We start from the raw sequence: 144,179 nt of genomic DNA on the forward strand, positions 1-144,179 counted from the left end.
TCAAATCGACCATGATCCTAAATTTGAATTCATACGGAGGATCAAACTTTTGGTCGATGAAGCATACGCAGATGATATCATTGACAAGTCTCTCCATGACTTTTTGATTGCAACACATCCTATTACTCCAGTCATCTATGTCTTACCAAAGATCCATAAGGATAGGGACAATCCACCTGGACGCCCAATTGTGTCTGGAATGGATTCCATTTTCTCCCCAATTTCTGTATTTTTGGATAAAATCCTCCAGGAGTTTGTGATTACTTCTGCCTTCTTTGTAAAAGATACCTCTCACTTTCTCCTTAAACTTCAGGAGCTTGACTTCACTAAAGGCGATATATAGGTTTCATTTGATGTAGTGAGCCTGTATACTAGGATTGAACATGATAAGGGTTTGGAGGCTGTCCAATATAGACTAGTTGAATCTGATCATTCCCCCCGGAAGGCACAGTTTATTCTATCACTGCAAGAAACAGTTTTAACTTGTAACTATTTCCTTTTCAAAGATGATTTTTATATACAATGCAGGGGGACCGCAATGGGGGTCAAATGTGGCCCCAGCCTATGCTAATATTTATATGGCATATTTTGAGAGTGTACATGTTTATCCGTCCAGCTTCTTCCAATTTGTGAAGGGCTGGATGCGATACATCGATGACATTTTCTTTATTTGGACAGGCACGGAATCCTTGCTGCATGGGTTTAATGATCATCTTAACAACATACATCAGGAACTTCGCTTTACTAAGGTCTATTCAACCCAACAATTACAGTTCCTCGACACATTGATTTATGTTGAGGGGAATAATTTGAATACTGACCTTTTTATTAAAGCGACAGACAGAAATAGTTTACTTCGCTTTGATAGTTCGCATCCAAGGGGAATGGTAAATTCTCTACCCTATAGTCAATTCTTATGGGTAAGGAGGATAGTCAGCGATGAACAGAATATCCACACTAGACTACAAGAAATGAACAAGTTTGTAAAAAGAGGTTATCCTCCAAAACTAGTCACTAAGCATCAGGTCAAAATCCAAAAAAACACACGTGAAGCACTCCTTAACAAGAGACATGAAAATACGAAAATGAGTTCCATTTGTTTCTACATATTCTCCCCTAAGTAATAAGGTGGCAGATATTATTAAGAAGAATTGGAAGTTGCTCACACAGGCCTTTCCAGGTATTCCAGAGTTCCAGAACCGTCCGTTACTGTCCTATAGGAGGGGCATCAATTTAAGGGATAAACTGATCCATGCTGATTCTTTTCCATCTTCACGACAGCTTAATCAGAAGACGGGTTGCTTCCCATGTCTGGGCTGCTGCCATTGCAGCAGCATGATTAAAGGTAACTCTTTTATGCATCCCCAAACAGGGAAGAGGTATTACATTACCAACACTTCACGTGTAATTCCTCAAATGTGATTTACATTTTACGATGCACCTGTGGGCTACTATACGTGGGGGAAACCACACAAGAGGTAAAGAAGAGAATCACACAACATAAATCTAAGATCCGTAAGGCGGTTCTGGAGCTCCTCATTTTTCTAATGTGTGGACACAATGTGTGGACACAATATTTCTCAATTGAGGTTCCAGATAATAGATGGGGTCGCATACCCTCGCCGTGGCGGCGACCGAGAGACTCTACTCAAAAAACTTGAACTTGAAGGGAACCTGTCACCAGTTTTATGGTGTCCTAACTAAGGGCAACATAAATAAGTGACTGATTCTCTTAGCAAAATGGTGGGTCACTTTATTTAATTGACCCAGTCAATCTGCCAACGTCTTGTATTGAAAAGCTCCAGCTCATATCGATGAGTCCTGAATATTTATGAGCTCCTAACTCTCCCCGCCTACCTGCTGCTGATTGACAGTTATTTTCCATATGAATCAGCAGCAGGTGGGCAGGGGAGTGGCTATAGCTCTGAGTTAAAAAAAACGCTGGACTCACTGACATCACGCTGGACTCAAATCAGCTCATTAGCTTGCGGCACGTGGCATCTTTGTGTGTATATTATGAGGAAACCATCTGTCACACCAGTAAGTGAATACATCCAAGGCACTTTTTAGTAGTTAATGATTGTATATAATTAGTTAGATTATAATTAAATATCCACATGACAGGTTCCCTTTAAGTGGATCCACAGGTTAGACACTCTAGAACCCAAAGGCCTCAATAGGGACTACAATTTTGGTATTTTTATTAAGTAACTTGTTCCCTAGATGTATGCTACAACTACCCTATGTATACGAGCGATTTGTAACATAAGTTTGGTGCCCAACAAAATATTTTTGTTGTGTTTTAGGTGTTTTTTATATTTTTATATCACACACTAATTTGTGTCTTTTTTCTCTGCTTTTCCTCAGGTGGTGCCCTCTGTGATATCCATACTTATTTTGGACTTGTCTGCCCGGGCCATCTTTCTGGATTAAATATTCCTCTCATACTCTTCCTGAAAACCGTATATTATTATAACTGTAGGGGGTGAATGATGTAAGATAGGTTGGGTGAAACGGGACAGCTTTTATGACTTTACCCTTTTCCCCGGTAATGTCAAATATTAGGGGGGACATGCTTATTAACGTATGCTGCCCCCCTATAGACATTGGGGTTTAATGGTTGCAGCAACCCCTTCAATAAGGTAGAGGGTCAATCTAAAATTGATCACTCCCTTTTAGGGATTGCTGCCATCTGATTCTCTCTTGGGGACCCATGTGAGGACTGGGAGTCAACTAAGCGATGATTCCAGTCATATGGAGCCCCTTATTTTGATCGGATTATTATATTGCTGCTCTCCAACTTGTCTTTTACTCAGACCTCCATATTAATTAACAGATCTTATTGTTCTGTATTTCGGCTTGACAGGTGTGAGTATTGAGTTTTGCCAGTAGGATGGGATAAGATCGCTGAGCTGCCTATATGCCTTAGTAACAATATGCATCATTAGGCACTCCCCTTTCTTTTCTATTGGCTACAGAGCGATTTTTTCCATTGGCTATAGAGCGATCTTTCCCTGCACTTGGTAACAGGGTACGTCACTAGACTCCTGTTTTATCATTGGCCAGAGGGGGAAAATTGTCTATCAATCTAGCGCATGTGCAGTAGAATGTGAGGCACGCCGACCGCTAGTGCGCGCTCCTCTGCATACTGGACTTCACATGGGGGCACTACTGTGATTAAGTGATCTATTAACGATTTTAATGAACTGAATGCACTTGTCACTTTGATCCACATATATGTTTTATGTATGATTAGTTGAGATATGAGATTAATATTGATGACACACCCCCACTTCCTGGGTGGGGTTATACACACTCTATTTAAGCCATATCTTATGTTATAATCACATTGCTTGATAAAGACCAGAGATGGTCGAAACGTCGCTGTCATTATGCTGCTGATTTGAAATAAACCAATTTGTATATTTGCACAAATGGAAGAGTGCTGCGGATCTCTGCATATACCTGGTCCCAGACTCAACACGCAGGAAATGGCTTGGACTGCCCACTGGCAGTACCAGCCTGTCCAGGAAGTGTAAAGGAGCAAGGAATAGAGGAGCAGTGTCAGGGAACTGATGAGTACGGATTGTTCAGGTTTTCAATCTGCTTCTGCTTCCATTTTAAGCAACACATCACCCGGAAACCACTTTAAGATCATTATGCAAAATTTGCCTTTCGTTTTTTTTTATTTTATTAATTTTCACCATTTCTTCCATCATTCAGATACTCAGTCAGAAGTCATTTTGAACAATATCAAACAGTTTTACCAGTTTCATTTGGGCATCCTCTTGATCTTCCTTAAATATTTTGTACCACTCACTTACCTGCACGTGACACCCATAAGCTTCAATTAACAGCTAAAAAGATTAATTTGCCACCTAGTTCAATTATAGAAAAATAATTCACATTAATGTGTTGTTTGATTTTTGAAGTAAACATTTTACCAATGCACAATAAAATGGCTTGCTTGCAATGACTGGTAGATGTGACATGTCAACTTTCTTCAATGCCAAATTTCTACTCAAGCACTATTGTCTTTTTTTCCGCAGAAGGACAGTCTCATTATTTAATAGACACACATCATGTCACATCTTAAGGAAAATGCTACATTTTCTTTTCTGTTGGTATGGGAAAAAAAATACCGAAGGCAATGCTGAATACCTTTGTACAGAGATTCAGTACAGGCCTCATAGAAGTCTTGCACTCTTGACAACTTGTACATTGTATGGATGTTGCACTCATCACCTCCATACAATAATATAGTTTAAAAATTCCAACACAACTAAAACATCAAGTTTGCAAAATACATTATGGCATCATGTAGTCTCAAAAGCTATAGTCATGAAACGGTTAATCACTTTTACATGTGTACTGTTTTTTTGTAAGCTGTCATTCAGGTTAAGTGTAAATTGAATGTCACCTCAGAGGTGAAGATTATCTCTTCTCTGCATGAGGAATTGATCTGCTCTTCTGAATTGTATCCTGCTGAGTTCTCTGAACATATTATTTAGAATTGTCTTCCTTGTAACCATACAGTCACCTTCCTTGTGCCCTGTACCTTAAAGCTACTTTCACACTCGCGTTTTGGTTTTCCGTTTGTGAGATCCGTTCAGGGCTCCCAAAAGCGGTCCAAAACGGATCAGTTTTGCCCTAATGCATTCTGAATGGGAAAGGATCCGCTCAGAATGCATCAGTTTGCCTCCGTTCAGTTACCATTCCGCTCTGGAGGCAGACACCAAAACACTGTCCGCAGCGTTTTACTGTCCACCTGACGAAGCAGAGCCAAATGGATCCGTCCTGGCACACAGTGTAAGTCAATGGGGACGGATCCGTTTTCTCTGACACAATAGAAAACGGATCTAGAAGCCATAATACAACCGGATCCATTCAAGATGGATTCATGTGGTTGTATTATTGTAACGGAAGCGTTTTTGCAGATCCATGACGGATCAGCAAAAAACTCTAGTGTGAAAGTAGTCTAAGCCACGTTTACACAGCCCAACGTTTGGGTTTGCAGCAGCCATCGCTCATCCTCATACTGTGTAGGTGATCACTGAATTTAAATGCAGGGCTTCCCCTCCACTTGAGTAGACGATTTTACAGCATTGTGTGTGATGAAAAAGTCACACACACTCCAAAATGGTATCAATAAAAACTACAGATAGTCCCCCACACAGCTATATAAAAAAAAAAAGTTATGGAGGTCAGAATATGACAATAATACATTTTTTCCAATATTTTTTAAAAAATAATTTAAACACAAGAAAAACTACATAAATATGGTATTGCTGTTATCCCAGAGAATGTAGGGAACCCATCAGTTTTACTGTATTTCCAGCTTCCCACTAAGTCATATGCAATATTAAATGGTGCCATTAGAAAGTACAACTTGTCAGGGAAAAACTAGCCCCATACAGCTATGTGAACGGAAAAATAAAAAAGTTATGACTCCAGGAAAGCGAGTAAAAAACAAAAATGGAAAGTCGCAAGGTCCTGAGGTTGGTCCTGTGGTTTATAAGGTTTATCATGGTGACAGATGCTCTTTAATGTGTGCTTATGACATGTACTATTACCTATAAAAAAACAAAAATATGTAAAAACAGATCCTTAAAGAAATGTTTAACCCTTTAAGGACACATATTTTTAATCTTTAACCCCTTAAGGACATATTTCACCTTAAGGACCAGGCCATTTTTTGCAAATCTGACCAGTGTCACTTTATGTGGTGATAACTTTAAAACGCTTTTACTTATCCAGGCCATTCTGAGATTGTTTTTTCGTCACATATTGTATTTCACGACACTGGTAAAATGGAGTAAAAAAAAATCTTTATTTATAAAAAAAATACCAAATTTACCAAAAAGTTAGAAAAATTAGCAAATTTCCAAGTTTCAATTTCTCTACTTCTATAATACATAGTAATACCTCCGAAAATAGTTATTACTTTACATTCCCCATATGTCTACTTCATGTTAGGATTATTTTGGGAATGACATTTTATTTTTTGGGGCCGTTATAAGGCTTAGAAGTTTAGAAGCAAATCTTAAAAATTTTCTGAAATTTTCAAAAACCCACTTTTTAAGGACCAGTTCAGGTCTGAAGTCACTATGTGAGGCTTACATAATAGAAACCACCCACAAATGACCCCATTATAGAAACTACACCCCTCAAGGTATTCAAAACTGATTTTACAAACGTTGATAACTCTTTAGGTGTTCCACAAGAATTAATGGCAAATGGAGATAAAATTTCAGAATTTAAATTTTTTTGGGCAAATTTTCCATTTTAATCCATTTTTTCCAGTAACAAAGCAAGGGTTAACAGCCAAGCAAAACTCAATATTTATTGCCCTGATTCTGTAGTTTGCAGAAACACCCCATATGTGGCCGTAAACTACTGTACGGGCACACGGTAGGGCGTAGAGTGAAAGGTGCGCCGTATGGTTTCTGGAAGGCAGATTTAATTTTGTTGACCGTGTTCATCTGAGGGGTTAGGTCATGGGGTATTTTTATACAGCAGATTCTTACGGATGCAGCGATACCCAATATGTCTACTTTTTTATTTATGTTTTACACTATATTATCCTTTTATAAACAAAAAAAAAACAAACATTTTAGTATCTCCATAGTCTAAGAGTCAGGTTTTTTAGTTTTTAGCTGATTATCTTAGTAGGGGCTAATTTTTTGCGGGATGAGAGGATGGTTTTATTGGCACTATTTTGGGGGGCATATGACTTTTTGATCGCTTGCTATTACACTTTTTGTGATGTAAGGTGACAAAAAAATACCTTTTTTTGCACAGTTTTTATTGTATTTTTTTGACGGTGTTCATCTGAGGGGTTAGGTCATGGGGTATTTTTATAGAGCAGATTCTTACGGATGCGGCGATACCTAATATGTCAACTTTTTTTATTTATTTTAGTTTTACAAAATAATATTTTTGAAATTTTTTGTTTTTGTTTTAGTGTCTCAATGTTTCGATTGTCAGTGGCTAAATGGAATTAAAATTGGGGAAGGGGATTATAAATTTAGTACTCCATGGAAGTGTGTTACTCCCTGAAGCAACCAATAATGCAGAGGCCCGGATGATCGGGGCACGTGTCACACTGAGTGACACACTCTGCACCTTTTTTGGGTCCGTCCCTTCTTTCCAGTATGGGGGACCACACCTGGAAAGTGTTGGCCAGGGATGATCAGGGCGCCTCCAGTTCCCGAGGTACTCTGGCCTGCTCTTTCCCGGTCAGAAAAGATCAGGGCCTTGAGGACTGCCTAATAGAACTGGAGGAATTTCCCTGTATTGCCAGCGCTCCAGGACAGCACAAAAGAGTTGTACAAGGCAACCTGTACCAAGTAGACTTTTTTGTACCATGCCCGGGTTTTGCGCATGGCATTATATGGCTTGAGGACTTGATAAGAGAGATCTCCGCCGCCTTGGGGGCTCATCATCATCGCTAGATGATGAGGACGCGGATGACAAAAGGAAAGTGGAGTAATCCTCGTCCTCACTGGGGCTCTCGGACTCAGAGGCAAGCTGGGCGTATGCCTCCTCGGCCGAGAACATCCGGCGGGCCATAGGGGAGTGTGTGTGTGTAAATCTTTATTTAGTGTGTGTGTGTGTGGGGGAACGGGTGTTCGCGTACTTATCCCTAAAAGTAACAGAATATTTTTTTTTTTTAAAAAGAAATACAAAATAAAGATTCAAACTCGCTGGTCAGCCGTCCGAAGCTGATCAGCGGTTGGGTGTGCAATGCGCTAACAGTGGCTAGACGCTAAGAGTGCCGGCCACAGTCAGCGTACGCTAAAAAAAACTGCTTGCGCCCCAAAAAATGTGTGTGAGGGGGGGGCAGGGCGGCAAGCTGCAGCACCCCTGGGGGGGTCTAGGGTCACACAGCTGTGCTGTAGACCCCAGAACCCGATTAGGGTGATGCAACAATCAAACTTCCCCCCCCCCCCCCCCCCCCTAAACTTTCCCTGAATATCCCTGCCTAACCTAACCTTTCCCTAAGTACCTTTTAGTGCCAGATGGCACTGTGGAGGGTCAGAAGGGGGGTGCTGGGCACAGATGAAGGTGCTAGGCACAGATCCAATGCAGGCTCCTCTCTCCCGGACACAGAAAGGAGAGGAGAGCTGCAGCAAGTTAAACCTCCCACCCGCCCTGCAGCCAATCAGAAGCGATCCTGAGAGGTGATGTCACCATCACCTCTAAGGATCGCAGGATGATGATTGGTGGTGTATTATCACACCACTGATCACCATCCTGTTCCGGGTTATCGGGTCACCAGAGACCCAAATAACCCGAAAACGCAGCAAACCACAGGTCTGAATTGACCTGTGGTTTGCCGCGATCGCCGACAGGTTAAATTGTAGAATGTATATGCTTTGAATAATTAAAAAGCACTGTAATTGTGGAAATAATAGACTAAATTACATTTCTAAGAATGTCTAGATATGTATTGTGTCAGCTTTAAAGGCAATTGACCTGAATCTGTGGAGAGATGCCAATAATATGTGGTTCCCGTGGCAAAAACCACTGCCCAGAATAAGAAGATATGTCAGAACAGCAGTGTAATTCAGGATGTTTTAATAAATCCTGACTGTAACACCAAGGATTATCCTGCGGCTAGACAAGGAACAATGCAAAGCAATTTCATGTCATTGATGTTTCCCTAAGCTCTTAAAGGATGAACATGGTAAAAGAACAGTCAGCCCATTGTAACATAATAATATGTGTCTTCTCTCAAGTTCCAAAGTATGCTGCAATCGTCGTCTTTAAGATTTGGAGTGCATTCTGTTGTATTGCTCATTTTTCTGGTGAATGTCCCTGCCTTATCTACTTAACATTTGCAGACACCCACTCTCCTTCTGCTTATTTATTTATTTATTTTATATAGCGCTACTATATTCCGCAGCAATTTACAGACATTAGCATCCTGCTGTCCCCAATGGGGCTCACAATCTAAGGTCCCTATCAGTATGTCTTTGGATCAGATATAGATAAAGCTACATGCACACGAACGTTGTTTGTTTCTGTGTCCGTTCCGTTTTTTGTGCGGATAGGATGCGGACCCATTCATTTCAATGGGTCCGCAAAAAATGCGGACAGCACACTATGTGCTGTCTGCATCAGTATGTCTGTTCCGTAGCCCCGCAAAAAAAATAGAACATGTCCTATTCTTGTCCATTTTAGTAATTGTTACAATAGATCCGCAAAAAAAAAAAACGGATAGCATACGAATGTCATCCTTTTTTTTGGGGGGGGATCTGCAATTTGCAGACCAAAAAACACATACGGACGTGTGCATGTAGCCTAAAGGGGAGTTCCTTTAGGCCAATGCCTAGATCCCCCAATAAAGTATAAGATACAATATCCAAATTATTATTTTCATCATGTTTTACTAGAATTCCAGAAACGATTTGGAATTTTTTTTTTTTAGCAGCCTGGTTTCATTATGAGAAAGGAAGTGCTGCAGAAGTTAATCTGTGCCAGGTCTGTGAGTATGACATGAATAAATTAGCACCGCAATGTCACTGAAATCCAAATAGGACTTTTCTTGCCTTTCATGTGTACAGTACATATACTAGGTCTCTATCAAAACTTGGGACTGTGGGACAGCTTTAGCCTCCCTGGAAAACTGATAGGGAAATATGATGAGGCTTAAGGAAATCGGATGCCGACACTAGTATTTATTTTCAGACAAATGCATGAATAATTATGCTTACAGTGACTGAAATGTAGTATATTTTGGGATGTCCTTCAAACAGAAAAGCACAGCTGTTTACTAGAATTGTGACTAATAAAGACATTCAGATGGTTTCCAGTCAAGTAGATTTGCTGCTTACAGGTGAATGGGCAAATCAGGCAGAGCTGTAGCAATTTTTTATTTTTAGCAGGGGCAAAGATTTACTATGTGGCCCACCCACCACCTTGTCTGCACACAACACCTAGGTATATTCCGGTTACTAAAGGTTATCCGCTACCCACTACATAGGGGAAACCTTACTGATCGACGGAACAACAGTCCTATAACTGCAAATGAATGGAGTGGCAGGTCGTGCATGTGTGCTGCCACACCATTCATCTCTGTGGGGCTCCAGAGACAGCCAAGTGCAGAGCTTTGCCATTTGAGCAGTCCCATAGGGAATGAATGGAGAAGCAGGACACACGCTCAACTTCCTACTACTTCAGGACAGAGGTACAGGAGTCCCGTTTTCATGATTAGTGGGATTCCAGCGGTATACCTGGAGTAACTGGAATAACTCTACGAGGGAATCTGTCGCCATCCTGTAGTTTACCCGATTAAGCTATAGGGGCTGAGGTGATTAAACACCCTTAATGACCAGGCCACTTTTTACACTTCTGACCTACACTACTTTAACCGTTTATTGCTCGGTCATGCAACTTACCACCCAAATAAATTTTACCTCCTTTTCTTCTCACTAATAGAGCTTTCATTTGGTGGTATTTCATTGCTGCTGACATTTTTACTTTTTTTGTTATTAATCAAAATTTAACGATTTTTTTGCAAAAAAATGACATTTTTCACTTTCAGTTGTAAAATTTTGCAAAAAAAACGACATCCATATATAAATTTTGCTCTAAATTTATTGTTCTACATGTCTTTGATAAAAAAAAAATGTTTGGGTAAAAAAAAAAATGGTTTGGGTAAAAGTTATAGCGTTTACAAACTATGGTACAAAAATGTGAATTTCCGCTTATTGAAGCAGCTCTGACTTTCTGAGCACCTGTCATGTTTCCTGAGGTTCTACAATGCCCAGACAGTACAAACACCCCACAAATGACCCCATTTCGGAAAGTAGACACCCTAAGGTATTCGCTGATGGGCATAGTGAGTTCATAGAACTTTTTATTTTTTGTCACAAGTTAGCGGAAAATGATGATTTATTTTTTATTTTTATTTTTTCTTACAAAGTCTCATATTCAACTAACTTGTGACAAAAAATAAAAACTTCCATGAACTCACTATGCCCATCAGCGAATACCTTGGGGTGTCTTCTTTCCAAAATGGGGTCACTTGTGGGGTAGTTATACTGCCCTGGCATTCTAGGGGCCAAAATGTGTGGTAAGAAGTTTGAAATCAAAATCTGTAAAAAATGGCCGGTGAAATCCGAAAGGTGCTCTTTGGAATGTGGGCCCCTTTGCCCACCTAGGCTGCAAAAAAGTGTCACACATGTGGTATCTCCGTACTCAGGAGAAGTGGGGCAATGTGTTTTGGGGTGTCATTTTACATATACCCATGCTGGGTGAGATAAATATCTTGGCAAAAGACAACTTTTCCAATTTTTTTATACAAAGTTGGCATTTGACCAAGATATTTATCTCACCCAGCATGGGTATATGCAAAATGACACCCCAAAACACATTGCCCAACTTCTCCTGAGTACGGAGATACCACATGTGTGACACTTTTTTGCAGCCTAGGTGGGCAAAGGGGCCCACATTCCAAAGAGCACCTTTCGGATTTCACCGGCCATTTTTTACACATTTTGATTTCAAAATACTTCCCACACATTTGGGCCCCTAGAAAGAAGACACCCCAAGGTATTCGCTGATGGGCATAGTGAGTTCATGGAAGTTTTTATTTTTTGTCACAAGTTAGTGGAATATGAGACTTTGTAAGGGAAAAAAATAAAAAAAAATTATCATTTTCCGCTAACTTGTGACAAAAAATAAAAAATTCTAGGAACTCGCCATGCCCCTCACGGAATACCTTGGGGTGTCTTCTTTCCAAAATGGGGTCACTTGTGGGGTAGTTATACTGCCCTGGCATTCTAGGGGCCCTAATGTGTGGTAAGTAGGTAAATGACCTGTGAAATCCGAAAGGTGCTCTTTGGAATGTGGGCCCCTTTGCCCACCTAGGCTGCAAAAAAGTGTCATACATGTGGTATCGCCGTATTCAGGAGAAGTTGGGCAATGTGTTTTGGGGTGTCTTTTTACATATACTCATGCTGGGTGAGAGAAATATCTCGGCAAAAGACAACTTTTCCCATTTTTTTATACAAAGTTGGCATTTGACCAAGATATTTATCTCACCCAGCATGGGTATATGTAAAATGACACCCCAAAACACATTGCCCAACTTCTCCTGAGTACGGCGATACCAGATGTGTGACACTTTTTTGCAGCCTAGATGCGCAAAGGGGCCCACATTCCTTTTATGAGGGCATTTTTAGACATTTGGATCCCAGACTTCTTCTCACGCTTTAGGGCCCCTAGAATGCCAGGGCAGTATAAATACCCCACATGTGACCCCATTTTGGAAAGAAGACACCCCAAGGTATTCAATGAGGGGCATGGCGAGTTCATAGAATTTTTTTTTTTTTGGCACAAGTTAGCGGAAATTGATTTTTTCTCACAAAGTCTCCCTTTCCGCTAACTTGGGACAAAAATTTCAATCTTTCATGGACTCAATATGCCCCTCACGGAATACCTTGGGGTGTCTTCTTTCTGAAATGGGGTCACATGTGGGGTATTTATACTGCCCTGGCATTCTAGGGGCCCTAAAGCGTGAGAAGAAGTCTGGAATATAAATGTCTAAAAAATTTTACGCATTTGGATTCCGTGAGGGGTATGGTGAGTTCATGTGAGATTTAATTTTTTGACACAAGTTAGTGGAATATGAGACTTTGTAAGAAAAAAAAAATAATATTTCCGCTAACTTGGGCCAAAAAAATGTCTGAATGGAGCCTTACAGGGGGGTGATCAATGACAGGGGGGTGATCAATGACAGGGGGGTGATCAGGGAGTCTATATGGGGTGATCACCCCCTGTCATTGATCACCCCCCTGTAAGGCTGCATTCAGATGTCCGTATGCGTTTTGCGGATCCTATCCATGTATCAGTGGATCCGTAAAAATCATACGCACATCTGAATGCAGCCTTACAGGGGGGTGATCAATGACAGGGGGGTGATCAGGGAGTCTATATGGGGTGATCACCCCCTGTCATTGATCACCCCCCTGTAAGGCTGCATTCAGATGTCCGTATGCGTTTTGCGGATCCGATCCATGTATCAGTGGATCCGTAAAAATCATACGGACGTCTGAATGCAGCCTTACAGGGGGTGATCAATGACAGGGGGGTGATCAGGGAGTCTATATGGGGTGATCACCTCCGTCATTGATCACCCCCCTATAAGGCTCCATTCAGATGTCCGTATGTGTTTTGCGGATCCGATCCATGTATCAGTGGATCCGTAAAAATCATACGGACATCTGAATGCAGCCTTACAGGGGGGTGATCAATGACAGGGGGTGATCAATGACAGGGGGGTGATCAATGACAGGGGGGGGATCAGGGAGTCTATATGGGGTGATCGCCCCGTCATTGATCACCCTCCTGTAAGGCTGCATTCAGATGTCCGTATGCGTTTTGCGGATCCGATCCATGTATCAGTGGATCCGTAAAAATCATACGGACATCTGAATGCAGCCTTACAGGGGGGTGATCAATGACAGGGGGGTGATCAGGGAGTCTATATGGGGTGATCACCCCCGTCATTGATCACCCCCCTGTAAGGCTGCTCTCAGATGTCCGTATGCGTTTTGCGGATCCGATCCATGTATCAGTGGATCCGTAAAAATCATACGGACATCTGAATGCAGCCTTACAGGGGGGTGATCAATGACAGGGGGGTGATCAGGGAGTCTATATGGGGTGATCACCTCCGTCATTGATCACTCCCCTGTAAGGCTCCATTCAGACGTCCGTATGTGTTTTGCGGATCCGATCCATCTATCAGTGGGGTGATCTGGGGTGATCAGGGGTGAATAAGGGGTTAATAAGTGACGGGGGGGGGGTGTAGTGTAGTGTAGTGCTTGGTGCTACATATTACTGAGCTACCTGTGTCCTCTGGTGGTCGATCCAAACAAAAGGGACCACCAGAGGACCAGGTAGCAGGTATATTAGACGCTGTTATCAAAACAGCGTCTAATATACCTGTTAGGGGTTAAAAAAAACACATCTCCAGCCTGCCAGCGAACGATCGCCGCTGGCAGGCTGGAGATCCACTCGCTTACCTTCCGTTCCTGTGAACGCGCGCGCCTGGGTGCGCGCATTCACAGGAAATCTCGCGTCTCGCGAGAGGACGCGCCGGCGCGTCCAGGAGGAATCAATCAACCACCTCCAGGACGCGTCGCTGCGTACGGCGGTCCGGAGGTGGTTAAAGGGGTTGTAAGGGTTCAGAGCTGAATCTGGACATATCCCCATTTTCACCCAGGCAGGCCCTCTGATATGAGCATCGGAGCATGCTGTATTGCGCAGGACAAGGGCTGTTTGTTTACATTTTTACACTTCTAGGCAGAGGCATCTGTCTAGCAGTGTTCCCAGTGAGGTCATCTTCACTAATGGGAGGGCTTTAGTGATGCCCTGCCCTTTTTTTCAGGCCATGTTAGAGCTAAAGCCCACCCATTAGTGCCGGTGACGTCACCGGGCTCTCCATGGGTAAAGCTAGGTGGTGGCTTCTGCCTAGCAGTGAGCCCGGTGACTTCAACGGCAATATTGAGCGGGCTTTAGCACACCGGATCTCCAGAAAAAGGCTTTGTCCTGCGCGATTGAGGCGCAGGGCAAAGGAGAGCATCGGAGCATGACATGCGAGAGGGGCTGCCTGGGTGAAAACAAGGGATATGTCCGGGTTTAACTCTGAACCCGGACAACCCATTTAAAGCCCCGTTTTTCTCATTGCACCCATGCTTCCCTTCTTTCTGTGGCTTTCCTCATGGCGTTCAGCATAGTTTGGGTGCAACGAGAGCAACAATGACGCTCTTGTTGCACCAGCTTCTAATCTGCATTTTAGGTAAAATTATCATAACTTGGTAGTGGAGCCTCAGATCAACAAAACAGAAATAGCACTTTATGAAATACAATTCTATTTCTATGCAAATAGTTAGATATAGAGGTTGCTGGTGACAGACTTCCTTTAAATTGGCTTAATAGTAAGGGCCTTTTTTTCAGATTAGTACTCATGTACACCAATAAGAACTCCCGATGCACAAGCCAGGTATATTCATACGACTATTTTCCTGACAAGAGGCTAAAAGAGAGAGAGTGTCTTCTTGGTCTCTGTTAGACCGGTATACATCTGTATGCCACTACAAATCTATGGAAAAACATATTCCACTGAAAGTTCTACAGTAAAACTAGGTTAACCTTGCATTTTTATTTATTTTTTGACAGCTGAGGACCACTATGAGGGACATTATGTATAGTGGGGGAACTGCAGGGGCTGGGATTTTATTAAAAAAGCGAATGAAATTCATCGGTTTTTCATGGCCATTTTTTTACAGCCACGAAAAACTGATTTCAAAACAGTCAATAAAAACGAACAGATGGACAGAAAATGGATGCGCACGTGGTTCAAAAATGGCGTCGAGAAACTGACCAGTGTGTCCATTTTTATTGGCCTTTTTTTCACTATTGTGTGCGTGTAGCCTAAGTCTATACAGTGTGATATGTCATAGTTTTCTTCCTGAGGTGTACAGTTTTCCTGGTGTACATGCCAGAGGACCATAGTGTAATGTGAACAGGGAAGAGAAGTAGTGCAGCTTTGCCAAAAATAGTACTAGTATACCATATATAAATAAATAGTACCCCTAATCATACACACAATTAGTACCACTACAATGTACAAACATATATTTGTAATAACACACGTATGCACATATTACACCAAGTACATATTCATACACATTATACATACACTTGCACGTGTAGGTGTGTGTTTGTGCAAACATTGCACAAACACACACCTACACATATGTATGTACAATACACATATATCCATTTACACACACTTACCTTTCCTGCACATAGTTAGATCATCCAGAAGCACATGTGCACTCTGGATTGCTCTCCCCCTCATGTCTATCTCGACTATGCCTTTGAACTGCTAGTATTACTTTACTGGAGAGGGGGATGCAGGAACCAACGCTGGACTGGAGGAGGGAGAGCAGGGCAAGTGAGAACAAGGCTGGAGGTGGGAAATTAATGTACTGTAAATAATTAGCTTCATCTTGTGCCCCTCCACTGTGCCACCTGCGCCTTCCTCCCAGCTACGTCCTGAAATAAGGGGCTATAAATGCCAGTTTCAAGTGGTCAGTTCCAAGTACAGAGTCACCTCAGATTCCACACATCACAAGCACTGTGAATAATTGCAGAACACAGCAGAGAAGGAGTCCAATAAAGAATACTTCTTTTTGTACAAAAATGGGCAGTTCATAAAACTAATTCTTGAAGTAACATGTTCTCCTGTTCCAGTTCAACTGTTCCAGTCATGACTGCCAGCACTGAACAAGTAGAAATCCAAATATGTAACAGTAATGCAGAGACCAGATCAGCCCTTCTCCATTCTAAGGCCTCAAGCACACAATCGTTTTTTTTTTGCGGTCCGCAAAAACGGGGTCCGTAGGTCCGTGATCCGTGTCAGTTTTTTCTTCCGTGGGTCTTCCTTGATTTTTGGAGGATCCACGGACATGAAGAAAAAGTCGTTTTGGTGTCCGCCTGGCCGTGCGGAGCCAAACGGATCCGTCCTGACTTACAATGCAAGTCAATGGGGACGGATCCATTTGACGTTGACACAATATGGTGCATTTACCATCGGATTTGAGTTAGATCGTCAAAACTCAGATCCGACAGTATATTCTAACACAGAGGCGTTCCCATAGTGATGGGGACGCTTCAAGTTAGAATATACTAAGAACTGTGTACATGACTGCCCCCCTCCTGCCTGGCAGCACCTGATCTCTTATAGGGGGCTGTGATCAGCACAATTAACCCCTCAGGTGCCGCACCTGAGGGGTTAATTGTGCGTATCATAGCCCCCTGTAAGAGATCAGGTGCTGCCAGGCAGAAGGGGGCAGACCCCCCTCCCCTGTATTTAACTCATTGGTTGCCAGTGTGGCCCCCTCCCTCCCCAGTATTCTATTCATTGGTGGCCAGTGCGGCCTACCCTCTCCCCCCCACACCTAATTAAAATCACCTTCCCCCATCATTGGTGGCCAGTGTGGCCTCCCCCCCCCCTAATTAAAATCACCCCCCATCATTGGTGGCCAGTGCGGCCTCCCCTTTTCCCCCCCTAATTAAAATCACCTTCCCCCATCATTGGGGGACCGGCCGGGCGCTCCTCCTACTGGTAAGTGAAAGGTCTGTGCGGCGCATTGCCTATAGCACAGACCTGTCACTTACCAGTAGGAGGAGCGCCCGGTCACAGACATCGCAGGTAAGTATAATGCTTCTAAAAATTGCTAAGTAACCATGGCAACCAGGACTGCAGTAGCGTCCTGGTTGCCATGGTTACCGATCGGAGCCCCAGCGATTAAACTGGGACTCCGATCAGAACTCTCCGCTGCCACCAATGATGGGGGAAGGTGATTTTAATTAGGGGGGGGAGAGGGGAGGCCGCACTGGCCACCAATGATGGGGGGGTGTTTTTAATTAGGGAGAGGGGAGGCCGCACTGGCCACCAATGATGGGGGAAGGTGATTTTAATTAGGGGGGGGGGAGGGGAGGCCGCACTGGCCACCAATGATGGGGGAAGGTGATTTTAATTAGGTGGGGGGGAGAGGGGAGGCCGCACTGGCCACCAATGATGGGGGAAGGTGATTTTAATTAGGTGGGGGGGGGGGGAGGGTAGGCCACACCGGCCACCAATGAATATAATACTGTGGAGGGAGGGGGGCCGCACTGGCCACCAATGAGTTAAATACAGGGGAGGGGGGTCTGCCCCCTCCTGCCTGGCAGCACCTGATCTCTTACAGGGGGCTATGATACGCACAATTAACCTCTCAGGTGCGGCACCTGAGGGGTTAATTGTGAAGATCACAGCCCCCTGTAAGAGATCGAGTGCTGCCAGGCAGCAGGGGGTAGTCATGTACAAAGTTCTTAGTATATTCTAACTTGAAGCGTCCCCATCACCATGGTAACGCCTCTGTGTTAGAATATACTGTCGGATTTGAGTTTTCACAAAGTGAAAACTCAGCTCTGAAAAAGCTTTTATGAAGACGGATCTGCAATCAGTCTGTGTGAAAGTAGCCTACGGCCACGGACGCGGTTGCCAATCTTGTGTGCATCCGTGTTTTTTCACGGACCCATTGACTTGAATGGGTCCGTGAACCGTTGTCCGTCAAAAAAATAGGACAGGTCATATTTTTTTGACGGACAGGAAACACGGATCACGGCCGCGGATGAACAACGGTGCCTTTTTACTGAGTTTTCAACGGACCCATTGAAAGTCAATGGGTCCGCAAAAAATCACGGAAAACGGAACAACGGCCACGGATGCACACAACGGTCGTGTGCATGAGGCCTTAAACTGCATTTTATTTTTTACCTGGAGATTCACCCAAACTTTTAATTGGTTATGAAAATGCTTTGAAGCACAAGATGCTCCAGACAAATTTTCCATATATTTTTTTTTTCATGTTTATATCCCACACACCTCTTAATAACTTTTATTAAGAGGTGTGTCACAAGCTGAAATCTGCACCAGCTATGGGCTAGCATTGATTTTGGCTAATTCTGGCGTAAATTATGATGTTTGGCCCAGGAGGCTCCATTCCCACTAAGGCTTCTTGCACACGGCCATTGTTCGGCCGTTCCGTGCTTTGGGGACCATCTGTGCGGCTGCCCCTATGGATCCAGACCCATTCAAGCTGAATGGGTCTGTGATCCGTCCGCACCGCAAAAAAATAGAACAAGTTTCCATTATACCTTATCTCTGTATAGGCTCCACTGCTGGTTATGGCTTACAATTGCTGATAGAAATCACTGACCAAACACTGACACTGTGTGAATAAGGCCTTGAACAGATGAAAAGACATTTCATATAAAAAAGAAGCACTTGATTTACATATTTTTGCTTACTAGGATCTCAAACAATGCTTAAGATGAGCTGAATTGATTCACTCATCACTACACAGAACATGTACTTACTGCGTAAAACACATTAATGATTGCACATTTCTTCTTTAGCTTAACCCCTAGAGCAGCGGTCCCCAACCGCCAGGCCGCGGCCCGGGACCTGGAAGATTGTTTGCCGGGCCGCGGCAATCAGGGCCGTCTTTAACGCGGTACTAATGAAGCGCTTCCATTATGGAAGCTCTTTATTAGTACAGGAGGACCAGGAAGCGGTGAAGGATCTGTACTCACCACTTCCTGGTCCTCGGCTCGGCGGTGCAGGGCTGCGCACAGCATGAGGGCGCTCTGTGACCTCACACCACTGTGCGCCGCAATACACAGCCGACAGCAAGAAGAAGAGGATCGCGATGGTGAGGAGCGGTGGCGTCCAGGAGCAGGAGAGGTAAGTGTTTTTTTTATTTTTTTTGAGCTGATGGCTGACATGGGGGGCTTATGGCTGACATAAGGGCTGGGGGCTGACATGGGGGGGCTGATGGTTTACATGGGGGGCTTATGGCTGACATGAGGGCTGATGGCTGACATGGGGGGCTTATGACTGACATGGGGGGCTTATGACTGACATGGGGGGCTTATGGCTGACATGGGGGGCTTATGGCTGACATGGAGGGCTTATGGCTGACATGGAGGGCTGATGGTTGACATCAGGGCTGGGGGCTGACATGGGGGGCTGATGGCTGACATGGGGGCTGATAGATGGCTGAAGGTTGAGGGGTTGATCTGAGGCATTGGGGGTTTGATCTGAGGTCTGATTGAGATTGGGGTCTGATTAGGGCTGTCAGCAGAGGTCTGATTAAAATTGGGGGTCTGATTGCTGGTCTGACCTGAGGTGTAATGAAAAATATTTTTTTCTTATTGTTCTCCTCTAAAACCTAGGTGCATCTTACAGGCGAAAAATATGGTACAGTGCAGCAGAGACCCTAGTCAGTTTATATAGTCGTTATATACACTCACCTAAAGAATTATTAGGAACACCATACTAATACGGTGTTGGACCCCCTTTTGCCTTCAGAACTGCCTTAATTCTACGTGGCATTGATTCAACAAGGTGCTGATAGCATTCTTTAGAAATGTTGGCCCATATTGATAGGATAGCATCTTGCAGTTGATGGAGATTTGAGGGATGCACATCCAGTGCACGAAGCTCCCATTCCACCACATCCCAAAGATGCTCTATTGGGTGGAGATCTGGTGACTGTGGGGGCCATTTTAGTACAGTGAACTCATTGTCATGTTCGAGAAACCAATTTGAAATTATTCGAGCTTTGTGACATGGTGCATTATCCTGCTGGAAGTAGCCATCAGAGGATGGATACATGTTCTCATTCTGTTTACGCCAAATTCGGACTCTACCATTTGAATGTCTCAACAGAAATCGAGACTCATCAGACCAGGCAACATTTTTCCAGTCTTCAACAGTCCAATTTTGGTGAGCTTGTGCAAATTGTAGCCTCTTTTTCCTATTTGTAGTGGAGATGAGTGGTACCCGGTGGGGTCTTCTGCTGTTGTAGCCCATCCGCCTCAAGGTTGTGCGTGTTGTGGCTTCACAAATGCTTTGCTGCATACCTCGGTTGTAACGAGTGGTTATTTCAGTCAACGTTGCTCTTCTATCAGCTTGAATCAGTCGGCCCATTCTCCTCTGACCTCTTGCATCCACAAGGCATTTTCGCCCACAGGACTGCCGCATACTGGATGTTTTTCCCTTTTCACACTATTCTTTGTAAACCCTAGAAATGGTTGTGCGTGAAAATCCCAGTAACTGAGCAGATTGTGAAATACTCAGAGCGGCCCGTCTGGCACCAACAACCATGCCACGCTCAAAATTGCTTAAATCACCTTTCTTTCCCATAATGACATTCAGTTTGGAGTTCAGGAGATTGTCTTGACCAGGAGCACCCCCCTAAATGCATTGAAGCAACTGCCATGTGATTGGTTGACTAGATAATCTCATTAATGAGAACTAGAACAGGTGTTCCTAATAATTCTTTAGGTGAGTGTATATTAATATGTACCTTGTTTTGTTATGCGCGTGAATCAGTCAGCACGACTAGCACCCCCTAAGCCTCATCCCCCCCCCCTCCCACACCTGGTCCCTGGGAAAATTGTCTTGCATGAAACTGGTCCTTTGTGCAAAAAAGGTTGGGGACCGCTGCCCTAGAGGACACTGCTATTTTAAATTTTTTCCATTTTAGTTTTTCACTCCCCACCTTCCCAGAACCGTGACTTTATTTTTCTGTTCTCATAGCCGTATGAGGGCTTGTTTTTTGTTTCATATGATTTAGATGAAAGCAGGGAAAAATAAAAAATAGATCAAAATGGGATGGAAACAGAAAAAAAAGGAATTCTGCAGTTTTATGGGTTTTATATTTATTGCGTTCATCTTGTGGTAAAGTTGACCGATTACCTTCATTCTCCAGGTTAGTACGATTACAACGATACCACTCTTATACAGGTTTTTCTTGTGTTTTAATATGGAAAAAAAAAAATTATATTTTCATTGCCATATTCTAACCCCTATAACTTTTTTATATGTATGTCTATGGAGCTGTTTGAGGGCTCAATTTTTGCAGAGCATTCTGAAATTTTCAGTTATACCATTTTGGATTGTGTGTGACCTTTTTATTACTTTTTATTTAATTGTATTGGGGAGATAAAGTAACAATGTTGAATTGGCCTTTTTGATTTTTTTCTTCAGTTACGCCATTCGCCGAATGGGATAAATATTTTCATAATACAGATGCTTTTGAATGTGGCGATGCCCATGTTGTTTTTTTCATTGTTTATTTTTATTTGGGGGAAAGGGGGTGATTTGAACGGTTATACAGTCCTGATCAAAAGTTTAAGACCACTTGAAAAATGGCAAAAAATCCTATTTTACATTGTTGGATCTTAACAAGGTTCCAAGTAGAGCTTCAACATGCAACAAGAAGAAATGAGAGTGAGACAAAACTTTTTTTGAGCATTCAATTCATTGAAAATAACGATTAAACTGAAACAGGCTGTTTTTCAGCTGATCCAAATTTTAGGACCACATGCCTTTAAAAGGCCAAATCTGTGCAAAGATGTGAATTCATTGTCCTTTTCTGTCAGGTAGTCACACGTTGTGATGGCAAAGGCAAAAAAACTCTCCCTTTTTGAACGTGGTCGGGTTGTTGAACTGCATAAGCAGGGTCTCTCACAGCACGCCAGCGCTGCTGAGGTGGGACGCAGTAAGACAGTCATTTGGAATTTCTTTAAAGATCCTGAGGGTTATGGAACAAAAAAGTCAAGTGGAAGACCCAAAAAAAATTCATCAGCACTTAGCCGGAGGATCCAATTGGCTGTCCGTCAAGACACTGGACGATCCTTGACCCAAATTAAGGCCCTTACTGGTGCTGACTGCAGCCCCATAACCATCAGATGGCATCTGAGACTGAAGGGCTTCAAAAACAAAAAACGTTTTCAAAAGACCTCGTCTCCTTGAACGCCACAGAACTGCTCGTTTGGACTTTGCAAGAGAGCACCAAACATGGGACATTCAAAAGGTGGAAGAAAGTTTTATTCTCTGATGAGAAAAAATGTAACCTTGATGGTCCTGATGGTTTCCAGCGTTACTGGCATGACAAGCAGATCCCACCTGAGATGGTTTTCTACGCGCCACAGTGGAGGGGGCGCCATAATGGTCTGGGGTGCTTTTTCCTTCAGTGGAACAATGGAGCTTCAGGAAGTGCAGGGGAGTCAAACGGCCGCTGGCTATGTCCAGATGTTGCAGAGAGCATTCCTCATGACTGAGGGCCCTCGTCTGTGTGGTAACGATTGGGCCCCTGACGAAGCCTAAGGCGAAACCCGGGTCGGGCGCGTTTTATATGAATATGCTTTTTACTTCGTGAATTTTGTAAGTACAATAAATTGTAAACTTACTTTACCACTATTATTGCGCCATGTGCTTCTTTTCTTTGTGAAGGTACTGGTGTCATATATTAAAAGTTTCGGTTGGTGGCATAACGCTGCAGGAGAGATCCAGAGGAGTGGACTGTGAACAGCTATCTGTTGGATCGAGTGTCGAGTCTGCACTGTGTCTTAACTGCTGGAATTAGCGCGGTCCCTGAAATTGCTTGTGGATTTTATTGTTTTAGGGAGACTGAACTTACTCCTGGATAAGGGTTCCGCTGCTTATTTGTGACTGTACACCAAGTTTTCTCTCTTTGCTAACTTCTTGTTACATGTTGACGCTCTACTTGGAACCTTGTTAAGATCCAGCCATGCTAAATATGATTTTTTGCCATTTTTCAAGTGGTCTTAAACTTTTGATCAGGACTGTATATATTTATATTTTTACTTGTTTTAAGTCACCCTAGGGGACTATAACCAGCAATCATTAGACTGTCAATTGTGTTCTGTATTTATGGGTATTTATCCATCACAGAACACACCACTGTATTCCAATACAGTGCTGTCATTTACAGGCCTGTATTGGAATATGCCAGAGAAAGGTATTGGATCCTGCCTGAGGCTTTCAATTATCATTGGCATATAACAGCTTCCCCATCTTAAGAGTGCTCCTGCGTCTTCACTGCTTAAATGAGGTTAAATGTCTGCGTTAGGCCTTATGGCCCGAATAAACAGGTCCTGTTAAAAGGGTTGTTCCGTTACAACTTATCCTATATCCACTGGGGCCCTCAAGATCACTAAAACGGGGGTCTGTGTTCCCCAGATGGAAAAGAGTGACAGACATGTATGCAGAAGCTGATTAATTCAACTCTATAGGGCTGCGGGAGATACTCAAGCATTTGTATATGACATAAGTCATTATCACACACTAGCAGAGATTTATAGATTTATAAAAATTACACCTCATTGCACAGTGCTGTGCACAAGATATTCTTTCAGACTGCAACTAGATAAAAAAGAGAAAGTATAACATGAGAAACAAAAGCACATAATTCTAGATATGTGTTATATAATAAAAGCATATTTACTAAAAAGACAATGATACATAACGATTGTAAAATCGTAGGTCAATCAAGCATAATACCTGAATCTATTGCACGTTAATTTAATTCTTTTCTAGTGTGTTGTACAAGTGGAAAAGGTCTGTTGTATTAGATTTACAGATCTCAGGCTCAAGCTTTACAAAGCTATAAAGGGAGACTGAATGATCGTTGCTCTGATAACATTATGTTAAGTGAGTGGAGCATTAAATTAAAACAGATGGAAGCAAATGGAGAATAGTTTGGTTAAGTCATGTCTCCAGAGATTCCTACTGAGAAAGTAGTGATACTACTGATGATCAACTGAAAAACCGAAGACGTCATTTATGTACTTTATTTTGCACTATCCTAACACCAACACAAGGGCAAAAAGGAAACAAAGTGCTCAAAAGACCTGTCATTAGTTAGTACTTCTATCTGAATTGGGGTGTTCCCCTTGGTGTATATGTCCTATAATATGAGTATTTGGTCACCATCTCTAATTACTATAATGGTGATATTGCATAGCTAACAACTCATTAAACCTCCATAGCTGAACTAACTGGTGCTATAGTTGCAATGTACAATTATATATTGGTAGTTCGTTGTCAAACAGGATTTTCAATAATTCCATATTGAGGACATTTAACCTCCTGACAATTACAATAACCCCTTAGTAACCAGCCTGTCTTGGGTCTTACTGACCAAGCGTTTTTCTTCCTTTTTTCATCATCGCCTTCCAAGAGCTATAACTTTTTTTTTTTTTTTCTTCATCTATATAGCTGCTTGAGGGCTTGTTTTTTTGCAGGACAAGTTGTAGTTTTAATCGCACTATTTTGGGTTACACAACTTTCGGATTACCTTTTATTAACTCTTTCTGGGAGGGAGATGGGAAAAACAGCAATACGGTCACTGAGTTTTTACGTTATAAGTTTTATGGCACTCATTTTTCAGTATAGTGGCTTATATCAGACCCCAGCCATCCTTTACACACATTGGCACCCTGCGATCGCATTTGCGGGGTGCGGATGGGAGACAGAGGGAGTCCACTCCGTCTGTCACCACTTTACAAAAGGCAAGCTCCATTTCCCCCAGCATGTAAAGTGTTAAACAGTCTGAATTGGCACTCCTGATGGTCTGTAAGAGCAGGAGCGTGGCTCTTAAGTGAGAGCAGAGCCCCTGTTCTCCGGGGGGCCTATGCAGCGCTTAGACTGGGACGCTGTGAAAAAGCAGCATCCCAGCCTAAGGCCCCTTAATGACCGCCGTAAAAACGCATATGGGTGGTCACTAAGTGGTTAAAATTGGAAAAGGTTTCTGCTGCAAAAATGCACATCAGATTTTAAGTCCATGTGCGAACAAAGCCAAAAGCTGGGCATACACATTCCGTGGTAGCGGAATCAATAATCGGCCATTATTGATTCCGCTACCACGGACCACAACGGAATTCGGAATCCATATCGGGATTCTCCGCTAACCGGAAGCCGAACTTTAGATGCCGAACTTAAAACAGAAGTTCGCTCAACACTACTCATCTAATTTCTTGCTTTTCACAGAGTGCTCATCTGTACAGGTCCCTAATCATCTGCTCACATTCATTTGGCCTGATGAAGGGCTACATATAGCCCGAAACGTTGCATAAAATTATGTCCGGCTGAATAAATCACACAATACTTCACCTGCAACTTTGGAGTGCTGTCAATTTGTTTATATACTGTATGGGTTGGTCTCTGGGAAGGCAGCGGGCCACAAGGAGACATTACACACTGTATGGGTAGGCTAGGCAGGCAGTGGGTAACAAGGAGACATTATATACTGTATGAGCTGGCCGCTGGGCAGGCAGTGGGCCACAAGGAGACATTACACACTGTATGGGTAGGCTGGGCAGGCAGTGGGTCACAAGGAGACATTATATACTGTATGAGCGGCCGCTGGGCAGGCAGTGGGCTACAAGAGTCACTATACTGCATGGGGCTACCAGGAGACCTTATACTGTCTGGACTCAGGAACTATACTGTAAGGGGGGCCATAAGGTGACATCCTGTATGGGACAACTGTTTGTAACCCCATCAGTATAATATTCTCTTGTGGCCCACATACAGTAATGTCTTCTTGCTGCTCCTGTGTGGGGGCAACAGGGAGACATTATAGTGTATGAGGCTATTATACTGATGGGACTCATGATGACCTGTATATTATTCCCTAATGCCTGCTATGAGAAATAAAGTGCCATCACCATGTGCGGTGCAGCTTGCAAGCAGGGCCAGGGCCGTAGAAGACATAGACAGACAGTATAACCTTTATTTATGACACCCGGGCCGTTAGGGTCTCTCACTTCTCTTCTCCCATCTTGGCTTGGACATGGATTGCTTACAGACTTTGTCCGCCTCACTCCTGTGCTCAGCCAGTGGGCGGAGACTTGAATATGGGAGTGAGGAGGAGCCGGGGGTGGCCGCTGCAGGAACTACTATATGTTAGGTATGGTACGCATATTCACGATGTAGCGGCTGACTGACACAGATTTAGGAGCATATGACCGCTCCTGACATCACAAAATACTGCCATATCGTTGTTTCTTAATACCGCGGTAAATCATTGACACCTGTTTACCGCTCAACCCTAAATCGTACTGACTCACAGAATAAAGATATGTTATTTATACCACACAGTGAATGCCGCAAAAATAAAAATACACAAAATAATGTTAAAATTGTTAAAAAGTTTTTTTTATCTTCCTCCTAAAAATAAATTATTTAATACACTATATGAACCACCAAAATGGTTTCTAAGATTATTATTTTTTTTTTTAAATACATCTTATCCTGCAAAATTCAAAGTCTCAGACATCTAAGTTGAAGAAGAAAAAAATAAAAAATAAAATAAAGTTATGACTGCTGGAACACAGATTGTTACTGATCCTTACGGCTAAAATTTGTTACGTCACTAAGTGGTTAAAAAAACACATTTGTGTCCTCTGAGATGTGTCAACTAGATTTGCTTGAGACAAATTCATAATCTACAATGAAAAAGTGACATTTTTGAGAGGGTTTTTCCAATATAATATGACTGTTGAGAGGTTAAAGGAGTTTTCCAGGCTTCTGATATAAATGACTTATCCTCAAGATAGGACATTAAATATCCAATCGGTGAAGGTCGGACATGCCGCCTCCCCACCATTCATCTGTTCCCTGCAGCCTCTGACGCTAAAACTAGCACTTTGAATGGAACAGGAAGCACAGCTCTGTTCAAAGTGAAATGGCCGTGCCTGGTTACTGTGGGAGCTCAGCTGCAGTAACCTAGAACGACCACTATGCTTTGAACAGAGCTGTGCTTCCTGTTCCATTCAAAGTGCTAGTTTCAGCGTCAGAGGCTGCAGGGAACAGATGAAGGGTGGGGATACAGCGTGTCAGAGCCTCACTGATTGTATATTAATTATCTATCTTGAGGTTAAGTCATTAATATCAGGAGTGTGGAAAACCCCTTTAAGAACCGTTTCTGGTTTGGAGACATTCCAGTTATCATTATCAGTGTAATAAATTCATGGTAATAAGTATATACTAAGGAAACCCTAGTGAATTCAGATAAAAGAAACAATATACTTTGGTTGCCAAAATATTTTTTATATGACACTGTATATTATTTTGCAATAAGAGTACCAATGTACACCAATATAAAGTCTATAAAATAACAGTCAGAATGTGCTACAAAACATTAGTAGCGTCTTCATATGAGGCAAAAATATATTACTACTAATACAAAGCATTGAAAATATTGTTCTAGAAACCCTCAGCCAAGAAATAGTATTGTACAGCATGTGCCAATCAGATGCCATGTATAGTGTATATACTGTAGCAGCCATGAAAATGCTTCCACAACTCCATGGTAATGACAACACATTTTGTATGAAAACTGGAAGAGAATCAAGTATTATCAGGTGATACTAATGTAAATTCTAAAGGAGTCCCATGCATGGCTTGCTATTCATTTTTTTTAAATATAATATAAATATACAAAACTCTGCTGTTGAGGTAGGCGTCCTTCAAAGTATGCAGAATGCCCAAAATCGTTGTTATAATAAGAATATTTAAAGAGTAGGCCATCAGCGGCCATCTTATGGACAAGACCTCTGTGTGGACAGCACAAAAGACTTTGTAAACAAGGCGGCATACCTCATGAAATATAGAAAATGGTGCAGAATTTCAACAACAGGTCATAGTAGGTTCCATATAATCATCTCACAAACACATTGGTCAGCGACAGCCACCTCTCCTTACATGTTTGTTTTAGCAAGTACGTGCACCTGCACACATTGCGGAATACGTGTGGTTTTTTCAGCATGGATTTACAAAAAAACTCAGTATTACAGTACCAGTAAAGTGTATGAGATTACACTAATCTCATGTACATTTTGCAGATTTTTTCTGTGCGGAAATTGACCTGCAATGCAGTTTTCAAATTTAAGAGCATGTCAATTATGTTTGTGGTTTTAGCTGCGGATTTCACCCTTTTCAATGGAAGGGAGAGATCTACAGCAAAATAGCATCAAATCCGCACCAAAAACAGTAATTAGAGATTGCAGATTTTGGTGTGAATATGCTGCAGAAACGCACATAAATCTAAACGGAAATTTGTGCGGATCTTATTTGCGGTCGCCAGCCACCATGTGCAGGTTACCTTTCACGCCTCATGTAATAATTCTGGAGCATTTATTCATATATCTCTAGGTTGTGTCATTCCTCTATTATTCCTATTAGAAGTCTGTAATAAAGGACCAATCGGATGTTACCAGTTAGGAGTCACTGCACAGTCTACCACTGGCATCACTGATTGGATAGTGTCAGACTGTGCAGGTACACAACCCCAACTGGTAGCACCCAGGTGGACCTTAATTACAGACTGCTGGCAATTCATTCATAATCGTCTGGATTATGGAGGAACGGCACATCATACAATTAAATGAAAAGATGCTCCAGAATTGTTATAATGTGAGGAATAAAAGTTAATAAAGCAGTAGTTCAGCAGAGGTGACATGTCTTTTTAATGTAAATAGCAGAGACAGTTTGTTTCTAAATTTTCAGTTTCTGCCTATCTCCCCATTTCAGGCTGGCCAACGTTAAACAAGTTCTTGGCTTCCTGGTGTGAAGTGTGCCTGTAGTTTCAGTCTATAAGGGTGCTAGACAAGTGCCTGCTAATACCAGCCACTACACTTCCTAAGACCCATGCATAATTAGCTGATGCCCTAAAAATTGGGGAGTAAAAAGCAAAAAAATAAATAAATAATAATCTCACTATGGGACCAATGTACATGAGAACCACACGCTGTGCCATGTACTAGTCTTCTTCATCAGTAATGCATGTATATTACAAAAGTCATGTTTCATGAATGGTTAAGAGGGGATGAAGAATTGTCTTGGAAAAAAAACACAAAAATAAACCCTTAGAGACCACTCTGCCAGACCAGTCATACAATCTATCGTTTTGATCAGGAACATTAGAAATGCTTTTGGAACGTTTGACGCAAGTATGATCAGGGCCTCAGAAAATACAACATTCTGAAAGTGATTACATGATTTAAGGTAGTAAAGGCAGGTAATATGATGTCATTGTCTCGACCATAAATTGACAAAAAATATCTAATAGATGTAAATCCTATCAGATATGGCCCCCGGCAGGTGTGTCATAATCTGCATCCTGATCCACCAGTAGTAGTCCATGGGATGGTAGCGTGTATAGGGAGTTGGAGCAGTGAGAGCATGGGTAATTGCATTCATGACAGAAGAGGTGTCTGTTGAACCACTATTACAATATGTGTGCATCTTGGCAATTTTATCGTCAAAGTACTTTCTTCCATAATCGTTCTTCACGGTTTCTGGTAAGTCTTTCCACATCTTTTCAGCAATTTCTTTTATTTTTCCTTGGCTGTATAAGCTGGTGGCTGCGATGAAGTTCCCTGGTTCAATCACACTCACCTTCACTCCAAGGGGATGCATCTCATACCGTAAGCAATCTGAAAAGGCCTCTACCCCAAATTTGGTGATACAGTAAGGAGAACGCGCAGTGTTTGCCATGCGACCCATCATACTGCTTATATTCACTACACGGCCTGTAAGACATAGATAACAAATCACATTAGAGAACACTTTAAAATGTGTCATTATTTAAAAGTAACAGTACAAACCTAAAAATGACAGCATTTCCTTCTATTGTAGTCTACTGGCAATTTTCCGGCCTAATATACAGATAGGGCCTTTGTGAAGCAATGATGTACAGATATATCACACGTTATATGCTTTCCACCCTCAAGAGAGTCAATTTTTACCTGCCTGACAGCCTATTATGTGTCACTTTGTGCAAATAACTTTGGAATACTTACTTATCCAAGCCATTCAGACATTGTTTACTTGTGACAAATATTCCTTATGTTGGTGATAAATTTGGATCGATGTGTATTACATTTATTTATAAAATATATATACTATATAAAAAAAATAATAATAATAAAAAAAAATTAAAAAAAATGACATGCAAGCACTGCTGCCTTCTCGAAGTGCTGAAGGGGGGTGGAGGGTCACAGGTGTCAGAGGATAGGTCATCAGTATTTAAAGAGGTTGTCCAATTTTTTACTACTGATGACCTGTCCTCAGGATACGGTGAGCAGGTGTAATTACAACTATGGCGTCTCCATTAACTTCTATGGGACAGCGCCCATCTGTTCAAGTGAACAGGACGGAGCAGGTAAATGGAGCAGATAAACAGAGAAGAAAACACAGTGCTGCTTTTTCTAAAAACAGCTGATCAGCGTGGGTGCCAGGTGAAGGACCCCACCAATCCGATATTGATCAAATTGGTCATCAATAGTAAAAAGCGTACAACCCCTTTAAGTAGTCTCGTAAGACCACTTTAACATATTTTTTATATTTAATAATTTTTGATGAAGTTATTTTTATTTTTCCATGTCAACATCTATATTTAGAGACAAAAAACAAAATAAAAACAGTAGATGTGGCGCACAGGAGTAACTAATGACCCAAGAGGTGCACTCAGTCAAGTGGACTCACCCAGTCCACTCCAAAATGAAAATGATAAAAACAGAAGTAACTGGGCACTCTCAGGATATCTGAACCATTTGAAATTTATTCGCATATATTAAATATAGTAGGTGGCAATAATATAGACCAGGCATCCTCAAACTGCGGCCCTCCAGCTGTTGTAAAACTACAATTCCCACAATGCCCTGCTGTAGGCTGATACCTGTAGGCTGTTCGGGCATGCTGGGAGTTGTAGTTTTGCAACAGCTGGAGGGCCGCAGTTTGAGGATGCCTGATATAGACGGTGGTAATTAATAACACAAAATATCTGATAAAACTAAACAAACTAAAACATACCCAAGTCCTCACATGCAATGCTAAAATAACATAACAAATGGAATGCAATAATCTAAAATAGGCTAAAAATCAAGGAATAAAATGGAATAATCGATTCACACTTCTATCAAGAATAGCAGTAAATCGTATAAATATTCGTATGGGAAAAGTCTCAAATCAATTGGTAGCGATAAAACAATGTCCAATAGCAGCGTCCAATTCGATATTTGAACAGAGGTATCCGAAAGTTTCTAATGTCCCAATGCGCAAGCAGTGAACAGAATAAAGCGGCGTCCCGCTAATTGCAAACACCAGCGGCGTCCCACTGGGATATTAACAACGAAAGTTTTTAAATCGCTGGGTAAAATCGAACGGTCTTACCGTCTCACTCGAAGGGTTGACAAAATACTGTGGTCCTCTAGATCAGTGTTTCCCAACCAGTGTGCCTCCAGCTGTTGCAAAACTACAACTCCCAGCATGCCCGCACAGCCTTTGGCTGTGCGGGCATGCTGGGAGTTGTAGTTTTGCAACAGCTGGAGGCACACTGGTTGGGAAACACTGCTCTAGATGTGTAGACCAGTAGTTCGTCCTAAATTCGCACACTGGCAACTGTTTGGCACGTGTAGTCAGTGTCACAACCAGACAGTTGAGAAGCTCTGACAGGAGCCTTTCCGATCCTCCTCCTTGAATTTCTTTGTTTTGGTTGAGTTCCTCATCTCGTTAGTCTATCTCAGCTGTCATGCAGTAGGACTGATTGCTGCCCTTTAAGTTCCTCCCCAGAATGCAGTAGTGTGCGGCTTATACAACTTCCTGGAGTGTGTGTGCATGCTGTTCCTAGTTCTCAGTCCACAGTCCCCAGTCGTCTGCAAGATAAGTGCTGTTTATGTATTTATGATTTTCTGTTTTCTGGATCCAGGTGACCCTGACTCCCTCCGTGTCTGTGTAGGGAGCCGGTGGTCGTATCCCCTCACTATTGTAGGGTCTTCAGGTGTAAGATAGTCGAGGTACGTGGATATGCGCCCATCCACCTTTGGGGTGGTCGCATAGGCTGAGCAATAAGGGAGAGCGGCAGGTCTCATGCAGGGGTCTCCCTTTTGCTCCTTAGTTGTGGATCCAGTGAGTCATTGTTTATATTGTATTGTCTTGTTTCCTGTACACCATCCGTGACATTATAAGCCGCCAAAACCGTCTCAAGTATGGATCCGGTTTCACTTTTGGCTGAGCGCTTCCAGGGTCTTTCATTGGAGGTAGCTGATCTCCGTAAGACTTTTTCTCAGTTTCAAGTGACCGGTTCAGCTTGCGTTCATGGAGTTTGTTCTGAGCCTAAGATTTCGCTCCCGGATACGTTCTCCGGGGGTAGTGAGTATTTTGTGCGTTTTAGAGAGGCTTGCAAACTCCATTTTCGCCTTCTTCCCCATTCCTCTGGTGATGAAGAACGGAGGGTGGGGATCATTATATCGCTGCTCAGGGGTAACGCTCAATCCTGGGCCTTTTCGCTGCCGGAGGGGGCACGGCCCCTCCGTTCAGTGGATGAATTCTTTTTAGCCCTGGGTCAGATATATGATGATCCGGATCGTATTGCTCTGGCTGAGTCTAGACTACGTCTGTTATGCCAGGGTAAACAATCCGCAGAGATATACTGCTCAGAATTTCGGAGATGGGCAGCTGATACTGGTTGGAATAATGCTGCACTCCGAAGTCAATTTTGCCATGGTCTTTCAGAGGGATTGAAAGATGCATTTGCCTTTCATGAGAGACCTACCTCCTTGGATTCTGCTATGTCTCAGGCTGTTCGTATTGACAGGCGTCTTAGAGAGAGAGGAGAGATCTCTCCTTCCTGTCATACTCAGTCCCGGGACAGTACAGCGGTCTCTTTCTGTGCGCAGGGGTCTCAGTCGCTGTCAGCCCCTTCTGAGCAGGAGCCCATGCAGCTGGGGTTGATTGCCTCTGACAATAGAAGATTCAGCCCGCATGGGAGGGTTTGTTTTTGTTGTGGAGGTATAAGTCATTTGGCAAATGTTTGTCCCTCTAGGAGATTCAGGCAGTCTTCTGGGAGTAATAAAGAAACAAAAGGGAAAAAATCTTTTAAAAATGTTCCGTCTGTTACTATTGGCAGGGTTGAGGCGGAAATTGAAGGTTTTCCGTTTGCTTGTAGTTCCCGTTTTGTCCTGCCTGCTAGGGTGGCGCTAGAGAGCAAGAGCATTTTTTGTGAGATTTTTGTGGATAGTGGAGCAGCTGTCAATCTCATTGATAATCAATTTGCAATAACTCATGGTTTCCAGGTATGCACTTTGGGAAAGGATATTCCTGTTTTTGCTATTGATTCCGCTCCACTTTCTCAGAAATCATTAAAGGGCATAGTTCACAATATTCGTTTAATTGTGAGTGATGCTCATGTTGAGGATGTGTCATGTTTCGTCCTTAGCGGTTTGCCTACTCCTCTAGTGTTGGGGCTACCCTGGCTCACTAAATATAACCCCACCATTGATTGGCAAGCGAGGCAAATAAATGGTTGGAGTGACTTTTGCAGAGAGAATTGCCTCATGACATCTGTTTCTGAGGTTTCTACTAAGACTGTACCACCTTTCCTCTCTGAATTTTCGGATGTCTTCTCTGAGAGTGGAGTTCAGGATTTGCCCCCGCACAGGGAGTACGATTGCCCTATTAATCTCATCCCAGGCGCCAAACTGCCTAAATCTCGTTTATACAATCTTTCCCAACCTGAAAGGGTCGCTATGCGTGCTTATATCTCTGAGAGTCTGAGAAAAGGACACATACGACCCTCGAAGTCACCTGTTGCCGCTGTTTTTTTCTTTGTTAAGAAAAAAGATGGTTCTTTAAGACCTTGTCTGGATTTCAGGGAGCTGAACAGTATCACTATTCGTGACCCTTATCCGCTTCCTCTGATCCCGGACCTGTTTAACCAGGTTGTTGGGGCTAAAATCTTTTCCAAATTAGACCTAAGAGGGGCATACAACCTGGTCAGGGTCAGAGAAGGAGACGAATGGAAGACGGCTTTCAATACCCCTGAGGGCCATTTTGAGAATTTTGTTATGCCTTTTGGTTTGATGAATGCCCCAGCCGTTTTTCAGCATTTCGTCAACAGCATTTTTTATCATTTAATGGGAAAATTTGTATTAGTGTATTTGGATGACATTTTGATTTTTTTCTCCCGATTTCAAGACTCATAAGGAACACTTACGTCAGGTCTTGCTCATCCTGCGGGAGAATAAATTATACGCAAAACTGGAAAAATGTGTGTTTGCGGTTCCAGAAATTCAATTTCTGGGGTTTCTTCTCTCCGCTTCTGGTTTTCGCATGGACCCCGAGAAGGTCCGTGCTGTGCTTGAGTGGGAGCTTCCTGAGAATCAGAAGGCGCTGATGCGTTTTTTGGGCTTTGCCAATTATTACAGGAAATTTATTTTGAATTATTCCTCTGTTGTTAAACCACTCACTGATATGACCAGAAAGGGGGTAGATTTTTCTTCCTGGTCGGTAGAGGCGCGTAAGGCCTTTTCTAATATCAAGGAGAGTTTTGCTTCCGCTCCCATCCTGGTACAACCTGATATTTCGTTACCCTTCATAGTTGAGGTTGATGCTTCTGAAGTAGGGGTGGGTGCGGTCTTGTCTCAGGGTTCCTCTCCTGCCAAATGGCCATGTGCCTTTTTCTCGAAGAAACTCTCCTCCGCAGAGAGAAATTATGATGTGGGAGATAGGGAATTGTTGGCCATCAAGTTGGCTTTTAAAGAATGGCGCCATTGGCTAGAGGGAGCCAGACACCCTATTACCGTGTTTACTGACCATAAAAATCTGGCCTACTTGGAGTCAGCCAAGCGTCTGAACCCGAGACAGGCCAGATGGTCTTTGTTCTTTTCAAGGTTTAATTTTGTTGTCACGTTCCGCCCTGGGGTTAAGAATGTGAAGGCAGATGCCCTGTCACGTTGTTTTCCGGGAGCTGGGAATTTATGAAGACCCGGGTCCCATTTTGGCTGAAGGTGTGGTGGTCTCTGCTCTTTTTCCTGAATTGGAGGCAGAGGTGCAGGCAGCCCAGTCAGAGGCTCCTGATCTTTGTCCTCCTGGGAGGTTGTTTGTGCCTCTCGCTTTGAGACACAAGATTTTTAAGGAACACCACGATACGGTCCTTGCTGGGCACCCGGGGGCAAGAGCCACACTGGATCTCATCGCTCGGAGATTCTGGTGGCCTGCGCTTCATAAGTCGGTTGAGGGTTTTGTGGCAGCTTGCGAGACTTGCGCTCGTGCCAAAGTCCCTCATTCACAGCCATCAGGTTCTCTCCTTCCCTTACCCATTCCTTCCCGTCCTTGGACACATCTGTCCATGGACTTCATAACGGACTTGCCTCGTTCCTCGGGGAAGACTGTGATTCTGGTGGTGGTGGACCGTTTTAGCAAAATGGTGCATTTCATCCCTTTTCCTGGTTTGCCCAATGCTAAGACGCTGGCGCAGGCATTTATTGACCACATTGTCAAATTGCATGGTATTCCTTCAGACATAGTCTCTGATAGGGGCTCGCAGTTTGTTTCCAGATTCTGGAAGGCTTTCTGTTCTCGCTTGGGGGTTCGGTTGTTATTCTCTTCTGCTTTCCACCCGCAGTCGAATGGCCAGACAGAGCGCGTCAATCAGAATCTGGAGACATATCTGCGCTGTTTTGTGGCGGAGAATCAGGAGGATTGGTGTTCTTTTTTGTCCCTTGCTGAGTTTGCTTTAAATAACCGTCGTCAGGAGTCCTCTGATAAGTCACCATTTTTTGGTGCATATGGGTTTCAGCCGCAGTTTGGGACTTTCTCGGGAGAGGGGTCTTCTGGTTTACCTGATGAGGACAGATTCTCCTCGTCTTTGTCATCTATTTGGCAAAAGATTCAGGATAATCTAAAGAGCATGAGTGAGAGATATAAGCGTGTGGCAGATAAGAGACGTGTGCCTGGTCCGGACCTGAATGTTGGTGATCTGGTGTGGTTGTCTACCAAGAAAATCAAATTGAAGGTTCCCTCCTGGAAGTTGGGTCCTAGGTTTATTGAGCCTTACAAGATCCTGTCTGTCATCAATCCTGTTGCCTACCGTCTTGATCTTCCTCAGACTTGGAAGATCCATAATGTTTTTCATAAGTCTTTATTGAAACCTTATGTTCAACCTATTGTACCCTCGCCTTTGCCTCCTCCTCCGATTATGGTTGATGGAAATCTTGAATTTCAGGTCTCTAGGATTGTGGATTCTCGTCTTGTCCGCGGTTCCCTCCAGTACCTCGTTCATTGGGAGGGTTATGGTCCTGAGGAGAGGATGTGGGTCCCAGTGACGGACATTAAGGCCACTCGTCTCATCAGGGCTTTCCATAGGTCCCATCCTGAGAAGGTGGGCCCTGAGTGTCCGGAGTCCACTCGTAGAGGGAGGGGTACTGTCAAACCCAGACAGTTGAGAAGCTCTGACAGGAGCCTTTCAGATCCTCCTCCTTGAATTTCTTTGTTTTGGTTGAGTTCCTCATCTCGTTAGTCTATCTAAGCTGTCATGCAGTAGGACTGATTGCTGCCCTTTAAGTTCCTCCCCAGAATGCAGTAGTGTGCGGCTTATACAACTTCCTGGAGTGTGTGTGCATGGTGTTCCTAGTTCTCAGTCCACAGTCCCCAGTCGTCTGCAAGATAAGTGCTGTTTATGTATTTATGATTTTCTGTTTTCTGGATCCAGGTGACCCTGACTCCCTCTGTGTCTGTGTAGGGAGCCGGTGGTCGTATCCCCTCACTATTGTAGGGTCTTCAGGTGTAAGATAGTCGAGGTACGTGGATATGCGCCCATCCATCTTTGGGGTGGTCGCATAGGCTGAGCAATAAGGGAGAGCGGCAGGTCTCATGCAGGGGTCTCCCTTTTGTTCCTTAGTTGTGGATCCAGTGAGTCATTGTTTATATTGTATTGTCTTGTTTCCTGTACACCATCCGTGACAGTCAGACCTTCACCATGGAATCAGGTCTTACAGGTTGCTCATCGAATATACCATTCGTGTGGCGGGCGCTCATTCTTTGCGACAATCCGGTAAAACCCTTCAGCTTCCCAAGTGGTCCAAAGTTTGGGGTCCTGTCTAGGCTAGACGCGTTTCGGGGTATTGCATTACCCCTTCCTCAGTAGCACAAAGTAGTAACTTTGGACCACTTGGGAAGCTGGAGGATTTTACCGTATTGTCACAAAGACGGAGCGTCCGCCACACGAATGGTATATTCGATGAGCAACCTGTAAGACCTGATTCCATGGTGAAGGTCTGACTACACGTGCCAAACAGTTGCCAGTGTGCGAATTTAGGACGAACTACTGGTCTACACATCTAGAGGACCACAGTACTTTGTCGACCCTTCAAGTGAGACGGTAAGACCGTTCGATTTTACCCAGCGATTTAAAAACTTTCGTTGTTAATATCTCATACGAATATTTATACGATTTACTGCTATTCATGATAGAAGTGTGAATCGATTATTCCATTTTATTCCTTGATTTTTAGCCTATTTTAGATTATTGCATTCCATTTGTTATATGTCATTTTAGCATTGCATGTGAGGACTTGGGTATGTTTTAGTTTGTTTAGTTTTATCAGATATTTTGTGTTATTAATTACCGCCGTCTAGATTATTGCCACCTACTATATTTAATATATGCGAATAAATTTCAAATGATTCAGATATCCTGAGAGTGCTTAGTTACTTCTGTTTTAATCAAAAACCATAAAATCATGCAGTTTTTGCACTAGCCATAAAGTCTAATAGGCGCCATTTCTTGGTCTGCACAAATCACATTACTGCAGTTACCTGCTTATCGGTCATTCTAATCCTGCATGTAATGATATCACCTCTGTGTATAGATAAGACAGGATCCACCATTCACAGTATGCGATTGTCAAAACGTATCTATTCTTTCTTTGTACAATGACCTTTGCACAGGTCACACACAGAACATGTCTAGAAAACTGTCCCACATCCTACATGCAGCCCTAATAATTTCAGAAACTACACCCTTCCAGATATTTAGTGAGCATTTTGACCTCATAGGTGTTTTGCAAAAACTAATTCAAAGCAGATGATGCAAAGTGAAAATTGCAATTTTTCCACAGATATGGCAATTCATTGCCCAATATGTTGTGCCTATCATGTGCCAGTATAAAAACGAAGCCCTCTTATTAATATGCTGTGTTCACTGCTCTTAAAAACATTTGGCCCCAATTTTTTCCTAGACATTTTAACATGGCTCAAGAGTATAGGAGCACCATGTGATTTTGAGGCTAAATGTGATGAGTTACATTGCTTATACTGTAAAGGATCTGGAGTGAAATAAATGGAACCCCTGAAAAGTGACCCAGTTTTGTAAACTCCGCCCATTAAGGTATTAAAGGGTGGAGTGAACATTTTGATGCCACAAGTATTTTGAAGAAATGAATGTGCAGCAGATAGCAGATAATGTGCATAGCATTTCAGTGCCATCTGAGACATACACTACACTACTTTCAATGATCGGCGGGTTTTACTAGGTACTAAAATGCCATAAATGTAGACATAAACTGCTGTTTGGGCACATGGCAGGGTTAACAAGGGAAAGACCACTTTTTGGCTTTTGCAGGGCAGATTCTGATGGATTGGGGTTTGGGGTATATACAACACTAACTGAAGGACCCGGGTATATTTATTCTATTTCATTTAATGTTTGTATGTGTCGTTAAAAAGATATCAACACAATCCACTATGACAGTGACCTCCACAGCACCCCGACCTTTAACACTGATCCCCCCCCTCCCACAGTGCCCCGTCCCTTAAAATTGAACCTCCACAGCAGCCCACCCCCTTAACTTTGACCTTTACAGCAGCCTTCCCCTTTAACAGCGACTTTCACAGCATACCACCCCCTTGACAGTGACCTCCACAGGGGCCCGCCCCCTTAACAGTGGCCTTTACAGCAATCTGCCCCTTAACACTGATCTCCATAGCGGACCATCCCCTTAACTGTGACCTCCACAGCAGACTGCCCCTAGGGTGGCCAGAGGTCCAGTTTTAGGCCGGACAGTCCAGCTTTCAGACTCCCTGTCCTCCATCTGCCGCAGGGCCTGAACGGACACAAGGATGTCCTTTTGAACAGCTCACTCTCAGACAGCAGCACTGTGTGAGCTGCAGGGAGAAAGTCACCCTCCCTCCCACCTGTGCAGCTGACAGAAGTTGAATTTTAACTTAATTTTTTCAATCCCTGTCGGCTGAGGAGTGGGAGGGGGCATGGCCTGAGCGGATCAGGGCGTGGCTTAGCAGGACCTAGGGGCGGGGTTTTAAGTTAGTCTTTTGAGGGTTGACACATTGTGGCAGGGAGCGTGTCTGGGCTCCTTCCTGCAAGAGTGACGCCCCTCTGGGCACCTTACTGGCTCATTTGCATACCAAATAAACTGGATTTTCTGAGGATAAAAACATCTATTGCTGGAACAAAGGCACATCTGGAAATAAAAGGTACTAAGTGCTATTAGGCCATGGCTTTACTTCAATAGCGATTATCCTCGTGACAGATTTCCTTTAAAGCTCACCTACAGCAGTGAAGAAAAACGGCTGGGTTGTTATGGAAACCTGGAGTAAAACTGTATGTGGAGGCTAATGGACTGCAAGCTTCTATTGGCTGATAAGGGTCATGTGACCAAGCTTTATTGGCTAATGCATTTTTTTGGAATCTCTCAGGAACGCTATGTCCTAGAGAGCCGAGACCTGGTCCAAAACCTTCCCGGACACCTGATGTACCCGTGTGCCAAAATTCGTGATTGTAAATGCGACGGTGCAGATTCCTTTAGAGGACATACATACTCAGCTTTATATATTAGATTGATAACTTTTTATTTCACTTTTTGGAAAGCAAAATAAAGAAAAGGCAGCAATTATGCCATTGCTTTTTTGAATTTGTGGCGGCATGCATGAAAAATGACATGTTACCTTTATTCCACTGTTCAGTATGATTACAGAGATACCAATTTTATATAGTTTTATTGTGTTTTACCCCTTTTTTGTTTTATGAAAAAAATATATATTATTTTTTCATCGCCATTTCCTGAGAGACTTTATTTTTCAGGAGATAGTCTTGTATGGGGGCTCGTTTATTTGCTGGGTTGAGGTAACAGTGTTAGTACTATTTTGGGGTACATATGTTTTGATCGATCAATATTACGCAATTTGTGAAGCAAGGTGACCAAAAAAATTGCAGTTATTTTTTTCTATGGCATTCACCTGATTGGTTGATCATGTCATATTATACAGTAGGTCATTATGGACTAGGGCAGTTAAACTTTTGAACGTTTGATCCCTTTTACAATACACAGTGGATTGTAATGCATTGTGACTGTCAGTATATCTTTGAGACCCAGCCTTGTGGCTGTGCCTCATAGGCCTGTGCAGCTGGCAGCCACCCTTTGTAAGGTCTTTGACTGCCTTAGCAGTCATAGTCACCCTGCAATCGCATTGCGGGGAGCCGGCGGAAACAGCAGGGGACCGGTTCTCTGTCCACGTCTTATCAGCTCGCCGTACTATTACGGTGCTGGTCGGAAACTCAATTCCCACAGCACTGTACATGTACAGTGCTGGTTGGGAAGGAGTTAAAGAAGTGAACCCTATATTATAGTACAGGTGAAACTCAAAAAATTTGAATATCGTGCAAAGTTCATTTATTTCAGTAATGGAACTTAAAATGTGAAACTAACATATGAGATAGACTCATTACATGCAAAGCGAGATATTTCAAGCCTTTGTTATAATTTGGATGATAATGGCTTACAGCTTATGAAACCCCAAAGTCACAATTTTGAGGTACTCTTTGCTCAGGGGATATGGATTAATTAGCTGACTAGAGTGACACTTTGAGCCTAGAATATTGAACCTTTTCACAAAATTCTAATTTTAAGCTGCATTAATGCAATTCCTTTTTATTTGCATTACTGAAATAAATGGACTTTTGCACGATATTCTAATTTTTCGAGTTTCACCTGTATATCCATCAAATACAATGTAACTTGATTAGCCTTACACTGTTGTGGTTGGGAGACAGAGCATCACCCCTTCACTTACAGGCCGAAACATTGCTAGTATGTGTTATGGTGTTTACTGAATAAAAGACTACTTATAAAAAGGAAGGAAGTGTTGTCCTCAATGACTTTTTGTCTTTGTAACATATTGATGACCTTCCAGTAAGATATGTAATCAATGTGAGATTGGTAAGGTTCTGACCTCTGGCACCTCAAGGTTCTGGAAGTAAACAGAGTATGGACCTGGAACACCACAGCTCTGCACAGTGTAGTGAACATTCTAGGGTACTGCAGATCGGCCCCCATTCACTTTAAATAGGAGCATTCATTTCAGTACCCAAGAACAGCCACTGCACAGAGCAGTGTATGGAGCTGTGGCTCTGTACACAGTTTTTTTCTGGAACCTGCGGCTGCCACAAACAGCTGATGGGTGGCGGTGCTGGATGTCAAACCCACACTGATGTTCAATCTTACGGACAAGCCATCAATATGTTGACCCTAGAAAAACCCCTTTAACCAGCCAATTTGAACTCTTTTTTGACTGTAGTGGCATCTTTATATTACAAAAATGGAACTTCAGCCCGTGTAAAGTAATAGGCACAGATGTATGGACAACAATATGGTGCTAATAGGTTACAAAGTGACAAACAGGAATAAACACTGTCTTAAGGGCAACTTCTGGGACTGAACACAGATTAAGCGGAGAAGAAAAAAAAGTTGTGTTTTGCTTGAAGATTTATCAAAACTGGTGTAAATGAAGACTGTCCTAGTTGCCCATATCAACCAATCAGATTCCACCTTTCATTTTCCAAAAGAACTCTGAAAAATGAAAGGTGGAATTTGACTCATGGGCAACTAAACCAGATTTAATTTACACCAGTTTTGAAAAATTTTACCCCATATTTCTCAATGTATTTACTCTAGACAATTGACATAAATACAATAATAAATCTCCACTTTAGAACATGAAAAAAATTGTCTGTCTGCAGCCACCACTAAGTCTGCAGCCACCACTAAAGGGAGCTCAGTGCATAGGAATTTATACAGTTAAATGGAAGCTGTAAAAATCTTTGCACTGAGCTCTCTCTAGTGGTGGATGTGGGAAAATACAATAGATTTATGTTGGGAAAAGATGAAGTTCAGCACTGTGCTATGGGGCACAGGTGGGAGGCAGTCATGTGGCCTTTCTCCATGGTTAGCATGCCACTGACTGCTTCACACACACATTGTTTCAACGCTTGATCCGGGCGGCCGAGGACTGCAGGCGATGCGCACTTCATTACTGCTGAGCTCAGGGCTTCCAGAGCCCTGCGGGATTGCGAGCGAGCGGCACTACCACTCCGCAGTCAATGGGACGATTAGCAAGAAGCTGAAGAGTCTGGAGAAGGGCAATCAGCATGGAGGGGGCGTATGTAATAAACACGGGGGTGTGAGCTGCAGGCTCAGCAATAATAGGAATGGAAACTACTATAGGGAGCCCCCCATAAATCAGTGCTCAGGGGAGAAGTCCTCATCACAGGCTGACTGCGACTGAACCTGAGAGAGAGTGCCTTCATGAACAGAATGCCGGAACTACAGTAAAGACTGACATGTCGGGGGGGGGGGTAACATCTTCTTCTCTGTAATATATGTCACCGAGTCATGCTCTATGGCTGGATGACTTCCCTTCTGCTGTCCGGGGCACTCTGGACTACTGCCGCCTGGTTCATCACTCGGACTGGCACTTAGGGGGGCAAGCTGATGGCACTGTGGTGGGGGAGTGCTGATGGCACTGGGGGATAGTGGAGCTGATGGCACTGGGGGATGGTGGGAGAGAGCTGATGGCACTGGGGGATGGTGGGAGAGAGCTGATGGCACTGGGGGATGGTGGGAGAGAGCTGATGGCACTGGGGGATAGTGGAGCTGATGGCACTGGGGGATAGTGGAGCTGATGGCACTGGGGGGATAGTGGAGCTGATGGCACTGGGGGGAACTGATCCACTTGGGCTGATCACACGGGGGGAACGAACGGTGTTGGGAACTGATGGCAGGGGGTCTGATGAGTTTTTATAAAAGGAAAACAGTCTATTAATTCATTTTTTCTTATTAGAGTACTCGATTAATCATAAAAATAAAATCGGTAGAATACTCTATTACTAAAATAATAGTTTACTGTGGCCCTAACCAGATGACCATCTAATGGGTATAGGGGCCTCCCAACTCTGTTGTTGGGGGACAAAGTGCTATCAAAAATGTAGGCTGGCATTAGGCTGCCACGAATATTCCAGGCTGCTATATGTAATATCTCCAGTTAGCGACTTTATGTGACCATTTTAAAGGGCAAACATGTTACTTATTTCTCACTACACATAGCCAGGGTCACTATCAGTAATTCCAGGGCCCGATAATTTGTTAGGGCCCCTCCCGCATACCAATTATCTCTCCATCTGCATGCTATAGATTACATCCCATTCTCATTTGAAAAAAAAAAATCTAAATTCTCTGCTGTATCTTCTGGACACTTCTTGAGCAATCTACAATTGTCCATTATGAAACTCCTGTATCTGCAGCGCTCTGATATTTAAAGGGGTGGTTCCACCAGCTGATTTTGCTGGAAGGCACAGCTAGCCAAGCATTATCCCTAGAGTACCGATGCAGGAAATATGTGGCATTACACATCAACCATTCAAATGAAAGGCCATCATATAATACAAGGACAGCTTCAGTCCACCAGAACAGTTGTAACAGTCGTTGACTTTATTCTGGCTCTTTATCAGGAGTTCCAAGCAGAGGCAACTGCGGAAAACTGCACAGTGACCTCAACTTGTACACCTAGCCTCAAAAAGCAGTTAGGCACCAAAAGGCAACACTCACTGGAAGATCACTACAGTCGCTTTATTCTAGCGATTGGCGGACCTCTATTGACGTTGTCTTCTCACATATCTCTGTAGACTTGCGATTTGACAAAGGTGAATATTTACATGATGAGATGTTTAAACTAATACTGATCATCTAGATGTAATCACAGAGCTTCATCAGACTCCAAAAGTTCAAAAAATATATACTAAGGGGTACTTACTAATGACTGTACGCCACAACAGTGCCGTAAAAGGGTCGCAAATTATGGCTCGTGCCATATCTGTGCAATAATTTGTGACGCCAGATTTACTATAACTTACACCAGAAACTGGTGAAAGTTATAGCTGTAGTACACGCTAGCCTCTGGCTGACGTAGAGTTCAGTGTCTGGAGAACGGACTGCCTGAGATGCATTAATAAATTAAGTACATCTTAGTCTGACAAAAAGGGTATCAAGATGGTGAATGGGAACATTAGACTTGATAAATGTCCCTCACTATGTTAAAAATAAAATAAAACAAAATATGTAATATAACAGCTCGCCTACAGAACGTAATTCTACTCCAGGGTAACTGGCCTGATCCCTTTCTTCTGCTGTGGATTTTATACTATGATTTTTACAGGTATTAGCAGGGATGGGTGTAAGACAGCACCAAAGGATAGGCAGAGGAAACATCAATGCTGTGCTGACTCCTCCAGACATTGTCCTAGGTGTATAAAAAATATTTATTTAAGTCAGGAAATGCAACCATTTCACTGCCCGTCTTGCAGCTGAGAAAATGATGGGTTTAGAGAGGCAGTGAAAGGGTTAAACCTCCTGACGTGTGTACATACATTTTTATAAACACGGGACAGTAATAAGGAAGAAGTGTAAGTAGGGAGAAGGTTGCATCCAGGACCCAGAACCTGCCAGGAGGAGGACTGCCCACCCCAACCAGCCACTCACACACACAGAGCCCTACTCACCAGCCTGAGTGTCTGAGGAGGCAGAGACTGCACATGTGCTTCTCTACAACCTATGAAAGGTTAGCGTCTTTCCCTGTATGGATCACCGCAGGGGTTTCTCCTCTACAGTTTCCTCCACCAGCAGCACTGGCAGGGCTGTTTGCAGGATATGCCCAGATTCCCCAGTATACTATGAAGCTCTGGGCCCTATACAGCAGTGGCAGCCCTGCACATAGCCACCCAAAACCTTGTTACCTTTAGCTCTTCGAATCAGAGGGAGACAGGCTTTGGTAGTTCGGACAGTGCCCCACAAATTCACTTCAGCGACTTCTTTGTAAGTCTCCATACTGCTGAACTCCACTTCTCCAAATGTAGATATTCCAGCATTGTTTACTAGGCCCCATAGTCCTGGACAAAAGCAAGATATTTGATGTGCCCAAGTAAATTCATCAATCATATAACATGCTCCGGGAATATGATCTAAGAAGAACTAGGTGGTAAATCAATGACATGTGTAGATCAAAAATCATGCACACTTCTTAATTCAGAAGTATCCCAGCAGAGATTACTGGGGTGGGAACCTACAGCCAGCACCTTCAGACCCGGTGTGCCGGGATTCATTTCTTATTTTATTAATGAATGTGCTCACTGTATGCAAAGCATTATGAACAAGGAAAGTTCAACTAAGATACAGAACAATAGTGGAATATGTTTAGCCTTTTAGGATCAGAAGACATTGGCCGTGAGTTACCAAACTGAAGGCTTCACAACTCTGGATTAATTTGCGAAAAAGAATATAAAAAAAATTGTACACATTTTTTTCACCAAAATATTATGTGTTAGTGGGAAAGGGGTTTGAGTTAAAGGGTTATTCCCATCTCGGAGGCATAGTGAATGCGCAGCCTTTCTCCATTAATTCCTATTCCTTTTGGAAGTCCTATTGAAACAAATGGGAGGCACACCACGCAAGAGCGGCCACCGCTCCATTTACTTCCATGGGGCTGACTATTTTCGGCGCTCCCAAAGGATTGCCCCTCCGGGACTTGACAAGCTCTGTTCTAAGCATAGGGACCCGCACTTATCAGACAATGGGGGTATATCCTAATGATATGCCCCCAATGACTGAGATCGGAATAACCCTTTAAGGTACGACAATCGATAGAGCTTATAAAAGTAGGCAAAAGTGTCTGACGGATCATCTTTATATGGCATAAGACCATCTATACACATAAGATAGCTGCAGGCCAATGACCATTGTATTAAGGCCATTTGGATAATATCCATTTCAATTCAGAGTTTCATTTGGACTGCAACGTTCATACAACATTTAGTATATGCATGCAGTATATGATCATGCACTCACCCTTTTGTGCATCTTTCAAGTTTTCTTTTATGATCTCCACCGCTCTGTTCACTTCTTCATCCTTCACAACATTCAACTGTATGGTCTTCATCCTATCACTATTCATGCTGTCCAGCTCCTTCACACCAGCATCTCCTTTGTTCTATGGTTGCAATATTATAAGCTGTAGTTACAACTGGGTACTCTGGAGCTATTAACGACCATAAGGGTACGGCCACACGTGGTGTATACAGTGTGGCGTTTCCACAGAAGAATTTAAAGTAGAAAATCTGCAGCATCTGCAGTTCAAGCAAAATGAATGAGATTTTAGAAATCTCACCCACACACTGAGGAGAAAACCCGCACCATAAACTGACTTGTGATGCGGGTTTTCAATCTGCAAAATCTCAAGTGGACCCACTAAGTGTGGCTGTACCCTTACAGCACAGAACATTTGCAGGTGTTGTCCATGGCAGCCTAACAGGCCAGTGCTTACACTTTTATTTTGGGCTAAAACGATGAAGAATGAAATCTAAATGTCATTCACTGGACAACCACTGTCTCCTAACTATTCATTTCTCTTTCTTGTATTAGACATTCCCATAAACTACTATCATTTTTTTTGTAGCACAACAAGCAGTTATCTCTGTGAAAAAAAAACACAGTGTAGATTTATTAAAGGGGTTGTCAGAAGCGAGTTACAGAAACAGTGTAGCTTGTTCTGCTACACTGCTGGCATAGACCCTATTCACTACAATTTGAATTATGGAAACAGCGGAGCCCTGGCCTGCTCGACTGTTTCCGTAAAAGTGGCCTCTGGGAGAAGATGCTTAGTCCCATGTTACCATGGAAACAGCGAGATGGAACAATCCCTTTAAGGCCTCTTTCACACGGGCGTAATGGATTTGCTCTGGATGCGTTGCGTGTGCATTGCGGGAAAACCGCGCGAGTAGGCACGCAATTGCAGTCAGTTTTGACTGCGATTGCGTTCCGATGTTCAGTTTTTTCCCCGCGAGTGAAAAAAAACTGAATGTGGTACCCAGACCCGAACCTCTTCACTGAAGTTCGGGTTTGGGTTAGGTGTTCTATTCATTTTATTATTACTTTCCCTTATAACATGGTTATAAGGGAAAATAATAGCATTCTTAATACAGAATGCTTACTAAAATGTCGATTGAGGGGTTAAAAAAATAAAATAAAAATGAACTCGCCTCATCCAATAGATCGCGCAGCAGCAATCATCTTCTTTCAGGACCTGCAAAAGGACCTTTGATGATGTAATTTTCTATCTTCATTCAGCAGGACCTGCGCTGATGTCACCACGTGATGTCAAAGGTCCTTTTGCAGGTCCTGAAAGAAGCAGCAAGAAGACGATGCCAGCTGCGCGATCAATTGGATGAGGGGAGTTAATTCTTTTTATTTTTTAACCCCTCAATCCACATTTTAGTAAGCATTCTGTATTAAGAATGCTATTATTTTCCCTTATAACCATGTTATAAGGGAAAATAATACAGGGAATACACTTTAATGGTGTCCGGGGTTGCTTTCATCCCTATCATCTCCTAGCAACCATGCGTGAAAATCCGACCGCATCCGCACTTGCTTGCGATTTTCACGCAGACCCATTCATTTCTATGGGGCCTGTGTTGTGTGAAAAACGCAGAATATAGAACATGTTGCGATTTTCACGTAACGCACAACTGATGCGTGAAAAATCACTGCTCATCTGCACAGCCCAACTGAAGTGAATGGGTCCAGATTCAGTGCGGGTGCAATGCGTTCACCTCAGGCATTGCGCCCGCACGGAATGCTAGCCCGTGTGAAAGGGGACTAATAGTTTTATGCCATTGGTATTAAAAAAAAAAATTGGAAATTAATGTGCATACTATATCTGCACCTTGCAACACTTCCTTACATTTTACAAAAATGGTGCCCAACAGAAACTAGTGTAAATTAAAGCTGAAATCTCCACATTTCAGTTTCTGCCTCAAAAATAGAGAATCCTAATTTTTAAAGAGGCCTCTTTAATAAGTTTGGCACGTCTTTTTAAGACTGGCATATGAAACACCAAGCTTAGTAAATCTGCCCTGAAAGTCACCCCCATCCCCAAAAAAAAAACAAAAAAAAAAAAACATATCTTACCAGCAATATACTGCAGCGAAGAAAGAATAGCAATAAAATTATTAAAATACAGAGGAAAATTACTGCACGCAAAATCAGAAGGTTTTCTGCCTCCAAGTGTTACATCAATTATCTTGTGCAGAGTATAAGACTCATCAGATCTGTTGATCTTGCGTTATTTCCCTGTTCTGTAATATTGCTATTGATATTTCACACAATTACTTTATTATTCAGCAAGTGTTGCTATGTTGTAGATGTGATCATGTCACAAACGAACCATTGGCAGAAGCCACATAAGTACAGGTTGTAGTGATACTGACAATATTGAGTACGGAGCTACACAGACATGTCACAGCACAACCTACAACACATTTGGCTGACAGTCAGCCACTGCAGCTACTTGACGATTCGCTGTAGTTTTATCTCCTATAAACGGCTCCCTGGCATTACTTCAAAACTAGTGTTTTTTTCTTTGTGTATCCCAGTGTATATGTCGCAGGGAAATGAAGAAAATTCCAACTGAGGTACCAATTTGGTATAAATTATTTTTTATATCTAATACGATCCCCACAATGTTATTTCCATCTAATGGGCCTCTATCTACCTTAGGTACATCCATTTTCATCATTTCCCTTAGGGATTTGATCAAATCTCCATTTTCATCATTTCCCTGCGACATATACACCTTGAAAAGAGCTGTACTTTCTGCAAAATTAGTTTAGCACAGAGGTCCAGAAAAGTCAGACTTGGCATGTTAAGGCGGAGTTCACATGTGACTGAAGAGCAGCAGATTTGCCCTTGCAGATTTCCGTCCAGTAAATCTGCATCGTTGTACAGTACCAGCAAAGTGGATGTAATTTTAAGAAAGCTCAACCACACGCTGTGTACAAAAACTGCAGTGTAAATTGAAAACGCGCAGCATGTCAATTTACTTCACCCTTTCCTGTTGCAAAATCCACATGTAGTGGATGTGGTTTTCGTTGCTTTTTTTTTTTTGTCCTGGAAGTGTAGATGTACCCTAAAAGTGCTACCTAGAGTCCATATCTTCCAGGGTAAAACCTTCAATGAAATCCAAATTTCATCCACACATTTTGATAAAAAAATAAAAATCGGCACGGAAATTAATCTGCAAAGTGGATTTTAATTTGCGGTGTGTCAACTTTTTACCGTTGGAGGTGTCACCCCTTTCAATGTAGTGGGGGGAAATCCATGGTGAACAAAATCCAGAAAACCTGTACTGTACGAGGTTTTAGCAGTGAAAGCTGTAACTGATTTTTTTTCCCCACTACGTATGAAAGCGCCCTTTAAAGAGCCTTGAAATACAACTCAGGTCATCAACCAGACCAGAGACAGGAGTCATTGCTCTTCATCAGTACATGGAGGTATTCTGAGTGTGACATATTGCCTCTCTGAGGGAACGGACTCTCCCTGCAGATCTTCTAGCTGAATCAGAACAGTCTAATGTTGCATTTACATGCAGCGAACCAGCACACAATTGTCAGGAAGAAAGTGTTCTTTCTCGACAGTCGCCGGCTCATTAGTGGAGGTGAAGAGCTGCATTTACATGCAGAGATCACCTCCATAGTATGAGGACAAGAGATGGCTATTACGATCGCTCATCCTCATACAGCTGCATTGTTTCTGGGTAGCAGATCCCCGTTTTACACAGCATGATCTGCGGCCCAGAAACGATCATTTAGGTGTCTGCACAAACGATGATCTAGGCCGACTATGGGGAATGAGTGTTTGTAGGACCGTTTGTCCCCGATAATCTGCCCAACAATCAGGAAGTGCAAACCTTAAGGATTCAGCCAACAATCACATGTTAAATTGATAGTGAGCCGAAAGAGGTATAATTCCTTATTCTGGTCTGACTCAATGGTTAATCAGTTGATATGTAACAGGCACAGACGTTTCTGCATCACATCTGCCACCCACGAGTGTACCCTTATGGTGACATACCTTCAACAAGCATCCTGCAAACACAGTGAATCCTTTGTCGTGGAGATGCTTTGCCAATGAAAATCCAAAACCTGAATCACATCCTGTGACAAGCACTGCCTTATTACCCTGCAAAGATGAAGCAAACATCTGGATGTACAGAGACCAATCCTGGATATTATCAAATCAGATTGTTTTCTAGAGTATATGGGATATTTGCACATCAGGAGAAATTACATCAGTGCTGAGCATATGTACTAAGCACTGTACATACCGAAGTATAATTTCAGCATTAAGGCTAATATAATTTATAAATCATCTAAAATGCATTAAGGGCTCATGCGGGGGGGGGGGGGGGGGGATGTGGACCCAATGGGGTCGCAAACGATGCTCCATGTGCTGTCCGCATCCGCACACATCCGTTCCGTGCCATACGAAAAATTATACAACATGTCCTATTCTTGTCCGCATTATGAACAAGGATTGGACTGTTCTATTAGGGGCCAGCTGTTGCGTTACGCAAAATGCAGAATGTACACAGACCGCAAAACAGCCAATGGTTGTGCACGTGAGCCATAAGGAATATACAGAATGTAAAACGTCTTACATTTCTGGGAGATGAGTGCTTTTATTTCAATGTACTTTGACTACGTACCCCTTCAGGCTCAGTTGCATAGGCACGGTTTGAAGCAGAGGTCACCACCGAAGACGACTTCTGCAGAAATCTAAAGAGAAGTGTGATAAAAGATAACAGAGGCATTCGTGAGATATATATTAAGAAATTGCATTTTCACATTTAATAAGAATTTTATTTAGAGGATAATGCACATGGCAGTAATAGGATTTCCATAGTGGGGCAGGAGCCCTCTGCTGTACTTTTGTATGCTTTTAAATTCATACTGAGGCTTACAGAAGTCTTCTCTTTGTGTGATGCTTCTTTGGACCCCATAAGAACAGTGTGCATGAGCCTTAAAGGGGTTGTCCCATCTTATCGTGGAGACGTGTAAGATGGGAATAAGTACTGGCCCCAGACGGCTGGGCTCATGAAAACATTCGAGCATTAGGCCTCCTGCACACGACCGTATGGCTTTTTCAGTGTTTTGCGGTCCGTTTTTCAGGGATCCGTTGTTCCGTTTCCGTTTCTGTTCCGTTTTTCTGTATGGCATATACAGTAATTACATAGATAAAATTGGGCTGGGCATAACATTTTCAATAGATGGTTCCGCAAAAAACGGAACGGAAACGGAAGACATACGGATGCATTTCCGTATGTGTTCCGTTTTTTTGCGGACCCATAGACTTGAATGGAGCCACGGAACGTGATTTGCGGGCAATAATAGGACATGTTCTATCTTTAAACGGAAAGGAAAAACTGAAATTACGGAAACGGAATGCATACGGAGTACATTCTTTTTTTTTTTGCGGAACCATTGAAATGAATGGTTCCGTATACGAAACGCAAAAAACGGCCAGTAAACGGGGGGGGAGGGAAATGGTTGTGTGCAGGGGGCCTTACTCTGCCGTTTCTGTAGCTCCCAGTCTAGCTAATGGGGACTATGCAAATAGCTGCAACTGTAACTCCCAGAGCGCTATGCAGAGGTGTCATTCATTACAATGGGAATTATGGAAACAGTGGAGTGCAAGCCAGCTTGTACTGGACAAACCCTGTCACCATGACCACCTTTTCCAGCTGTTTCCATAGAAATAAAGCTGTAGGTCACCTGATTAAGGTGATGTTTTTTTGTTGATCTGAAGCTCTTTTTCAGAGTTACGATATGTTTTCTCCTAATATGCAGATTAGGAGTTTGGCATCATCTGTGCTCTCTTTACACTCAAACTCCACTCCTTTCTGATCTCCCGTCCATTTCTTCAATGATAAGAGATATCAGAAGGGAGGTGGTAGCTATCACATGGCTTTGTAGAGAGGAGAGAACCCACTCAAGGAGTGATCTCACACTCAGGCTGCATGAGTGTACAGAAAGTGTAGAGAACTAAAACGGACTCTGTGGGGGGAGGGGGAGTGATCACACACACTGCACAGGGGAGAATATATCCTATGAGCTGTAGAAGAGAGAAGCAGTACGGACACGAGGGCTAGTGACGGCACACAAACCTCATATCAAACATACAGTAGATTGCTGGGAAAACCACATCCACATGAGAAAGTGTAAAACTAGTTGCAGGTTGCAACCTTCATATCAGAACTCTGAAATGGATGAAGGAATTAAAGGGGTTGTGTCATCATAGACAATGGGGGCATATCGCTAGGCAGGGCTGTGGAGTCGGTAGATAAATGCTCCGACTCCAACGCCTCAGTTTTTTGGTACTTCCGACTCAGACTCCGACTCCTCTGTATTTAATATGCGAATGTATTTTATACATTCCTTGAAGGAAAGAAAGGCAACATACATGTCATTACCACAGAACTACTGGCTAGGAAGCTGCTGCCTTCTCCTTTGTGTGCTGATCTTCTGCTGAAGATCGGGCAGTGGGAGGATCCAGGAAGGGGCATTTATTGTAAAACCTGATTTCCCTAGTACAGTGATGGGCAAACTGCGGCTCTCCAGCTGTTGTAAAACTACAAATCCCATCATGCCCTGCTGTAGGCTGATAGCTGTAGGCAGACTGGGCATACTGGGAGTTGTAGTTCTACAACAGCTGGAGAGCCGCAGTTTGCCCATCCCTGCCCTAGTAGAATCCCATAGTCATGTTTAAAGTTTAAGCTAACAATCTGAGTTTACAAGTTTTTATAGCCTTAGCTGAATGACAGCAGTTTTTCAAATGGTTTACAGCTTCAGTCTTGAACTATTGACTATCCATTCCCTTCACTTATACAAGTGTCTCTAGTCCTGCAAAACACATATTTACTTAATCAGTTATCAGTGAGAGGCTAGTCTAACCATGGGTGTTGCGTTCCCTGTAACAGCGGAACACAACACAATGGAAAGTATAAGTATTGCCGCTCCTTAACTGTGCGTTGCGTGCCATATAGTGAAGCATATGAAAAGCATGCTTCTTCATGGTCACTTAACGTGTTTGTTTTGCGGTAACGTGACGCACTGCATGCATTGGCCTTTATTCTTACAGTAGAGAAGTAATTAAAGGGAATCTGTCACCTGCTTTTAGCATTTTAAAGGGATTCTGTCACCTCGTATAACACAAATTCAGATTTTAAACCAGCCATGCTCCACAGCTTACCTTGAATTGGCTGTGCTGTTCTATATTGTAATCCGTCCAGTAGTTTTGCAGAAAAATGACTTTTATAATTATGCAAATTAACCCTGAAGGTGCCCAGAGGGGCGTTATGTTCCCCTTTATGTGCCCAGTAACGCCCCTCTTACAGTGCCCAAAACGCCTTCCTCCAGAATCCCTAACCGCCCACAGCGTCTCATCCCTCTCCTCCCCCTCCCTGACGGCCGAGCGAAGTCTCGCGCAGACGCAGTACCCACTGAGGGCTGCGCCAGTGCGATTTGCTGGAGACTGAGGGCAGGAGCTTCGACATCGTCGTCACTGGGCATGTGCCGAGCCCAGTGACGTCCGATGCTCGCGCGAGACTTCACTCGGCCGTCAGGGAAGAGAGGGATGAGACGCTGTGGGCGGTTAGGGATTCTGGAGGAAGGCGTTTTGGGCACTGTAAGAGGGGCGTTACTGGGCACACAAAGGGGAACATAATGCCCCTCTGGGCACCTTCAGGGTTTTATAAAAGTAGTTTTTCTGCAAAACTGCTGGACGGATTACAATATAGAACAGCACAGTCGATTCAAGGTAAGCTGTGGAGCATGACTGGTTTAAAATCTGAATTTGTGTTATACGAGGTGACAGAATCCCTTTAAGCTTTCAACTTTGTTCAATAAAGTACCTTATTTCCTGCAGTGGTCTTCTTACTTTATTTCGTTGTCATTTTGATAAAAAAAGCTCTTTTTCTGATATGCTAATGAAGCTCCAAGGTGCCCAGAGGGGTGTTTTTTTCCTCTCTGGAGCCCAGTGACGCCCCCCTGCAGTGCCCAGTCCGCCTTAATTTGAAGCCTAAGAACGCCTCATGATCCTGAAATAACCTCCCACAGCCCCAGCAAACCGTTCCGCCCCCTCGCCACGTCATCTTCTACCTTCAAGAAATGCCCCGTTCTTCTTCCTGTCGGTCGCCAGGAATCTCGCGCAGGACCGCCTGAGCGATCATCAAGCTCCTGGGGCAACAGCCTCAAAAGTCTCACTGGGCATGCGCCGAGCCCAGTGACGTAATCTGAGCGCTGTTGCCTCAGGAGCTTGATGATCGCGCAGGCCGCACTGCGCCTGCGCGAGATTTCTGGTGGCTGACAGGAAGAACGGGGCATTTCTTGAAGGTAGAAGATGATGTGGCGAGGGGGCGGAACCGTTTGCCGGGGCTGTGGGAGGTTATTTCAGGATCAGGAGGCGTTCTTGGGCTTCAAATTAAGGCGGGCTGGGCACTGCATACTTTATTGAACATGGCAATGTTGAAAGCTTAAAATGCTAAAAGCAGGTGACAAATTCCATTTAATTATAACTTTTTGTGAATTGGGACATTTAAACTTGCTTTTTGAAATTTTTTTTATTACAATTTCAATTTAGTCGGAGTCGGTTCATTTTTGCCGACTCCGACTCCAGGTACCCAAAATTGCCTCCGAATCCACAGCCCTGTCGCTAGGATATGCCCCCATTGTCTTATAGGTGCGGGTCCCACCGCTGGAACCCGCACCTATATAGAGAACGGAGCCCCGCAAGGTGGAGGTTGGAGGACTCCGGTCCGGCCACCACCAAGCCAACTCCCCAAAAAAGTGCATGGGAGCGTACCGAATTCATTTCTATGGGGCTGACGGAAATAGCCGAGCCAGTGCTCGGCTATTTTCGCTGGCTTCATAGAAAATGAATGGAGGGCGGCTGCGCAGTGCGCCCTCCTTCACTTGCGGGGCTCCGTTCTCTATATAGGTGCGGGTCCCAGCACCTATAAGACAATGGGGGCATATCCTAACGATACGCCCCCATTGTCCATGATGAGACAACCCCTTTAAGGTTGCAGCCTTCAATTACATTACTCGAGGTGACTACAGCCTTTAAAAGGGGTTCCCTGGGCTACACATTGATGGCCCATCCGCAGGATAGGTCATCAATATCAGTACAGTGGGGGTCCGACACCCAGCATCCCCACACATCAGCAGCTTTGGGCAGCCATGGGCTGGAAACTACACTGTGTATGGAGCCAGAGGCAGACAGCTTTGCATGCTGTGTAAGGGCTGTGCATGTGAATGGAACCAAGTTTCGGTATGTTGGTGCTGGAAACTACACAGTGTACAGGTTTTCTGCTTCCATCCATACAATGATAGTTACCAGTGCCATGGTAGATTGAAAAAGCTAATCAATGGGGGTTTACAAGTGTCGGATGATCCAGAGGCTAGGCCGTTATAGCCCAGAGTTCCTCTTTAATCACTAGAGACATTTCAGTTTGCTTCCCAGTCGTGTGTAATATTGGATTTTTCAAAGGACGGTTATTGATCATATGTATGTAGTAATAATGCAAAATAAAAATATAGGTCAAGGCATAATCTTCTACTCTAAGGATATGTTCACACAACAGATTTAGAAAATCTGCCTACAAAATTCAGTGCGGAATCTGCACGTGTTTTGTTCAGCACTTTTTAGTTTTTAACTAATGGTTGTTTACTTCAATACAAAACTGCATTGTTAGCTTGTGGTTTTTGCTGTGAATTCACACTGAAAAACGTGCAATTGGGGATTTTGCCTCAAGATAGCATGCTGCTTCTTCTTTTCACAGAATAAACTAGCTTGACTTTTAGGGAGGGACTACAGCCTGAAGAACTTTCTTACCAAAGGATAAATCCTCATTATATACTAGGTCTAGTCTAGGTTTAAAACTGGTGTTCAGAGAACTCCAAGTACATGGAGCTGCCCTGCATATTTGGTCAATTGAGGCACAAGCTCTTTCAGACCAAGAAGTCGCCGTAGCCCTAGCAGAATGGGCTGAAAGGCCGAACAGTGCTATGAGTCCAGCAGAAGAATATGCTGGGCAAATAGCATTTGTGATCCATCTGGGAAGTATGATTAGACACTTTCTGTCCTTTGTTAGCACATCGGACCCCACCGATCAGATACTGATGCTGAGAATAGGCCATCAGTTAAAAAAATAAAAATTTATATCTCTGAAAACTGAAATATCTGGAAGCTACTAGAGAGTGGAGAAAGTAGTCACAATTTCAGGGTGCTAACAAGACAGAAAGTGTGTAATCGTAAATCCCTTTAACTATGCACTTTCTAACATCTAACTTAACTAAATTCTTCCTCTCATTCATTTGCTGAATTTTTGCAAAAACATGAAAGCACAATTTCCTGCGACCTATGAAAGTCTGACACTACTTTTGGAAGGAACACCGGGGCTCAGGGGCGCAACTACCATAGCGGTAAACCATGCTAGTTGGGATTATGTCCTCTTCTACTGGAGGTGAAAACTTGGTCAGGACTCTACCCTCTAAAGGAACAACTTTTAGCAAATGAAGCAGTGGAAAAATGGCCAAAGGATCACTGAAAGGGGTTTAGGCAGAAACCCTTCAGTTTTTGGGGGGGATTGGGGTGGGGTGGGGGGGCTGGTTTGATCCTTGCTATGGGGCCCTTACTTCTGTATGTACGCCACTGCTGGGTCTGGTTGAACAGTCACTCAGTCATCAAGAAGTGTATAAGGGGATAAAGCAGAGAGCACAAATCCCCATTCTAGAAGAAATAATAACTACTAAAAAGCCTGTCTTAAATGGGAATGTTTTAATTGAAATTGATTCTAGTGGCTCAAATGGGGGTTGGGAAAGACTAGATAAGACAAAATTGAAATCTCACTGTGGGAAGCTAAGCTTAAATGAAGGAGGTAATCTCACACATGACTTAAACCTCTTAACCCATGTATCGCCAACCTTACATCAAAGAGAGCACTTAATGCTGAGAACTGAACTTTCAGCGTACTAGGTCTAAGCCCTTATTAAAGCCTACTTGTAAAAAATCTAGGATTACTAGAATGTTTGGAGGAAGAGAAATGTTTACTTCCCCATTAATAAACCCTAAAAAGGCCCTCCACACTCTAATATAGAAGTCTGATGTAATGCTTTCCTACTCACCTGAAGAGTGAAATAACCTGATCTGAAAGGCCTTGGGATTTAAGGAACTGCCTTTCAAGATCCCAGCCGTTAGATGTAGCCTTTGTATTTAAGGATGAAATATAGGACCCTGAAATAATAAAATTATCTCTCTGGAAAGAACAGCAGATCCACTAGGGACAGTTTCCTAAGCCAGGTGAAACATACCGTCCTTGGCCAAAATGGGGCAATAAAAATTACCCTTGCCTTCTCCTTCCTTACTTTCTGAATTACCCTGGAAAGGAGCACAATTGGAGGAAAAGCATACATAGGTCTTCCCCCAAGTCCGAGACAGGGCATTTAGACCCCATAGGTGATCTGCTCGGTTCAGGAAGAAGAACTTCCTGCGCTATGTGTTGTTCCATAATGGAATCTGTTATTAGCATTCAGACTATAAGACGCACTGCCCCTTTTCCCCTAAAATTGCATCTTATAGTCCAAAAAATATGGTATCTAATACATAAAGCTGAGTGTATGTGTGCATGTCCGCTAAGGGAATCCCCACCGTTGCATTTACAATCACGAAATTTGGCACACAGGTACATCAGGTGTCCGGGAAGGTTTTAGACCGGCTCTCAGCTCTCTAGGACGAAAAAATGCAAGGAACCATATATTTTGCAAGCACGACCACCACTGACTGATTGCAGGGTGGTCATAATCATGGAAACGAGAAATGTATAATGTGATGGAAAAATGAAGCACTATGGATAACAACACATTAGTAAGTGGCTTGTATTAACTTCCTCTACATGATAAATGTCACTTACTGAAGTGAGACAACCCCTTTAAACTGACCGGATATCTTTTAAAGGAATTGTCCGCCCATTGACATAACTTAAAAAGTCCCCACACTGTGCAAATTAAGAAAACAATTGACGGTTCTGCTAATCACTGGCGGAGCAGTCTTGTCCTGCACACTGAGGGGATCAAGAAGTAGAGACAGACGGGGAACTGTAAATTGTCAGGAGTGGTGGAAGGGGAGGTAAAGTGAGTATTTACTTATTTTATTATTTAACCCATAAGAAGCCGTTCCTTAACCCCTTAAGGACCGGGCTGATATTCAACTTAAGGACCAGGCCATTTTTTTGCAAATCTGACCAGTGTCACTTTATGTGTGAATAACTTTAAAAAGCTTATCCAGGCCATTCTGAGATAGTTTTTTCGTCACATATTGTACATCATGACACTGGTAAAATGGAGTAAAAAAATAATCATTTTTATCCCCATATGTCTACTTCATGTTTGGATCATTTTGGGAATGCCATTAAATTTTTTGGGGACGTTACAAGGCTTAGTAGTTTAGAAGCAAATCTTGAAATTTTTCAGAAATTTTCCAAAACCCACTTTTTAAAGGACCAGTTCAGGTCTGAAGTCACTTTGTGAGGCTTACATAATAGAAACCACCCAAAAATGACCCCATTTTGGAAACTACACCCCCTCAAGGTATTCAAAACTGATTTTACAAACTTTGTTAACCCTTTACGTGTTCCACAATAGTTATTGGCAAATGGAGATGAAATTTCAGAATTTCAATTTGTTTGGCAAATTTTAAATTTTAATCAATTTTTTCCAGTAACAAAGCAAGGGTTAACAGACAAACTAAACTCAATATTTATTGCCCTGATTCTGTAGTTTATAGAAACATTTGTGGTCGTAAACTACTGTACGGGCACACGGCAGGGCGCAGAAGGAAAGGAACACCATATGGTTTCTGGAAGGAAGATTTTGCTGGACTGGTTTATTTACACCATGTCCCATTTGAAGCCCCCCTGATGCACCCCCAGAGTAGAAACTCCAAAAAAGTGACCCCATTTTGGAAACTACGGAATAAGGTGGCAGTTTAGTTGGGACTATTTTTAGGGTACATATGATTTTTGGTTGCTCTAAATTACATTTTTTGTGAGGCAAGGTTACAAAAAAATTGAAATTCTGAAATGTCATCTCCATTTGCCAATAACTCTTGTGGAACACCTAAAGGGTTAAATTTTTTTGTAAAATCAGTTTTGAATACCTTGTGGGGTGTAGTTTCTTAGATGGGGTCTCTTTTTATAGAGTTTCTACTCTAGGGGTGCATCAGGGGGGCTTCAAATGGGACATGGTGTAAAAAAAAAAACAGTCCAGCAAAATCTGCGTTCCAAAAACCATATGGCGCTCCTTTCGTTCTGTGCCCTGCCGTTTGGCCATACAGCATTTTACGACCACATATGGGGAGTTTCTGAAAACTACAGAATCAGGGCAATAAATATAGAGTTTTGTTTGACTGTTAACCTTTGTTTTGTTAATGGAAAAAATGGATTAAAATTAAAAATTTGGCAAAAAAAGCTGTTTTGGCACAGTTTGTTTTTTGTTTTTGTTTTTTTGACTGTGTTCATTTGAGAGGTTAGGCCATGTGCTATTTTTATAGAGCAGATTCCTACGGATGCGGCAATACCTAATATGTCTACTTTTAAAAACTTAATTTAGGTTTTACACTATAATATCCTTTTTTTTTAAAAAAAAAAAAACATTTTAGTATCTCCATAGTCTGAGAGTCAGTTTTTTTTAGCCGATTGTCTTAAGTAGGGTGTAACGGACCGTTTCAGCAGACAAGGGGTTAAAATCAGTTTAGGCGATAAGCCCCTTTCTGAGAGACAGGCACAGCTACTTGCAGAACACCAACTCCCGAACTGGATACAAAGTAGCACTCCAAACTGGAACCTCACGAATAGCTGCTAGCAGACGAACAGGAATCAGCTTACACCTCTGGCAATCAGTCTTCTAACAGCATACAGTGAATCCCCCCAATAACGAGACAAGGCTCCGTGTTGAGGGTCAAACAGTGGTCTGACTGTACTTCACGTACAGCCTCTTTTATTCTTAAACCACAAACATAGTACTGCCCACAGGGGTTTGAAATACAACCAATCAGTAATTTACAACACATACAATGTAAGTACAGCCCATCTGGTGTACACGCCCCTAGAGGACCAGAATGAAGACTGACATAAGACAGATAAACAGCACTTAGGACACAACACATCCCCACAATGCATCATGGTTTCCTCCTCTCTGCCCTCGAGACACCCGAGGCGTAATCCAATTATCTCTCAAGACAAAGAGAAGTCACCAATACACATGTGCAGACAATAGGACAGACATCACCCTTTAAACACACAATGGGACAATGGCACAATAGAAACACACCCAGCATTTCCTCCCAAGCTGACAAGTTACACTTATTATAAATTGTTACAACTTTGTGAGTTTACATTGGCCATACATATACAACTAACATCAATTTAAACAGTATAACTTGGGGACAAACCTATCCAAAATTCACTTGAATCGGTTCAGGGGTTTAAAAGTTAGTATATGGCCCATAATCCAGGGGCAAGAGGCCAGCAGCCAGTCCTCTCCAAAACCCAGTGGCGAGGTTGGTTTTGCCACATAGGGGCTCATTTTTTGCGGGATGAGAGGATGGTTTTATTGGCACTATTTTAGGGTGCATATGACTTTTTGATTGCTTGCTATTACACTTTTTGTGATGTAAGGTGACAAAAGAAAGCAATTTTTTTGACTCTGTTCATCTGAGGAGTTAGGTTATGAGAGCCATATTTATTTATTTTTTCTGGGCGATTGTCTGTGGCCAAATAGAATTAAAATTGGGGAAGGGGATTATAAATTTAGTACTTCATGGAAGTGTTGTACTCCCTGAGTCAATGCAGAGGCCCGGATGATCAGGGCACGTGTCACACTAAGTGGTGGTGTCCTTCTGTATCCCTCTCCTGTGACACACACTGCACTTTTTTGGGGACTGTCCCTTCTTTCCAGTATGGGGGACCACACCTGGAAAGTGTTGGCCAGGGACAATCTGGGCGCCTCCAGTTCCCGAGGTACTCCAGCCTGCTCTTTCCTGGTCAGAAAAGATCAGGGCCTTGAGGACTGCCTCTTAGAACTGGAGGAATTTCCCTGTGTTGCCAGCGCTCCGGGACAGCACAAAAGAGTTGTACAAGGCAACCTGTACCAAGTAGACCGCAACTTTTTTGTACCATGCCCAGGTTTTGCGCATGGCGTTAAATGGCTTGAGGACTTGATCAAAGAGATCAACTCCTCCCATATACCAATTGTAGTCGACGATACAATCAGGCTTGAGGACCGTTGCCGCGGTACCTCACACAGGGACAGGGGTGATACAGTTACCGTGATCTGACCAGCAACAGGTTTCCACTGGTAAGGGCACGGGTCTCACCCCTGAGAATAGGTGCTTGGAGGGGGAGGGTAGGGAGGCCGCGTTGATTTTTCCGCACGGTCCCACAAGCGGACGTGGATCTGGCGGCGAGGGACTGGAACAAGGGGATACTGGTATAAAAGTTATCCACGTACAGGTGGTAACCCTTATCTAGCAGTGGGTGCATAAGGTCCCACACAAGTTTCCCGCTAACACCCAGAGTGGGGGGGACATTCTGGGGGTTGAATACGGGAATCTCGCCCCTCGTACACACGAAACTTGTAAGTGTACCCTGAGGTACTCTCACAAAGTTTGTACAGCTTCACGCCATACCTCGCCCGCTTAGAGGGAACATACTGGCGGAAAATGAGTCGGACTTATCAACAGCGACCTCCCTTCAAGGTACATAGGCCTCCAAAAATTTGGCCCCGAAGCGATCGATGACTGGCCTGATTTTGTACAGGCGGTCATAGGCAGGATCACCTTGGGGGGGGGGGGATGCTGCATTATCTGTAAAATGCAGGCATTTCCAGATGGCCTCAAAACGGGAACGTGGAATGGCCATACAGTAGAGTGGGGTCTGGTAGAGGATGTCCCCACTCCAGTACTGCCTTAGGCCTCATGCACACGACCGTATTTTGTGTCCGTTCCGGGTTTTTTTGCGGATAGGATGCGGACCCATTCATTTCAATGGGTCTGCAAAAAACGCGGACAGCACACCGTGTGCTGTCCGCATCAGTATGTCTGTTCCGTTGCTCCGCAAAAAAAATAGTGCATGTCCTATTTTTTTTTCTAGCTTGCGGACAAGGATAGGCATTATTACAATGGATTCGCTAAAAAAACAGATCCGCAAAAAAAAAAAAACGGATGCCCTACGGAAAGTCATCCGTTTTTTTTGAGGATCCGCAATTCTTCGGAACACATACGGTCGTGTGCATGTAGCCTTACACTAGGTTTTTTGACTAGGCCCATGTGCAGCACGAGGCCCTCGGCTGCACTGACCGGAGTCCAGCCACCGGACCTAGCCAAAAAGGAGCCCGGGTGTTGAGCAATGAACTGTTGGGCGAACAAGTTCATTTGCTCCACCATCAGATTCACAAAGTGGTCACAAAAAAAGCTAACTAAAAGAGTGATATTCAGTGAAGCCCACTGTGGGAATCTGGATTCCTGATTGGCCAACAAAATCAGGAATCACAGGCTCAAAATCCTCTGGGGTACACCATGCAAGTTCACCGGTAGTGGGTTCAGGTGGACTTATCTGGTGGGCCGGAAAACTAGTAGGAGCCCCAGAGCTGCTCATACTAGTCCCCTTGCTCCGCCTGACGGCGTCCCCGCCGCCTTGGGGGCTCATCATCTTCACTAGATGATGAGGACGCGGATGACAAGAGGAAAGTGGGGTCCTCCTCGTCCTCACTGGGGCTCTCGGAGTCTGAGGCAAGCAGGGCGTATGCCTCCTTGGCCGAGAACGTCTGGTGGGCCATAGGGGAGTGTGTGTGTGTGTGTGTGTGTGTGTAAAACTTTATTTAGTGTGCGTGTGTGTGGGGGCACGGGTGTTCGCGTATACAAAAACCTAACCTAAAACAGAAAAGAAAAATTCAAACTCACTGATCAGCGGTCCGAAGCTGATAAGCGGTGGGGTGGGCGATGAACTAAGAGTGCCGGCCACAGTCAGCGCACGCACACACAAAAAAAAAAAAAAAAGTGCTTGCTCCCCAAAAAAATGTGTGTGGAGGGGAGGGGGGGGGGGGGGGGGGGGAAGAAACAAGCTGCAGCAAAAACAAAAATAAATAAAACTTTTTTTTCTTCCTAAACTCTACCTGAGTATCCCTGCCTAATCTATGGGGGGGGTCACTGGGGGTGCTGGGCGGGCTGCTCTCTCTCTCTCTCACTCCAGGACGCAGAATGGAGGAGGAGAGCAGAGCTGGGGGTAGTCAACCCCCCGCCCGCCCGTGCAGCCAATAGCCTGAATTGACCTGTGGTTTGCTGCGATCACCGATACAGGGGGGGGGGGGGGGGGGTGTCACAGGACCCCCCCCCCCCCCTCGGCATTTTCACAGAGTGCATGCTGAATGATTTCAGCAGGCACTCTGTTCCGATCACTGCCCGCGTCCTGTGTCTTTAAGTACCGGGACATCAGAGCGTACAGGTACGCCCTGTGTCCCCAAGAGGTTAAAGGGGTTTTCTGGGTGTTTAATACCGATAACCTATCCTTAGGATAGGTCATCAATATCTGATCAGTAGGGGGGGGTCGGACTCCTAGCACCACCATCGATCATCTGTTTGAAGAGACTGTAGTGCTCTGTGAGTACTGCATGCTCTACCTAGGCCTCTGATGTCACCTTCAAGTGCAGTTCAGTCCCATGCAATGTATAGCACTGTGCCTGGTAAGCTACAAAGGCTAAGGTGCTCATGGGAGAGCTGCAGCCTCTTCAAACAGTTGAATTGGAGGGTTGCCAGGTGTGGGATCCCACCGATCAGATATCAATGACCTATCCATGAAAATAGGTCATTAATATCAAAATGCCAGAAAACGCCTTAAGTACTGGGTCCATTTTTGGTTTTCCATTTTCGTTTTTTCCTCCTCACGTTCCAACAGCCATAACTTTTTTAATTTTCTGTTCATATAGCCACATGAGGTTATTTTTTGCAGGATACGTTGTATTTTTTAAGGTCACCACTTAAATGTACCATGTCTGTTATTGGAAAATGGGGGGGAAAAAAAAAATCTTTGTGGGGTTAAATAAATTTTTAAGGTTTAAGGTTTTGGGGGTTTTGACATCACAGCATGCGCTAAAAATGACATGACGTTCTTATTATGCAGCTCATTACAAACACAGTGCTACCAATCTTATATAGGTTTTTTTTGTTTTATTACTTTTAGAAAAATAAAAACCTTTGAAAAAAATAAAAATTTTCTCTGCATTGACATTTTCTGACAATCATAGCTTTTTTAATATTTTCATCCACAGAGCTGTATGAGGGATAGTTTTTTTGCAAGATGAACTGTGTGGGGGGGGGAGGTTCAACCATTTATGTGGTACAACGTTTTGATCACTATTATTCAATTTTTTTGTCCATTACGGCGTTCACCACACAGGAACTTAAAATATATATATTTTAATAGTTCAGACATTTTCAGATGCAGCAATACCCGATATAAAATATATTAACAGTACAAATAAATAAACATATGTAAAATAGGGAAAGGGGGGGATATAAACTTTTAATAATTTAATTTTTTTAAACTTTTTATTTAATAACTATTAGCCCCATTAGGGGGGCTAAAACGTGGGACCTTTTGATCCTTTGTCCTATTCACCCTAATAGATATCTATTAGGGTGAATAGGATTTTCTCATGCTCCCTGCTGCGCTGTGCTTTGTGCTCACAGCAGCATCGAGCTTACCATGGCAGGCCTGGAAGACTTCACAAGCGTCCAGGCTGCCATCATTCTACATAACCTCACAGGTGCCGCAATCACTATATAAATGAAAAGTACAGATCGCCCCTCAAAAAATGAACCCCCACACAGCTCTGTACACTTAAAAGTAAAAAAGTTATGCGGGTCAGAATACGATGACGCAAAGAAAAGAAATTAGCTTTCCATTAGATTTCATGCATGCGCTGTATGATTGCATTTCCGATGCCTGCGCATTGATCCCTGCTGCACTGTACTTTGTGTGCTCCTGGTCTTGTGAGTGACATATATATGCAGCAATGTTCTGTGGTGAACTCAAACACTTGAGTCTGTGCCTGCAGGTACAGAACAGCAGGGATCAACGTGCAAGTACCGGAAATGCAATCATACAGCGCATGCGCAAAATCATGGATGGAATCGTGACTGAAACTATACCAAAGGCTGTCAATCAAATGCTAAGGGGAGGAAAGGGGGCGCAGCAAGCTTAACTTAAAGCGAGAAAGCCGCTTCCCCCTTGACTTCAAGAACCTCATTTACATACAGCCTGCAGGGGAATAAAAGTCCTTGTTCACCAATCTTGCACATCCGGCAATCCGGACACAAACTGATGGCATTTGTCAGACGGATCCGGATGCGGATCCGTCTTACAAATGCAATGAAATACTGGATCCATCTCTCCGGTGTCATCCGGAAAAACAGGTCTGGTATTATTATTTTTTGCATTTTTAAAGGTCTGCGCATGTGCAGACCGGAAAGCCGGATCCGTTTTGCCAGAACACTTAATGCCGGATTCGTCACTAATACACTTCAATGTAAATTAATGCCGGATCCGGCAAGTGATCAGTATTTTTGGCCGGAGAGACAACTGCAGCATGCTGCGGTATTTTCTCCGTCCAAAAACCGTAAGAGGGACTGAACTGATACATCCTGAACGGAATGCTCTCCATTCAGAATGCATTAGGAAAAAACGGATTCGTTGTGACGGAACTCAATACCGGAAAACAAAAACGCTAGAGTGAAAGTACCCTAAGACAAAAACATCTTTAGAAACACGATGACATCTATAAGGTATTGCTTGTGGTTTATGGTGCATTTTATAGCGGACAGGTTCCCTTTAACCAATGCAGGGCCTGCAGAGCACTAATGTGTATGGAAAGGTTAAACGCCAGGAATTCAGATGGGCTACATACCTTGCATGGTCCCTGAAGTGCAGTGTCCTTGTGGAGATATTGAAGGCGGTCCTGGCAGCCAGCATTCTGTCACTTTCACCTTCACTCCTGTAGAGAGAAGTAGAGCGCCTCTTTATCTGATCCGGATACAGTAATCGCCCAGTAGCAGGCTTATCTGTAGATACAAGCGCTGCTAGTTATCAGTCCTTATGTAATAGACTCCGGGTCTGTGGCAGCTGCCGTCTATTAGTATTATCAGCTCAATTATTGAATAGCTCCTTGGGCTGAGGTAAATCTGGAAGGGTCACTGGAGCTGAAGCAGCCGCATCCTCCAGCTGGAAAGCTGTGATAATAGGTTGACAAACACCAAAAACACAGAGGGGGATTTACCAAATTTGGTGTGAAGGAAAAGTGGCTCAGTTGCTCAAAGCAACCAATTAGATTCCACCTTTCATTTTCCAAAGGAGCTCTGAAAAATGAAAGGTGGAATCTGGTTGCTATGGGCAACTAAGTCCGTTCTTCTTTACATCAATTACACCAAATCACCCCCACAGTTCCATGCTTACCAACGTTTCAGCAGGTAAAATGAGGGCACATAAGCCCCCCCAGGAATGCTCCAAACCAGCATGGAAACAACCACTTAGGCCTTGTTCACATCAGCGTTCAGCCTTTCCGTTCTCCTGCTCCGTTATAGGAGCAGGAAAACGGAAAGGACGGATTCGGCTCATAACTGAGCCGAACGGAGCCTACGGACCTCATAGACCCCCATAGACTATAATGGGGTCCGTTAGGTTTCCGCTCAGAAGATGATTTTGGAGCGGAGACAAAAGTCCTGCCTATAACGGAGCAGGAGAACGGAAAGGCTGAACGCTGATGTGAACATAGCCTTATTGGAAGGGTTTGCATTAGCCCCAACCATTTTTTACTTGGGACAGCGCAAATTTGCCAGGATTGTCTCTGAAAATCAGGGACAGTTGTCAACTATGCAGTTCTAAGGCCGAGTTCACACTTCAGTTATGTGATCAGTTATTATTCGCTAAAACCAGTAGTGAAGGCTACTTAGAGATCAGGTATAAGGCCTCTTTCCCACGGGCGTGTGCCCCGTTGCCGTATTGCGGATCCGCAATACACTGGAGCTGTTCCGTGGGCATTCCGCATCATGGATGCGGATCCATTCATGGGTTTCGTCCCATACTTCCGTTCCGCAAAAAGTTAGAACATGTCCTATCTTTTTGCAGAACGGCCGGATCGCGGACCCATTCAAGTGAATGGGTCCGCGATTTGCTGCCCCACGGACTGTGCTCGTGCATTGCGGCCCGCGTGCAAGTTGCACGTGTTTTTGTGTCGCACACCAGATGTCAGTGTGCTACAGAGGATTGTTAATTAACAAATAAAATATATTGCATAATAAAATGTACCTAAAACTAAACAGGAGGGACTTCTAAGGCTATATTCACAGGACAATGAAAAAGAAACACGTTTTTTTCATGGATGCCTTTCTTAGAAATGGCAACTGTTCCCTTCAATTGTATGGGGGCTGCTGGTCTGTAAAAATGGACAAGATAAGACATAAAAAAACTGGAAGTGTGAATAACCCCACAGACTACCACTGTTCTTCAAACGGTCGTGTGACGGTCATTTTCCATGTGAATGTACCCTAAGGGTTCGTGCACACAGACATGGACGCTGTATGGCAGCACCTTAGAACGGAGCTATACTTCTAGGGGAGAATACCTTCATACATACAACGGCAAATGTTTTTCTGTTGGATTTCATACAGAATCTCACACAAAACACTTCTGTATAAAACTGAAGGAATATGGAGGTACAGTAAATGACACGTACCTCTATGGTAGCAGTATTACTGCTCTGTGCACAATAGTGCGGTAGTATGGCTGCTTGCATGAGCGCTATACATACAGCATTATTCCCCCTATCAATGGTTTGATTACCACCAAACACACACTCTGGTGCATTGAAAAACCGAAATACTGAAGCCTAAGAACAAAAATTGCACTATTTAACATAGATTTTCTTTTAAAAAAATTATGAAAGCAGTTTTATGAAAAGTAAAAATAAAATAAAAGGCCATACGTCAAGCCATATGCGTTTTATAGTGAAGCAGCTGACGGTAAAACACCTCAGGCTGCGTTTCTGGAGCACGACTGTGGTAAATACTGCAACATGTGAATGGGGAAGGCAGAAATAAAAGTGAACTTGACCTCAGAGGTGAGACAAGCTGCTCAGTCCATGTACATGTAGGTTAGGTCTCCACTAACCTGAGCGTGTCCCGGCTGCAGCTTGAACCTGCCCTTGACTTGCGATGCACAGTGGATGAGGAGGGGGCGGCTCTCTCCCTCGGAAGTGATCTGCTCGATCCCCGGCTCCTCCCGTCTGTATGATAAGCTCAGCAGGCAGCAGCTCCAGTGTGAGAGGAAGAAGAGTGATGGCACTGCCAGCCTGCAGCCTGAGGACAGCTCTGCTGGTGCTGCTTTCTCTGGGGCTCACCCTGGTTCTGGGCCTGCTGCTCCCAGAGGCTATCAAGCTGTTGTTCACATGTTTGGGGTTCCCCTGTGATAATGCCTCACATGCCATTGTGTTGGTGTATTTTATGTTCATTCTTTTTGTGGCCATGCCATCTTTACCAAGGGGCACTGTACCAGTGAGTAGTTCCACCATTCATATTGTCTCCTGTGGCAGGGGGAGGGGGGCTTAGGTTATATTATGCATGTAGCTCCAGAATCCATGGGCAATGCCTGGAGCTTCTCCTGGATCCTCTGTGTAGTTAGAACTGTATGTGATGGGCTAGGTCAGGGGTCAGCAACCTCTAGAACTCCAGCTGTTGTGAAACTACAAGTCCCAGCATGCTCCATTCACATGAGAACAGTGAAGTGAGTGGGCATGCTGGGAGTTGTAGTTTCACCCACAGCTGGCGTGCTGAAGGTTGCTGGTCCCTGGTCTAGGTGATGCTGGCAGTATGTGAATATGTTCATCTGTTATAAGTTTTATCCAGCTTTGTATGATGAGTGCTCAGATTTACATGCATCGTCAGAGTCTTTCTAATGAACCAGAGCCTGGTTAAAGGGGTTGTCTCACTTCAGCCAATGGCATTTATTATGTAGAGAAAGTTCATACAAGGCACTTACTAATGTATTGTTATTATCCATATTGCCTCCTTTGCTGGCTGGATTCATTTTTCTATCACATTATACACTGCTCGTTTCCATGGTTACGACCACCCTGCAATCCAGCTGCGATGGCCGTGCCTGCACACTATAGGAAACAGAGCCAGCCTCTCTGGTGACCAGGACCGTGGGTGTGAGCATAGGCTTTTTCTCATAGTGTACAAACACGGCCACCACTGATGGATTGTGATGGAAAAATGAATCCAGCCAGCAAAGGAGGCAATATGGATAATAACAATACATTAGTATTAACTTTCTCTACATGATAAATGCCATTTGCTGAAGTGACACAACCCCTTTAATTGTCGCTGTCATTGTAGATTGTTGTGACACAGTTCACAAAAGCTATAGAATTCAGTGCAGTCTCAAAAAGTTGTTAGGCTGTAGCGTCAGTTTTGTTGGTGTGCTCATTTTAGTATGTCCCAATGTTTGCCAAATTTAAATTTGACACCAGGGATCCTATGCGGTCATTTATCAAACTGGTGTAAAGTAGAACTGGCTTAGTTGCCCATAGCAACCAATCAGATTCCACCTTTCATTGCTCACAGCTTCTGTGGAAAATGAAAGATGGAACCTGATTGGTTGCTATGGGCAACTAAGCCAGTTCTACTTTACACCAGTTTGATAAATCTCCCCCATAGATTGTATTTAGTGTTGAGCGAATCGGGTTTGGACTGCTGTATTTGAACCTGATTTGTTTGCCATATAATGTATCGGCTCCGTGGAGGTCTTTGCGAAGTTGCAGTAAATATCTCGAGACTTGCTTCGTATAGCGTCTATGATGGGACACTTTGTTTATTTGCGTTAATTAGTGTGAAAAGCACGTTCTATATTGTGAATTTTTCGTGCGGCTCTGGCCCTATAGAAGTTAATGGGGATGGAGTGAAAAAACTGAAGGCATCCGGATGTAATGTTTTTTTCACGGATGGATGATAGGAGATGTAGGATAGGAGATGTAGATTGTTATTCTGTTTTTCTTCACACATGTGAAAAATGCATCCACCACGTGGAAAACCACTTAACGCAAACGCAGAAAAAACTGTTCAACCTTGCGTGCAAAACTATATTTTTTTTTTCTTGAACAGATCCTGACACAGTCCGTATCGCTCGTGCGAAAGAGGCGTAAGGGGCCACAGGCTCATTATTTCTGCATCGTTTCATACATTTCTAATGCTGCTGGTTTCCATATCATGTCTAGGGTCAGCTTACGTTCCATATATACAACAGTACTATGCTCAATTCATTTTAACCCCTTAGTGACCAGCCTGTTTTGGGCCTTAGTGACCAAGAAATTTTATTTATTAATATAATTTTTTTTTATCCTCCAATTCCAAGAACTATAACTTTATTTTTCCGTCCATGTAGCCGTATGAGGGCTTGTTTTTTGAGGGACAAGTTGTAGTTTTTAATGGTGCACATAACTTACTGATTACCTTTTATCAACTCTTTTGTGGAAAAAACAGCAATATTGCCACTGAGATTTTATGTTAGAAATTTTGCGCTGCTCATATATATATATTTTTTTTAGCATAAATAACATAACTTTTTATTCTCTGGGTCACTATGATTACAGCGATACCAAATACATAGAGGTTATTTTACGTTTTAATGCCTTTGCACACAAAAAAATAATAAAAATTTAATCCCAACTTATTTTTCTCTCTACGGAGCTGTGTGAGGGCTTGATTTTTGCGGGACACCTTGTAGTGTTCATTGGTTATTATTTTGGGATACATAATCCTTTATGGTCACTTTTTATTTCATTTTGTTGGTGGCGAATTAACATAAAACAGCAATTCTGGCATGTGTATTTATTTTTATATATATATTTTTTTAATCTGCAGCATGTCAATTGTTTTTGCAGATTTCACCCTTTGCAATAAAAAGACTGATTTCCACTGATGATAAATAGAACTTTATCATTGATTGCTGGGAAACCTACGAATTGTGACAACTATTCTTACATGTAAAGTGGACTTTCTACCAGTTGTTGTTTTGAAGCTACAGAACCAAAAAACAGTTCTGAAAGTTCAGACAAGTTACTCATTTATTTATCTAAAACACATTTTAACAGTGCTGAAAATAATACTGCACTTGAGCGCTTAGTCAGCAGCCCAAGACTGTTATCGTATAACTCAACACACACCAGGACCATGTATGAGGCATGGGCCTAACAAGACCTCTGATGCCATGTTCACACTAGTGTTAGGAGATCTGGCAGTCTGATTCCAGTAGCCTAGCCTCTTGCAGCATAAATACCGGTTGTCAGCTGGACAAACCCGGCATCTCTTCTGTCTTCTTCTGTGAGGAATAGGACCTTTGATGACGTCACTGCTGTCATCACATGGTCCGTCACATGATCCATCACCATGGTGATGGATCATGTGACGGACCATTTGATGAGCGTAGTGACGTCATCAAAGGTCCTATTCCTCAAAGATGAAGACAGAAGAGATGCCGGCTGCGCAAACAAGTAGATTAAAATAAAAATTTAACTCTCCTTATTTTTTAACCCCTCCAGCCCTATTGTACTATGCATTCTGTATTCAGAATGCTATTATTTTCCCTTATAACCATGTTATAAGGGAAAAAAATAAAGATCGGGTCCCCATCCCGATCGTCTCCTAGCAACCGTGTGTGAAAATTGCACCGCATCCGCACTTGCTTAGAAAACCTTCAAACTGTTTACCCATGACAGATGATAAACTTACCGGCCTATAGTTTTTTCAGGCTCTGATTTTGGACCCTTTTTCAATATTGGCACCACATTTGCTATGTGCCAATCCTGTGGAACACTCCCTGTCAGTATAGAGTCTTAAGTATCAGAAATAGAGTCTGGCTATGACATTACTTAAAGGGGTTGTCTCATCATAGACAATGGGGGCATATCGCTAGGATATGCCCCCATTGTCTTATAGGTGCGGGTCCCACCGCTGGGACCTGCACCTATATAGAGAATAGAGCCTCGCAGGGTGGTGGCTGGAGGACTCCGGTCTGGCCACCACCAAGCCAGCTCCCCATAGGAGTGAATGGGAGCGTACCGCTCATGCGGGGCCAACGGAAATAGCCAAGCCAGAGCTCGGCTATTTTTGCCAGCCCCATAGAAAATGGAGGGCGGCTGCGCATGCGCAGTGCACCCTTCTTCACTTGCGGGGCTCCATTCTCAATATAGGTATGGGTCCCAGCGGTGGGACCCGCACCTATAAGACAATGGGGGCATATCCTAGCTATATGCCCATATTGTTCATGATGAGACAACCCCTTTAATTCTCTTAGGATACGGGGTGTATGCCATCTGGTCCCGGCGATTTATCTATTTTAATCTTTTTAAGATGCCGCTGTATTTCTTCCTAGATCAGACAGGGCACTTTTAATGGGGAATTTATTTTTAGATTCTGCATTTCATCTGACAGTTTATTTTCTTCAGTGAATACAGTGGAGAGAAAATATTTAATAGCTTTGCTTTCTTTATATGTAACTGTATGCAGTTTATTACAGTTGATATTGCTTTGCATTTTACATACTCCCTGCTATAGTATAATTCTATACTATTGTTTGTAGCTGAAGGTGATGGTATTTTCTCTTTCTGTCTCCCAGACTGAAGGCAAGGTGGTGCTGATCACAGGCTGTGACTCAGGTTTTGGATTAGCCTTGGCAAAACATTTACACAAGTTAGGGTTTACGGTATTTGCAGGCTGTTTATTAAAGGTAAGTGACCTCCTAGAAAGTGATTTATGGTGATAGCACTGTGATGCTCTGTGGTTCTATTTGTGCAAGCACCAATGGTTTCATTTCTCTTTCAGCATATTTAAAGAAGACTTGTTACCGATTTCTTTTCTAAAATCAATACCGTATACTGTAGCCTGTCTTTAGCAGATGCCATCGTGCTTTTTAAAAAAAAAAAACTTTGGCCTCTCCGTTGCGCTGCCATGCCCCTTGCCCTGTTCTCAAGCCAAATATGCTAATTACAAGCTTCGCTACAGGAAGGAGGAGATCTCTGCTCTTGTCAGTGGGCGTCTCCTTCTCCCCGGCTGTGACGCTGTATAATCGTTGCGGACCACTTCACAGCACATCTTCTCCCTGGCTTTGAAGTGGTCCACAGCGATTATACAGCGTCACAGCCAGAAAGAAGAAGAATCCCCCCCCTGAGAAGAGAAGAGGTCTCCTCCTTTCTATAGTGATGCTTGTAATTAGCATATTAGGCTCAAGAACAGAGAGAAGGGCATCACAGCAAAACGGAGGGGTCAATGAAAAAAAAAAAATAATAAATAGCGTGATGGCATCTGCTCAAGACGGACTACAGTATAAGGTAAGGATCGACTGATATTGATTTTTTAGGGCCGATACCGATACCAATAATTTTTGAACTTTCAGGCCGATAGCCGATAATTTATACCGATATTCTGGGAATTTTCATTTTTGAGAAAAAAAAAATTCCTACACAAATCTGCTGAAAATTAATATGTTTATTGTTAATGTGTATTTTTTTGTTTATTGTTAATGTGTATTTTTTTTTATAAATCTTTTTCATTTATACTTAATATTTTTGTGTTTTTTTTTTTACTAACTTTTAGCCCCCTTAGGGACTAGAACCCTTGTCCTATTCCCCCTGATAGATCTCTATCAGGGTGAATAGGAGCTCACACTGTCCCTGCTGCTCTGTGCTTTGTGCACACAGCAGCATGGAGCTTACCATGGCAGCCAGGGCTTCAGTAGCGTCCTGGCTGCCATGGTAACCGATCGGAGCCCCAGGATTACACTGCTGGGGCTCCGATCGGAGAAGGAGGGGAGAGAGGCCACTGCCACCAATGATTAATACTGTGGGCTTGGGGGGGGCGCACTGCGCCACCAATGAAGATAAGTCTCTCAATCATTCATATACAGGAGGCGGGAGCTGGCTGCAGAATCACATAGCCGGCTCCCGACCTCTATGAGCGGTAGCTGCGATCTGCGGCACCTGAGGAGTTAACTACCGCGGATCGCAGCTATCGCTCATAGAGGCGGGAGCCGGCTATGTGATTCTGCAGCCAGCTCCCGCCTCCTGTATATGAATGAATGAAAGGCTTATCTTCATTGGTGGCGCAGTGGCCACAGCCCCTCCCCTCCTCTTATGTTCTCTTCTCTCATTGGTGGCAGCGGCAGCAGCAGCACAGGGGGAGGGATACACTGCTTCCTTCTCCCCTGTGCTGCGGAGGGAACACAGAGAGCGCTGAGAGCAGCGCGTTCTGTGTTACCAATACGTTATCGGTATATTGGCAAAATAGATGCCGATACCGATAACGTTCAAAATCCTCAATATCGGCCGATAATATCGGCCAAACCGATAATCGGTCGATCCCTAGTATAAGGTATTGGTTTTAGAAAAAAAATCTGATGACAGGTCCTCTATAAAGCAATACTTTAAGAAACAAATTGACATTAACTGGGGAATGATGGTGACCTTCTTTTCAGGTGAAGATCCTTCAGTTCCTGGGCTCTTGTGTCATCCAAGATGGCCGCATTACTTCTCAGACTACCTGATGCATGTAAGAGGGGGTAACATGTCTGTATAAGACATAGCAGCTTGTCCTATTACTTGTATAACCCTGAAAGGTTTACTGATAGCAGAGCAGAGAGATAAGAGAAGTGACAGGACAGAGTTTACATTACAGGTTGAAGTAACCCTTTAGGGTCAAATTGGCTTCTCAAGGAGATATATATGTTAAAGGCATCCCTTCTTCTGCCTCATTCAGTAGATATATAACTATTGAGAGAGATGTATTTTTTTTAATACATTTACACATTTAACCCTTCATTTTAATTATATTATTTACCCCAGTGTTAAATTCACCCCCCTGGATGCTTGTTTTTTTCCTACAGTGGGGTAGATAATTACACACAGGGTTTTAAAGAATAAACTTCCTGACTCAGACCAAGAGCCGACTCAACGAGTCAGCAAGTGAATCGAAGCATGCGCATTGCGCAACCTAATCTTCGGTTCACTTGCTTCTTGTCAGCTCAGCGAATGAACCGAAGATTCGATTCATGAATCGGTTCATTTGAATGAACTGATTCAAATGAACCGATTCATGTGAAAGATCCGAACTTCCCATCACTAGTTTACTCGCAGTAAACCTTTCCGGCAACCTGTAGCAGTGTCCCCTTCTCGGCGCGTGCGCACAGTGCAAGAAGAAGCCGATGCCAGCAGTCTGCAATGGCGCATCAGGCTGAGCCTATGCGCACGCGCGGGATCTCAAAGCGGGGGGAGGGAGGGAGAGGCAGCACTGAGGAGTAGAAGGCGGCGCTGGGCACGAACGGCGATGCGTGCGGCCAGGCACCATGCATCCACAGACCTCCCCTGCTTGGGCACCTTAATTCAGCGATTGACAGGTTAGTAAAACCAGATTTTCCGCAGAATAAACCCACAAATAGCTTTTATAAGGCCACCTTAGAAATCCGAATGCTACCCTGGACATGAGCATATGTTTAGCTCACAGGGCTTATAGGTGGTGACAGAATCCCTTTAATCATATACATAAATATGATAATTTGGGGCAGGGTAATGAGCCCAATCCTCCACACCATAGAGTAAAGTGTGCAGATACTGCATAAGTTTGGAAAATGTAATAAAAAGTTTGTGAAAGAAAAAAAAGGAAAACCTCCCTGAAATGAGAAGTGCACCTCCCTGAAATTAGTTTTTGCAGGTTGGGATGTCTGATAACCTGTATTCCACTGTTTACTATGTTTGATATGTGGTTGGTTTTCAGTTCCGCTTCTCTCTATGAAGAATGACTATATTACTATATGTGATGGAGTGTACTGAGCATACTCAGACAGCCTGTGTCGGATATTGTAGAAAGGGCTAGAAAAGAGGGGACTGAGTTTTGATGCTGGCAGGGAGGAGGGCTGTAAGGAACTGTTATGGAGAGACCTGTGAGAGGAGAGTCATCAAGGAAAGCAAATTCTAGACAGAGCGATGAGAAGACTGAGGCCAGTTAGGGCTCATGCAAGCAGCCGTAGTTTCTGTCTGCATCTGATATGCATTTTTTGCTGAGCGCATGCGGACCCATTCATTCCAGTGGCACTGTGTGATGTCCGCATTCGCACTTCCGTACTGCGGCCCTGCAAAAAAGTTAGAACATGTCCTAGGCATGTCCGTTTTGCAGACAAGGATAGGACATTCCAAGAGGAGTGTGGCGGGAAAAATGGCAGCATGCACTTGGCCGGTATCCTTGATCCACAATTTGCGGACTACAAAACCCTTACGGCCGTGTGCATAAACCCTTAAAGTACCAATGAAAAGAAAACAAGGGCCCACGTGGGGTCCCAGAATACTGACCAAATTCAAATAGGTGCTTGTGAGGAATATGGATTAATATTTACTGTCAGCCATGTTCCCACACCAGCCATCAGCTGCAAGATAGCAGAGGTAGTGAACTCCACAGGAGCACCCTGCTTCAAAGCCCAGCCATATGGCAGAGAACTTCTTGCAGGCCACCTTTGTTTACAATTTCTCCCCTCCCTGAAATCCCACCGCCAGACTATGACCACGGGCCTGGTCATCGTGGCCACAGGGACACAAATATGTGTCCGGTTTGTGCCTGTGATGGCCGGGCGATTCATAATTCCTTATGAACTGCCAGCTCCAATATGCCTGATAAATTTTAATTGAACTGGGGAATGGCCCAGACCCCTGCAGAGAGGTTTTTCCTGTTCCATTCGCTGCGTTCCTGGCTGGCTGAATGGAGGTGAGAAATTGTAAACAAAGGTGGCCTGCTGGAGGTTCTCGGCCATATGGCTGGGTTTTGAAGCAGGGTCCTCCTGTGGAGTTCACTACCTCTGCTATCTGACAGATGATGGCTGGTGTGGGAATATGGCTGACATAAAATATTAATCCATATTCCTCACAGTGCTAAAGAGCACAAACACCTAAATGGGATAAAATACCAAGCACTCTGTATATAATAAACTACCCAACACATGTAAAAGATATATCTTTATTAAAGTTAATAAAATACATAGACACAAAAATAAATTGGCATCACAAACACATGTATTCACATGCAACCCTGCTTATTTTATACTATTGCTCTGTGCTGCTATTTACATCTGACCCTTTAGGTTGGTCTGGTTGTCTCCTTGTGTTTGTGATGCCACAGACTGACAATGCGTCACAGTGTGATCCAAAAAGTTATAGATTTCATTTATGAAGTAAAGTTTTGTAAAATCTGTCCCCTGTCTGGTTCCTGTGCTCGTAGTTGTGCCACCTTTACATGCATACTGTGAATTTGGTAGTCCAGAACATTTCCTGCTTATCCAGCCCTGCTATTGGAATCTGAGGGCAGCAGGAAATGCCCTGGACTAACAAATGCACATGCATCTAGTAGTCTGAGAAGCGGTGCGGCCGTCTTGCATGGCAGAAGAGAAGACCTGAAATTGACGGATCTTAAGCTGAAAAGAAGGTTACCATAAGTGTTCTGTTTATTCCATATATTCCAGGAGGTTGGTTTGTTGTCTACCTGAGCCCTCCTCATTGCCGCTGACTAGTTATCAAATGACCTGATGCTCTCATTATTAATTAATGCTAGGAGCATCAAGTACTTATGCACCTGGTTGGCGATCACTGTGGCTCTCCTGATTTCAACTGTATGGCCGTCCTCAGGACTGTGACAGTTGAATACTGCATCGGGAGTGGCATTATATTGTGCTGTACTGTGGTATTTGATTCTGCTGGGGAAGTATTTTATGCTCCACTGTAGGGGTGGGTGATATAGGCGATATGCGATATAAATATGCTCTCGGCGCGCACCATGTTCTCCTGAGCCGGCACAGTGGAGAAGGAGGGAGTCCCTCCCTCCCCACTGTGCGCGGCTGCCGCTGACCACCAATGAGAACAGAGTAGGAGGAGGAGGGGAGGGTCTGTGGCCACTGCGCCACCAATGAATGTGCCGGCCATATCCCGGCCCCTATGACTGCACGCTGCGATCCGCCGCATTTAACCCCTCAGTTGAGGGGTTAATCGCGCGGATCACAGCGTCCTGTCAGAGGTCGGGTGCCGGGAATGTTCTTCAGTCTCTGCATTGGTGGCAGTGGGCAGTTCCGATCGGAGTCCCAGCAGTGTAATGCTGGGGCTCCGATCGGTTACCATGGCAGCCAGGAGTCACGCTACTGAAGTCCTGGCTGCCATGGTATGTTAGTGAGCAGCATTATACTCACGTGCGCCGTGGCCGTCGGTCGCTCCTTCTTCTGTCTGTGCGGCGCATTGCTAATGCTTATAGCATTAGCAATGCGCCGCAAAGACCTATGAGAAGAAGGAGCGCCCGGCGGCCACAGCGCACGGGAGTATAATGCTGCTCACTTTACAAGAGGGGGCTGATAAGAGGGAGAGGCTGGGGGGCGGATCAGGGGCTGTGGGGCACATGAGAGGCTGGGGGGCACATGAGAGGCTGGCTGCCATGGTCAGCTCCCTGCTGTTGTGTGCACAAAGCACAGGGCAGCAGGGAGAGTGTAAAGTCCTATTCACCCTAATAGAGCTCTATTAGGGTGAATATGACAAGGGTTCTAGCCGTTAAGGAGGCTAATAGTTATTAAAAAGTTTAACCCCCCCCCCCCCCCAAATATAGAAAACAATATATCGCGATATATATCGCATATCGCACATGCCTTAAATTATATCGCAATATAGATTTTAGGCCATATCGCCCACCCCTACTCCACTGTAATATTTAGTTTTCCTGGGGTAGTATTTTGTGCTGCACTGTGGTATTTGCTTTTGCTTGGGTGGTATTTTGTGCTGCACTAATGTGTTGCTGGCCCTGATTACTTATGTTGCCCCACCTTTTGTCAATTTGGGCCCGCCTACAACATGGGGCCACATTTAGTTTTTTTTTTTTTTTCCAGGGCCACTTTAAGTTCCCAGTCTGCCCTTGTTCATAATGATCTAAACTCACTTTTGTGTATTAGAGTTGAGGCTTTGGCTCTGAGAGTTGTTGGCTGGAGGTATGAAAGGATTACAGCTAAGACGTACATTGTAATCCCAGTTTTGGTAATATCTGAGCTGACACTCAATTCCACAGGCAGTCTACTGTACACATCAGTATTCAGCCATTCAAAGGCTCTTTGTCGGTCTATAGCCTGACATGCACGTTCATGCTCTGATATAAGGCACATGCTGATTGGATGGGGCTTCCGGCCAATTGCATGTTCTGCATGCAGTATCGGCCTGGCACTTAGATCTGGTGGTAGAACGCTGTCAAAAGTGTCCACAGTAGACAGTATCTCCCCTGGGACCATCATAGGTTGAAAACAGATTCAAGTTACGATATGCAGGAGAGGCCCTCATGACTTGAAACCATCGCAAGTTGGGGGATCACTGTATTAGAATTTACTTCTGATGGCCTTTTCAACGTGTGCTTCCAGGACACAGGTGGTGAAGGTGCTCAGGAGCTGGAAAGTTTTCATTGTAATCGCATGAAAGTGCTTCAGCTGAATGTATGCATTGAGGAAGAAGTTGCACAAGCTGTTGAGACTGTGAAGAAAAACCTGAAAGAGCCCGATAAAGGTACAGTATTACATTCTTCAACTGAAGGACAGTAGGGTCAATCATTGCGTTCTTTCACATGAGTTTATGTTATTAAGGCTTCACGCAGCGGTAGCAGATGGGGACAGTACGGTATCATGCTACAGAGCCATACAGGACCGCATGTCCTGCTGTACAAGGCTCCTTCATGTGTCACCAAGATGTAATGGTTTGGAGCATGCCACATGCTACAGCAAAAACCTCCTTTTGTCTTTGTATGAAACTTGAGGCACAATGAGTTCACATGCATTACTGTGGCAGACCTAGTCCTTCAAAATGGAGCTGCAAGCAGCGTTTGAGTGCCTCCTGGGAAACTGATCGAGACGGATCCGTCATGACTCACAATGTAAGTCAATGGGGACGGATCCGTTTTCTCTGACACAAAAGAAAACTGATCCGTCCCCCATTGACTTACAATGGTTTTAGAGACTGATCCGTCTTGGCCATTTTAGAGATAATACAACTTGATCCGTTCATAACGGATGCAGACGGTTGTATTATCTTGACGGAAGCGTTTTTGCTGATCCATGACGGATCCAGCAAAAATGCAGATGTGAAAGTAGTCTACGGCTACTTTCACACTAGCGGTTTTTGCGGATCCGTCATGGATCAGCAAAAAACGCTTCCGTTCTGATAATACAACCGCATGCATCTGTCATGAACGGATCGGTTTTATTATGTCTTCTATAGCCATGACGGATCCGTCATGAACACCATTGAAAGTCAATGAGGGACGGATCCGTTTTCTATTGTGTCGGAGAAAACTGATCCGTCCCCATTGATTTACATTGTGAGTCAGGACAGATCTGTCTTGCTCCGCACCACATCTTGGACAGAAAAAACGTTGCTTGCAGCGTTATTCTGTCCGCGATGCGAATGCAACCAAACTGAACGGAATGCATTTTGGTGCGTTTCGTTCAGTTCAGTTTTGTCCCCTATGACGGATCTCAATAGCAGATTTGAAAACGTTAGTGTGACAGTAGCCTAAGGTGGCATCTTTCTTTCTACTAGAGAGACTATAAGAGGGCATCATTTTCTGTTGGGGCACTATAATGAGATATATTTTGTACTGGCACACATAAGGGGCAATTAATACTACTATAAGACATTTTTACTACTGGCTTGCATAAGGTGGCATTACTCTTACTGGGGGCACTTTTTTCTACTAGTAGCACTATAAGGGGGCATTTTTTTTCTCTAGCCTAGTGTGGGTTTTGTACAATTCTTGTTCTATCCATCCTCACAATCTCGATGTATTTTTCATCACCAGAATATCATTCAGACTTGTATTTTCTGTACTTATACCTACGGTACATATTCAACATTGGACAATTACTCTAACTGTTAACATTGTAATGAGCTCAATAAAAAGATTATTGAAAAGGGCAAATCAGATATGGATTGAAGTAACGATAGCTAGCGGGTGCTATGTACTGTATCTTGTATGGAAAGTTAACCATACTGTTCGTTCTCAGCTTTATATTTCAATTCCTTTGCAGGTTTGTGGGGTCTGGTGAATAATGCTGGTATCTCTACATTTGGAGAAGTAGAATTCACAAGCCTAGACACACATAAAAAAATAGCAGACGTCAACTTGTGGGGAACAATAAGAGTCACAAAAGCATTCTTACCATTAGTACGTCAAGGTAAAGGTAAGTTAAAGCAGATTGTCACCAATGGAAACAGAAAGCAAAACTGGTAATATTGAAAAGGTCACTAACCTTTCAACCAACTTTACAATAAATAACAGATATTGAGGATGCTCACCAGTATACCGAACTGGAGCACGGCCCACAAACTACCAATTAGTGATTAGATATACAATACTGAAAGAAATGGCTGGCTCACAGTAGATTTGCCTATACTTTGCATATATATGTAAATGGACTGTGAGACAGCCATTTCTTTCACTTTCAACAAACTTTGCATACATCAATAGCACAAGAGAATATAAGAAACAAAAAAATGAAATTCCTCCTCCCATCTCTATTTCTATGGGCAACATATAACCTCCGGGACCCACTGCAATCTGCTGTTCAAAGAGACGGCAGCACTCTGTGAGCACCTAGACCTCTTCCTAGGCTAGTGACGTCACTGTAATCAGTCACATGGCCTAGGTGCAGCTCAGTCCCATTCAAGTCAATGGGGCTGAACTGCAAAACCAAGCACAGCTGTTATACAATGTACGGTTCTGTGCTTAGTAAGCTGTGAAGAGACCACAGCACTCAACGAAGCTCTGGATCATTGGCAGGGGTGCCAGGAGTCAGACCCCTGCCAATCTGATACTGATAACCTATCTTGAGGATAGGCCATCAATGTCAGATTCTTGGATAACCCCTTAAAGGTGAGGCCTATTTTCATTTTTGCATTTTGGATTTTTCCTCCCCAAGTTTCAATAACCATAACTTTTTTTTTTCCCCGTTCGCCTATGACAGCACCCATGGAGAGACCGCCTCCTCCTTCTCAAGACAGGAAACAGGAACCAGAAACCGCTTTAAAAGAGGGACCCACCCCCTATACCTCCAGTTCTGTTTCCTGTCCTAAGGGGACAGGAGGGAATTTGGAAACAGCCAAGAATTGCATAGAGCTGCGGGCGCCCCATCTGTGTTATAGAGTATGGAAGGCTTTACCCTTGAGGCGTAAGTCTCCTTTAGGAGCTGCTGCTGAGTCAGGGCCTCTTTCTCTCTCCACCCCGCTCCGCTCCCAGGAGATTTTTTACTTCGTGGACGTCTGCGGACCTCTGCGGCCGTGTCGCATGTCAGCCCCTCGCCCGAAGCCAGGTGAAGGGCGTGCGCCGGGACATTGGAGTCTGTGCAGTCACGTACGTCCGGGGCGACAGTGGAGGGAAGCAGCGCTGTAAGCCGGAAGTGGCGGGGGGGGGAGCCGGGTTTGCGCGCCCAGTAGAGAAAAGCCAGCCAGCTTACTGCCTTGATGGGTGAAGAAGCGTGCAGTTCCTCCATTGGAAAGATTCAGTGATTGAACATGGAGCAGTCTCAGCGCGCAGAAGCCACTGAAACCACCAATGATACGCCGGTACCACGGTGGGGTAAGAGGGGTAATCCCCTTATGTGCATGTTGCGGTTTACTCATGGGGGTCATCTTTTATGTCTAGGTGTCTAAGGAGTCTAGAAAGGTCTCCAGATCTAAAGACAAGGGTTGTGCTGTATGTAAAAAGAAGCTACCCTCTGCTTGGGCAAAGCCCCTTTGCCAAGCATGTGTGAGCAAGTTAATGGAGGAGGAAGTTCCATCTCTGATGGGCAGTATCAAGCAGATGATCTGGGAGGAGGTTAAGGAGGCAGTTAGCGGTCTACTAAGAAGCCGCCCTAGTACCTCTGCAGCTGCGTCTAATTCCCCCTCTAGCGACAGTGATGCGCTTTCTGGATTGGAGGAAGAGGGAGAAAGGCTTTCATCAAATGACTCCTCTGATGACGAAGCCGCTTGGAAGCCGCTTTTTCATGCAGAGAACATTAATTCCCTAGTAAAAGTAATAAGAGCTACTATGGGTTTAGATGACCAGAAGCCGCTACAGTCTGTTCAGGACTCTATGTTTGAAGGTCTGGGCCCTAAGAGAAAAAAGGTATTTGATGTGTATAAGAACATTCAGGCTGTTATTGCTAAAGAATGGAAAAAGCCTGATAGGAAGTTTTTTTTATACCTTCCTCTGTTAAGCGTAAATACCCCTTTGATGAGGAAGTGACTGCCTCTTGGGATAGAGCCCAAAGCTAGATGCCCCGGTTGCCAAAATAGCTAAAAAAAAAAGCTGCTCTTCCCTTTGAGGATATGGGTTCTCTAAAAGACCCAATGGATAGAGATTTATTTATTTAAAGAAAAATTAGGAAGCCTCGGCGGGGGCCTTTAATCCGGCTATCGCCGCTACTTCGGTAGATAGATCCCTTAAGGCATGGATAAAGGAGTTGGAGCATCACATTGAAGGGGGTACCCCCAGGGAGCAGTTGTTATCCTCATTTCCTACTTTTTATAATGCCCTAGATTTTATGGCTGGTGCTTCGGCTGACTCTCTAAGGTTATCTCACAAGAAAAATAGTCGGCACTCACTCTGTTTGCACGTTGCACGGGATAGGAATGAAATCCACGTATATTCAAGGAAAATCCCAGCAGTCGTGTCTTCAATCAATAGGATATTTATTTCATCAAATTAGAAATGTCCACAATCCTGGACGCGTTGCGGCTAGCATGCCTTCATCAGCAGATACAGGTATACAAAATGACCTAGTTTATATAAAGGGATATACTCCTCCCCTCATGACAACATCCCCCACTCCCATTACCTACACAGGTGATGGGAGGGATGTATAATTAACAAAGAAAATACGCCCATTAGTAAATCACAAAAAATGGGTCTGTGTCTCAGATTATACTTCACAATCACATGTATGCAAAAAAAAATTATTCAAAATCATATACACATATATATATATCTCATACATTGCCAGGTATATAAGGCCCCTCACCGAATATTAGATGTCTGAAAAATAGAACATAAGCATAGTATTAGCTTATTAGATATGCATAATCTCATAATCCCTATTAAGGCCTCTGGGATGTAAAGTATCCAACGTGTGGATCCAATACGCCTCTCTGCGCAGTAACAGCTTCTTTAAATCACCTCCTCTCCTAGGTCTTTTGACCTGTTCCAAAACTTGGAATCTCAACTGAGCTATCCCATGTTTGCACTGTTCAAAATGAGATGGCATAGGTAACAATAAATTTTTTGTACGAATGGTCGATTTATGTTTCCCAATGCGATCCCTAATCGTTTGTGTAGTCTCCCCAATATATAATAGGCCACAAGGACACTTTATTAAGTATATCACATTAGTAGATTCGCATGTGAAAAAACCTTCAATAGAGAAAGGGCGCCCACTATGGGGATGAAAAAATGTAGAACCTCTGATTATATGGGAACATTGGGAACAGTGCAAATGTCTCTAAGGTTATCGGCCAGAGCTTCTGCTTTATCCAATTCTGCCCATAGAGCTATCTGGTTAAAAAGCTGGAACGGGAATGCTAGCCCCAAAGCTAAGTTTGGTGCCATTCCGTGTCAAGCAGAATTCTTATTTGGCCCAGTCTTCGACGATCTACCAGTCAGCAGCCCCCTAAAAAATCCTTCCTCCCCAGGTTTAACAGAGAGGGTTTCTGGAGAAGAGAGAGGTCTAGGCAGTATGCGGGAGCAGCAAAAAGGGGTCAAAGGGGTTTCTTTTTTCCGGGGCAGAGGCCTCAAAAAAACGGCCCTAATGACTCCAGGTCATCTGTCTCACTTTTCAAGTCAGTGGCAAAAAATCTCAGATAATTTCGGTTATAAGGGAGGGCTTAAAATTAAAGTTTCAGAAGCTGTCGGCAGAAAGATTCGTGATGACAGATTATCGTTCAGACCCCCCAAAACAGGCAACCATCATTTCAGAGTTTTTTTTCCCTGTTAGCAAAAAGAGCATTGGTGGAGGTTCCAAAGCAGGAAGAGACAAGAGGATTTTACTCAACTCTTTTTCTTAAAAAAAAGCAGAATGGTTCTTTTCGTACAATAATAAACTTGGTGTCTGAATCGTTATCTGGTGTACGGATGGAATCCATAAGGTCAGCAGTGAACTATCACTTCCCAGACTGTTACATGGCCACAGTGGATCTCAGGGATGCATATTATCATGTTCCGATCCATCCCCACCACCAGAAGTTTTTGAGAGTAGCAGTTCACTTAGAGAACAGGATCCTGCATGCTCCATTTCAGGCCCTTCCCTTTGGACTGTCTCAGGCCCCAAGGGTTTTCATGAAGATCATTGCAGAGATGATGGCTCATGTAAGAGAAAGGGACTTAGTGATCATTCCCTACCTAGACGATTTTCTTCTCCTTGCCCAGTCAGGTCACATCTTGGAAGAACAGATTACCTGGTTGAGGGAGATTCTGGACAGGCTAGGCTGGGATATAAATATAGAAAAGTCCAGTTTGCGTCCAAATCAAAAGTGCAGTTTTTTTAGGGATGATCCTAGATTCATAATCCCAGAGGTGTCTGTTGCTCTTACACAAAGCTCGGTTAATCACATAAAAAATTCAGAGCCTTCTTTCTCGGCAGGTAGTTTCCCTGAGGGAAGCCATGTCTGTGCTGGGGCTTATGACTGCAGCCATCCACGGGGGGAGAATGGGCCCAGTATCACTCAAGGCGCCTACAGCTTCATATTCTGGAGGTTTGGGACAGGTGTACACTCTCTCTGGATGTGAGGTTTAATCTATCAACCCAGACGTTAATTTCTCTGGAGTGGTGGATGAATATACAAAATTTACAGAAGGGTGTTTCTTGGCATAGAGATGCAGTCTTCTCTTTGACCACGGATGCCAGCCCTTTCGGTTGGGGAGCCCATGTAGAGTTTCTTCTGCTGCAGGGGACCTGGGACTTCGGTTCTCGAACTCAGTCTCAAAATTTCAGAGAACTGAATGCTATCGGATTAGCGAACTCTTGTAAGTATAAGCAAGAAGGCGGCACTCACCAGTGCTATGGACTGAGCACCCGTAATTCTGTTTACGAGACGGGACATAAGAAAAGTCACTGTGCAGGTACGAACATTCGGCAGTGCCGCTCTTATTCATTTTTTTCTATTCATTGGTCAGATTAGCTCTGACTCAGAGTCTTCCGATCATTAGGGGCAAAAATGTCAGAATCTATTCAGACAATATGACAGCAGTAACCCATATCAACAAACAGGGTGGTACCAGGTCTCAGTCTGATGGCCCTAAGTCACCAGATTTTCAATCTAGCGGAGGATTCTCTCTTATCTCTTTTTACTGTACATCTAAAAGGGGTAGACAACGTGAAAGCAGATTTTCTCAGCAGTCATCATCTATGCCAAGGTGATTGGTCCCTAGATCAGGGGGTTTTCAACAAGATCTCTGCTTAATGGGGTGTCCCCCAGATTGACCTGGTGGCAAAGAGGTCTAACAGAAAGGTTCTTTTCTCTGTCTCCGAAGGAACAGCCGAGGGCTGTGGACGGTTAGCTCAGTCCTGGAGAAGGGGTCTTCTTTAGGCCTCCCCCCCCCCCCCCCTCTAAAACTGTTGCCGTCCTCAAGAAGATCAAGGAAGATTGTGCTACAGTCATAGCGATAGCCCCCTTTTGGCCAAGGAGGGTTTGCATTTCAGAGCTCCGCAAAATGTCAATTGCCACCCCCTGGGTTCTTCCAGTTTTCCGGGGACTTCTAGCTCAGGGTCCAATCCTTCACCCAGAAGTGGAGAGTCTTCACCTGACTGCCTGGCTATAGAGTTGGAAATTTTAAAGAGAAGGGGGTCTCTGATGAGGTTATCACTACTCTGTTGGCGAGTCGTAAGAAGGTCACTTCTGAGATTTGAGAGTTTGGAGGGCTTTTTTCAGATTTGCCAATAGACCAGTGGATGTTTTAGAGGCTCCAGATATTCCACTTGTGTTTAGAATTTTTACAGGAAGGTTGGAGGAAAAAACTTAGACCTAGCACTTTAAAGGTGCAGATTTTGGCCTTAAGTGCCTTATTTAGAAACATAGAATGTGTCGGCAGATAAGAACCATTTGGCCCATCTAGTCTGCCCAATATAGTGAGTACTTTGGATAGCCCCTGGCCCTATCTTATATGAAGGATGGCCTTATGCCTATCCCATGCATGCTTAAACTCCTTCACTGTATTTGCAGCTACCACTTCTGCAGGAAGGCTATTTCATGCATCCACTACTCTCTCAGTAAAGTAATACTTCCTGATATTACTTTTAAACCTTTGCCCCTCTAATTTAAAACTATGTCCTCTTGTAGCAGTTTTTCTTCTTTTAAATATTCTCTCCTCTTTTACCTTGTTGATTCCCTTTATGTATTTAGAAGTTTCTCTCATATCCCCTCTGTCTCGTCTTTCTTCCAAGCTATACATGTTAAGGTCCTTTTAATCTTTCCTGGTAAGTTTTATCCTGCAATCCATGTACTAGTTTAGTAGCTCTTCTCTGAACTCTCTCCAAAGTATCAATATCCTTCTGGAGATATGGTCTCCAGTAAGGAGCACAATACTCCAAATGAGGTCTAACTAGTGCTCTGTAGAGCGGCATGAGCACCTCCCTCTTTCTACTGGTAATGCCTCTCCCTATACACCCAAGCATTCTGCTAGCATTTCCTGCTACTCTATGACATTGTCTGCCTACCTTTAAGTCTTCTGAAATAATGACCCCTAAATCCCTTTCCTCAGATACTGAGGTTAGGACTGTATCACTGATTTTATATTCTGCTCTTGGGTTTTTACGCCCCAGGTGCATTATCTTGCACTTATCAGCATTAAATTTTAGTTGCCAGATTTTTGACCATTCCTCTCGTTTTCCTAAATCCCTTTCCATTTGGTGTATCCCTCCAAGAACATCAACCCTGTTACAAATCTTTGTGTCATCAGCAAAAAGACACATCTTACCATCGAGGCCTTCTGCAATTTCGCTGATAAAGATATTAAACAATATGGGTCCCAGAACAGATCCCTGAGGTACCCCACTGGTAACAAGACCATGGTCTGAATATACTCCATTGACTACAACCCTCTGTTGCCTGTCCGTCAGCCACTGCCTAATCTATTCAACAATATGGGAGTCCAAACCCAAAGACTCCAATTTATTGATAAGCCTTCTATGTGGGACAGTATCAAAAGCCTTACTAAAGTCTAGATATGCGATGTCTACTGCACCTCCGCCATCTATTATTTTAGTCACCCAATCAAAAAAATCAATAAGATTAGTTTGACATGATCTCCCTGAAGTAAACCCATGCTGTTTTTCATCTTTCAATCCATGGGATTTTAGATGTTCCACAATCCTCTCCTTGAGTATGGTTTCCATTAATTTCCCCACTATTGATGTCCGGCTTACTGGCCTACAGTTGCCCAATTCCTCCCTACTACCTTTCTTGTGAATCTTTATTTGAATCTAAATTGTCAGGTCATCCCTGGGTTAAGAGGTTCATTACTGCAGTTTCTAAGTTATCTCCAGTTTGTAAGGTTAGGATCCCTCCCTGAGATTTAAACTTAGTTCTTTCAGCATTGATTTCAGATCTGTTTGAGATGATAGGTAGCATTTTTCCTAAATGCTCTCCCTAAGGCCTCTTTCACACTACAGTATGTCGATTTCAGTGTTTTGCGTTCCGTTTTTCACGGATCTGTTGTTCAGTTTTTTTGTTTCCGGTTTTCCGTATGGCATATAGTAATTACATAGAGAAAATTGGGCTGGGCATAACATTTTCAATAGATGGTTCCGCAAAAAAACGAAACTGATACGTAGACATACGGATGCATTTCCGTATGCATTCCGTTTTTTTTGCGGACCCATTGACTTTAATGGAGCCACGGATCGTGATTTGCGGCCAAATATAGGACATGTTCTATCTTTCAACGGAACGGAAAAATGGAAATATACGGAAACGGAATGCATACGGAGTACATTTCGTTTTTTTTTGCAGAACCATTGAAATGAATGGTTCCGTATACGGAACGCAAAAAACGGCACGCAAAGCGGAAAAAAAAAACTATAGTGTGAAAGAGGCCTAAAGCTGGCCTATCTCCTAGCTATTACCTCTGCTAGGAGAGTTAGTGAGATTGCTGCTCCTTCCATTGACCAGCCTTATTTAAAAATCTTGGAGGATTGAGTGGTTATTACTCCTGATCCTTCTTTTTTACCAAAGGTATCTTCCTCTTTTCACCATTCCCAGGAGATAGTTCTACCCTTTCTGTGCTTCTCCAAAAAATGAGAAAGAATCAGAGTTCCATTGTTTAGACGTGAGGAGATGTTTAATTCAATATCTGCAGGTCACGCAGCCCTGGAGGTCCTCCTCCCGTCTGTTGCTTTCTTTTCAGGGTAGGAAGAAGGGCTCTGCTGCATCTTCCCAGACTATTGCTAGATGGATCAGACAAGCTATTTACTTAGCATACTCATCCAAGGGAGCTGTTCCGCCATCAGGGTTCGGGGCTCACTCTACTAGATCAGTCTCTACTTCTTGGGCAGAGAGGGCCTCCGCTTCTATAGAGCAGATTTGTAGGGCTGCCACCTGGAGTTCTCCGCATACTTTTTCAAGCACTATAGGCTTCAGCTACCTTTTTAATGAAGGCCTGGGTTTTGGCCGTAAGGTACTCCAGGCTGTTGTCCCACCCTAGATTCATCTCGCTTAAATTTCCATGGGTGCTGTCATAGGCGAAGGGGGGAAAAATTAGATTTTCTTTGAGCCTATGACAGCACCCATGGAGAGACAGACTTCTCCTCCTCAGAACCGGAAACAGGAACCAGAAACCGCTTTAAAAAAGGGACCACCCCCTCTACCTCCAGTCCTTTCCCAAGAACTAAGACACATCCTAATATTATATTTTTTTTATTTGGGAAGGGAATTAGTCGGGTGCTGTCATAGGAGGAGGAGGCGGTCTCTCCATGGGTGCTGTCATAGGCTCAAAGAATACCGGTAAGTATAATCTCATTTTCCCGTTCACATAGCTTATATGAGGGCTTATTTTTTGCAGGACAAGACGCTTTTTTTTTTTTTTTTTTAAGCCACCATTTAATTTACCACATGTTGTATTGAAAAAGGGGAAAAAAAAAAAAAATCTTTGGCAAAATTTTATTGTTTATATTTTTTTATATGTAAAATTGGGAAAGGGGGGTGATTTTACTATATTGGTAGTTTTTGTTTTGTTTTTTTGGGTGCTACTACATGGGATCTTTTGTTCCCTTCTCCTATTCACCCTAATGGATCACTATTAGGGTGAATAGGATTTTTACTCTTTTCATTCTCCTGCATAGCTCAGTATGGTGATTGCCATGACAGGCCTGGATCGCTTCAGCAGCGTACAGGCTGCCATGGCAACTGATCGGAGTCCCGCAAGGGAACTCCAATCGAAAGGCAGAGGGAAGCAGCTTACTCACAAGTGTTGCGATCAGCGTTGATTGCGGCACCTGGGGGGTTAAATGATGGGGTCAATGCAATCGCCGCTCCCTGTCAGTGCAGGCAGGTCCAGCTGTATGATACATGGGCCCACTGCAGAAGTCCGCTCCATACATCCCCCTCACGCATTATGTCATACATATACGTGATAATGCGTGAAGGGGTTAAGTAAGCTGTCTCGGCCTCTCAAGACGGATTTATTAGATAATGTCAGTTGTGAAGGAGGAAAAGAGTCTAAGTGGATAAAGGGGTGTTTTCTCTGATAAGATATATCAAAGTTTGAATGTTCACTTTATGTTCAGCTTGCAATTCTGAGTTGCAGTTTAATTTGTGACACACTTGTGTCAAATTTATAAACTGAGGGACCAGTTTTGTGCTTTAAATGGCATCTGTCATCAGATTTGTACCTATAAAAACTGTCTGACCTGTTGCATATGCACTTGGCAGCTGTATGTATAGAAATGAGCCTCTAGGAGCAATGAAGGCATTGCCGCTACACCTAGAGGCGCTCCCTCTCTACTTTGATTGACAGGGCCAGGCATGATGATGTTTTCAATCAAAGTGGAGAGGGTGCAGCAGTTGCAAAGAGAGCAGAGCCTCCTGGTGTAATGGCCACGCACCCGTTGCTCCTAGAGGCTCATTTGCATATATTGAAATATAATGTGGGCACATATGAACATGGGACCAACACAGATGCCTTCATCTGCCAAGCGCACATGTAACAGGTCAGCCAGTTTCATAGGTACAAATCTGCTGACTGATGCCTTTTGATGCATAGATTTGACATGCATTAAGCAGATTTTGAGGCATTTTTATTAAAGAAAATTAACAGCAAAATACCATTTTTTATAAATGTGCTCTATTGTTAAGTTGTATTTTATACATAGTCAGGTCCATAAATATTGGGACATCGACACAATTCTAACATTTTTGGCTCTATACACCACCACAATGGATTTGAAATGAAATAAACAAGATGTGCTTTAACTGCAGACTGTCAGCTTTAATTTGAGGGTATTTACATCCAAATCAGGTGAACGGTGTAGGAATTACAACAGTTTGCATATGTGCCTCCCACTTGTTAAGGGACCAAAAGTAATGGGACAGAATAATAATCATAAATCAAACTTTCTCTTTTTAATACTTGTTTGCAAATCCTTTGCAGTAGGGATCGACCGATATTGATTTTTTAGGGCCGATACCGATAATTTTTCAACTTTCAGGCCGATGGCCGATAATTTATACCGATATTCTGGGTATTTTTATTTTTGAGGAAAAAAAAAAATTTCCTACACAAATCTGCTGAAAATTAATGTTTATTGTTAACGTGTATTATTATTTTATTTTTTTTGTAAATCTTTTTCATTTATACTTAATATTTTTGTGTTGTTTTTTTTTTACTAACTTTTAGCCCCCTTGTCCTATTCACCCTGATAGATCTCTATCAGAGTGAATAGGATCTCGCACTCTCCCTGCTGCCCTGTGCTCTGTGCACACAGCAGCATGGAGCTGACTATGGCAGCCAGGGCTTCAATAGCGTCCTGGCTGCCATGGTAACCGATCGGAGCCCCAGGCTTACACTGCTGGGGCTCCGATCGGAGGAGCAGGGGAGAGGGGATCCTGTGGCCACTGCCACCAATGATTAGAACTGGGGGGGGGGGGGGGGGGCGCACTGCGCCACCAATGTTTTTACTATTGGGATGGGGGTGGGGGGCGCACTGCGCCACCAATGACTAATACTAGGGGGCTTGAGGGGGGGGCGCACTGCGCCACCAATGTTTTTACTATTGGGGTGGGGGGCGCACTGCGCCACCAATGATTAAAGGGAATCTGTCACTAGCAATGTTTAAAAAATTTTTTTTCATGGATCCATGTTTAATAAAGTACCTTTTTTCCATCTGTGTTCTTTTTTTCCATGTCAGTCTTGTCCTTTCTTCTAAAAATCGATTCTTAGGATATGCAAATGACGCTGTAAGGAGCCCAGAGGGGCGTTTTTCTTTCTCCACGGTGCCCAGGAACGCCCCTCTGAAGTGCCGTGCCCGCCTAAATATGAAAACTACTAACGCCTCCATGTTTAGCTGAATCGCCTCCCAGAGGCGCGGCTAAGTCCTCAACACCCCCCCTCCTCCTCCTCAGCGCCGCGCTCTGCGAACACCCGATCCTCCTCTCGTCAGCGTCCCAAATCCCGCGCAGGCGCAGTGCCGGCGATTGCCTGCGCTCTGATAATACGGCTGAGGGCAACAGCTTCAACATCGTCACTGGGCATGCGCCGAGCCCAGTGACGATGTTGAAGCTGTTGCCCTCAGCCGTATTATCAGAGCGCAGGCAATCACCGGCACTGCGCCTGCGCAGGATTTGGGACGCCGACGAGAGGAGGATCGGGTGTTCGCAGAGCGCGGCGCTGAGGAGGGGGAGGGGGGAGGGAGGAGGGGGGGGTGTATGTTGAGGACTTAGCCGCGCCTCTGGGAGGCGATTCAGCTAAACATGGAGGCGTTAGTAGTTTTCATATTTAGCCGGGCACGGCACTTCAGAGGGGCGTTCCTGGGCACCGTGGAGAAAGAAAAACGCCCCTCTGGGCTCCTTACAGCGTCATTTGCATATCCTAAGAATCGATTTTTAGAAGAAAGGACAAGACTGACATGGAAAAGAAGAACACAGATGGAAAAAAGGTACTTTATTAAACATGGATCCATGAAAAGTTTTTTTTAAACATTGCTAGTGACAGATTCTCTTTAATGCTGGGGGGCGCACTGCGCCACCAATGATTAATACTAGGGGGCTTGAGGGGGGGGGGGCGCACTGCGCCACCAATGAAGATACCTCTCTTTCACATACAGGAGGCGGGAGCTGGCTGCAGAATCACATAGCCGGCTCCCGACCTCTATGAGCGGTAGCTGCGATCCGCGGCACCTAAGAGGTTAACTACCGCGGACCGCAGCTGCCGTTCATAGAGGTCGGGAGCCGGCTATGTGATTCTGCAGCCAGCTCCCGCCTCCTGTATTTGAATTAATGAAAGACTCATCTTCATTGGTGGCGCAGCGGCCACAGCCCCTCCCCTCCTCTTGTCTTCCGTCCTGTCATTGGAGGCAGCGGCAGCAGCATCACAGGGGGAGGAGACACTGCTTCCTTCTCCCCTGTGCTGCGGAGGGAACACAGAACGCGCTGAGAGCAGCGCGTTCTGTGTTCCCAATACGTTATCGGTATATCGGCAAAATAGATGCCGATACCGATAACGTTCAAAATCCTCAATATCGGCCGATAATATCGGCCAAACCGATAATCGGTCGATCCCTACTTTGCAGTCAATTACAGCCTGAAGTCTGGAACGCATAGACATCACCAGATGCTGGGTTTCATCCCTGGTGATGCACTGCCAGGCCTCTACTGCAACTGTCTTCAGTTCCTGCTTGTTCTTGGGGCATTTTCCCTTCAGTTTTGTCTTCAGCAAGTGAAATGAATGCTCAATCGGATTCAGGTCAGGTGATTGACTTGGCCATTGCATAACATTCCACTTCTTTCCCTTAAAAAAACTCTTTGGTTGCTTTTGCAGTATGCTTTGGGTTATTGTCCATCTGCACTGTGAAGCACCGTCCAATGAGTTCTGAAGAATTTGGCTGAATATGAGCAGATAATATTGCCCAAAACACTTCAGAATTCATCCTGCTGCTTTTGTCAGCAGTCACATCATCAATAAATACAAGAAAACCAGTTCCATCTGCAGCCATACATGCCCACGCCATGACACTACCACCACCATGCTTCACTGATGAGGTGGTATGCTTAGGATCATGAACAGTTCCTTTCCTTCTCCATACTCTTCTCTTCCCATCACTCTGGTACAAGTTGATCTTGGTCTCATCTGTCCATAGAATGTTGTTCCAGTACTTTGAAAGCTTTTTTAGATGTTGTTTGGCAAACCCTAATCTGGCCTTCCTGTTTTTGAGGCTCACCAATGGTTTACATCTTGTGGTGAACCCTCTGTATTCACTATAGTGAAGTCTTCTCTTGATTGTTGACTTTGACACACATACACCTACTTCCTGGAGAGTGTTCTTGATCTGGCCAACTGTTTTAAAGGGTGTTTTCTTCACCAGGGAAAGAATTCTTCGGTCATCCACCACAGTTGTTTTCCGTGGTCTTCCGGGTCTTATGGTGTTGCTGAACTCACCGGTGCGTTCCTTCTTTTTAAGAATGTTCCAAACAGTTGTTTTGGCCACGCCTAATGTTTTTGCTATCTCTCTAAAGGGTTTGTTTTGTTTTTTCAGCCTAATGATGGCTTGCTTCACTGATAGTGAGAGCTCTTTGGATCTCATCTTGAGAGTTGACAGCAACAGATTCCAAATGCAAATAGCACACTTGAAATGAACTCGGGACCTTTTATCTGCTCATTGTAATTGGGATAATGAGGAAATAACACACACCTGGCCATGGAACAGCTGAGAAGCCAATTGTCCCATTACTTTTGGTCCCTTTGGGTGACACATATGAAAACTGTTGTAATTCCTACACCGTTCACCTGATTAGGATGTAAATACCCTCAAATTAAAGCTGACAGTCTGCAGTTAAAGCACATTTTGTTTGTTTTATTTTAAATCCATTGTGGTGGTGTATAGAGCCAAAAATGTTAGAATTGTGTTAATGTCCCAGTATTTATGGACCTGACTATAGGTGGTTCTTGAACATGATGACGGCTGTATGTGACAGTTCCACTGTTTATATTAGTGATATATTTAGAACTTGCTTTTTAGTATCATGGTGAGCCATTTTATGAAATTGACCTATTTTGTCTTAGAAACCGTGAAAAGAAGTGTGTAATACATTCACCCATAACTTATTCTCTCAAGTGAAAGCATAGTTTAATCACTGCTGCAAGTCAAAAGGTGGTGGGTGTAAGACATTTCATTATAAATAGCGTGCTTTCTTCACATCTCTGTCTCCCAAAATAGAACCACGACTGAACTTTAAGTCAGCCTTTGTAAGATTGAAATCATGAATTTTACTTAAAGTGCTCCTAAATTATAAAATAAAGTTGACAATGTGCATTTGGCCATGTGACATTTTCTGGTGCAGTTTTTGTGTCCATGTCTAAAAATGAGATACCGAAACCCCTTTTTGAACAGCTTTAAACGAACTATAGATGTGTACAGTGTACTATGTAGCCGTAGGTAATTTGAAAAACCTGTTTCCCTTTATTCTGTGTCTATAACCACCAAAACGGGTTACACACTTTGTTACAATGGTCGTGTGCTGCTGGACAAGATGTCATTGTGATGCAATGACAACAGAAAATGGTGACCACTGGTGCAGAAGCCGTGCCAAATTTATCAAACTTGTGTAAAGTAGAATTGACTTAGTTGCCCATAGCAACCAATCAGATTCCACCTTTCATTTTTGACAGCTCCTTTTAGAAAATGAAAGGTGGAATCTGATTGGTTGCTATGCACAACTAAGCCAGTTCCACTTTACACCAGTTTGATAAATGACCCCAAACCCTTTTAACATTTTGAGCCAATAAAAAAAACTTTTTTAGTCTAGAGACTTTTATCAGTTAAAATTCTGACTTTTGACGTGGTTTTGTACATAATGTGACTGAGTCTTACAAGTTACATCACTGCAAGCCCTTTGTCTTCAACCATTTTATAATTATGGAGCAAATGACCTGCAATAGCTTTTATGACGCTGTCATACGACATGAAGAAAATGAAAATACTTAAAAATTACTTTATTATAAATTCCCAAATACCTTTCATTAGTTATAATGGATCATTTTCTCTAAGGAGCAATCCTTATGAGAAATAAAATGGACACCCTCCTATTAGTACACACAAAACCTGTCCTAATCACACAGGAGGACAAGTTACTTCACGACGCTGAGCTAAAGAGCTGCCTCATCCTCCTCTCTGCTCTCCTTGTCGGGGATTATGATCCTGAATACAGCTGATAAGAAACTTTAGATGAATCTCTGTAGGAATGGAGTTCATGAAGAGACATTAAGAACAGAGTTGAGGAACTGGATAGACTGTGGTAATATGGGGCTGTGGTAATGGAGACTGCATACAAGTGCTGCTCATCAACCACATCCCACCCTTCTCTTTGTACTTCATGTCTCCTCATGAACTTAAATTCCTCATGAACATGAACTTCAGGATCATAATCCCTAACGAGCAGAGAGGAGGATGAGGCAGCTCTTTAGCTCAGTATTGTGAAGTAACTTGTCCTGCTGTGTGAGTAGCACAGGCTTTCTGTGTACTAATAGGACGGCGGCCATATTATTTTTTCCTAATTATGCTCCCCGCACAAAATGGGTAATTATAACTATTGAAAAGTTTTGGGGAATTTATTTAGAATGTATTATTTAAGTATTTGTTTCTCAATTTCCGGAGAACCCATTTAATACGACTTGGGTGTATAAAAGTTTACTAGACTATGATAAAAAAAAAATATATAAACAAAAGATAACATACAGAGTAAAATAAGTAACAGGCACTAAAGCGTGAACAAATGAGTGAGCTCCCCATTCTCCAGTTTCCAACATGGCACCACAGCAGGATATTGTAGACAAGTGATAAAGTACAGGGAAGATACACTATATTGGACTGTACTTTATCACTTGGCTATAATAGCGTGCTCTGCATTCACTCCAGACCCCTCTCAGGGGCTTATTAACTCTATGCTGGAGGGAGGGGAATGATGTTATTTACATGGGACTTTATGTTGGAGAAACTGACAGGAGTGGAGAGATGTTATTAACATGGGACTGTATGTTGGAGAAGCGGACAGTAGGGCAGAGATGTTATTTACATGGTACTGTATGCTGAAGGGGGCTGTACAGAGGGGAGAGATGTTATTTAGCCTAGTAATGGCTCCCCTGCATAAATACCAACCCCTTAGGGAACTTTCACACCGCTGCTCTTTATTTCTGTGGTTCTGCTCTGTTAGATGAGCAGAACAGCAAATATAATAGAAGTGCCCTGATTCTGCGCATAATTAACACAAACGGAGCTCCTTCAGTTTCTGATCGGATTCCTGTCTTTTTTTACCAGACAAAAAAGTCCTGCAACAGAGGCCCAGAACCAAGCCTCCAGCGCAGATGTGAACAAGCCCTTAACATTATATAGACTTACATACTGTATTATTTATTTTAATTGCTGCAACTTTCGGCTAAGAATACTCCTCAAAAATGGTAAGAGGAGTATTTTTACTCTTCTGGAAAAAATGTAGTGCATCACAAGTGTGCCTTGGATATTTGTACACTATATTATAGGTTGAAGAACCCTTCCAGATGACACCTGGTGGTCCCACTGGATGTTCTCTAACTGAAGTGTCCTGGACACTATACAGTAAACACCCCCCAAACTCATCACCTCTGCCCTTGATTGATGGCTATAGCAGTCTCCTAGATGGACACTAGACCCATCACCTACTGCCTCCAAACAGGAAGCATTTAATATAACTGTGTAGTTGTCTTGTCAGACAGAAACTAAAAGTGGTTAAGAGTCCATAAGTTTTCATTTTTCTATCACCTTTTAGGGCGAGTCGTATGCATGGCCAGCCTACTTGGAAGAATGGGTAGTCCATCTCAATCCAGCTACTGTGTTTCCAAATATGGAGTAGAAGCCTTTTCAGACTGCCTAAGACAAGAGATGTACAGGTGGGGGGTGAAAGTCATTACCATTGAGCCTGGAAACTTTGTGGCTGCTACTGGCATATTTACCAAAGAGGGAGTGGAAAGACAAGGACAAGAAATGTGGGAGCAAGCTTCAGAAACTTTACGTAACGATTATGGAAAAGTTCACTTTTCTCATCAGGTTGCCAGAATGAAAGCCATTGTCAGTTCTAGTGTGAAGGACATGTCTCCTGTTATTAATGTAATAACAGATGCTCTGCGTTCTAAATACCCATACACACGATACAATCCAATGGACACCTACCTCTGGATAAAGCTTCAGATTATGTCTCACCTACCTGCTGCCATTGCTGACCGCATTTACATGTAATGAAGAGAGACTATTGAAACTTACTGAAGCAAAAAGTGTTCAGGTATCAAGTGAAATACAAGCTGGAACCTCTATTCTTTTAGGTACTACTGGTATGACATTTGTCTTCTTATCTTTTATTGAGCATTGATCTAAGGGTATATAGATACTATATCAGGTGATTCATAATGTCCACCGGGAAGGTAAATCAAGGAAAACACTAATATAAAACTGAATGTACAAATCTTTTATTGTAGAATTGTAATGAATCATTACTTGGTAAGCTGTGAATGTACATTATAAAGCTAAAGCTGTCTATGCAAAGTATGAGACGAACGTGAAACAGTTAAAGGAGCAGCCATTAGTGAAAGCACAAAAATATCTCCTCTTTGACATAGAACTATTCAGTTTAAACTAAGCTGTCTTTTCCAAGGGCTGATGATCAGGAACAGGCCAGCAGTCACCAGACAAATATTAGTTTGTTGGTGATCGCATCTTTTACACAACACTGAAAATCCTCATCTTTTGGCAGCACATTGCCCTGTGCAAAATGGGATATGCTACCGACAATAATGGATCTGTAGGTACTTGACCAGTCACATTTAAAGGGTTTTCTAAGATTTTAAAACTCTTGACCTATCATCCAGGTAGATCCTCAGTATCTGATCGGTGGGGGTCCAACACCCGGAACCCCAGCCAATCAGCTGTTTGAGATTGCATCGGCTCTTGCAGTAGTGCCACGGCCTTCTCACAGTTTTGTTTAGGCCAGTGATGCCACAGTCATCGGTTACATTTCCTAGGTGCAGTTCAGCTCCATTGAAGTGAATGGGCTGCTCTGTGATACCAAGCACAGCCACTTACACAATGTATGGCACTGTGCTTGGTGAGCAGAGAGAAGGCTATGGACCTATTGCGAGCGCCAGTGCCTTCTCAAATAGCTGATGGGCAGGGGTCCTGGGTGTCGGACCCTCACTGATCAGATACTGATGACCTATCAAAACATTCAAAAATCCCGGAAAACCCATCTAATGGTCATTTGAATGTATACAGTGCTGATGATTGTTCTATGTATATGAAGCTAAATGAGCACCAGTCAGCTGTGTCCGTGTAAGGCCTCATGCACACAACTGTTGTTTTATTCCGTGTCCGTTGTTCCGTTTTTCGTGATTTTCTGCGGACCCATTGACTTTCAGTGGGTCCGTTGAAAACTCGGCTAATGCACAGTTTGTCATCCGCGTCCTTGATCCGTGGTTCCAGTCCGTCCAAAAAATATAACCTGTCCTATTTTTTTCACAGAAACGGTTCGCGGACCCATTCAAGTCAATGGGACCGTGAAAAAGCGCGGAGGCACACAAGATTGTCGTCCGCGTCCGTTTTTTTCCTATCATTTGCATGGCAAACTTGACTTAGACTTTTTTTTACTTTCCTTCATGTCTGGTGATCATCCAAAAATAAAGGAAGACACACGGAAACAAAAACGGATCACGGAACAACGGAACCCCATTTTGCAGAACGGAACACAACAACGGTCGTGTGCATGAGGCCTAAAAGGGCACTAAGTGACACTATTCCAAGTTCTAAAATGCCCTTACTTACTTATCATGTTCACTATCCCTTCAGATGGAATGATAAGAATTTTTTTTCTTGCCCTTGTATGTAGAATAATTAGTCAGTTGAACATGTTGAAACTTTTTGTCAACCTCAGAAAAATCTCAAGCCATATAATTTATACTAGATACATTTTAAATGTTTCAAAAAATGTATGTCCTTTTTATTAAAAATAAATATATCAATAAAAACATTGGTGTTCTAAGGCCTCTTTCACACTTGCGTTGTTGGGATCCGGCATGCACTTCCGTTGCCGGAGGTGCCTGCCGGATCCGTAACAACGCAAGTGTACTGAAAGCATTTGAAGACGGAACCGTCTTCCAAATGCTTTCAGTGTTACTATGGCACCCAGGACGCTATTAAAGTCCTGGCTGCCATAGTAGGAGCGGGGAGCGGGGGAGCGGTATACTTACAGTCCGTGCGGCTCCCGGGGCGCTCCAGAATGACGTCAGAGCGCCCCATGCGCATGGATGACGTGATCCATGTGATCACGTGATCCATGCGCTTGGGGCGCCCTGACGTCACTCTGGAGCGCCCGGGGAGCCGCACGGACGGTAAGTATGCTGCTCCCCTGCTCCCCGCTACACTTACCATGGCTATCAGGACTTTAGCGTCCCGGCAGCCATGGTAACTATTCAGAAAAAGCTAAACGTCGGGTCCGGCAATGCGCCGAAACGACGTTTAGCTTAAGGCCGGATCCGGATCAATGCCTTTCAATGGGCATTGATCCCGGATCCGGCCTTGCGGCAAGTCTTCAGGATTTTTGGCCGGAGCAAAAAGCGCAGCATGCTGCGGTATTTTCTCCGGCCAAAAAACGTTCCGTACCGGAACTGAAGACATCCTGATGCATCCTGAACGGATTACTCTCCATTCAGAATGCATTAGGATAATCCTGATCAGTATTCTTCCGGCATAGAGCCCCGACGACGGAACTCTATGCCGGAAGACAATAACGCAAGTGTGAAAGAGCCCTTAATAATAGCCAACAGGCTTGTCAGTGTACTTTTGTTTCTAGAATCTTATTTTTTATTTATTGTTTTTTAATTGTCAACCACATACCAAGGGAACCTGTCAGCAGGATCAACCCCATTAAGCCAGGGATACCAATAGGGCAGCTTGATTTTGGTGATTAAAAAAATACCTGCCTTGTGAAAATCTGCTGCAGCGCTCCCACAACAAAAAGACTTGTATATATTGTTTATGCCAATGAGGGATTCAACGCACCTAGGGGCAGGGCCTAGCCCTTAAGTGCACCTCAGCTCCTCGCCACACACTTGGTGCACTGAAATCTTTAATTTGCATAAAGAGCAAAAGTCTTTTTCTCAGGAATGCCACAACCGATTTTCCACAAGACAGGTATCATTTTAACCATCAGAATCGATCCTCTCAGGCAGTATATAGTACCTGGTTTAATAGGGTTGATACTTCTGGCAGGTGCTCTTTAATACTTCTGAAAGTACTGTGCACATTTGAGCTTTATAAGTCCATTCCTAGTTTTACTCAATCATTTTGGACACCAGATGTATTTAGGATCTTTGGTTTGGAAAAAGCATTACTAGATAAAATATATTTTACACCAATTACTGCACAATTCCTCAGATTCATCACTGTAAAACCACTTTAGATTAAGGGTACTTAAAAGGTTTCTCCGGGAATTAAAATAAAAATACTTAAATATTACTTTATTATAAAATATATTCCAAAATACCTTTCATTAGTTATAATGGCTTGTTTTGTCTAGGGGGCAATCATCAGGAGACATAAAATGGCTGCCATTCTATTAGTACACACAGAACCTGTCCTAATCACACAGCAGGACAAATTACTTCAGAACACTGAGCTCTAAAGAGCTGCCTCATCCTCCTTCTCTGCTTGTTGGGGATTACGATCCTGAATACATCTGATAAGATCTTCAGCTGAATCTCTGCAGGAATAGCATTCATGAGGAGACATGAAGTACAGAGAGGATGGACAGGACAGAGTGTGGTAATGGAGACTACATACAAGTGCTGCTGCTGAATACACCCACCCTCCTCTGATGATATCCATTCCTACAAAGATTCAGCTGAAGATCATATTAAACTGTATTCAGGATCATAATCCCTGACTAGCAGAGAGGAGGATGAGGCAGCTGTTTAGCTCAGTGTTGTGAAGTAACTTGTCATGCTGTGTGATTAGGACAGGTTTTGTGTGTACTAATAGGACGGCGGCCATTTTATTTATCCTGGAGAACCCCTTTAACTGGCAGACCGCAGTCCAGTTCCAGACTGCAGACACCAGCTTTCCAGGCCAAAGGTCAGTGGGCACATTAAACAAGGATCTATGTGACTATGCGGTCACACAGCCCCACTACTTTTGCTTTCATCTCAACAACGGGATGACAGTCCAATTCAGTATGTTGGTCCAGTTTTTGCCCAAAAAACATTGGTGGAATTGCTTTTTTTTTCCCCCCATTCTCTAAACAAAAATATTAAGAAATACTAATCAATAAAGCCTATGTGCTCTAAAATTGTACTAAAAAATGTACCAAAAAAATGGTGTTACCACAAAGATATCTCATTGGGAAAAATTATAAAAGGTATGGGTTTTGGAATGCAGTAACATGAAAACTTTTTCTTCCTCTAAATGTGCTATTGTGTAAGGCTACTTTCACGCATTTTTTTTCCGCTTTCCGTTTGCGAGATCCGTTCAGCGCTCTTACAAATAGTTCAAAATCATTTTTTCCCTAATGCATTCTGAATGGATAAGCAGTACGGACACGAGGGCTAGTGACGGCACACAAACCTCATATCAAACATATTGCTGGGAAAACCACATCCACATGAGAAAGTCTAAAACTAGTTGCAGGTTGCAACCTTCATATCAGAACTCTGAAATGGATGAAGGAATTAAAAGGTATTGTGTCATCATAGACAATGGGGGCATATCGCTAGAATATGCCCCCATTGTCTTATAGGTGCGGGTCCCACCGCTGGGACCCGCCCCTATATAGAGAACGGAGCCCCACAAGGTGGTGGCTGGAGGACTCCGGTCCAGCCACCACCAAGCCAACTCCCTATAGAAGTGCATGGGAGCATACCGCGCATGTGCGGCCCCCACTCCCATTCATTTCTATGGGGCTGACTGAAATAGCTGAGCCATTTCGCTGGCCCCATAGAAAATGAATGTAGGGCGGCTGCGCAGTATGCCCTCCTTCGCTTGCAGGGCTCCGTTCTCGATATAGGTGCGGGTCCCAGCGGTGGGACCCGCACCTTTAAGACAACGGGGGCATATCCTAGCGATATGCCCCCATTGTCCATGATGAGACAACCCCTTTAAGGTTGCAGCCTGCAATTTCATTACTCGAGGTGAACAAATAAAATATAAAACATTTTTTTCTTGTCAAAGGTGACTACAGCCTTTAAAAGGGGTTCCTTGGGCCACAAATATTGATGGGCCCAGGCCTGGCTATGGAGGAGTAGAGACGCACGTTACCTCGGCTCCTGCTCTTGGATCTCTGGAGAGACCTAAATTCAGCTGATTCATCACAAAATTTTACTGGAATGGGACCTAAAAGAACAAAGAAAAGTGGGTCCGTTCCTTCCAGCCAACCTGAACACCTTACCCCACAGGGGATTGAGAAGTTACTAACCTCCGGACCATAGCGCAATTCACCGGCGCCATCTTCCTGGGATCCCCAACAGGATAGACAAGCGGGGACGTGCAGAGCTGAACAGTCGGCGATCCGGGAGTCTGGTGAAGTGGAGACGTCGCCTCGATACAGCACAACGATGGCTACAGAGGTAACGGGAGGGAGCAAGACGCGGGAATCACCCACCGCACTATCCTGCCATCAGCGCCAGTCTCAGGAAGAGCGGGAAACCGCCATAACGCCGGAGCCGTCTGATACATGGGGAGAGGGAGAATGGGACAATGTCGCAGCGCAGGGAAATTTTATCTCCAACCCTTCATCCCCTAAGGTGCCTTCTGCTCCTCCTATGTCTGGGGATTTTAACGTGTCACTGGCAGCTTCCCAACCCGTCCAGGGCTCTCCTACCCTGGCTGAATTGAGAGACCTCCTCATCCGAGTTTCCTCAATTCCCACAAAGGACGACATGGAAACTTACGTTTCCAGATTAGAAGCAGGATATAAACATGAGGTCAATACCATCAAAGGTGCAATACTCACCCTGGGGGAAAGAGTGACCTGTGTGGAACAGGATATGGGGGCAGTGACCGTTAGACAAGATCAACAGGATGCCAAGATGGAGTCCCACACATACCAACTGCAATACCTAGCAGACTTACTTGATGATATTGAGAACAGAGGGCGCCGCAACAACATAAGAGTGAGGGGTCTACCTGAATCTGTGGCCTCTAAAGATTTAGAAACTACCCTGCGTCTCATTTTTAATGATATTCTGCAAGCACCACCTGATAATCCGCTGGAATTGGATAGGGCCCATAGAGTGCTAGGGCCTAAACCAGATAGTGCGGATAGGGCCAGAGACGTTATATGTCGCATTCATCGATACCAGCTGAAAGCAGCTATTATGAATAAGGCTAGAAAGGCTGGTCAAGTGCTTTATAATGACACGCCAATTCAAATACTGCCGGACTTATCCAGGATCACTCTGTTGAAGAGGAAAGCACTACGTCCTCTCTTGGATGTGCTGCAGCAGCACAAGATTGCATATACATGGGGGTTCCCTTTCTGCCTGCAAGTCCGCCTGAATGGCAAAATGGTGACACTGCGTCACCCCAGAGATATACCATCTTTTGCGGCTTCATTGGATATTACCCCGGTGAGGGTACTTGAATGGCCATCTTTACCAAATGGCCCCACGAGGGAATCAGGTCCACTTCCCCAGAGAGCGCCCAGATCTCCTCGTCAGAAAAAGCACCGCACACCCAGAAGCTTAGATGCAGATGACAGATCGCCCACAGAATAGATCCGCGATATACCTGATCTATCAACTAATTCAAGACCCACTGGTCCTGCACAGCATGACCCAACACCCCTAACTTTGGGACGCGATCATACAGGCATGATACTTTAGAGTGATAGCTTTTCTGTAATAGTTCAGGCTAAAAGCACTCAGCTGTATGTTTTCTTATTCTTTCTGGTTCTGTGGACATATTCCACCTGTGACCACATGTCAGCTAAAGTACCACCTATAGGACTGCTCCAAATATCTAAAGGGACTCTTCATGGGATCGCGTAGTCCTGAAAGGACATACAGGAGATTTGGCGGCCAGGCCATAGTTTCCTGGGTTTATTTCATTATACAGATATATGTTTGCCTTGTCTATGATGGTCTAGGTGTAACTTACAGATGAATCAGTCGCTCATATCTGATAGCACATACACCCAATATATTAGCTGTAGATGTTAGCAGATGAATTGTATATGCTATGTAGTCTAGAGACTAGCTCCATACCACTATGTCATGAGACGTTAGAATTTCTGCTCAATACACATAAATAGCCATGTAACTGGCTTGCCTTTTCACACGAGGACACCCTTCAAAGATGAAAATCTCCTCGAGGGCACCAGGAGGTGTGGCATAGGTTCACCATCTCTGACCGTCTCGCGGGATCTGTTCCTTGGGGTCTCTTTGGATTAACCTCTGGGGGACTGCCGGGGGATGGTTTCCCGTGATCGTGGTTAGGGGTGGAATATTAGACAGAGGGGATCTCAGATATAATATACTCAACGTGTATTATCCTAGTTGGTATATCAGTCCCAGACATGTTAGTCTGTACATGCTATCTAATGCTATGCCAAAGTAGACCTATTTAGCCTAGGATCTCAAGATACGTGGGTCTAGTTACTTATCAGTAAGTTGGTTATCCTTCTTCCTGCACTATTGTTAGAGCAGTACAGGTCCGTTACGTTCAATTATTACATCTCATGTGATGTTTTTGTTATTATATATAATATGTTCAGACTACTTGTTCTTGGTCTCTCCATGATGATCAGAGGGGAGTAGCTCCTCTGTTGAAAGTCCGTCCCCACCTAGGGATCACGTCTGATAGTAGTGGGGTCTCACCTCTCTTTGTGTCCTCACTAGACGTGTTTAGTACCCTATCTTATCTTATTTCTACTGTTCCCCCCCCCCTTTTTTTTTTTTCTAATTCTTCCTACTTTTAATCTATATCCCTACTCGCCCTTCCCCATTCCTTCCCCTTCCCCTGCCCCAATACTGAAGAGTGATGGCTACCTTAAAATTAGGGTCCCTAAACGTCAGGGGATTTAGTACTCCGCAAAAGCGGTCGCAGATTCTTTACCATATGCACAAGCAGAGAGTTCAGGTTTTATTATTGCAGGAAACCCATTTTAAAAAAGGTCACATACCATCTATCCGAGATAGATATTATTCTCAATGGTTTCACAGTCCAAGCTTGGACTCTAGGTCCAAAGGTGTCTCAATAGCATTGCACAAATCCGTGCAGGGATCGGTGGAGGATGTTAAGGTGGATGGAGAGGGGCGCTACATCTTCATCAAACTGAGGATACACTCTAACTTATTTACTGTAGTCAATTGGTACTTGCCTAACCAAAAGCAGCTTTCTATTTGTAGATCTTTTTTGGATCAGGTGTCTGAGTTTGCGGAGGGACAGGTGTTGATCGGCAGTGATTTTAACTTCACGCTAGATCCAGCTGTGGATTCAAGTAAGGGTCAGGGCTCCTCTTCCAGACGACAGCTAAGATCTTTACTTTCACAGCTTCATTCTCTACAACTCGTGGATATATGGAGAATCCTATACCCACAAGGTATACACATTTTACTCACCTCCTCACAAATCATATAGCCGTATTGACCTTTTCCTCATCAGCCATCATACACTGGAAGCTTCCATTGGAGATATTCTCTTCTCAGACCATGCCCCCATTTATGTCTCTATGGAACTTCCTGACTCTGCCCATAAACCGTGGAATTGGAGATTGAATGATACTCTTCTCAAAGATACAGTTTGTGTTGCAGATATTCAAAAAACTGTAGATGACTTCTTCCAGGTACACTCCACAGACGACACTTCTTTACCGATACAGTGGGAGACATTAAAATGTGTCCTGAGAGGAACATTTATTAAACATGGTGCCAGATTAAAGAAAGTAAGGGCCCACAAATTAACCACATTACTAACACAGGCTCATGATCTAGAAATGCAACATAAAAGAACCTTATCACCTACAACACATGTAGAACTACTTAAAGCCAGAGATTCCATTAAGTCTCTAATCGACCAAAAATATAAAAGATATACAGATAAAGGGAAGGGCTTCTTTTATGAATACTCCAATAAATGCGGCAGACCGCTAGCACGATTCATACACCCTAGGACGACTCAAATTTTTATCGCCTTCATAAAAAAAAACAATGGCCATAAAACCCATAGTCCCACGGAAATTGTAGAAGTGTTCCATTGATATTATTCCCAATCATACAATATAAAAGGGCAATTCGCAGATTTACCTGCTGCGGCTTTAAACACCCGTATTAATGAATACGTAAAGGAAACTGCACTCCCTACAATACCGACTCAGGATAAAGAGGCCATCGACTCGGATTTTACAATTACGGAAGTCACAAATACCATTTCCGCATCACCCACAGGGAAAAGCCCTGGCCCCGATGGTTTCACACCAGCATTTTACAAGCACTTTAAAGACCTCTTGTCTCCTTTTTTGACATAGGTCTTTAATAGCATTGATGCAAACTCAACATTCGTCTCTCAATCTTTAGAAGCTCACATTAGCATCTTACCTAAACCTGGTAAAGATCACTCCATTCGCTCAAACTACAGACCCATATCTTTAATTAACATAGATATCAAAATATACTCCAAAATTCTTGCGGATAGACTATCTCCCTTACTTCCATCAATAATACACTCAGATCAAGTAGGCTTTGTAAGGGGCAGGGAAGCACGAGATAACACGATCAAGACTTTACTACTAACCAATGTGGCAAAATGTAATTCCTCTCCTCTATGCCTACTATCAATCGACGACGAAAAAGGCATTCAACCGCGTCCATTGGAGTTTCATCGATGCCTCACTGAGACAAATAGGGCTAGGTTCTAAATTCATGAGTAGAATTCGCGCGGTGTATTCTACCCCTACGGCAAGTGTAAAGGTAAATGGACTATTGTCACCTTCAATAAAGATACACAATGGCACTAGACAGGGATGCCCGTTACCCCCCCCCTCTTGTATGTTATTGTAATGGAACACTTGGCCAAAGCTATTCGCATGAATCCCTCAATACATGGAACCACAATAAAAGGATCGCAATATAAGGCGGCCCTATATGCAGATGATCTAATGCTATATGTTTCTCAACCACATATCTCCCTCCCTTCAATCTTAAAGAAATTTGAACGCTTTGGGCACTTAAGCAATTTCAAGGTCAATTATTCAAAATCAGATATCCTTAACATATCCATCCCACAACAAGAATTTTGCAATTTACTGACGTCATTCCAATTTAAACATCAACCTTCATCGATAAAGTATCTGAGAGTGCAAATTCAGACTCATTGTACACATTATATTATCTCCCACTATTAGACCGGACGATAAAGGAACTATCCAACTATAATAAAAAAGGACTATCCTGGTTTGGAAGAATGAAGGTCTTAAAAATGGACATCTTGCCGAAATTCTTATACATCTTCCAAACCGTACCGTTAACGCCTCCTCTATTTTTTCACTCTATGCAGGCCACAATTACCAAACTTATATGGGGCTCTTAAAGTCCCAGAATCGCACTCACCGCATTAAATAGACCTAAACCCTCTGGAGGGGCGGGCTTACCAGATTTTAAACTATATCATGCATCTACCTCTTTTCTCAGACTCCTTGACTGGCAACACCACAGTAGATCTAAACAGTGGATCCAACTAGAGCAGTGTTTCCCAACCAGTGTGCCTCCAGCTGTTGCAAAACTACAACTCCCAGCATGCCCGGACAGCCTTTGGCTGTGCGGGCATGCTGGGAGTTGTAGTTTTGCAACAGCTGGAGGCACACTGGTTGGGAAACACTGAACTAGAGCAGTCCCTTTACTCTTCTCCCCTTAATCAATGGAGACTCGTCCCCAGTTCAAAAAACATAGTAAAATGGCACAACAAACCCTGAAATTATGGGACTCATTCGTACGGAAAGACATTTGCTCCAGGAAATTTAGTCCCCTGACTCCACTTTTCCACAATCCAGCCTTCCCAGCTAGTACCAACAGAGATTCCTTTCTGGAGTTTCAGGCTTCTGCGGATCCACGCTTCTATCACCTCTTATCAGAAGCTACTTTACCGTCTTTTCATGACCTGTCCGCAAAAAACCCAAATGCTCGCATATCTTGGTTGGAATATGAGCAATTGAAATCATATATTTCCTCAAAGGGAGAGAAATGTTCCTTTGGGACATCCTTATCTGAAACTGAAAAACTATTTGTGTTGTCATCGCCGCCGACTCACCTGATCTCTTCGCTATATAGAAATCTGATAGAAGACAAACATAAGGGCAAACCGAGTTGTATCTCGGGTTGGGAACAGGAACTAGGCACCTCTATAACAAAAGAGGACCAACAGAAAGCGTTCATATTCTCTCACAAGTTATCAATGGCCTGTTCAGCGCAGGAAAAAAACTACAAGATTATGGCTCGATGGTACAGGTATCCAGCCAGACTACATAGGATATTTCCATTGGTCCCAGAATCCTGTTGGAGATGTGGTACAGAGAAGGGAACTATGCTACATATCTGGTGGAGATGTAGTAAGGTAAAACCTTTCTGGGATAAAGTCTTCAACATATATAGAAAGATGACTGAGAAGCCGATAGAAAACACACCTCAAGTGGCGCTCCTCTCCATCTTACCAGGCTCCATTGCATCTCAGAAACGTAACATATTGAGATTTTATATTTCTCCAGCTAGGTCTGTGATCCCTAGACATTGGCGCACCACACATGCGCCTAACATTAGAGCATGGTATCAAGAAATGTTGCATATAAATAGAATGGAGGAGATCTCTGCTGAGGCTTCTGGCCAATCAAGCAAATTTCATAAGGTATGGGCGCAATGGATCAACTTTCAGGAATCTCCAGAATTCTTATCTATACTCACAACGTAAGTGACTAGCACTCTCGCCATGTACTTCCCCTTGCTGTATTCTTCCTTCCCCTCCCCCCTTTATTCCTACTCTCTTTTTCTCTTTATTTTCACATCTTTCTCCCTCTCTTGTTAGTTCTTTTCTTTTTTTTTTTTTTTAAAACACTTTTATTTCGGGAAACATCAATATGCATTATACAGAGGCAATATTGACACTCAATATACAAGGATATCATTTCAACCATGTTTACAGTAAGGTGTCATATCAGGTACAATACAAGCGAATTTCCCTTTTTCAAATTTTCTCCCACCCCCCTCCCACAAACCATTTATTACCCCAACTTAGTGCCAAACCGTCGGTCAAGAAAAGAAATCTCCATAAAAGGAGGTCTACACCAAAAACATCACAATGTTCAATTTCACCGCCTCTAATCAGAAAGTATTCAACCTTAACCTGGTCTAAATACCTACAAGCGTATTACTCCCCCAGCTTACCTAATGTCCCCTTTATCTGCTCTTCCAGGTACCATTTAGTATAGCGGAAAGGTTTCATTACTTCTTGAATTTCAATAGGAGTCAGAATATGATTAATGTATTTCCTCCACTTTCCAAAGAAAAGTTTCGCAGATTTCTCTTTATTGTTTTCTGCTTCCAACTTCTCCATGTAAAGAATACGACTCATAATTCCTATAGCTTCGTCAAGTGTGGGGATAGAAGGAAATATCCAGTGTCTCAGTATTGTTTTTTTTACAGCCAATAAAAATAAGTGGATACCTTTAACAAACGTGGAATGAGTTATTTCTCCTCTAGAATCCCAAGGAATGTAATGAAATACACAGTGTAGTGGATTTAATTGTACCTCAACTTCCCAGACCTGCTTAATGAGTTCTAATGCTCCCTTCCATAGGGGGAAAAGAGAGGGGCACTCTAGCAGCCCGTGTAATAGATTAGCTTTTTGTAATTTACACTTTGGGCACCATCTAAGATAATGTGCTGGAGCATCTCTGTATGATAAATCAAATGCATATGTTGCTTTGTGCAAAATCCTAAAGTGCATCTCCCTCCATATCTCGTTACCGGTCGCCTGCCTCACACGCTCCATTCCCTCTTTAAGGCCTCTTTCACACTTGCGTTGTTGGGATCCGGCATGCACTTCCGTTGCCGGAGGTGCCTGCCGGATCCGTAACAACGCAAGTGTACTGAAAGCATTTGAAGACGGAACCGTCTTCCAAATGCTTTCAGTGTTACTATGGCACCCAGGACGCTATTAAAGTCCTGGTTGCCATAGTAGGAGCGGGGAGCGGGGGAGCGGTATACTTACAGTCCGTGCGGCTCCCCGGGCGCTCCAGAATAACGTCAGAGCGCCCCATGCGCATGGATGACGTGATCCATGTGATCACGTGATCCATGCGCTTGGGGCGCCCTGACGTCACTCTGGAGCGCCCGGGGAGCCGCACGGACGGTAAGTATGCTGCTCCCCTGCTCCCCGCTACACTTACCATGGCTGTCAGGACTTTAGCGTCCCGGCAGCCATGGTAACTATTCAGAAAAAGCTAAACGTCGGGTCCGGCAATGCGCCGAAACGACGTTTAGCTTAAGGCCGGATCCGGATCAATGCCTTTCAATGGGCATTGATCCCGGATCCGGCCTTGCGGCAAGTCTTCAGGATTTTTGGCCGGAGCAAAAAGCGCAGCATGCTGCGGTATTTTCTCCGGCCAAAAAACGTTCCGTACCGGAACTGAAGACATCCTGATGCATCCTGAACGGATTACTCTCCATTCAGAATGCATTAGGATAATCCTGATCAGTATTCTTCCGGCATAGAGTCCCGACGACGGAACTCTATGCCGGAAGACAATAACGCAAGTGTGAAAGAGCCCTTAGCTTTGGAGCTATTGTCACATTATCAAGTTCACTTTCCCATTTCTGGAATACTTTTGCTTCTAAAGGAATCGAGTGAGTATTCTGGATTTTGCGATACAGGTCTGACAGAGAGCAGTTTTGACTTCCCATCAGAGAATCAAACCAAACTCTTCTTTCCTGATCTCCCATATTTAATGATTGAGATTGACAGAATGATCTTAATTGATTATAGGGGAGAAAGTGCGAGGGAGGCAACCGGAACTGAGACTGGATAGTTGACCATGGTAGTAATTCAATTCCTGCGGGATTAAGTAGCTGCTTCAGGAAGACAATGCCTCTCTCCTTCCATAATGTAAACATTACTGACTGTCTCCCTGCTGGAAAAGCCGGAAGGGTCCATAATGGCATATATGGCGAGAGATACATAGGTAATCTGTATAATTTATGTACCCCTTTCCACGTTGCTAGAGTATCTTTTAGTAGTGTATATTTTTTCAGCGTGAGAGGAATATCTCGAAGTTTAGTGTGCAATATAGCCCCCAAATCCCATGGAGCGGATAATTCCTTCTCCAACGCGGTATTGGAGAAATTTGAGGTATCCTTCAGCCAGTCTTTAATATGTCTCCAGAGGGATGCCAAATTATAGTTCCTAATATTGGGCATTTGTAAGCCACCCTCCCATTTCAGCAGGCATAATTTTGCATAAGCGATCCTTGGTCTCCTACCACGCCAAAGAAAGCGCGAGAAGGCTTTTTGGATCCTAGCAATGTCTACATGTTTTAAGAGTAGGGGAATGGTTTGCATAGGATATAGTAACCTGGCAAAGCTAACCATCTTCAATAGATGAGCTCTCCCAAATAGTGACAACGGCAAATTCAGCCACTTTTCTAGTTCTTCCACTATTTTTTTAATCAACGGCTCGTAGTTTAATTTGTATAGAGATAATGGACTCCTACCTACTTTAATACCCAGGTATGGCAGATATTGAGGAACCACCTCCACATCCTGAAGCTCAATTGGCGCATTACGATCTCTGGTATAACCTTTTAAAAATAACAATTGGCTCTTATTTACGTTAACTCGATAACCTGTCATATCCCCAAAGTACTGTAAGGAGTTTAGAACGATTCTTAATTCTGTCTCCGGGGATTTAAGAAAGAGTAGTATGTCATCTGCAAAACAGGTGAGTTTAACTTCTTTAGTCCCTACTTTAATCCCCTGAAACAAGTCTGATTGTATCAGAAATCTAACCAGGGGTTCAAGGGCCAAATTAAAAAGGGGCGGAGATAAAGGGCATCCCTGTCTCGTACCTCTGTGGAGGCGGAAAGGCGTCGACAAAAAAACAGGCAAATGGATCTGTGCCATTGGACTAGCGTATAAGGTATTAAGAAACGTCCAGAAAGGCCCTACAAAACCAAAAGCCTCCAAAGATTTTCCCAACCAATTCCAATTCACATTGTTGAAAGCCTTTTCCGCATCCACAGACAGCAGAGCAGGGCAACCAAATGGGTCTTGATTATGGAACAAATAATCCTGTATTGTTAGAACCGTTCTAATGTTTGTGACCGCTGCCCTTCCCTTAACAAACCCTACCTGATGGGGGCCTATCAAAGTTGGCATGAGTTCGGCTAACCTATTTGTCATTAGCTTTGTCATAATTTTCAAGTCCTGATTTATCAATGAGATTGGGCGATACGAGCCCATCTGAGCAATATCTTTGCCCGGCTTGGGGATAAGTTTAATGTGCGCTAGTTTTTCTGTTGACATAATGTCACCTCCTTGTAGACAGGAGTTGGATAAGTCCTGAAGGACCGGGGAGACTTCTGCAATAAGAGCTTTAAAAAATTCCGCTGGGAACCCATGTGGACCCGGTGCCTTCTCATTACTAAGAGATTTAATGGTAAATTGGACCTCCTCAATTGAGATTGGTTTATTAAGGCTATTCAAATTATCTTCCGTGAGTTTGGGGAGAGAGACTTTAGCTAATAGTTCTTCAGCTTTCGCTTGGTTGTAATCATCTTTGGAGTAAAGCACCTCAAAATATTTCCGGAAGCACTCCACAATATCCTTTGGATTTGTGTGCTTCTTTCCCGCGCCATCTAATATAGATCTAATGGTAGGACTATAGCGTTGTGTGTTAATCAAATTGGCCAACATTTTACCTGCTTTATTGCCATATTTAAACAACTTAGCTGAATGATAATCCATATGCAGTTTAATTTGCTGTTCTAGCTTATGGTCATAGTTGTGCTTTGCTGTTACCCATCTAACCCTGTTAATATCCGTAGGGCTCATTAGATAAGAGGTGTATGCAGTACGGACCTCATCTGTGGCTTGTTGGAGTTTAAGCCATACCTTCTTCTTCCTAGCTGTTGCATAAAATATAATATTCCCACAAATTACTGCTTTTGCTGTATCCCAAAGTAGAGAATAATTGTCTCTATGACTAGAATTATTATCTAAGAACTCCCACCACCAGCCTTTCAATTTATCTAGAAAATCTTCATCTGTCATGATGTAGCTAGGTAGGCGCCATACCCTATCAGTGCCTCTGGGAGTGGCTTCAGCAATAGTAATGCACACCGGGGCGTGGTCAGACACCACCATGTCAGTGATCTCCGCTATTAGAACCTTTTTTGAAAGCTGTGATGAGGTCAGGGCATAATCAATCCTAGACCACGATCGGTGTACATGAGAAAAGTGTGTGAACTCCCTTTCCACTGGATTCAGAATCCTCCATATATCTACCATGCCTGTGGATTTAATAAAAGATTCCAGGGAATATCCCCCCTCTAATAGGCTGCGCGGGCTGATGAGTGGGCTGAGTTTGCTTTCGATCTTCCACCGGATTATGCACCGCGTTAAGGTCTCCCATGACTAGTATCTGGTTCCCTGCCTCTTGAGAAATCCTGCTCTCCAGATTCCTAAAAAAGGAGGCCTGACCAGCATTAGGACCATATACATTGAATATGTCCATAGGACCTGCAGCAGTGGACATTTTGAGATGTATAATCCTACCCTCTGCATCACATTCAGTCAATACCACATCATGGCTTAGTCGTTTGTGAATTAGAACAATTACCCCTGCTTTTCTATTTCTTGATGGTGAACCCAAGACACTACCCACCCAGAGACGTTTCATACGCCAAAAGTCAGCCTCCTCCAGGTGCGCCTCCTGAAGCAGCGCAATATCTGCATTCAATTTCCTGAGGTGTTTAAGAACCATTAATCTTTTTTGCGGGGCTCTAAGGCCTTTTACATTACAGGATACTATTTTCATAAAATGAGTAATAACATGGATATATAGAGAGCGGCACCCGGAGGAGGCCTCCCCCAGACACGAACATCAAATGCAGCTTGTGTAAAACATCCATGGAGCATGACCGTATAAATGGCAAAAAACATTTCCCCCAACCTAATAACAGTAACAATAACATATTGCTTTACATATAAAGGCTTCAACATTCCGTCAAAGGACACTTTAGACTTCTCTTTTTTCGCACTGAACTGGCGAGTACATACGGACTCTGTCTCGCCAGATTCCCACCAACATATACGCATCTTGTTAATCTCTCCATTACCCATGAATATTTAGCACAGGTTTCTATCCACTTCTGCTTATCTACCCTTCCCCATCCTGTTAAAGAACTATCACTGAGCTTCCCCACAGTGCCACTATAGGGTTAAACATCTTACTACCATCAACAAGATTGGCATCAGATAAGTTCCATGAACGCAGCTTCCAATTTTTGCCATTTTACGCTGCAGAGATCAGTCCCAGTCCTGATTAGAAACTCGACTGGCAACTTCTCCGGACCCACGTGGGTAAGTATCACAAGGCCTGGGATCCAAATGGCCGCCTGAACGGCCACCTCTGGGTGAAGAACGTCCTCTAGACGCTGAGCCTGATCTCGGACGTTCAGAAGAGTCGCCACATTCTAAGGCCTCTGTCGCTTCCCTAGGTGATAAAAACGTGTCTGTCTCTCCATTTTGCTTGAAAACACGCAGGACAGCCGGATAAACTAGTGCAAAGCGGATTTTCTTCTGCACCAGCTGTGCGCAAATCTGAGAAAAGGCTCTCCTTCTTTGAGCAACCTCCGTCGAATAGTCGCCAAACAATAAAAGCTTGCTTTCCCTTACCGTGAGGGATTGATTCAGGCGTCGGTATTTCAGCAAAATAGCTTCCTTATCTGCATAATTAAGATACTTGGCTATTACTGGTCTCGGTCTGGACGCTTGGCCCTCAAGGCGCGGTTCTCTGGGGGGGCCTATTCTATGAGCTCTTTCAACCGTAAGTGGCATTTCAAAACCCATCGCCCTAGGAAGTTCTGAGGAGCAGAATCGTGCCAATTGATGTGCTGGAATGTCCTCAGGGAGACCTATAATACGAATATTGCTCCTCCTAGAACGGTTCTCCAGGTCCTCTACTTTGTCTTGCAGGGCCTGATTAATGCGTACTATTTCTCTAACTTGTGTCTGGGTTCTACCCAATTCATCTTCCAGGGCTCCTGTTCTTTGCTTCAGTTCCCGTATATGGGATGAATTTTGCGCAATGTCTTGCTGCAGTTGCTTCATTGTCCCCGCAATAGTAGATTCTAGTGTGGCCTTAATATCAGGAGCCAGTATCTGCGCTACCGCCATCGCTATTTCTTTACTGGGGAGCTCTAATTCCTGAAGCTGCAGCATCTGCTGCGAGTGTGGAGGTGTTTCTCCCCCAGAATTGTCTGCCTCGGATAGCAAGGGGGGCTGTGAGGAGGAGCGGGTATTTCTCCGCCTACCCTCCGCCATCTTGTCCAGTCGCGGCTGTGCTGGATGCCGCTGTGGTAGTGGAGAGATCGTCTGCGGGGGGCCGGTACGGATTAGATATTTGTCCATGTGTCTCCTGACTCACATTTGGAGACACCGCATACCCTGCCACATATCGGGGGTGTACCGCTTCTGATCCCGGTACACCCCCGATATGTGGCAGGGTATGCGGAGCTCCTCCACCTCGCGTCCTCACATGTGCGCGCCGGAACCGGAAGTCCGTTAGTTCTTTTCTTATATGTTTAGTGTTATCTTTTCAAAGAAAGAGTTGGGGTGTAATGACCGGCGTCACGCAAAGGGAGGGAACTGGGAAGGCCCTGTCCAAGGGAGAGGGAAAGGTGGTGACCCCTGACTCACCTTGCGGCTGGCACCTGACTGCCCTGACGTCCCTAGACGGGTTCCTCACCCGTACGCCGATCACGTGCCTAAACCCTGGCTTTCCCAAGGATGAGCCCTGAGTAGTGAACGGGGCGGTGGGATCACTAGCCCGCACCACTGACACTAAGAGGAAAACACCAAGGAGAGGACAGACAATACAGACAAACATATAATCCCAGGTGGGCGACAACAACAGACCACCAAGGCCCAACAGGGATCCGGAGGGTAATGTTCTGGAACAACAACCAGGGAACACAACTACACAGCTCCAGTGGGTCAGTATAGAAGTCCAGGCAGGAAGCTCTATATCTGGCAACCAGAGAAGTGGGAGATGGGAATATAAGGAGGTTGGGATTGCTGGACAAGAAACAGCTGAGGAGGAGAAGCTACGGATCCCTGAGTGAGCCCGAAAGGGTTGCAAGGCAAACCCAGAAAGCTACCATTAAGAAACAGCACTGTCTTTGTACATCGAGCGCGCAGCCACCCGCTGCGACTTCCTGACCCCGGGTATAACGGAGTCAGGTGTGGCTCTTGACACCCTCGTGACAGTACCCCCCTCTCTACGAGGGGCCTCCGGACACTCAGGACTAGGTCTCTCAGGATGAGAGGCATGAAAAGCCCGAACTAACCTGTCGGCGTTTACCTCAGACGCTGGAACCCACATTCTTTCCTCGGGACCGTAACCCCTCCAATGCACCAGATATTGAAGAGAGCGGCGGACCCGACGAGAATCAACAATTTTGGATATTTGAAACTCTAGATTACCATCCACAACAACAGGAGGGGGTGGCAGCGGTGACTGTTCTAGAGGTGGAACATATTTCTTGAGTAACGACTTATGGAAGACGTTATGGATTTTAAAAGTCTGAGGTAGCTCCAGGCGAAAAGCCACGGGGTTAATGATGGCTACTATTTTGTAAGGGCCAATGAACCTAGGACCCAGTTTCCAAGAGGGAACCTTTAATTTAATATTCCTAGTAGACAACCACACATAGTCATTCACTCCTAGGTCCGGACCTGGCGACCATCTCTTATCAGCCATGCATTTATATTTACCTCCCATATTTTCCAAGTTAGCTTGCACCTTCTGCCATACCGATGAAAGAGATGATGAAAACCGTTCCTCTTCGGGAAACCCAGAAGACCCCCCCTCTTTGAAAGTACAGAATTGGGGATGAAAACCATATGCACCAAGAAATGGTGACTTACCAGTAGATTCCCGACGGCGATTATTTATGGCAAACTCGGCTAACGGTAAATATGATGACCACACCTCTTGGTTTTCAGACACAAAACATCTTAGATATGTCTCAAGGTTTTGGTTGGTACGCTCAGTCTGTCCATTCGACTGAGGATGGAAAGCTGAGGAAAAGGACAAGTGTATCCCCAAACGGGAACAAAAAGCTTTCCAAAATTTAGAAATAAACTCGGTTCCCCGATCTGAAACAACATCGGAAGGGACCCCGTGAAGCTTCACGATTTCACTGATGAATACCTGAGCAAGAGTCTTAGCATTAGGTAGTGTGGGTAACGCAATGAAGTCAGGGGCGTGGGGGGGGGGGGGGCGTTGCCCCGGGCGCCAGGCGGCAAACACTTCAATGAGGGTCATGGGAGCCTATGGCTCCCGTCCCCTCCGTTCTTCCTCATAGGTTTCAGCCTGAAGCCTATGAGGCAGTAGAGCGAGCATAGTGTAAGAGAATGTAGTTGATCCTGGGAGGTATGATGATGTCAAGGGAAGAGGCGGAGTCTCCTGTCATCCAGGGGGCGTGGTCTAACAATGTGCGGGAGATTCTACAGAGCAGGAGCAGAGTGTGAAGGTAAGTATGTGGAGGAGAATAGTGACTGTCTGTTATTTTTACTTGGGGGGGCTTTTTGCAGGGGCTGAAGGGAGAAGGAATCGGGGGGGGGGGATATTATTTACATGGGACTGTATGCTGGAGAGGCTGAAGGCAGGGGGGGTGATATTTTACATGGGACTGTATGCTGGAGGGGCTAAGGCAGGGAAGTGATGTGTTTTACATGGGACTGTATGCTGGAGGGGCTGAAGGAAGAGGGGGGGTTGTATCTTACATGGGACTATATGCTGGAGGGGCTGAAGGCAGGGGGAGTGATGCATTTTATTAGGCTACTTTCACACTTGCGTTCAGAGCGGGTCCGTCTGATGTCTGCCCAGACGGATCCGCTCATATAATGCAGACTTGGGATCCGTTCAGAACGGATCCGTCTGCATTATATTGTAGAAAAAATTCTAAGTGTGAAAGTAGCTTCAGACGGATCCGTCCAGACTTTACATTGAAAGTCAATGGGGGACGGATCCGTTTGAAAATTGAGCCATACTGTGTCAACTTCAAACGGATCCGTCCCCATTGACTTACATTGTAAGTCTGAAAGGATCCGCTTGCCTCCGCACGGCCAGGCGGACACCCGAACGCTGCAAGCTGCGTTCAGGTGTCCGCCTGCGGAGCGGAGGCTGAACGCTGCCAGACTGATGCATTCTGAGCGGATCCGCATCCACTCAGAATGCATTGGGGCAGTACGGATGCGTTCGGGGCCGCTTGTGAGCCCCTTCAAACGGAATTCACAAGCGGAACCCCAAACGCAAGTTTGAAAGTAGCTGGGACTGTGCAAGGAGGGCTGGAAGGCAGGGGTGTGATGTATCTTACATGGGACTGTATGCTGGAGGGGCTGAAGGCAGATGGCAAAGAGAGGGAGTGTGATATTATTTACATAGGACTGTATGTTGGAGGGGCTGAAGGCGGGGAGTGATGTATTTTACATGAGACTGTATGCTGGAGGGGCTGAAGGCAGGAGAGTGATGTGTCTTACATGGGACTGTATGCTGGAGGGGCTGAAGGCAGGGGGAAGGTTGTATCTTACATGGGACTGTATGCTGAAGGGGGGCATAATTATTACTATAATACTACAGAGGGGGCCATTTTAATATTAATAATATTAATACAGAGGAGGAAATAATAATAATAATAATATAGAGGGGCCAGTATATATTATAATTATACAGAGGGCATTATAGTTATGGGAACTACGGGGGAGATCTGTTATCTGAGGATGATAGTAAAGTGAGAAATCCCAAACATTTTCTGTGAAACTCTACAGAGACGAGACGCGGCTGAAAGAAGGTGTCATGGCGGTCCTATCTCCGAATGAAGATGCTGAGGAAAGTCTACATCACAGGAGAGGTCACTGGATGTAACAGGTATGGTGCGGTCTTCTCCTGTATTTTTCATAGCAATGTATGTTATGTCCATACAAATATCTGTTTGGGGGGTGGGGGAGGATATAGAATTTGGGCCACACTGCCGACGCCTGGCCCCAGACTTCAGGTCACACTGTGCGTGTCCTGAATTCTGGGGCTCACACCCATCTACTACATTATCTGTACTCAGAGTTATCCCTGTGTTACCTGTGGTGTTACATAGGACTGCAGATGACATCTAGTGCATTATTAGTAAAAAGGGGTGTGGTCACAGGTTGGGGGCGCAATACTTGGCTTGCCCCGGGTGCTGGCAACCTACGCTACGCCACTGAATGAAGTGTACCATTTTGCTAAACCTGTCCACTACTACCAAGATAACTGTTTTACCCGCAGACAAAGGTAAGTCAGTGATAAAATCCATTGACAGATGTGTCCATGGCCTATTGGGAATGACAAGTGGCAATAAAGACCCTGCAGGACGTGTATGAGAGACTTTCGCGCGCGCACAAGTAGAACAAGAAGACACAAAATCTGATACATCCTGACTTAACCAAGGCTACCAAAAACGACGAGACAATAGCTCCAAGGTTGCTTTACTACCCGGGTGCCCAGCAAGTGCCGAATTATGATGTTCCTTTAATAATTCGAGACGCAGGTTCAACGGTACAAACTATTTCTCTGAGGGGCAAGAGACCGGGGCGTCCCCCTGGGCCTCTAACACCTTCCCCTCCAGAACAGAGTGTACCGCAGAGACAACCACTCCTCTTTGTAGAATGGTTACCGGATCACTCACATTACCCCCTCCAGGGAAACAACGAGATAATACTTCTGCCTTGGTATTTTTTGCCCCAGGACGATAGGTAATAACAAAGTTAAACCTGGTAAAAAATAGCGACCACCTAGCTTGTCTAGGGGTGAGACGCTTAGCTGATTCGAGGTACAGAAGGTTTTTGTGGTCCGTAATCACAGTGACGGGGTGGATTGCCCCCTCTAAAAAGTGACGCCATTCTTCAAACGCTAGTTTAATAGCTAATAGTTCCCTATTGCCGATATCATAGTTCTTCTCTGCTGCAGATAGTTTTTTAGAAAAGAAAGCACAAGGACGCCATTTGCCAGGAGACGGACCCTGAGACAGCACAGCCCCCACTCCCACCTCTGACGCATCTACTTCAACAATAAAAGGCTGGGAGACATCAGGTTGGATTAGTACAGGTGCCGAGGTAAACCTCTCTTTTAGAGAGCAAAAAGCAATTTTAGCGGCGTCAGACCATTTCGAAAAATCTGTCCCCTTCCTAGTCATGTCAGTAAGGGGTTTTACAATCACCGAATAATTTTTAATGAATTTTCTATAGAAATTTGCGAAGCCCAAGAACCGTTGCAGTGCTTTGAGGTTCTCAGGAAGATCCCAATCTAAAATTGCCTGGACCTTCCCAGGATCCATACGGAAACCTGAAGCAGATAATAAATACCCTAGGAACTGTATTTCCTGAACGGCGAAAACACACTTTTCAATTTTAGCATATAATTTATTCGTCCGTAGGACCTGCAGTACCTGTCTGACATGCACCTCATGTGTTTTCAGATCCGACGAATAAATTAAAATATCATCTAGGTATATCACCACAAACCTGCCGATAAGATGACTAAAAATGTCATTAACGAAATGTTGGAAGACAGCAGGAGCATTGGTCAGACCGAAAGGCATGACTAGATTTTCATAATGCCCCTCAGGTGTGTTAAAAGCTGTCTTCCACTCATCCCCTTCCTTGATACGAATCAGATTGTAGGCCCCCCTAAGATCAAGTTTGGAGAACCACCTATCACCCACAATCTGATTAAACAGGTCAGGAATTAGAGGAAGAGGGTATGGGTCTCGGATGGTTATCCGGTTTAATTCGCGAAAATCTAGGCAAGGACGCAGACCCCCATCTTTCTTTTTAACGAAGAAAAACCCTGCAGCCACGGGTGAAGAAGAGGGTCTGATGTGTCCCTTAGCCAAGCTCTCGGAGATATAATCTTTCATGGCTTGTCTCTCTGGACCCGAAAGATTATATAACCTGGTCTTGGGTAATTTTGCACCGGGAATCAGGTTAACCGGGCAATCATAAGGACGGTGAGGTGGTAACTTCTGACAACCCTTTTCAGAAAACACGTCCTCAAAGTTCTCAAAGAAACGTCCTCAAAGAAACAAATGTGGGTAGGGTAGCTATGGAGGCAACTAAGCAATTGCTAATTAAGCAATTTTCTCTGCACTGCTCACTCCATTCCAATATCTCCCTGGCCTGCCAATCCACCACTGGATTGTGCGCTACCAACCAGGGAAGACCCAACACCACCCGAGTGGGAAGCCCCTCCAGAACATATCATGAAAGCAACTCATTATGGTGGTCCCCTACCCGAAGGTGTAAGTTATGGACAATGTGAGTGAGGTTTCTCTGAGACAGAGGAGCATAATCAATAGCGAATATGGGAATAGGTCTCTGTAGCGTACAGAGAGACAAACCCATAGTGTGGGCAAAATGGGCATCTATCAAATTTACTCCTGCTCCACTGTCTAGAAAAAAAGAAATAGTCTCCGTCTTAACGCCAAAAACAACAACCGCTGGCAACACAAATTGCGATGTTCGTATGGAGGAAACGTATACCCCCCGGCTGACATCCTCCACACAGCCTGGGGTTAGTAGTTTTCCGACGGTCTTTTGTTTTTGAGGAAGGAAGGACAGACATTAATAAAATGGCCCTTCTCCCCACAGAAAAAACAAACCCCACGCCTACGGCGAGCCTCAGGAGGATGGACCTGACGAATAGTTCCTCCTAGCTGCATAGGCTCGTCTAAGTCCATACAGACTAACTGCTGCTTGAGAGGGGTTACCAATTGCTCCGGATTTTTCAATCTGTCCCTAAGACGTCTATCTATTCTGATAGAAGGGGACATCACCGCATCAAGGGAAAAGGGAGTCTCATACAGCGCAAGCGCATCCTTAATCCTTTCGGATAACCCGGAGCAGAACTGACTCCTGAGAGCCGGGTCGTTCCACTGGGTATCCGTAGCCCACCTACGGAACTCTGCGCAATACTCCTCTACTGGCCGCTCTCCCTGTAGGAGTCTCCGTAATTTTGATTCAGCCAGTGCGACTCGGTCAGGGTCGTCATATATGAGACCCAAGGCCCCAAAAAATTCATCCACTGACCGGAGAGCCTGGGAATCAGTGGGTAAAGAGAACGCCCAGGATTGCGGGTCCCCCTGCAGCAGGGAAATAACAACCCCCACCCGCTGTTCTTCATTACCAGAGGAGTAATGGCGCAGTTTAAAATATAATTTACAGGCCTCACGGAACGTCACAAATTTGTCCCTTCCCCCAGAAAATCTGTCAGGAAGAGCAACCTTGGGTTCCGCAACAACCTGGTTACCTGTAGCAACCGCTGGGCTTGCGGTCTGTTCCAATTGCTGCTGTTGCTGGAGGACCGACGCCTTCAATCCTGCCACCTCCAAAGACAGGCCTTGAAGTTGCTTTGAGAAAGCAGCAATTGGATCCATACTGGATTCTAAGTAGGTAGAAAGAAAAAGGTTTTATTTTTTTTATTTTTTTTACCTACACAAAATAAGGGCCAGATATAATGTAATGACCGGCGTCACGCAAAGGGAGGGAACTGGGAAGGCCCTGTCCAAGGGAGAGGGAAAGGTGGTGACCCCTGACTCACCTTGCGGCTGGCACCTGACTGCCCTGAAGTCCCTAGACGGGTTCCTCACCCGTATGCCGATCACGTGCCTAAACCCTGGCTTTCCCTAGGATGAGCCCTGAGTAGTGAACGGGGCAGTGGGATCACTAGTCCGCACCACTGACACTAAGAGGAAAACACCAAGGAGAGGACAGACAATACAGACAAACATATAATCCCAGGTGGGCGACAACAACAGACCACCAAGGCCCAACAGGGATCCGGAGGGTAATGTTCTGGAACAACAACCAGGGAACACAACTACACAGCTTCAGTGGGTCAGTATAGAAGTCCAGGCAGGAAGCTCTATATCTGGCAACCAGAGAAGTGGGAGATGGGATTATATGGAGGTTGGGATTGCTGGACAAGAAACAGCTGAGGAGGAGAAGCTACGGATCCCTGAGTGAGCCAAAAAGGGTTGCAAGGCAAACCCAGAAAGCTACCATTATGAAACAGCACTGTCTTTGTACATCGAGCGCGCAGCCACCCGCTGCGACTTCCTGACCCCGGGTATAACGGAGTCAGGCGTGGCTCTTGACACCCTCGTGACATGGGGTTAGCCCCCACGTCATACAAACGTGTCGCATTGCAGAGATATTTTTGCTGACATGTATTCATGTTGATATATATGTAAACTATGTATACCAATAGATGAAACGTGGACATGTTAAATGTATGAAAAATGGAAATGAACTGAATAAAAACAGTTTAAACATATTGATGACCTCAGGATAGGTCATCAATATCAGTTCAGTGGGAGTCCGATACCCAGCATCCCCACACATCATCAGCTTTGGGCTGCCATGGGCTGGAAACTACACTGTATAAGGAGCCAGAAACAAACAGCTTCGCATGCTGTGTAAGGGCTGTGCCAGGGCATTGCAGTTCAGCTCTCCCCAGGACAGGAAACAACGTAGAAGCTCAAGTTTAAAAGGGCCCCTCCCCTTACCTGCTTCAGTTAATGATATAGGACTCGGTTAGTTAGTTGGTTCAAGAACTGTATTGATATAATGACAACATAACATAAATAACATAACACTCCCACATTAATTATACAACTTGGGTAGGGAATCCAGTGCCGTTGTGGAGGCTATTGGAAAATCCAATTACCGGTAAGAGTAATCGTCTCTTTTCCCCGACGCCTCCACAACGGCACTCCAGGAGGATTAATAGAGAAATAAAATCTAGGGTGGGACTACTGCAGATAAGACTTTTCTGCCGTATGACAACTCATAATTTTTGAGTACATCTAATTTATAATGTTTAAAGAAAGTATTTGGATTTTTCCATGTAGCTGCTGTACATATTTGTTCTACTGAGGCCGAGGCGTTTTCCGCCCAGGAGGCCGACACGGCTCTGGTAGAGTGTGCTTTGATCCCTTTAGGAGGGGTCAAGTTTCTCTGCAGGTAGCAGAACTCGATGGTGTTCCGGATCCATCTGGATATAGTGCTCTTGCTTGCCGCTGATCCCTTGTGCTGGCCTTGATACTGAAGGAGGAGATGGTCCGATTTTCTGAATGTCGCTGAGACTTCCAGGTAAGTTAGTAGACCTCTTCTGACATCCAGGTTATGGAATTTTCTCTCCAAGTCAGAGGTTGGATCTTCACAGAACGATGGAAGGGACACCTCCTGTTGGCGGTGGAATTTTGAGGCCACCTTGGGTAGAAACATTGGGGTGTGTCTAAGAATAATACGGTCCTCTAATACTGTGAGATAAGGTGCTTTACAGGAGAATGCCTGAATCTCACCTACCCTTTTGGCTGATGTTATAGCCAGCAGAAAGGCAGTCTTTAAGGACAAAAGTTTAAATGAGATCTCTTCTAAAGCCTCAAAGGGTGCTTCCATTAGAACCTCTAATACTAGATTCAAGTCCCACGGGGGAATGGTCGAATGAATGGGCATTTCCTGAATGCTCCTTTTATGAATCTCTTATTAATGGTAGGCCTGCCAATTTCACATCGAGGAAGCTACTTAATGCTGAGACCTGCACCTTTATGGTGTTGGGTCTGAGACCTTTGTCAAGGCCTGCCTGTAAAAAGTCCAGTATGAGTGGAATATTAGCTTCCTGATTGTGGTATATTCTGTCTCCTGCAAATCCTAGGAATGTTTCCCATGTTCTTTTGTAGATCCGTGAGGTAGAGGCTTTTTTACTGCATAGTAGGGTAGATATTACGGATTCTGATAGACCTCTTTGCTGTAAGTGGACCCGTTCACTTTCCATGCTGTTAAGTGAAGACTTGCTACCTCTGGATGGAGCACCGGGCCCTGACGTAGTAGTCCCGGATATGACGGGAGAGACCAGTATAGACCTGCCGACAGATTGTAGAGGAGGGGAAACCAGGACCTTTTGGGCCAGAATGGAGCGATTAATATTAGTTGTGCTTTCTCTTCTATTATCTTCATTAGCACCTTTGAAATTATATTGTATGGGGAAATGCGTACAGGAGATCTTTTGGCCATGGACAGGACAGGGCGTCCACCATTAGTGGGTGATCCCTGCTGGAGAGGGAACCGAATAACTCGAGTTGTCTGTTCTTCTGATTTGCGAAGAGATCCACTTTTGGTAACCCCCATTTGAGATCTATTTGTTTGAACATGTTGGGATCTAGTGACCATTCTCCCACTTTTAGAACCTCTCTGCTGAGATAGTCTGCTATTCTGTTTTCCTCGCCTTTCCGATGGACCGCTACCAGGGACTTTATATTTTTTTCTGCCCAGCTGAAGATTTCCCCTGACAACTTTTGTAGCTTTTTGCTTCTGGTACCCCCTTGCCGGTTTAGGTAGGCTACGGCAGTAGCGTTGTCGGACAGTATTTTCACATGATGGGTTTTTACGTATGGAAGAAGATGTGTTAGCACCTCCCGTACTGCCGACAGTTCTCTTACGTTTGAAGAGGCTGCTGGAGGGGGGCGTGGCCTGACTGCTATGGTGTGAGGTCGCAAGTTACTTCGGCTCCGCTATCATCCTGACATTATCCTGTCTATCTGACTGCACAGATCCTTTTTTTTTCACCAAAGACCCTCGGCGGGAACCAACAACCGGTCTGCTTACCGGTGACCCGACCATCTACCCTGCGGCTGTCACCGTCGCTGCCTGACTGGTCCCCCCTTGTGCGCGGCCTGCACACAGCAAGACACCCCGGACTGCGGACCTCCCGGTGAGAGCGGGAGGGGTGGGACGTGCGGACATTGTACCTGCCGGTGCGCAAGCGGAGTCTGGTGCTGCAGGTCGGAGTGACCCCCGGGCTCTCTGCTGGCTGGCCGGCTGAAGTAAAAGTTTCCCCCACGTATCTGATGTGACGAGCGCCATCTTAACCGCAGGTCAGAGGTTCGGGGCCTTCTCTCTCCACTACTGGTGCTGGCCTTACGGTGCCATGGACCCTCCTGTCCTTCTGCTTTTCTGTGGCTGCAATATAAGAGGTTCATACCTGGAGGAGAGGATCGCTGTGCTGGAGGTGGTGAGGTTGTCCCTTGTTCTACAGTGAGGGCTCATTTGACTCAGTGACGCAGCTGAAGTACGTTTATTCCTGGGGAAAGTGAAGGCTGGTGGCCTGCTAATACTGTCACTAGCAAACGAGTGGCCGCCTTATGGGCCGGAAAACAGGCACCTCAGGGCCGGCTATCCCGCCTAAATTAATGCTGGACAATATGAGTCAAACGAAAGATAGAATGGTTGGGGCCCCTTATACACAGCCGGAGGGAGATCTGGCGAAAGTTATGGCGGCTATCACTGGTTGTCAGACAGCACTCACAGTTAAAATTGATCATGTACAAGCTGATCTAACTCTCCTCAGGCACGATATTGACAAGATAAGAGAGAGAACGACCGAGGTGGAAAGGAGACTAAGTGACGTGGAGGACAGAGCTCAGCGTGAAGATTCTGAAATTCACACCCTCCAGAATCAAGTCAAGACCCTGATGGCGAAAGTAGAGGACGCGGAGAACCATAACAGACGGAACAATGTCCGCATTATGGGCCTACCCGAAAAGGCGGAAGGTACCGCACCTGAGGAGTTTGCGGAGAACCTCATTAAACAAGTCCTGAATCTGATAAATCTCTCAGGGACTTTTGCAATCAAGCGGGCACACAGGATTCCTACTCGTCCTCTACCTCCGGGGGCCCCACCCCGTCCTTTCATTTTTAAGGTCCTGAACTATAGGGACCGAGATGCTGTGCTGGCGGCTGCCCGCCGTCTAAAAGACTTACGTTTTGACAACACCCGGATCTCTTTCTACCCGGACTTCTCTGCAGAGGTGCAGAAGCAACGTAAACCATTTACAGCAGTGAGGACCCGGCTACGGGAAAAGGGACTTGTCTACGCCATGATGTATCCAGCGCGGCTCAGAATCCAGAACGGTGATCTGGTGAAATTCTTTACCAACCCTGAGGAGGCCTCGGAATGGCTTGCCCGCAGGGGCTGAGTATAACGAGACGTCTGGGCTGAGGGTGTCAGTATATACTTTCAGATGACTACACTGTATGATGGAGCTGAATGTGTGACGGTTAAGATACTCTGCTGTCTAGGCTAGGTTTCAGTGGTTTACCTAGATTAGTCGATTGAGTACGGGTCTTCGTCCCTATTTTCTCTAAGAGACGAATGGGGGGTGGGTATTTAGGCTTGGATGTGTTGGGGTTATCTGGGCAGGGAGGGGGGTGGTGCCAGGTGTTTTGGGCTTCTTGGAAGTTTTTGGGTTTGAATGTGAGGAGTGGGTATGAGTGTGTGAGTGTATGGCTTGGGTGGTGCAGGTTCTTTTGGGATCATTGTTTTATCAAACCGCCATGATGACGGTCTGTCGGTTCGTCTCCTGGAATGTCAGAGGTCTCAACGACAAAATTAAACGATCTCTGGTCTTTAATTTTTTACGTAATCACAACCCAGACGTACTGATATTACAGGAGACACATCTGCAGGGACGCAAACTTTTGGCACTGCGGAGGCCATGGGTGGACGCAGCATACCACGCTACATATAATTCTAGAGGTGTATCAATTTTGGTGGCGAAATCTCTTCCCTTCCGGTTGCATTATGTGCATAATGATATGTTGGGACGTTTTGTGATTCTTCACGCTGCAATCAGAGGCATTGACTACCTTGTGGTAGGTGTTTATGTCCCCCTTCCCTTTCGGAGGGAAATATTAGATGAGATCATGAGACGTGTAGCATCCTTGGCCCCGATGCCTCTGTTTGTGCTTGGAGACTACAATGCGGTCCTAGACCGTTCGCTGGATCGGCTTCGCCCCAGTGACACCCACAATGAGACGTTAAGCTCCTGGGCTGAAGTGTTTGATTTAACGGAGGGTTGGAGGTATTTGCATCCGGGGATACGTCAATATTCCTGTTATTCTGCCTCTCACGCAGCACTCTCCCGGATAGACTTAGTGTTCCTTAGTAGAGATCTGTTGTCCTCTCTGGTGGTAGCTGATTATTTGCCTAGAGGTATTTCTGACCATGCTCCCCTGTTGGTAATCCTGAAACAACCTCTTACTCCGGCTAAAAGAATATGGAGACTCAATAGTAAATGACTGGAGGTCCTGCCTGTAGTTTGGTCTGCACAGCAAGGTATGAAGGACTATTGGGAATTTAATGAGGGCTCAACTAACCCGTCAGTAGAGTGGGAGGCCTTTAAAGTGGTATTACGTGGTACTCTGATTCAGGCGATAGCTACGCACAGGAAGGAGTTGAGTGCTACTAGGACTAAGTTAGAAGGAGAAGTAGTTGAGAAAGAACAGGCTTTTATTGTAAACCCGAATGCAGAGAGTCGCAGGCTATGGGATGAGGCACAGAGGAAACTTAGTTTACACCTAACTGAGTATACCCAGAAGAAGCTATTGTATCAAAGGCGCTTAGTTTTTGCTGACGGAGATAAAAACGGGAGTGCTTTGGCCTTCCTGGCTAGGACTGAGGCGCCACAGACGGTGGTCTCGCACATTACATGTGGGGATGGCTCGAGGGTATATCGGCCGGGGGATATCTGTGAGCAGTTTGCCCAGTTTTACGCAGACCTGTATAGCTCTAAAATTAGCTTGACCCCGGAAGAGATCCGATCTTTCCTTCAAGCCATTCCCCTTACACCATTAGCGAGGACGGACTGTAAGTACCTAGAGGGATCTATTGATGCAGGGGAGATTAAAGCTGCAATTGGAGATATGGCAGTGGGGAAATCACCTGGTCCGGATGGCTTCCCAGTGGAATGGTACAGATTAGATGCTGACTTACAGTCTGCACGATTGCTAAAATTGTTTAACTACGCCTATGAATCCGGTGGGTTGCCTTTATCCTTTGGAGAGGCTACCATTGTGGTTATTCATAAAGCTGGGAAGTCTCCGGACCACTGTGCGTCATATAGGCCTATTTCCCTACTGAATACTGACGCCAAAATTTTAGCCAAAGTTTTGGCCAAGCGACTTAGTGGAGTAGTACTATCTATCATTGACCCCGACCAATCTGGTTTTATGCCTGGAAAGACAACGGATATCAACCTTAGGAGGCTATTTACAAACTTGCAGGTCAGGCATGATAATGCGAGATCAAGGGTCCTGGCGTCTCTCGATAATGAGAAAGCCTTTGACTCAGTAGAATGGCATTTTATTTGGGAGACAATGTCCCACCTTCATTTCCCTCCCTCTTTTATTAAATGGGTCCAACTGTTGTATCAGGCGCCCACAGCACGCATCAGAGTAAATGGCTTTACTTCCCGATCTTTTAGACTGTATAGGGGCACAAGGCAGGGTTGTCCCCTGTCACCTCTGCTGTTTGCCCTGATAATGGAACCCCTTACACAATTAATCAATAATAGCTCCTTGATAGAGGGGTGGTCGATAGCTGGGATACAAGAGAAAGTGTCGCTGTACACGGATGACCTGTTGGTGTACTTAGCTGACCCTGGCCCTTCCTTAGAAACCCTGCTAGATGTGGTGAATGGATATGGGAGATATTCAGGTTTGCGAGTGAACTGGGCTAAATCCAGTCTATGCATAGTAGATGTAGATGAAGGGGTAGATATTTCTCCGGTGTCCCCCCTGAGAGTAGTGGACAGCTTTATTTATTTAGGGATTCATATCCATAGAGACCCTCGGCAATTCTGCCTTTTGAATCTGAGACCCACTATGGAATACGTTACACGTTAGCTGGAGGCCTGGGAAAATCTACCCTTGACCTTAATAGGCAGAATCAACATTATTAAAATGGTGCTGTTGCCTAAGTTATTATATGTGTATAGAGCAGCTCCAGTAAAGATTCCTAAATCCCATTTTGATGTTTTAGATAAAGTCATGTCTCGATTCTTATGGTGTCACCAGACCCCAAGAATAGCAAGAAAGACATTGAAAGCTTCCTACCTACAAGGGGGTTTGCAGCTTCCAGACATGTACTGTATATTTACTACATAGCGACACGCCTGATGTATGCTTCCTGGCAGGGATGGACTGGGACAATAAAGTGGCCCTGGACTTCAGCCAGACCGGCCCACTGACCGGCCCACCGGGGGCGGAGCAAATAAAGGGGCGGGGCTCACATACATCCATTCAGTGGAGCAAATAGAGGGGCGGGGCTCACATCCATCCATTCATCAGAGCCGGGGGCGGAGCAAATAGAGGGGCGGGGCTCACATACATCCATTCAGCAGAGCCGGGGGCGGAGCAAATAGAGGGGCGGGGAAACAAGAGAGGCGTGGCTCACATCCATCCATTCAGCAGAGCCGGGGGCGGAGCGGCAGGAGGGGTGGTGGCGGTGCTCACAGCCATCCATTCTGCTAAACGGGGGGCGGAGCAGCAGTAGGGGAGGGGCTCACATTCATTCAGCTGCGCTGGAGGGCGAAGCAGGAGGCGGGGCTCACATCCATCTATTCAGCTGAGCCGGGGGCGGGGCTAACATCTCTCTTCAGTCTATCAGGGCCTCGTTGATAACCGCCCCGCCCCCGTCTGGTAGTGATGCCGCCGCTGAGTGTACTGTGCGTGCAGGGGGGTCGTGCGGCCAGGGCCCCCTGATGGCGGCCCTGGCCGGCCCATAATTCGATCGGCCCACCGGGATTCTCCCGGTACTCCCGATGGCCAGTCCATCGCTGCTTCCTGGTGGATTAGAGCGGATGCCAATAATCCAGCGGTGGTGTTGGAGGCGGCGCTAGTTGGGTCGTATGAAGCTCTAACGAACTTGGTTTATAGGGGAGGCGGGACTCTGGTTCGTGGGAGATATACCCAAGCAGGAGAAACCTGGTCTCCGTATATCCCACTATGGCGTAATAAGCACCTCCCTGAGCTTTTACACCTGTCAGATTTTGAATTTTGGCCTAGGAAAGGGCTTAAGTATTTGACACAGTTGTTCAAAGATGGGATCTTTCGCTCCTTTGAGAGTCTGCAGTCGGAATTCCTGTTACCTCGGACGAGTTTTTACCGGTTCCTCCAATTGAGACACGCTTGTGACAAGCAGTTCCAATCCTTGACCCTAAGCTTAAAGTGTGGTCCTCTAGAATCTGTAGCTAGGAGAGAACAATCACACAAACCAATTTCTTCCTTTTATGTTGAAATTATTAAGATGCAAGAATCCCCTATCCAGCGATCATTTGTTAGATGGTCGGCGGATATCCCAGATCTGGAAGACTCTCACTTGGAGGAATGGCGTCTAGGGTGGAGGAAGTCTGTTATAAGCGCTCGGGATCAACTCATTCAGGTCAAATGGATACATAGGGTATATCTGACCCCGATGCGTTTGTGTCAGATTGTAGTGTCCCACTAGGTAGGCATGGGCACTACACAAGGATCAATTGGTTTGCGTGTTACTTCTACTCACAAGGGACAGTGATCTTATATTTAACTATGCATTTAATGTATTTTCTATGTGTTTTTACATGCAATGTTTCCCCTGTATTATGCATTGCAGGCCTATTAGGGTGTAGTTAGGCATCCTAGACACTAGAGGGAGATAGGGAGCCCCTAGTATAAATGTTCAGGCCCAGACAGGGAGGGGTTAGCTCATAGTCAGGAGTCTGTGGAGACAGAAGTGAGAAGGCACCAGCCAGAGATATGCTGAGGGCCTCCTCCTGACATGCAGCTTGATAGCCCTGGCTGCTAGCTATGACCAGGAGGCTAGTGAAGAACCCTAGCCTGCCTGAAGATTGAGTGAGCCTTAGTTAGCTCAGAAGACACCCCAGTAGTAGGACGGAACCTCCTGGGCGAAACCTGCAGTTACCCTCAAGCCAAGCAGAGACAGTGCAACCAGCTAAGATAAGTAAGCTAATGGGCAGAGGAACTATAAAGTAAGAGCAAGAGTCAATACGGGAGGAAGATATATTTACCAAGGATTAAAGCCAGCATTTAGGCATCCGGGCCTTGGGATAGAAACCAGACAGGAGTTCTAAAGAACAGCGTACACTATTTCTGAGGAGAAGGTACAACCTGATTCTGAGTGTGTTGTTGATTACCCTCTGAGTATCTTGCACAGAATTATACCTGCCAGTATTTGAAATGAGCCTGCTTGTGAAGCATATGATATAAGGGACTGCATTACCATCTTGTTGTACAAAGTTGGACTGTTATAAGTAAAGCAACGTTTGGTTCACTATACCACCTGTGTACCTCACTTATTGCTACTGGAAACCGTTGTGCCACCGTTACAGGCACTGGCGTCACGAATCTTAAAGGGACCTTGCCTCAGGCACTCTAAACACCTGCAACATCCAGGGCACCTCACACAACATCAGGCCAGGTCTCTACATACCGAGTGTGCCCCAGAGGAACTTGTGTCTACCTCTCCTTCACTGCCGCATGCCTGCCCAGGGTTCTCCTTCCAACAGTGAGTAACCCTCGATTGCCCATAACCTTGACCTCACTTCGCAATACCCTGCAGGTCTGGCGTGCTGCAAGATGCGACAGATACCGAGTCCTGGGGGGGACAGAGGATCCTTCTTTCACATGGTTTGGAGGTGTCCGACAAAGCAGATATACTGGAAGGGAGTGTGCAATTTTATTAGTGTTAAGTTGGGGCTTCCAGGGATCTGTGATCCAATAATATGCGTTATGGGGCTGGTTTCTGATGTGACCCCATCCAAGTATAGTAGAATTTTGCTACGGCTACTAATGTTTTATGGTAGAAAGAACATATTGTTGAACTGGAAACCACCCAAGGCCCCACGGTGGATCAGTGGGTGCAACTTATTAACAAAGATCTTCAGATGTATAAATTGACATACGAAGCAAGAGGAGTGCCTGATCGATTTGACAAAATATGGGGAATATGGGTACAAGCGGAGGGCACAGTTTGAGGTTCATTGATGATTGGGTCTGCATTACCCAAGTGTGTGTGTGGATGTGGTGTGAGTGAGTGCAGATCTCTCTTTGTGACGACAGTAATGCTCTGTAATAAAGATACATTTATGTTTTTTACTGTTGCGCAATATGATAATGATGGTCTTATCTGGACTTGCTTATGTGTATGACTGTCATGCTGATTGTTTTTTCCCTTTGGGATTGTTGTATTAACCTTAAAAGAATTAAATAAAGGCTATTAAAAAAAAAAAGAAGAGGTTGCTGACATCTCTGGGCTCCAGGTGCCCTGGATTACATGATTTCCTGTATGGCCTCCCCAGCCTCGGCTGCTGGCGTCGGTTGTTATAATGATCTGATTTGCCGGTCGCCAAAAGACTCCTCTTTAGAGATTTCTCTTTATCTTCCACCAAAAGAGAGATATTTTTACTCTTAACGGAATTTCTACCCTCCTGTTTAAGGAGTTTTGCTCTCCGTCCCAGGATTCCAGGAGAAACCTTTGTAAAATTCTTGTGTGATGCTGGGCCCATCACACTGCGGGAATAGTGGATGTTAGATGACCTAACAGTCTCATGGTGTCTCTTATGGTCACTCTTTTTTTTGACTTATGCCTATCTGTTTTTATGGGGGTAGAAAGGACATGAGATTGTATGAGTCTAGCACTATTCCTAGAAATTTTTTCTGTTGACTGGGAACCAGGTTGGATTTTTTGGGTATTTATTAGCTAGCTCGGTCAGTTTCTCCTACACCAGCTGCAGATGCCCCTGGAGAACCTGAAGAGATGAGCCCGCTATCAGGAGGTCGTCTAAGTATGGAACTACTAGGATACCCTGAAGGTGTAGAAACCCCGTCACCTCGGCCATGATTTTTGAAAAAATTCTTGGGGCGGACGATATCCCAAAGGGAAGGGCCTGGAATTGGAAGTGAAACTCCTGACCTCTTAGAAGAAGGGCTATCCTGAGATATGTCTGGTATGCTCTGTGTATAGGAACATGGTAATATGCGTCCGCAAGGTCTATAGTTACCATGTAGCAATTGCGGGATAGGAGATTCACTGTGGATCTGATTGACTCCATTTTGAATCTCTTGTAGGTCATGTATTTGTTTAGGTTTTTTTAAATTGATTATTAGCCTGAAGGATTTGTTGGGTTTTTGAATAAGGAATATGGGGGAATAAAACCCCTGCCTCTCCTGACCTTCTGGAACTGGAACAATTACTCCCTTTTTTAGGAGAGATGATATCTCTAGTTCTAAGGCATGTTGACTTTCCATTTTTTTTAATGGTTTGTTGATAGTGAAATGCTCCGGAGGAGTCATATCGAATTCTAGCTTGTACCCCATGGATATGGTGTTTATGATCCAAGGGGCGGACAAGATCTTTTCCCAGGCCCTGGCAAACATTCTTGGCCTGTTCCCTACTTGATGCCTGGCGTCATTGACCGGGCTTAGAGGTGGATTCGGGGTTAAAAAGGAACCCCCTCCCTCTCCCTCTGGAGGATTGCCATCTACTTGTGTTGTCCTTCCTTTTCTGGTCCGTTCTATTTCTCCTTTGATTACGAAAGGACCGACGCTGTTGATAGAATTTTGATTCTGAAGGAAACCCTTTCTTTTTGTCTGACGCTTTCTCTAAAATGTCCTCAAGGACTGACCCAAACAGCTTATCCCCCTCACACGGAATGGCGCATAGCCTACTCTTTGAGCTGGCGTCACCGGACCAAGATCTAAGCCACACAGCTCTTCTTGTGGAATTGGAGAGGGCCGCGGGTCTAGCCGAGAGCTTCACCAGATCTGCCGATGCATCTGACCAAAAATTACAGGCCTGTTTTAGGGTAGGTATTGAGGCCAGGATTTCTTCCCTAGAAGTCCCCACTGCCAGGTGTTCTTCTAATTGGTTTAGCCCTACTGACAGGGATCTAGATGTGCATGTAGCTGCTATACTGGGCCTAAGCATGGCTGTGTTTGTCTCCCATGTTCGCTTTAATAGTCCATCACATTTCTTATCCATGGGATCTTTAAGCAGGCCCATGTCCTCAAAGGGAAGAGACGTCTTTTTAGATATTCTGGCGACAGGCGCATCAATTTTAGGCGTCTTGTCCCACAGAACTGAATCCTCCTCCATAAATGGATATTTCCTTTTAAAGGAGGCCGATATTAAATTCTTTTTCTCAGGATCTTTCCATTCTTTTTTAATTAATGTCTTAATATTACTATGGACTGGAAAAACTTTCCTTTTTTTCTCCCCCAGCCCCTGGAACATTCTGTCCTGCACGGACTGAGGCTCTTTGGTCTCTTCAATTTCCATTGTGGCCCTAATGGTCCTTAACAGCCTCTCGGTTTCTTTTGGGCTACAAAGGGGTCTTCCTGATTCCTCATCAGAGGAATCAGATTCCTTAAGAGATACTACTTCTCCCTCTTCAGAGTCAGGCTCTGGCTGATGGTCCGACACCTGAGATCTTTGCGAGGTGGAGGGCTGAGGAGAACACGGAGGGAGTCTAGTATCAATTGCAGATTTCACCTCCTCTTTAATCATATCACGAATTGATTCTAGAAGAGAGGGTGATTCCTCCGCCACTATTTTGTCCGTACACTTAGGACACAGTGATTTTTTGGATTTAGAGGGTAGGGATTTTTTGCACATTGCGCATCTTATTTGGATAAAGATTCCCCAGATCTTCTGGTGCTGGTGTCCTTGCCCTGAAAGATAATATTTAAATCTTCTTTAGGGCTTGAAATAGGGCTACTCTAACACCAGCACCACACCAGTGAGGGAATAGTAGTGTGCACTCTCCCACCCCCACCCCCCCCAAACAGGGTTAATACACACGGGAAGGAGGCTTACCGGGCTCTGGGTGGCAGGATCCACAGGCTTACGGGTCTCAGGAGCTTCCACAGGAGCCGACATCTCACCAAGTGAAGCAGGACGCCGAACTCCTCGTTTCCAGCTCTACAGGGAGTGCAGAATTATTAGGCAAGTTGTATTTTTGAGGATTAATTTTATTATTGAACAACAACCATGTTCTCAATGAACCCAAAAAACTCATTAATATCAAAGCTGAATATTTTTGGAAGTAGTTTTTAGTTTGTTTTTAGTTTTAGCTATTTTAGGGGGATATCTGTGTGTGCAGGTGACTATTACTGTGCATAATTATTAGGCAACTTAACAAAAAACAAATATATACCCATTTCAATTATTTATTTTTACCAGTGAAACCAATATAACATCTCAACATTCACAAATATACATTTCTGACATTCAAAAACAAAACAAAAACAAATCAGTGACCAATATAGCCACCTTTCTTTGCAAGGACACTCAAAAGCCTGCCATCCATGGATTCTGTCAGTGTTTTTATCTGTTCACCATCAACATTGCGTGCAGCAGCAACCACAGCCTCCCAGACACTGTTCAGAGAGGTGTACTGTTTTCCCTCCTTGTAAATCTCACATTTGATGATGGACCACAAGTTCTCAATGGGGTTCAGATCAGGTGAACAAGGAGGCCATGTCATTAGATTTTCTTCTTTTATACCCTTTCTTGCCAGCCACGCTGTGGAGTACTTGGACGCGTGTGATGGAGCATTGTCCTGCATGAAAATCATGTTTTTCTTGAAGGATGCAGACTTCTTCCTGTACCACTGCTTGAAGAAGGTGTCTTCCAGAAACTGGCAGTAGGACTGGGAGTTGAGCTTGACTCCATCCTCAACCCGAAAAGGCCCCACAAGCTCATCTTTGATGATACCAGCCCAAACCAGTACTCCACCTCCACCTTGCTGGCGTCTGAGTCGGACTGGAGCTCTCTGCCCTTTACCAATCCAGCCACGGGCCCATCCATCTGGCCCATCAAGACTCACTCTCATTTCATCAGTCCATAAAACCTTAGAAAAATCAGTCTTGAGATATTTCTTGGCCCAGTCTTGACGTTTCAGCTTGTGTGTCTTGTTCAGTGGTGGTCGTCTTTCAGCCTTTCTTACCTTGGCCATGTCTCTGAGTATTGCACACCTTGTGCTTTTGGGCACTCCAGTGATGTTGCAGCTCTGAAATATGGCCAAACTGGAGGCAAGTGGCATCTTGGCAGCTGCACGCTTGACTTTTCTCAGTTCATGGGCAGTTATTTTGCGCCTTGGTTTTTCCACACGCTTCTTGCGACCCTGTTGACTATTTTGAATGAAACGCTTGATTGTTCGATGATCACGCTTCAGAAGCTTTGCCATTTTAAGAGTGCTGCATCCCTCTGCAAGATATCTCACTATTTTTGACTTTTCTGAGCCTGTCAAGTCCTTCTTTTGACCCATTTTGCCAAAGGAAAGGAAGTTGCCTAATAATTATGCACACCTAATATAGGGTGTTGATGTCATTAGACCACACCCCTTCTCATTACAGAGATGCACATCACCTAATATGCTTAATTGGTAGTAGGCTTTCGAGCCTATACAGCTTGGAATAAGACAACATGCATAAAGAGGATGATGTGGTCAAAATACTCATTTGCCTAATAATTCTGCACGCAGTGTATATCCGCCAGTCCTCTGATGTCACACGCCACCGGAAGTGACGCCGAGGACTGGCAAGTTTAACTTCCGCCTGCGCGCGCGCATGCACGCTTGATCCCTCGTTCCTGTAGTTAGTTTAAGGAATGGAGGCCCGTGGCTGCCTTCACAGACGGACTTACGCCTAAGGTACAGGGCAGTCAGTCAATCCCCTGCCTCTGCACGGCCCTCCCGGATGGGGTAAATCTCCAGGCCGTGCGCAATGAACCCCCGCCGTAGCAGGAGCGGCTTCCACGCGATCCCGAGGACAGGAAACAACAAACTAAAGCAGGTAAGGGGAGGGGGCCTTTTAAACTTGAGCTTCTACGTTGTTTCCTGTCCTGGGGAGGCGGGGACACCCTCCTGGAGTGCCGTTGTGGAGGCGCCGGGGAAAAAGCTAATCATTGGGGGTTGACAATGTCAGATGCTCACCAGTCTGGTACTGATGATCCAGAGGATAGGCCGTCAATATGTGTAGCCCAGAGTTCCCCTTTCATCACTAGAAACATTTCAGTTTGCTTCCCAGTCGTGTGTAATATTGGATTTTCCAAAGGACAATTATTGATCATATGTATGTAGTAATAATGCAAAATACAAAATAAGATTTTGAAAATCTGCCTACAAAATTCAGTGCGGAATCTGCACATGTTTCTTTCAGCCCTTTTTAGTTTTTAACTAATGGTTGTTTACTTCAATACAAAACTGCATTGTTAGCTTGTGGTTTTTGCTGTGAATTCACACTGAAAAACGTGCAATTGGGGATTTTGCCTCAAGATAGCATGCTGCTTCTTCTTTTCACAGAATAAACTAGCTTGACTTTTAGGGAGGGACTACAGCCTGAAGAACTTTCTTACCAAAGGATAAATCCTCACTATATACTAGGTCTAGTCTAGGTTTAAAACTGGTGTTTAGAGAACTCCAAGTACATGGAGCTGCCCTGCATATTTGGTCAATTGAGGCACAAGCTCTTTCAGACCAAGAAGTCGCCGTAGCCCTAGCAGAATGGGCTGAAAGGCCGAACAGTGCTATGAGTCCAGCATAAGAATATGCTGGGCATTTGTGATCCATCTGGGAAGTATGATTAGACACTTTCTTTCCCTTGTTAGCACATCGGACCACACCGATCAGATACTGATGCTGAGGATAGGCCATCAGTTAAAAAAAAACCTGAAATATCTGGAAGCTACTAGAGAGTGGAGAAAGTAGTCACAATTTCAGGGTGCTAACAAGACAAAGTGCGTAATCGTAAACCCCTTTAACTATGCACTTTCTAACATCTAACTTATCTAAATTCTTCCTCTCCTTCATTTGCTGAATTTTTGCAAAAACATGAAAGCACAATTTCCTGCGACCTATGAAAGTCTGACACTACTTTTGGAAGGAACACCGGGGCTCAGGGGCGCAACTACCATAGCGGTAAACCATGCGACTGCTAAGGGGCCCAGGGCAAGAGGGGGCCCAGTCTTAGTTGGGATTATGTCCTCTTCTACTGGAGGTGAAAACTTGGTCAGGACTCTACCCTCTAAAGCAGGGGTACACAACATTTTCTGGATGGGGGCCACATTGTTAGACTGAAGGAATCCCAAGGGCCGAAAATAAAAGTTAAAGGGGTATTAAAAAGAGGAATACTGTATTTATGGCGTATTGTACACACAGTATATATCATAAATGTCTAGTTATAGCTTCAGGACTCCCATCTAATGGAAGAATACATGAAAAATGCATGTGAGCAGCCACAAGACATAGACATACATGTCTGTTACCAGATGGTTGGGGCCGCAGAGAATGGTATCAATGGTATGCATGTGGCCCCTGCTCTAAAGGAACAACTTTTAGCAAATGAAGCAGTGGAAAAATGGCCAAAGGGTCACTGAAAGGGGTTTAGGCAGAAACCCTTCTGTTTTGTGGGAGGGGGGCGGGGGTAAGGGGAGCCGGTTTGTTCCTTGCTATGGGGCCCTTACTTCTCTATGTACGCCACTGCTGGGTCTGGTTTGAAAGTCACTCAAGAAGTGTATAAAGGGGAAAAAGCAGAAAGCACAAATCCCCATTCTAGAAGAAATAATGGCTACTAAAAAGCCTGTCTAAAATGGGAACGTTTTAATTGAAATTGATTCTAGTGGCTCAAATGGGGGTTGAGAAAGACTAGATAGGACAAAATTGAAATCTCACTGTGGGAATCTAAGCTTAAGGCCTCATGCACACGACCGTTGTTTAATTCCGTGTCCGTTGCGCCGTTTTTCGTGATTTTCTGCGAACCCATTGAAAACTCGGCTAATGCACCGTTTGCCATCCGCGTCCGTGATTCCAGTCCGTCAAAAAAATCTAACCTGTCCTATTTTTTCCGCGGAAAACGGTTTGCGGCTCTATTCAAGTCAATGGGTCCGCAAAAAATGTGGATGACCATCTGTTTGTCATCCGCGTCCGCATTTTTTGCAGAACCCTTGGCTGGCAGTTGACAACTTATCATCCTGTCTTTTGGCAATATCTTAAAAAATGTTCAGGAAGTGGAGAGCCACCAGGCTTTGCAAATAGATTGCAGATCCCTCTCTACCGTGTGGCAAGTTGTCTGTCTGTGTGCTGATAACATTTTGTCAGGATGCCAAGGTGGAGTGTGGATAAGTTGATTACTTTGGTCCAGGAGCGCTCAGAACTATGGGACAGCAGGAGTAGTGGCTACCAGGACCGTGTTCGCAAGGATGTATCCTGGGAGCAGGTGGCACTTCGCATGCGGCGTGGCGAATGGGAGAAAGGCGACAGCCAATCTCGTGCAGAATTAGGTAAGTGCCAGCTATGTATTTTTTTCTGTCCCGCCCTTGTGTTGTCACTTTTCTTTATCTCCAACTTCAAGTAGGCCATGCTACTGTCTCATTTGTTGTTTGCCTTGTAGTTTTCTTCAGGCCTATCATTTTATTTTATTTTTTTGGGCAAAATTTATAACATACACCCTCATTTACATTGTAATATGGATGTTCCAGCCTTTTGAGTATATAGCATTTATGATATATGTCTCCCCTAGCATATTGGCTGTTTGATTAGGTGACATCTGTGCGCCTGTAATAATAGTGCATGCAATAGTTGTCCCCATCCGTCTATGGTGAAAAGTGTGTGTTTTCTAAACAGGCCTCCTCAAATATTCACCTTCTTCCTGCCATGCTTGTACATTCCTCTCGCCACTCTGTATCCTACTGTACCATGCAAAATGCAGTGGTTTGTATGTATGTAAATTAGCTTTTTTTTCAACGTGGAGAGTTGGTTTGGCTGTAAGATTTGGTTTTTATGATTATTCCTTATCTTTGTGTTATTTTTTTTGTGTCTTTTCTGGTGTGTATTTTCAAATTAAATTTTTTTTTTCCACAGTGAAATAAACCAAAACACAATGTAATAGCTGCTGAGATCAGTTTAGTCGAGAGCTCAACGAGCAGGGGCAAAGTGGGCAAGGCGGCTCCAAGAAGAGGCCCTATCTATATACCGCCCAATTGCAATTTCTTAGGCCTGTCATGGATCTGAGACCGTAAATTACTCTTTCCACCCCACCCTTTGTTGACGTACACATTTCACGTTATATGTCATGTAGTCCATTTCCGGCTCTAAACCTAACGTTTTTGGCTGTTTGGCCCTGCTATATGATTAGCTGTCTGATGCGATGGGGCGTGCTTTACGCATATGCCGGCTACATTCTCTCTTCATGTGGGGCCCTCCCTTCTATGCCACAGACCTGTGCTATCTACAAGCAGAGCCGGAAGAGAGCGGGTGGCTGACACGTGTGACCTGCATGCCTCATCTCTTCATACAGTTGATGTTCTGGGGTGCACGGTGTTGTTCCCCTTACAATCCAATCTTGGTCACCTATCCCGCTAATAGGTGAACAATCTTCTAAAGGGGTCCCCTTTTGTTGTTGGTGTGCACCAGGCCCTTTTTTTTTTTTTTTGCACCAGCGTCTTGTTTTCTCTAATGGTTTGTTCTTTTATTTTGAGCGGTTAGCTTTTTCTTTTTGGCATACTGTACATGTTCATAATTTTAATGTTGTGCTCCAATCTACTTCTTCTTGTCTTAATGTCAAATTGCCTGTCTCCACCCCGTCCCTGTATAATAACTACTTCTCCTGGCATGTGCATGTGCTGGCTCCTACCTGGTTTTGTTGTGTGACCCAAAATTACACTGTTCTTGTTCTCAATGAATTTGTGGAGTGTGATGTTTGGTTGGTTGTGAAACTGCCCTGGGAAAAGACTGATCTAACATCAGCATTTGGTTAGCACCTTGAATTTGTAAAGCTATTTTTGCTGGACAGCTCTAAACACTAAGGCTACTTTCACACCTGCGTTAGGTGCGGATCCGTCTGGTATCTTCACAGACGGATCCGCACCTATAATGCAAACGTTTAGGCCCCTTTCACACTTGCGTTGTTGGGATCCGGCATGCACTTCCGTTGCCGGAGGTGCCCGCCGGATCCGGAAAAACGCAAGTGTACTGAAAGCATTTGTTACTATGGCACCCAAGACGCTATTAAAGTCCTGGCTGCCATAGTAGGAGCGGGGAGCGGGGGAGCGGTATACTTACAGTCCGTGCGGCTCCCGGGGCGCTCCAGAATGACGTCAGAGCGCTCATGCGCATGGATGACGTGATCCATGCGATCACATGATCCATGCACTTGGGGCACCCTGACGTCACTCTGGAGTG

The 144,179-nt window shown here is 44.3% G+C and overlaps 2 protein-coding genes and 1 long non-coding RNA gene across 3 annotated transcripts; 1 reads left to right on the forward strand and 2 right to left on the reverse strand.

Annotated features, from left to right (window-relative positions):
* Positions 1-11,507: 11,507 nt before the first annotated feature.
* LOC120997948 lies at positions 11,508-28,013 on the reverse strand. Its single transcript, XR_005778267.1, has 3 exons — positions 27,530-28,013; positions 11,956-11,960; positions 11,508-11,518 (listed from the first exon to the last, which is right to left on the reverse strand). It is a non-coding gene; the product is annotated as an uncharacterized LOC120997948 (long non-coding RNA).
* Positions 28,014-28,953: 940 nt separating this feature from the next.
* Positions 28,954-68,719, reverse strand: BDH1 (3-hydroxybutyrate dehydrogenase 1). Its single transcript, XM_040428322.1, has 7 exons — positions 68,678-68,719; positions 66,420-66,506; positions 51,110-51,179; positions 50,476-50,583; positions 46,414-46,555; positions 45,306-45,458; positions 28,954-29,976 (listed from the first exon to the last, which is right to left on the reverse strand). Exons 2-7 carry the CDS (start codon positions 66,482-66,484, stop codon positions 29,507-29,509), a joined length of 1,008 nt encoding a protein of 335 aa, XP_040284256.1. The 5' UTR covers positions 66,485-66,506; positions 68,678-68,719; the 3' UTR covers positions 28,954-29,506.
* A 90-nt stretch (positions 68,720-68,809) lies between these two features.
* On the forward strand, positions 68,810-99,438 carry LOC120997943 (D-beta-hydroxybutyrate dehydrogenase, mitochondrial-like). The gene is made up of 5 exons (XM_040428321.1): positions 68,810-69,060; positions 73,181-73,291; positions 79,982-80,123; positions 81,641-81,793; positions 98,595-99,438. Exons 1-5 carry the CDS (start codon positions 68,845-68,847, stop codon positions 99,059-99,061), a joined length of 1,089 nt encoding a protein of 362 aa, XP_040284255.1. The 5' UTR covers positions 68,810-68,844; the 3' UTR covers positions 99,062-99,438.
* Positions 99,439-144,179: the final 44,741 nt, after the last annotated feature.

This window comes from Bufo bufo, chromosome 4 (genome assembly GCF_905171765.1).
Source record: "Bufo bufo chromosome 4, aBufBuf1.1, whole genome shotgun sequence".
Classification (NCBI taxonomy): Eukaryota; Metazoa; Chordata; class Amphibia; order Anura; family Bufonidae; genus Bufo; species Bufo bufo.

What these genes read in the sequence shown, in the direction of transcription:
- BDH1 (XM_040428322.1), bottom strand. Translation starts at nt 66,484, where the DNA reads ATGCTGGCTGCCAGGACCGCCTTCAATATCTCCACAAGGACACTGCAC. An exon ending in CACTTCAGGGACCATGCAAG is followed by an intron (nt 51,180 to 66,419) that starts GTATGTAGCCCA and finishes ACTTCTCTTTAG; the next exon opens with ATTTCTGCAGAAGTCGTCTT. An exon ending in TTGCAGGATGCTTGTTGAAG is followed by an intron (nt 46,556 to 50,475) that starts GTATGTCACCAT and finishes TTGCAACCATAG; the next exon opens with AACAAAGGAGATGCTGGTGT.
- LOC120997943 (XM_040428321.1), top strand. Translation starts at nt 68,845, where the DNA reads ATGGCACTGCCAGCCTGCAGCCTGAGGACAGCTCTGCTGGTGCTGCTT. An exon ending in CCTGAAAGAGCCCGATAAAG is followed by an intron (nt 80,124 to 81,640) that starts GTACAGTATTAC and finishes ATTCCTTTGCAG; the next exon opens with GTTTGTGGGGTCTGGTGAAT. An exon ending in ATTAGTACGTCAAGGTAAAG is followed by an intron (nt 81,794 to 98,594) that starts GTAAGTTAAAGC and finishes ATCACCTTTTAG; the next exon opens with GGCGAGTCGTATGCATGGCC.